The sequence below is a fragment of the Pelophylax lessonae genome, assembly GCF_965119305.1.
Source record: "Pelophylax lessonae genome assembly, chromosome: 7".
Lineage (NCBI taxonomy): Eukaryota > Metazoa > Chordata > Amphibia > Anura > Ranidae > Pelophylax > Pelophylax lessonae.
The window spans coordinates 68805583-68944063 of record NC_138774.1 but is presented as its reverse complement, the minus strand read 5'-3'; the positions used below and the strand labels follow the sequence as shown (position 1 = coordinate 68944063).

General features: G+C 44.6%; 1 protein-coding gene across 1 annotated transcript; it reads left to right on the top strand.

Annotated features, from left to right (window-relative positions):
- The first annotated feature begins 31200 nt into the window (after positions 1–31200).
- LOC309559465 (cytochrome P450 2G1-like) lies at positions 31201–118100 on the top strand. Its single transcript, XM_082262737.1, has 9 exons — positions 31201–31424; positions 44426–44588; positions 49950–50099; positions 59877–60037; positions 69782–69958; positions 70942–71083; positions 76252–76439; positions 97238–97379; positions 117596–118100. The coding sequence occupies exons 1-9, from the start codon at positions 31245–31247 to the stop codon at positions 117775–117777; spliced, it is 1485 nt and encodes a 494-aa protein (XP_082118863.1). The 5' UTR covers positions 31201–31244; the 3' UTR covers positions 117778–118100.
- Positions 118101–138481: the final 20381 nt, after the last annotated feature.

Here is a 138481-nt window from a genome sequence, read left to right as displayed (position 1 = left end):
AGTGAACAGAATCTTTGTGGGGGGCAGTGAACACAATCTTTGGGGGGTACAGTGAACACAATCTTTGTGAGGTGCAGTGAACACAATCTTTGTGGGGTGCAGTGAACACAATCATTGTGGGGTGCAGTGAACTCAATCTTTGTGGGGTACAGTGAACACAATCTCATACTTCTGAAGATTTGAGGGTGCTGCCTGTTCCATACTCCCCCTACTCCTCATCTAGCCTTTTAGGGGTACAAACAATAGTAATTGGGGCCTAGTGTGGTTGTGTACGTGTGATATACATACACTTTTTTTTGGATCATATTTTCTATTCCGCTATTTAATCAAAAACCTTTGGGGATCAGTTAAATTGGGGGATAGTCTGTGTTGGTACGTGTGAGAGAGATCCACCTTTCCAAGTTGTTGGGGTTCAGGAAATCTCATACTTCTGAAGGTTTGAGGGTGCTGCCTGTTCCATACTCCCCCTACTCCTAGCCTTTTAGGGGTACAAACAATAGTAATTGGGGCCTAGTGTGGTTGTGTACGTGTGATATACATACACTTTTTTGGATCATATTTTCTATTCCGCTATTTAATCAAAAACCTTTGGGGATCAGTTAAATTGGGGGATAGTCTGTGTTGGTACGTGTGAGAGAGATCCACCTTTCCAAGTTGTTGGGGTTCATCTCATACTTCTGAAGGTTTGAGGGTGCTGCCTGTTCCATACCCCCCCTACTCCTCATCTAGCCTTTTAGGGGTACAAACAATAGTAATTGGGGCCTAGTGTGGTTGTGTACGTGTGATATACATACACTTTTTTTGGATCATATTTTCTATTCCGCTATTTAATCAAAAACCTTTGGGGATCAGTTAAATTGGGGGATAGTCTGTGTTGGTACGTGTGAGAGAGATCCACCTTTCCAAGTTGTTGGGGTTCATCTCATACTTCTGAAGGTTTGAGGGTGCTGCCTGTTCCATACTCCCCTACTCCTCATCTAGCCTTTTAGGGGTACAAACAATAGTAATTGGGGCCCAGTGTGGTTGTGTACGTGTGATATACATACACTTTTTTTGGATCATATTTTCTATTCCGCTATTTAATCAAAAACCTTTGGGGATCAGTTAAATTGGGGGATAGTCTGTGTTGGTACGTGTGAGAGAGATCCACCTTTCCAAGTTGTTGGGGTTCATCTCATACTTCTGAAGGTTTGAGGGTGCTGCCTGTTCCATACTCCCCCTACTCCTCATCTAGCCTTTTAGGGGTACAAACAATAGTAATTGGGGCCCAGTGTGGTTGTGTACGTGTGATATACATACACTTTTTTTGGATCATATTTTCTATTCCGCTATTTAATCAAAAACCTTTGGGGATCAGTTAAATTGGGGGATAGTCTGTGTTGGTACGTGTGAGAGAGATCCACCTTTCCAAGTTGTTGGGGTTCATCTCATACTTCTGAAGGTTTGAGGGTGCTGCCTGTTCCATACCCCCCCTACTCCTCATCTAGCCTTTTAGGGGTACAAACAATAGTAATTGGGGCCTAGTGTGGTTGTGTACGTGTGATATACATACACTTTTTTTGGATCATATTTTTCTATTCCGCTATTTAATCAAAAACCTTTGGGGATCAGTTAAATTGGGGGATAGTCTGTGTTGGTACGTGTGAGAGAGATCCACCTTTCCAAGTTGTTGGGGTTCATCTCATACTTCTGAAGGTTTGAGGGTGCTGCTGTTCCATACCCCCCCTACTCCTCATCTAGCCTTTTAGGGGTACAAACAATAGTAATTGGGGCCTAGTGTGGTTGTGTACGTGTGATATACATACACTTTTTTTGGATCATATTTTCTATTCCGCTATTTAATCAAAAACCTTTGGGGATCAGTTAAATTGGGGGATAGTCTGTGTTGGTACGTGTGAGAGAGATCCACCTTTCCAAGTTTTTGGGGTTCATCTCATACTTCTGAGATTTGAGGGTGCTGCCTGTTCCATACCCCCCCTACTCCTCATCTAGCCTTTTAGGGGTACAAACAATAGTAATTGGGGCCTAGTGTGGTTGTGTACGTGTGATATACATACACTTTTTTTGGATCATATTTTCTATTCCGCTATTTAATCAAAAACCTTTGGGGATCAGTTAAATTGGGGGATAGTCTGTGTTGGTACGTGTGAGAGAGATCCACCTTTCCAAGTTGTTGGGGTTCATCTCATACTTCTGAAGGTTTGAGGGTGCTGCCTGTTCCATACCCCCCTACTCCTCATCTAGCCTTTTAGGGGTACAAACAATAGTAATTGGGGCCTAGTGTGGTTGTGTACGTGTGATATACATACACTTTTTTTGGATCATATTTTCTATTCCGCTATTTAATCAAAAACCTTTGGGGATCAGTTAAATTGGGGGATAGTCTGTGTTGGTACGTGTGAGAGAGATCCACCTTTCCAAGTTGTTGGGGTTCATCTCATACTTCTGAAGGTTTGAGGGTGCTGCCTGTTCCATACTCCCCCTACTCCTCATCTAGCCTTTTAGGGGTACAAACAATAGTAATTGGGGGCCTAGTGTGGTTGTGTACGTGTGATATACATACACTTTTTTTGGATCATATTTTCTATTCCGCTATTTAATCAAAAACCTTTGGGGATCAGTTAAATTGGGGGATAGTCTGTGTTGGTACGTGTGAGAGAGATCCACCTTTCCAAGTTGTTGGGGTTCATCTCATACTTCTGAAGGTTTGAGGGTGCTGCCTGTTCCATACTCCCCCTACTCCTCATCTAGCCTTTTAGGGGTACAAACAATAGTAATTGGGGCCCAGTGTGGTTGTGTACGTGTGATATACATACACTTTTTTTGGATCATATTTTCTATTCCGCTATTTAATCAAAAACCTTTGGGGATCAGTTAAATTGGGGGATAGTCTGTGTTGGTACGTGTGAGAGAGATCCACCTTTCCAAGTTGTTGGGGTTCATCTCATACTTCTGAAGGTTTGAGGGTGCTGCCTGTTCCATACTCCCCCTACTCCTCATCTAGCCTTTTAGGGGTACAAACAATAGTAATTGGGGCCCAGTGTGGTTGTGTACGTGTGATATACATACACTTTTTTTGGATCATATTTTCTATTTCGCTATTTAATCAAAAACCTTTGGGGATCAGTTAAATTGGGGGATAGTCTGTGTTGGTACGTGTGAGAGAGATCCACCTTTCCAAGTTGTTGGGGTTCATCTCATACTTCTGAAGGTTTGAGGGTGCTGCCTGTTCCATACCCCCCCTACTCCTCATCTAGCCTTTTAGGGGTACAAACAATAGTAATTGGGGCCTAGTGTGGTTGTGTACGTGTGATATACATACACTTTTTTTGGATCATATTTTCTATTCCGCTATTTAATCAAAAACCTTTGGGGATCAGTTAAATTGGGGGATAGTCTGTGTTGGTACGTGTGAGAGAGATCCACCTTTCCAAGTTGTTGGGGTTCATCTCATACTTCTGAAGGTTTGAGGGTGCTGCCTGTTCCATACCCCCCCTACTCCTCATCTAGCCTTTTAGGGGGTACAAACAATAGTAATTGGGGCCTAGTGTGGTTGTGTACGTGTGATATACATACACTTTTTTTGGATCATATTTTCTATTCCGCTATTTAATCAAAAACCTTTGGGGATCAGTTAAATTGGGGGATAGTCTGTGTTGGTACGTGTGAGAGAGATCCACCTTTCCAAGTTGTTGGGGTTCATCTCATACTTCTGAAGGTTTGAGGGTGCTGCCTGTTCCATACTCCCCCTACTCCTCATCTAGCCTTTTAGGGGTACAAACAATAGTAATTGGGGCCTAGTGTGGTTGTGTACGTGTGATATACATACACTTTTTTTGGATCATATTTTCTATTCCGCTATTTAATCAAAAACCTTTGGGGATCAGTTAAATTGGGGGATAGTCTGTGTTGGTACGTGTGAGAGAGATCCACCTTTCCAAGTTGTTGGGGTTCATCTCATACTTCTGAAGGTTTGAGGGTGCTGCCTGTTCCATACTCCCCCTACTCCTCATCTAGCCTTTTAGGGGTACAAACAATAGTAATTGGGGCCCAGTGTGGTTGTGTACGTGTGATATACATACACTTTTTTTGGATCATATTTTCTATTCCGCTATTTAATCAAAAACCTTTGGGGATCAGTTAAATTGGGGGATAGTCTGTGTTGGTACGTGTGAGAGAGATCCACCTTTCCAAGTTGTTGGGGTTCATCTCATACTTCTGAAGGTTTGAGGGTGCTGCCTGTTCCATACTCCCCCTACTCCTCATCTAGCCTTTTAGGGGTACAAACAATAGTAATTGGGGCCCAGTGTGGTTGTGTACGTGTGATATACATACACTTTTTTTGGATCATATTTTCTATTCCGCTATTTAATCAAAAACCTTTGGGGATCAGTTAAATTGGGGGATAGTCTGTGTTGGTACGTGTGAGAGAGATCCACCTTTCCAAGTTGTTGGGGTTCATCTCATACTTCTGAAGGTTTGAGGGTGCTGCCTGTTCCATACCCCCCCTACTCCTCATCTAGCCTTTTAGGGGTACAAACAATAGTAATTGGGGCCTAGTGTGGTTGTGTACGTGTGATATACATACACTTTTTTTGGATCATATTTTCTATTCCGCTATTTAATCAAAAACCTTTGGGGATCAGTTAAATTGGGGGATAGTCTGTGTTGGTACGTGTGAGAGAGATCCACCTTTCCAAGTTGTTGGGGTTCATCTCATACTTCTGAAGGTTTGAGGGTGCTGCCTGTTCCATACTCCCCCTACTCCTCATCTAGCCTTTTAGGGGTACAAACAATAGTAATTGGGGCCCAGTGTGGTTGTGTACGTGTGATATACATACACTTTTTTTGGATCATATTTTCTATTCCGCTATTTAATCAAAAACCTTTGGGGATCAGTTAAATTGGGGGATAGTCTGTGTTGGTACGTGTGAGAGAGATCCACCTTTCCAAGTTGTTGGGGTTCATCTCATACTTCTGAAGGTTTGAGGGTGCTGCCTGTTCCATACCCCCCCTACTCCTCATCTAGCCTTTTAGGGGTACAAACAATAGTAATTGGGGCCTAGTGTGGTTGTGTACGTGTGATATACATACACTTTTTTTGGATCATATTTTCTATTCCGCTATTTAATCAAAAACCTTTGGGGATCAGTTAAATTGGGGGATAGTCTGTGTTGGTACGTGTGAGAGAGATCCACCTTTCCAAGTTGTTGGGGTTCATCTCATACTTCTGAAGGTTTGAGGGTGCTGCCTGTTCCATACTCCCCCTACTCCTCATCTAGCCTTTTAGGGGTACAAACAATAGTAATTGGGGCCCAGTGTGGTTGTGTACGTGTGATATACATACACTTTTTTTGGATCATATTTTCTATTCCGCTATTTAATCAAAAACCTTTGGGGATCAGTTAAATTGGGGGATAGTCTGTGTTGGTACGTGTGAGAGAGATCCACCTTTCCAAGTTGTTGGGGTTCATCTCATACTTCTGAAGGTTTGAGGGTGCTGCCTGTTCCATACCCCCCCTACTCCTCATCTAGCCTTTTAGGGGTACAAACAATAGTAATTGGGGCCTAGTGTGGTTGTGTACGTGTGATATACATACACTTTTTTTGGATCATATTTTCTATTCCGCTATTTAATCAAAAACCTTTGGGGATCAGTTAAATTGGGGGATAGTCTGTGTTGGTACGTGTGAGAGAGATCCACCTTTCCAAGTTGTTGGGGTTCATCTCATACTTCTGAAGGTTTGAGGGTGCTGCCTGTTCCATACCCCCCCTACTCCTCATCTAGCCTTTTAGGGGTACAAACAATAGTAATTGGGGCCTAGTGTGGTTGTGTACGTGTGATATACATACACTTTTTTTGGATCATATTTTCTATTCCGCTATTTAATCAAAAACCTTTGGGGATCAGTTAAATTGGGGGATAGTCTGTGTTGGTACGTGTGAGAGAGATCCACCTTTCCAAGTTTTTGGGGTTCATCTCATACTTCTGAAGATTTGAGGGTGCTGCCTGTTCCATACCCCCCCTACTCCTCATCTAGCCTTTTAGGGGTACAAACAATAGTAATTGGGGCCTAGTGTGGTTGTGTACGTGTGATATACATACACTTTTTTTGGATCATATTTTCTATTCCGCTATTTAATCAAAAACCTTTGGGGATCAGTTAAATTGGGGGATAGTCTGTGTTGGTACGTGTGAGAGAGATCCACCTTTCCAAGTTGTTGGGGTTCATCTCATACTTCTGAAGGTTTGAGGGTGCTGCCTGTTCCATACCCCCCCTACTCCTCATCTAGCCTTTTAGGGGTACAAACAATAGTAATTGGGGCCTAGTGTGGTTGTGTACGTGTGATATACATACACTTTTTTTGGATCATATTTTCTATTCCGCTATTTAATCAAAAACCTTTGGGGATCAGTTAAATTGGGGGATAGTCTGTGTTGGTACGTGTGAGAGAGATCCACCTTTCCAAGTTGTTGGGGTTCATCTCATACTTCTGAAGGTTTGAGGGTGCTGCCTGTTCCATACTCCCCCTACTCCTCATCTAGCCTTTTAGGGGTACAAACAATAGTAATTGGGGCCTAGTGTGGTTGTGTACGTGTGATATACATACACTTTTTTTGGATCATATTTTCTATTCCGCTATTTAATCAAAAACCTTTGGGGATCAGTTAAATTGGGGGATAGTCTGTGTTGGTACGTGTGAGAGAGATCCACCTTTCCAAGTTGTTGGGGTTCATCTCATACTTCTGAAGGTTTGAGGGTGCTGCCTGTTCCATACTCCCCCTACTCCTCATCTAGCCTTTTAGGGGTACAAACAATAGTAATTGGGGCCCAGTGTGGTTGTGTACGTGTGATATACATACACTTTTTTTGGATCATATTTTCTATTCCGCTATTTAATCAAAAACCTTTGGGGATCAGTTAAATTGGGGGATAGTCTGTGTTGGTACGTGTGAGAGAGATCCACCTTTCCAAGTTGTTGGGGTTCATCTCATACTTCTGAAGGTTTGAGGGTGCTGCCTGTTCCATACTCCCCCTACTCCTCATCTAGCCTTTTAGGGGTACAAACAATAGTAATTGGGGCCTAGTGTGGTTGTGTACGTGTGATATACATACACTTTTTTTGGATCATATTTTCTATTCCGCTATTTAATCAAAAACCTTTGGGGATCAGTTAAATTGGGGGATAGTCTGTGTTGGTACGTGTGAGAGAGATCCACCTTTCCAAGTTGTTGGGGTTCATCTCATACTTCTGAAGGTTTGAGGGTGCTGCCTGTTCCATACTCCCCCTACTCCTCATCTAGCCTTTTAGGGGTACAAACAATAGTAATTGGGGCCCAGTGTGGTTGTGTACGTGTGATATACATACACTTTTTTTGGATCATATTTTCTATTCCGCTATTTAATCAAAAACCTTTGGGGATCAGTTAAATTGGGGGATATTCTGTGTTGGTACGTGTGAGAGAGATCCACCTTTCCAAGTTGTTGGGGTTCATCTCATACTTCTGAAGGTTTGAGGGTGCTGCCTGTTCCATACCCCCCCTACTCCTCATCTAGCCTTTTAGGGGTACAAACAATAGTAATTGGGGCCTAGTGTGGTTGTGTACGTGTGATATACATACACTTTTTTTGGATCATATTTTCTATTCCGCTATTTAATCAAAAACCTTTGGGGATCAGTTAAATTGGGGGATAGTCTGTGTTGGTACGTGTGAGAGAGATCCACCTTTCCAAGTTGTTGGGGTTCATCTCATACTTCTGAAGGTTTGAGGGTGCTGCCTGTTCCATACTCCCCCTACTCCTCATCTAGCCTTTTAGGGGTACAAACAATAGTAATTGGGGCCCAGTGTGGTTGTGTACGTGTGATATACATACACTTTTTTTGGATCATATTTTCTATTCCGCTATTTAATCAAAAACCTTTGGGGATCAGTTAAATTGGGGGATAGTCTGTGTTGGTACGTGTGAGAGAGATCCACCTTTCCAAGTTGTTGGGGTTCATCTCATACTTCTGAAGGTTTGAGGGTGCTGCCTGTTCCATACCCCCCCTACTCCTCATCTAGCCTTTTAGGGGTACAAACAATAGTAATTGGGGCCTAGTGTGGTTGTGTACGTGTGATATACATACACTTTTTTTGGATCATATTTTCTATTCCGCTATTTAATCAAAAACCTTTGGGGATCAGTTAAATTGGGGGATAGTCTGTGTTGGTACGTGTGAGAGAGATCCACCTTTCCAAGTTTTTGGGGTTCATCTCATACTTCTGAAGATTTGAGGGTGCTGCCTGTTCCATACTCCTCCTCCTACTGCTCAACCATCCTTTTAGGGGTACAAACAATAGTAGTTGGGGCCTAGTGTGGTGGTGTACGTGCGAGATACATACACTTTCTTTTTGATCATATTTTCTATTCCGCTATTCAATTAAAACCTTTGGGGATCAATTCAATTGCGAGATAGTCTGTGTCGGTACGTGTGAGATCCACCTTTCCAAGTTGTTGGGGTTCATCTCATACTTCTGAAGATTTGAGGGTGCTGCCTGTTCCATACTCCTGCTCCTACTGCTCAACCATCCTTTTAGGGGTACAAACAATAGTAATTGGGGCCTAGTGTGGTTGTGTACGTGCGAGATACATACACTTTTTTTGATCATATTTCCTATTCCGCTATTCAATAAAAACCTTTGAGGATCAATTGAATTGCGGGATAGTCTGTGTCGGTACGTGTGAGATCCACCTTTCCAAGTTTTTGGGGTTCATCTCATACTTCTGAAGATTTGAGGGTGCTGTCTGTTCCATACTCCTCCTACTCCTCATCCATCCTTTTAGGGGTAGAAACAATAGTAATTGGGGCCTAGTGTGGTTTTGTACGTGCGAGATACATACACTTTTTTGGATCATATTTCCTATTCCGCTATTCAATAAAAACCTTTCTAGGGCAAGATCTTAAATTACAGAAATATGAGGAGACCGTCAAATAAGGGCCGTGGCCTGGGTCGTGGTGCTGCTGGTAGAGCTCCTGTTGCAAGGAGAGGACGTGGTCGATCTGTGCCAGCTACACGCACAAGTGAAACACCTTCCTCAAGTGTGAGTAGGCGACAGAACCTGCATCAGTATTTGGTAGGGCATCAAACGCCCCTAGAAGTGATGAGGCCAGAACAAGTTGAGGCGATAGTAGATTGGTTTGCTGCTGACAGTGCCTCCAGTTCCTTCACATTGTCTCCCACCCAGTCTACTGCAGAAAGGTCAGAGTTGGCACCTGCAGCCAATGTCCAACCGTCTTTCACCTCACCCCCTTGCAAATCAGGCCAGCAGTCTGAGCCCCAAGCCATACAGCAGTCTCTTATTCTTTTTGAGGACTCTGTCAGCAGGGTTTCCCAGGGCCATCCACCTAGCCCTGCCCCAGAAGTGGAAGAGATTGAGTGCAGCGATGCCCAACCACTTATTTCTCAAGATGAGTACATGCAAGGATCATCGCAGCACGTCTCCGATGATGACGAAACGCAGGTGCCAACTGCTGCGGCGTTCAGCATTGTGGAGACCGACAAGGAGGGCAGGGGTGAAGACTGGGTGGAAGATGATGTGGAGGACGATGAGGTCCTCGACCCCACATGGAATGAACGTCATGCAGGTGACCTGAGTAGTTTGGAGGAAGAGGCGGTGGTCGCACAGAGCCACCAGCACAGCAGAAGAGGGAGCAGGGTGCAGAAGCGGAGCGGCCGTGCCCTAGACACTACGCCCGCTACTGCCCAACGCAGCAAGGGAACGAGCGCACCAAAGTCAGCTCAAAGGAGTTCTCTAGCGTGGAAGTTCTTTAGAAAATGTGCTGATGACAGGACACGAGTGGTTTGCACCCTGTGCAATCAGAGCTTGAAGCGAGGCATAAACCTTCTCAACCTGAGCACAACCTGCATGATCAGGCATCTAAGTGCAAAGCACGAGCTGCAGTGGAGTACACACCTTCAAAACCAAGAAACGTCTCTGGCTCATCCTGCTTCCTCTTCTGCTGCAGTCTCGGCCGCTCCAGCCACATCTGTAGTGATACCGGCACCTGCCACCCCGCAAACAGACGATCTGTCAGCAACACCACCACCTGGGTCACCAACAACCATCTCCACAATGTCCCGTGGAAGCGTTCAGCTTTCCATCTCCCAAACACTTGAGAGGAAGAGGAAGTACCCCCCTACCCACCCGCGATCCCTGGCCCTGAATGCCAGCATTTCAAAATTATTGGCCTTTGAAATGCTGTCATTCCGTCTGGTGGAGACGCACAGTTTTAAAAACCTTATGTCGGTGGCTGTCCCACAGTACGTCGTGCCCAGCCGCCACTACTTTTCCAGGCAAGCCATCCCTTCCCTGCACAACCAAGTGGGGGAAAATATCAGGTGTGCACTGCGCAACGCCATCTGTGCCAAGGTCCACCTAACTACGGATACGTGGACCAGTAAGCACGGTCAGGGGCGTTATATCTCCCTAACGGCACACTGGGTAAATGCAGTGGCGGATGGGCCTGAGGCGGATAGCAATTTGGCGCATGTCCTTCCACCACCGAGGATTGCAGGGCGCTTCAGTTTGCCTCCTGTTCCTAACTCCTCCTACTCCGCTTCCTCATCCTCTACCGCCTCCTCATCCGGACAGCGTAACACCTTCACCACCAACTTCAGCACGGCCAGGGGTAAACGACAGCAGGCAGTTTTACAACTTGCCTGTTTGGTGGACAAACCACACACCGCGCAGGAGTTGTGGAGGAGCATGGAACAGCAGACAAATGAGTGGTTGCTGCCAGCGAGCCTCAAGCCCGGCCTGGTGGTGTGCGATAACGGGCGAAATCTCATAGCAGCTCTGGGCCTAGCCGGTTTGACGCACATCCCTTGCCTGGCGCATGTGCTGAATTTGGTGGTGCAGAGGTTCCTTAAAAACTACCCCGATATGTCAGAGCTGCTGCAGAAAGTGCGGGCCGTTTGTGCGCACTTTCGGCGTTCTCACCCTGCTGCTGCTCGCCTGGCAGCGCTGCAGCGTAACTTCGGCCTTCCCGCTCACCGCCTCATATGTGACGTGCCCACAAGGTGGAACTCCACCTTGCACATGCTGGAAAGACTGTGCGAGCAGCAGCAGGCCATAGTGGAGTTTCAGCTGCAGCACGCACGCGTGAGTCGCTCTGCGGAACAGCACCACTTCACCACCAATAACTGGGCCTCCATGCGAGACCTGTGTGCCTTGTTGCGCTGTTTTGAGTACTCCACCAACATGGCCAGTGGCAATGACGCCGTTCTCAGCTTAACTATCCCACTTCTATGCCTCCTTGAAAAAACAATTCGGGCGATGATGGAAGAGGATGTGGCACAGGATGAGGAGGAGGAGGAGGATGAAGAGGTAACATTTCCAAGGCTTTCAGGGCAGTCATTCGCAAGGGGCTCCGAGGGTGGGTTCCTGCACACGCAAACGCCAGGGACGCAATTGTCCAGCAGGGGCACAGTTCTGGAGGATGAGGAGGAGCTGGAGGAGGAGATGGAAGCATGTTCACAGCAGGGTGGCACCCAGGCCAGCTCATGGCCATCACTGGTGCGTGGCTGGGGGGATACAGAGGACACGGACGATACACCTCCCACAGAGGACAGCCTTTCGTTGCCTCTGGGCAGCCTGGCACACATGAGCGATTACATGCTGCAGTGTCTCCACAACGACCGCCGAGTTGCCCACATTCTAACTTGTGCTGATTACTGGGTGGCCACGCTGCTGGATCCCCGTTACAAGGACAACGTACCGTCCTTAATTCACTCACTGGAGCGCGATCGCAAGATGCGCGAGTACAAGCGCACGCTGGTAGACGCCATGCTGCTGGCATTCCCATCTGACAGCGGGGCCACAGTGGAAGCACAAGGCAGAGGAGGAGGAGGAGGAGGTCGCCAACGCAACCAGGGCACCGCCAGCACCTCAGAAGGCAGGGTTAGCATGGCCGAAATGTGGAAAAGCTTTGTCAGCACGCCACAACAAACAGCAGCACCAGCAGCTCAGATGGAACGTCTTAGCAGGAGGCAGCATTTTACCAACATGGTGGAGCAGTATGTGTGCACACGCCTACATGTAGTGAATGACGGGTCTGCCCCCTTCAACTTCTGGGTCTCCAAATTGGGCACATGGCCTGAGCTTGCCCTTTACGCCTTGGAGGTGCTGGCGTGCCCTGCAGCCAGTGTATTATCTGAACGGGTATTTAGCACGGCTGGGGGCGTTATAACAGACAAGTGCAGCCGCCTGTCCAGAGACAATGTGGACAAGCTCACGTTCATTAAAATGAACCAGGCATGGATCCCACGGGACTTTTCCGTACCTTATGCAGAATAGCAATGGATACCGACCTTACCCACCCATTGTTCCATTTTTGCTCTTTCTCACTCTTTTGGGGTGTACCCTCATTTAAAATTTTTGAAAAGAAGCAGTGTTGGCTACCTCGTCCTCCTCCTCAGGGCCAGATTAATGTAGGGGCTATTGGAGCTGCAGCTCCAGGCCCCTACCTTTTATATAGGCCCCGGGTTGGCCATATTCACTGTTACCGCTCTTCTGTCACTTGTAAACACAGAAGTCTGGCTTCTATGCTCGCTTCCCCAGGCAGCACCCTCAGAACCTCCCCACACAGCGTGAAGGCCGGACAAGGAGGGACAGTTGGCGATGCATGGATGTGTTTATGGGCTTCAGAGACAGCATCCCATGTTGAATTAGGCATGCATGGCTGCACCCTTCCTCCTCTGGGTGCATGGCAAGGCACGGCCCTTAAGGCCCTTCAAAATCCTCAGCACCAAGCCCATGATGCTGTTAATCCGGCCCTGGTCCTCCTCCACCGCCGCTTCCACCTACACCGCCCATAGGTGTGCGCAGCCTATTGCATTAAGGTGTGCACCCCAAAGTTGAAATACACATGCATGTGTTTGCCAGCAGGGAGAGTAATGTATCGGGGCCATGTACCTGTAGGCAAGGAGAAATAGAGCAGAGCAGGTCCCAGGGAGATCTTTCCCATCTCCTCACTGGCAATGCTATGTGCCCTAGGTGATTAGGGTGTGCCCAGGCACACCCAGCACACCCTGTGCGCACGCCTATGTCACCGCCACATCCACCACCACCTCAACCTCCCTCCTACTCCATATGGGCCTCGTCCTTCAGAGATGAAGAAGAACATTGTTTTATTTTTCTGTTTTTTTTTGTTGTTTTAAGTTATTTCCCTATCCACATTTGTTTGCAGAGCACTTGCCATGCTCTTAATTACGTTTTGCTGCCATTTGCAGCACTCTAGCCCTTTCCTTTGGTGTTTTAGAGCCATTTTAGTGCCTTAAAGTTCGGGTCCCCATTGACTTCAATGGGGTTCGGTGTCCGGGAAAAGTTCGGTAAAAGTCCGGGACACGGACCCGGACTTTTTTTTAAAGTTCGGCCGAACCCGTCGAACACGGACATCTAGGTGTCCGCTCAACCCTAATTGTGTTCACTGCACCCCAAAAAGATTGTGTTCACTGCACCCCAAAAAGATTGTGTTCACTGCAGCCCACACACAGCAAAATGGATGTGGACCACTGACACCTGCCTATCTCCTATCCCACACCACACAGCAATATCGATTGTAGTTTGTAGAACACACTGTCTGACCCTAAAAATCAGCAGACTCTGTCCCTAAAAGGAATGATAAGATCGTAGATCGGGTGACTGCAAACCCCCCCCCCCACACAGCAATATCGATTGTAGTTTGTAGAACGCACTGTCTGACCCTAAAAATCAGCAGACTCTGTCCCTAAAAGGATAGATAAGATCATAGATCGGTCACTGCAAACCCCACCCCACACAGCAATATCGATTGTAGTTTGTAGAACACACTGACCCTAAAAATCAGCAGACTCTCTCCCTAAAAGGATTGCTAAGATCGTAGATCGGTCACTGCAAACCCCACCCCACACAGCAATATCGATTGTAGTTTGTAGAACACACTGACCCTAAAAATCAGCAGACTCTCTCCCTAAAATGCCTACAACTCGCCCTGCCTAACACACTCCGACCTGTCCCTCAATTCTATCCGGACACAAATGTTTTTTTTTCCTGTCTGTCCCTAATCAGCAGGCAGCACGTTGCTGTGTGCTCTCTCCCTGAACTAAACAGCAGAATGACGCCGCAGCGGCGCTGCCTCGAACTTATAAAGACTTGGTCACATGCTTCAGACGGCCAATCACAGCTACTGATACATTTGTAGGCATGGCTGGGATGGCTTAGGCACACCAGTTAAACGCTTGTTGATTGGCTGTTGAAAGCCCGCCATGAAAAGCGCGCCAAAGCATGCAAAACCCGGAAATTAAACGACAGAACACGGATTTTTACCCGAATATACAGTAAAGTTTTCGGGTCCATGTTCGGGTAACAAAAATCCAATTATTCTGTACGAACACGAATAATACAGTCCGTGTTCGCTCAACCCCAATGATTGGTGATCCATTTAGTGACAGCGGTGTCCAACCCCAATAGCCTCCCGTATATGTCTCTCTTTAGTATCTCAGGCAGGTAACATCATGTAGTGATAAATGGGGAATTCTTCATAGCATTTAACATCGAATTCACTTTATTAAATAAACATAGGCACTTACATTCAAGTAGAGAGCAGACAGCGTCTGACTCTCAGCGTGTTGTAATGTTGTCAAACCATCAAAATGGCCGTGGTGTCCCAGACTGCAAGGGCACCATGTGTCAATAGCTCCTCCCTATGTGTTTCATCATCGGTTGAATGGTTGGAAAGGATCTGGGTGTTCTGGTAGATCATAAGTTTAATAATAGCATGTAATGCCAAGTTGCAGTTTCCAAAGCAAGCAAAATCCTTTCTTTTATTAGGAGAGGCATGGACTGCGGAGAGAGAGAGATATAATTTTGCCCTGGTACAAATCATTAGTAACACCTCAACTGGAATATGCAGTTTAGTTGTGGGCACCAGTTCATATTGAGGAACTAGAGAAGGTGCAGAGAAGGGCAACTAAACTGATAAGCGGCATGGAGGAGCTCAGCTATGAGGAAAGATTAGAGGAACTGAATGTATTCCCTCTTGAGAAGAGGAGATTAAGGGGGGGGATATGATCAACATGTATAAATACATAAGTGGTCCATATAGTGAACTTGGTGTTGAGTTATTCACTTTAAGGTCATCACCAAGGACAAGGGGGCACTTTTTAAGTTAGGAGGAAAAGAGATTTCATCTCCAAATACGGAAAGACTTCTTCACAGTAAGAGTTGTGGAATAGACAGTGGCAACTCTAGGAAAAATGTATAGGGGGGCAAATAAGATACCACAGTCAAAACTAGGGGGACACTCCTAATTTTCACCACTATATCATACCACTGAAAAAGATTTGGTGCCGGTTTACACCGTAATATCCCTTCTATTGGTGCCAGTTTGCGCAGTAATAACCCCTAGTATTGATGCCAGTTTACGCAGTAATAGCCCCTAGTATTGGTCCATGTTATGCAGTAATAGCCTCTGGTATTAGTGCCAGTTTATGCAGTAATAGCCCCTGATATTGGGGCCAGTTTAAGCAGTAATAGCCCCTAGTATTGGTGCCAGTTTACGCAGAAATAACTCCTAGTATTGGTGCCAGTTTACGCAGTAATAGCCCCTAGTATTGATGCCAGTTAATGCAGTATTAGCTCCTAGTATTGGTGCCAGTTTACATAGTAATGGCCCCTAGTATTGGTGCCAGTTTATGCAGTAATAGCCCCTAGTATTGGTGCCAGTTTATGCAGTAATAAAGCCTAGTATTGGAGCCAGTTTATGCAGTAATAAAGCCTAGTATTGGTACCAGTTTAAGCAGTAATAAAGCCTAGCATTGCTGCCAGTTTACGCAGTAATAAAGCCTAGTATTGGTGCCAGTTTATGCAGTTATAGCCCCTAGTATTGGTGCCAGTTTACGCAGTAATAAAGCCTAGTATTGGAGCCAGTTTATGCAGTAATAAAGCCTAGTATTGGTACCAGTTTAAGCAGTAATACAGCCTAGCATTGCTGCCAGTTTACACAGTAATAAAGCCTAGTATTGGTGCCAGTTTATGCAGTAATAGCCCCTAGTACTGGTGCTAGTTTCCCCAGCAATAGCCCCTACTATTGGTTCCAGTTTATGCAGTAATAGCCCCTAGTATTGGTGCCAGTTTACGAAGTAATAAAGCCTAGTATTAGTGCCAGTTTACGCAGTAATAAAGCCTAGTATTGGAGCCAGTTTATGCAGAAATAAAGCCTAATATTGGTGCCAGTTTACACAGTAAAAAAGCCTAGTATTGGTGTCAGTTTACGCAGTAATAAAGCCTAGTATTGGTGACAGTTTACACAGTAATAAAGCCTAGTATTGATGCCATGCTCTCGTGGAGAGGGAGGGAAGAATAGTGAGACCTGACAACCACAGGGATGAAAGTGACAGTTGCGACAGTCTTATAACATTTTTATTAACTTCATGGGAGATCTTTTTGTTTTCCCCGTGGGTCTCCTGATGCTACAGCACAGTGCACCTCTCTATCTGGGACTCCTTCCCTCCACCACACACTGTGGCGAAACTAAGGGGGAAGGCTTCTACAGTGCACCTCTCCATCTGGGACTCATGCCCCTACAGCAGGGTTACCCAACCTTTTGAGGAGTGAGGGCAACTTTAGCAATTTGCTAACTGGTCGCGGCCCACAATGAGCGCAGCGGGCAGATGACAGGTCCGTGTCCACTCAGCATATGCAGAGCAGACACGGCCACAGCCCGCTCTACTCTATGGGCTCTCCAATCCGATCCCCTTCTGTTTTTTTAAGTGGATCGGATTGAAAATAGGCGGGTGTAATTGGACAGAAGTCTGTTTACATCTGCCGCTCTATAGAGGTGAAATGGAGGGTACACATGGGTCCACCTGAAAAACAGACCGGTGGACCCAATTGGAACGATCGTGTGAAAGAGGTTTAGGGCTGCTTTCACATGGATGCACTGCAGTTTACCTGCACTTCAACTGACCTCAATCTTCACTTCTTCCTCAGGATTCCTGCAGGTCTCTCTGGCTGCTGCTGTCCCCCAGGTGGGTATGGCTGGTGACTACTACCCTCTGTCCTCAGTGCAGGTACTGCTGGTGGTTACTGCTGGCTGGTACTGCTGGTGGGTACTGCTTGCTGGTACTGCTGGCTGGTACTGCTGGTGGGTACTGCTGGCTTGCACTGCTGGCTAGTACTGCTGGCGGGTACTGCTGGCTGTTATTACTGGTGGTTGGTACTGTTGGTGGGTACTGCTGGCTGGTACTGCTATTGGGTACTGCTGGTGGGTACTGCTGGCAGGTACTACTGGCTGGTACTGCTGGCTGGTACTGCGGGCGGGTACTGCTGGTTGGTGCTGCTATTGGGTACTGCTGGCTGGTACTGCTGGTGGGTACTGCTGGCTGGTACTTCTATTGGGTACTGCTGGCTGGTACTTCTGGTGATACTGCTGGCTGGTACTTCTGGCTGGTACTGCTGGTGGGTACTGCTGGCGAGTACTGCTGGTGAGTAATGCTGGGTGGTACTGCTGGTGGGTACCGCTGGCTGGTACTTCTGGTGGGTACTGCTGGGTGGCACTGCTATTGGGTACTGCTGGCTGGTACTGCTGGTGGGTACTGATGGTTGGTACTGTTTGTGGGTACTGCTGGCTGGTGCTGCTTTTGGGTACTGTTGGAAGGTACTGCTGGCTGGTACTACTGGTGGGTACTGCTGGCTGGTACTGCTGGTGGGTACTGCTGACTGGTACTGCTGTTGAGTAATGCTGGCTGGTACTGCTGGCTGGTACTGCTGGTGAGTAGTGCTGGCTGGTACTGCTGGGTCGTACTGCTGGTGAGTATTGCTGGTGGGTACTGTTACTGGGTACTGCTACTGGGTACTGCTGGCTGGTACTGCTATTGGGCACTGCTGGCTGGTACTGCTGGTGGGTACTGCTGGCTGGTACTGCTATTGGGTACTGCTGGTGGGTACTGCTGGCGGTACTGCTGGCTGTTACTGCTGGCTGGTACTGTTGGTGGGTACTGCTGGCTGGTATTGCTGGCCGGTATTGCTAACTGGTACTTCTATTGGGTACTGCTGGTTGGTACTGCTGGCTGGTACTGCTGGCGGGTACTGCTGACTGGTACTGCGATTGGGTACTGCTGGCTGGTTCTGCTGGTGGGTACTGCTGGCTGTTACCGCTATTGGGCACTGCTGTCTGGTACTGCTGAATCCTCTAAGACACCAAGGGAGTGCGGTGCTAGAGGAAGCATGTGGCTGCAGTAAAGAGCTTCCTGCATCACTCCTGTTAAAGGCGGAGTGCATTTGGTATCACTCCGCCAGTGACAGGAGCCAGAACTATACAGGAAGCATCAGCTTCGCTTCCTCTAGTGCGACCATTTCTTTACATTGATGCTCGGGAATGGCGGGTCGGGATCCCGCAATGTGTGCTTACCAACCCGCCATCCCAGAGCCGGAGGTGGCCGGGATTCTGTTTGGGGGGGCACATAGGGGCACTAGCCCCCCCTCCCCCCCCAGTGACGCCACTGGAGATATACTCTTCTGGCCAGCTCAGTAGACTGTTTTAAGAAAGGCCTGGATTCTTTCCTAGATACACATAATATAACTGCATACTAATATTTATAGGTAAAGTTGATCCAAGGAATATCCCATTGCCTCTTGGGGGATTGGGAAGGGATTTTTCTTTGCCTGCTGGAGCAAATTGGATTAGGCTTTATTGTTTTTTTTTCGCCTGTGTATATATATATATATATATATATATATATATATATATACATACTGTATATGCACACACACATATACACATATAAATGCAATCCTTTATACAGTACACACACACACAATCCTATACCCACAGTTGATCCAAAGAAAGGCAAAAAAAACCCAATAAAGCATGATCCAATTTGCTCCAGCAGGGAAAGAAAACTGCCTGTGGAAGAGTGCCTAGTGACATTCCAATCGTAAGTATAATTCTTCTTTTAATAACACACTTACTGCAGACAGGATTATATCTATTACTACCCTGGGATTACAAATATCACAGTGGACAGTGATACAAGCTCCAACTGCCGGCAAAGATTTAGCAAGGCCTTGCTAGGGAGGGGAACTCAGCATTTGTTTGTTTCATAGGAAGTTAACTGCAGTAATTAGAGTTGCTATTAATTTGAACCAGTAATAGCTGAAGTTGTAACATATGTCTCTTATTAGACCATAGCTATTCAATATCACACTGATCATGCTCAAAATGTAGACAATGTTATGGTCAATTACCATCAATATTATTATAAAGAGCATAGGTGAAAAAATATTTTATATAAAAAATATTCAATTTTCCATATTAAAAACTGTGAGAAAATGTGAAAAAATTCATAGACAATACAAGTTCATAGACCAATATAAAATTATAAATAAAGTGAGTTCATTAGGTAAAATAAAGTCTATTTTGCAAAAGTGTGCAATGTGTAAGTATTCTTCAAATGATGACTGTGGATTGTAGTGCAAAATTAATTTAGGCAGATGGTGGAAAAGTGCCAGAATCCTTTCACCAAAAACTCAGCAAACACCCCTAGGTGCAATGGCCACTCACCTCTAGCACACAGAAAGTGTGCAGCTAGTAAATGATCAGATGATCCACCTAGAGCTTCTTTACCATCCTTTAGATTCCTTTAAGGTACATCAGTACGCGTGGCTCCATGGCAATATAAAAGAGAATTTCTCATAGTGTAGTATATTTAACAAATTTTATTAGGCATAAAATGTCCTCCAAAGTAATGCACTCACATTTAGTAGGCTTTATGCAGGCAGATCGCAACAAATTTCTCTCTGTGTGCCGAACCCCAGCTCCACGGCTTCATGGTATTGAGATGATAGAACGATCAGCTGGGGGTGATGTCACTGGCTCCTCCTACGTGTTGCGTCACTGGTCATGTGACTTTGCCAGGGATGGAGCACAGTGACAAATGCCGTAACTAAATAGCCGGCTTGTTGTTGGGCCGCAGGGCAGTATTCCAACATGATAACGACCCCAAACACCTCCAAGACGACCACTGCCTTGCTAAAGAAGCTGAGGGGAAAGGTTATGGACTGGCCAAGCATGTCTCTAGACCAAAACTCTATTGAGCATTAGTGATGTCGCGAACCTAAAATTCGCGGTTCGCGAACGGCGAACGCGAACATCGGCAAATGTTCGCGAACCGGGCGAACCGCCATAGACTTCAATAGGCAGGCGAATTTTAAAACACACAGGGACTCTTTCTGGCCACAATAGTGATGGAAAAGTTGTTTCAAGGGGACTAACACCTGGACTGTGGCATGCCGGAGAGGGATCACGCAAAAAAAAGTTCTTAAAAATTAGAATTTTTTGATACAGAGCCAATTATTGGAAAAATTAAAAAAAAATAAAAATAAAAAATTTCTTTGGATTTAGCATCTGTGGGGTCTAAAAAGTGTACCTGTGAAGTTTCAGCTCTGTAGCATGTCCAGAACCCCTAAAAAACAGCATTTTTCTTATATTTTCAGGAATATGGCTTCTCTGCGGCTGGCTTTTTCTCTTGCAGGCATTTAGCGGGCATTTTTTTAGGCAGGCATGTCATTTTTTGTATTTAGTGTCTGGGGGGTCTAAAAAGTGTACCTGTCAAGTTTCAGCTCTGTAGCATGTCCAGAACCCCTAAAAAACAGCATTTTTCTTATATTTTCAGGAATACGGCTTCTCTGCGGCTGGCTTTTTCTCTTGCAGGCATTTATCGGGCATTTTTTTAGGCAGGCATGTCATTTTTTTGTATTTAGTGTCTGGGGGGTCTAAAAAGTGTACCTGTCAAGTTTCAGCTCTGTAGCATGTCCAGAACCCCTAAAAAACAGCATTTTTCTAATATTTTCAGGAATACGGCTTCTCTGCGGCTGGCTTTTTCTCTTGCAGGCATTTATCGGGCATTTTTTTAGGCAGGCATGTCATTTTTTGTATTTAGTGTCTGAGGGGTCACAAAAGTGTACCTGTCAAGTTTCAGCTCTGTAGCATGTCCAGAACCCCTAAAAAACAGCATTTTTCTTATATTTTCAGGAATACGGCTTCTCTGCGGCTGTCTTTTTCTCTTGCAGGCATTTATCGGGCATTTTTTTAGGCAGGCATGTCATTTTTTGTATTTAGTGTCTGGGGGGTCACAAAAGTGTACCTGTCAAGTTTCAGATCTGTAGCATGTCCAGAACCCCTAAAAAACAGCATTTTTCTTATATTTTCAGGAATACGGCTTCTCTGCGGCTGTCTTTTTCTCTTGCAGGCATTTATCGGGCATTTTTTTAGGCAGGCATGTCATTTTTTGTATTTAGTGTCTGGGGGGTCACAAAAGTGTACCTGTCAAGTTTCAGCTCTGTAGCATGTCCAGAACCCCTAAAAAACAGCATTTTTCTTATATTTTCAGGAATACGGCTTCTCTGCGGCTGTCTTTTTCTCTTGCAGGCATTTATCGGGCATTTTTTTAGGCAGGCATGTCATTTTTTGTATTTAGTGTCTGGGGGGTCACAAAAATGTACCTGTCAAGTTTCAGCTCTGTAGCATGTCCAGAACCCCTAAAAAACAGCATTTTTCTTATATTTTCAGGAATACGGCTTCTCTGCGGCTGGCTTTTTCTCTTGCAGGCATTTATCGGGCATTTTTTTAGGCAGGCATGTCATTTTTTGTATTTAGTGTCTGGGGGGGTCACAAAAGTGTACCTGTCAAGTTTCAGCTCTGTAGCATGTCCAGAACCCCTAAAAAACAGCATTTTTCTTATATTTTCAGGAATACGGCTTCTCTGCGGCTGTCTTTTTCTCTTGCAGGCATTTATCGGGCATTTTTTTAGGCAGGCATGTCATTTTTTGTATTTAGTGTCTGGGGGGTCACAAAAGTGTACCTGTCAAGTTTCAGATCTGTAGCATGTCCAGAACCCCTAAAAAACAGCATTTTTCTTATATTTTCAGGAATACGGCTTCTCTGCGGCTGTCTTTTTCTCTTGCAGGCATTTATCGGGCATTTTTTTAGGCAGGCATGTCATTTTTTGTATTTAGTGTCTGGGGGGTCACAAAAGTGTACCTGTCAAGTTTCAGCTCTGTAGCATGTCCAGAACCCCTAAAAAACAGCATTTTTCTTATATTTTCAGGAATACGGCTTCTCTGCGGCTGTCTTTTTCTCTTGCAGGCATTTATCGGGCATTTTTTTAGGCAGGCATGTCATTTTTTGTATTTAGTGTCTGGGGGGTCACAAAAGTGTACCTGTCAAGTTTCAGCTCTGTAGCATGTCCAGAACCCCTAAAAAAACAGCATTTTTCTTATATTTTCAGGAATACGGCTTCTCTGCGGCTGTCTTTTTCTCTTGCAGGCATTTATCGGGCATTTTTTTAGGCAGGCATGTCATTTTTTGTATTTAGTGTCTGGGGGGTCACAAAAGTGTACCTGTCAAGTTTCAGCTCTGTAGCATGTCCAGAACCCCTAAAAAACAGCATTTTTCTTATATTTTCAGGAATACGGCTTCTCTGCGGCTGTCTTTTTCTCTTGCAGGCATTTATCGGGCATTTTTTTAGGCAGGCATGTCATTTTTTGTATTTAGTGTCTGGGGGGTCACAAAAGTGTACCTGTCAAGTTTCAGCTCTGTAGCATGTCCAGAACCCCTAAAAAACAGCATTTTTCTTATATTTTCAGGAATACGGCTTCTCTGCGGCTGTCTTTTTCTCTTGCAGGCATTTATCGGGTATTTTTTTAGGCAGGCATGTCATTTTTTGTATTTAGTGTCTGGGGGGTCTAAAAAGTGTACCTGTCAAGTTTCAGCTCTGTAGTATGTCCACAACCCAAAAAAAACAGCATTTTTCTTATGATTTTTAGTAGAAAACTAATGCAGTGTCTTTCCAGCTGTCTTTTTTTCTTTCTGGCAAGCTGAAATATGATATGCCAAGGCAAACATGCCTATCAGTTGAGCTATGACACAGACAACACTGCACACATGGGGAAATATGTAAAACAAAAAACAGGAAAAGGAAATTAGGTGACGGTCACAAAACATGATATTGTGATTGGCCAAATAAAAAGTCACCTCGCGATGAGGTCGCGCCAAAGTCGCGCTAAGTCGCGCCAAAGTCGCACTGGAAGCGACGCTACTTTAGTGGTAGCGGCAGTGTAAACCAGCACTAAAACATCCAGTGTGTGAATACGATCAGGTATGATGTTTTATCGGTCAAGTAGTGTAAGGGTTACGCCCGTCGCCCGCTTCACAGTGACAGACCAAACTCTGACAGACCAAACTCCCCGTTTAACAGTCAGTCAGTCCATTTGCACAACCGCAAACTCCCAATTTGCACAAGGTTGGATACCAAGCTAGCCATGTCCCGTTCCTTGTCCTCACTGACATCATTGAAGGTCTCTTCCTCCACCCAGCCACATACAACACCAAGGGTCCCCGAAAGGTGAGAACAAGCCCCCTGGGACGCCTGCTGTGGCTGGTATTCCACCTCCTAAAAGCCACCTTCCTCCTCTGACTTCTCTTCTTCAGACTCCTCTCTCTGCGTTGCCACAGGTCCAGCAATTGACAACGACAAGGCTGCTTCTGGTGGTGATGAGGACCACAACTCTTCCTCTTCATGCTCATCTACAGCCTGATCCAGTACTCTTCGCAGGGCACGCTCCAGAAAAAACGCATATGGGATGAGGTCGATGATGTTGCCTTGGGTTCGACTGACCACCAGGGTTGTCATCTCCGCAAAAGGACGCATGAGCCTACAGCCATTGTTCATGAGCATTCAGTAACGCGGCCAAAAAATACCCAGCTCCGCAGAAAGAATGAAAGAAAATGAATGTTTTTTTTTATGAAAAATTATCCTGCGGATCGCTTTTGGTCTGTACACAATGAAGCAACGACCTTATCATCTGGGGTGTGCCAACACAATCCTAGAGGTGATCGCTTCATTGTGATACGCAAGCCCCTTCACCACGACAAGGTAACGATCACGAAGGGGAATTGACACATGTATGTGCCTTTTTTTTTGTTTTTTGTTTTTTTGCAGCCACAGTGTAGCACCAGAGGCCAGAAAAATTAGGCATGTACACATGCATGAAAAAGTAGGTATTGTTGCAGCCGCTGCTGCAGCAGCGGCCTGAAAAATTGAGGTTTTAAGGCAGAAAGTGCACTAAAACATTGCTGCTTGAACCGTAGTTGGTGGCGGAGACGTCACGTAAGTCATCCGGCATGCAGAGAATGATTATATACAGCAGCGTGTGGACCATTTTTAGGCCAAGGCATCTCAGTCATCACCAGGCCTTTTTTAGTCAAATGCATCCCCCACTGTCAGTCCCTTCGGGATCCATGCCTCATTCATCTTAATAAACGTGAGGTAATCAAGACTTTTTTGACCTAGGCGACTTCTCTTCTCAGTGACAATACCTCCTGCTGCGCTGAAGGTCCTTTCTGACAGCACACTTGAAGCGGGGCAGGCCAGAAGTTCAATGGCAAACTGGGATAGCTCAGGCCACAGGTCAAGCCTGCACACCCAGTAGTCAAGGGGTTCATCGCTCCTCAGAGTGTCGATATCTGCAGTTAAGGCAAGGTAGTCTGCTACCTGTCGGTCGAGTCGTTCTCTGAGGGTGGACCCCGAAGGGCTGTGGCGATGCATAGGACTAAAAAAGCTCCGCATGTCCTCCATCAACAAGACGTCTGTAAAGCGTCCTGTCCTTGCCGGCGTGGTTGTGGTGGTAGGAGGAGGATTACTTTCACCTCTTCCCCTGTTGGATTCCCGTTGTGCTGTGACATCACCCTTATACGCTGTGTAGAGCATAGTTTTTAACTTATTTTGTAGCTGCTGCATCCTTTGCGACTGCCGGTAATTGGGTAACATGTCACAGACTTTCTGCTTATACCGGGGGTCTAGTAGCGTGGCCACCCAGTACAGGTCGTTCTCCTTCAGCCTTTTTATACGAGGGTCTCTCAACAGGCATGACAGCATGAAAGACCCCATTTGCACAAGGTTGGATGCCGAGCTATTCATGTCCAATTCCTCGTCCTCACTGATGTCATTGAAGGTGTGTTCTTCCCCCCAGCCACGTACAACACCACGGGTACCAGATAGGTGACAACGAGCACCCTGGGATGCCTGCTGTGGTTGGTGTTCCTCCTCCTCAAAGCCACATTCCTCCTCTGACTCCTCTTCCTCACACTCCTCTTCCAGTGTTGCCGCAGGTCCAGCAATCGATGGTAAGGCTGTTTCTGGTGGTGGTGATGGTGACCACAACTCTTCCTCTTCCTCTTCACGCTCATCTACGGCCTGATCCAGCACTCTTCGCAGGGCACGCTCCAGGAAAAAAACATATGGGATGATGTCGCTGATGGTGCCTTCAGTGCGACTCACTAGGTTTGTCACCTCCTCAAAAGGACGCATGAGCCTACAGGCATTGCGCATGAGCGTCCAGTAGCGTGGCAAAAAAATACCCAGCTCCGCAGAGGCTGTCCTAGCACCCCGGTCATACAAATACTCGTTGACCGCTTTTTCTTGTTGGAGCAGGCGGTCGAACATTAGCAGTGTTGAATTCCAACGTGTCGGGCTGTCGCAAATCAAGCGCCTCACTGGCATGTTGTTTCGCCGCTGAATATCTGCAAAGTGCGCCATGGCCGTGTAGGAACGCCTGAAATGGCCAAACACCTTCCTGGCCTGCTTGAGGACGTCCTGTAAGCCTGGGTACTTCTGCACAAAACGTTGCACAATCAGATTCAACACATGTGCCATGCACGGCACATGTGTCAACTTGCCCAAATTCAATGCCGCCAACAAATTGCTCCCGTTGTCACACACCACTTTGCCGATCTCCAGTTGGTGCGGGGTCAGCCACTGATCCACCTGTGCATTCAGGGCGGACAGTAGTGCTGGTCCGGTGTGACTCTCTGCTTTCAGGCAAGTCAACCCCAAGACAGCGTGACACTGTCGTATCCGGCATGTGGAATAGCCCCTGGGGAGCTGGGGGGGTGCAGTTGGTGTGGAGCAAGACGCAACAGCAGAAGAGGACTCAGCCGAGGAGGTTAGCAAAGAGGATGGAGTAGGAGGAGTAGAGGAGGTGGCAGCAGGCCTGCCTGCAAGTCGTGGCGGTGTCACCAACTCCTCTGCAGCAGAGCCACGCATTCCATGCTTGGCAGCCGCCAGCAGGTTTACCCAATGCGCAGTGTACGTTATATACCTGCCCTGACCGTGCTTTGCAGACCAGCTATCAGTGGTCAGATGGACCCTTGCCCCAACACTGTGTGCCAGACGTGACATGATTTCCTTTTCCACAATAGAGTACAGGTTGGGGATTGCCTTTTGTGAAAAATAATTTCGGCCGGGTACCTTCCACTGCGGTGTCCCAATAGCAAAAAAATTTTTTGAAGGCCTCAGACTCCACCAGCTTGTATGGTAAAAGCTGGCGGGCTAAGAGTTCCAACAAGCCAGCTGTCAGACGCCGGGCAAGGGGGTGACTCTGCGAGATTGGCTTTTTGCGCTCAAACATTTCCTTCACAGACACCTGACTGTGGGCAGGTGACGAGCAGGAACTGCTGAAGGTGAGAGGCGGAGGGGCGGGTTGTTGATAGGGGGCATGGAGGACAGCAGTGGTTGACGTGGCTGAAGATGCTGGACCAGGAGGAGGATGGTGGCTTTCAGTTTGTGTGCTGCTTTTACTCATGTGTTGATCCCATAGGCGTTTGTGATGTGAGATCATGTGCCTTCGCAAAGCAGTTGTACCTAGGTGGGTGTTGGACTTCCCACGACTCAGTTTCTTTTGGCACAGGTTACAAATGGCATCGCTGATATCAGAGGCAGACACACAAAAAAAATGCCACACTGCTGAGCTTTGCAAGGACGGCATTCTGGTGGTGGCAACAGCTTGCGTTGATTGGCGTGCTGTCTGGCTGACCCCGGGTGCCGAATCTACATGCTGTCTGACTGCGCCACTAGCTCCTTGCGATGACCTCCTCCCCCTGCTTCCAACTCGTCTCCTCCTCCTCTCTGTCTCCCCATCTGAACTTTCCCCCTCTTCTTCTGCTCTTCGAGCAGGCACCCAGGTGACATCCACAGACACATCGTCATCATCAGCCGCTTCACTTGACAACTCAGCAAAGGCAGCAGCAGCAGGTACAACATCATCATCATCACAATGTACGTCCATGTGTATAATGCTGCCTGACTGAGACATATCCCCGTTATCTACATCCTATGGCACTAATAGTTGCGCATCACTTATTTCTTCAAACTGATGTGAAAATAACTCCTCTGACGGATCAAGTGAAGCGGCTGTGGTGCTAGTGTTGGTGGTGGTGCCGGCGGGCTGGCGAGTGGTAAATTGAGAGGTGCCCGAAGCTGAGCTGGAGGAGGATGGTGCATTAAGGTTCCGAGCGGAAGCTGTAGACGATTGGGTGTCCTGTGTAAGCCAGTCAACTATGGCCTCAGAATTTTTTGAGTTCAGGGGCTGTGGTGGCCTCTGAACACTGGGCATTATTCTAGAGCCTAAGGAAATCACAGCACCACGACCACGACGGCCCTTGCGGGGTGGCCTGCCTCTGCCTGTCATTTTTTTTTTAATGTGTTGTTACTGTTGTACTATGAGTGCAAGCTGCTGTGCCACCTTATATATCAGTGGTGGGTGGGCAGTGGCACAGTACACTCTCTGTGGACCTGACAGCAGTCACTGGCACCCAGGCAACTGCAATTTAAAAAATATATATATTTTTTTTTTACTTTGCAAGCTGCTGTGCCACCTTATATATCAGTGGTGGGTGGGCAGTGGCACAGTACACTCTCTGTGGACCTGACAGCAGTCACTGGCACCCAGACAACTGCAATTTAAAAAATATATATATATTTTTTTACTTTGCAAGCTGCTGTGCCACCTTATATATCAGTGGTGGGTGGGCAGTGGCACAGTACACTCTCTGTGGACCTGACAGCAGTCACTGGCACCCAGGCAACTGCAATTTAAAAAAATATATATATATTTTTTACTTTGCAAGCTGCTGTGCCACCTTATATATCAGTGGTGGGTGGGCAGTGGCACAGTACACTCTCTGTGGACCTGACAGCAGTCACTGGCACCCAGGCAACTGCAATTTAAAAAAATATATATATTTTTTTTACTTTGCAAGCTGCTGTGCCACCTTATATATCAGTGGTGGGTGGGCAGTGGCACAGTACACTCTCTGTGGACCTGACAGCAGTCACTGGCACCCAGGCAACTGCAATTTAAAAAAATATATATTTTTTTTTTACTTTGCAAGCTGCTGTGCCACCTTATATATCAGTGGTGGGTGGGCACACAGTGGCACTGCAGTGGGCACAGTACACTCTGTGGACCTGACAGTCACTGGCAGCCCAGGCAACTGCAATAATAAAAAATATTTTTTTTTTCAATTTATTGCAACAAGATGCTGTGCCAACGTATATATATCAGTGGTGGGCAGTGCACTGCAGTGGGTACAGTGCACTCTGTGGACCTGACACAGCACTCACTGCAATTATGACAGAGAAAAAAAAAATATTTTTTAAAATGCCAGGTACTGTGCCTGTGCCACCCGAAATGAGTGTGGTGTGCACACAGTACAGTCTGTGGTAGGTCTGTGGCCTCTCACACACAGCGGGCAGGCAACTGCAGTGTACAATAGATATATATATATATATATATATATATATATATATATATAAAGAAAAAAATCTATTACCTTACCAGCCCTTGAAAGGGCTTTTGGGGACACTATATATATATATATATGTATATATATATATAAATAAAAAAATCCTCAATTACCAGCCCTTAAAAGGGCTTTTGGGGACACTAGATAGATATAGATATATATATATATATGAAGAAACAACTCAATTACCAGCCCTTAAAAGGGCTTTTGGGGACGCTAGGTATATATATATATATATATATAAAAAAAAAAAAAAAACACAAATACCAGCCCTTAGAAGGGCTTTTTGGGGTGCTGATATTACAGCAGTAGTGGACCAAGAACACTGCAAGACCAGGAACACTGACTAACTGTCCCTAGCTTAACAGCAGCAGCAGCAGCAGCAGCTCTCCCTACTCTCACTACACACACTGCTTCAGAATGATCTAAGATGGATGCTGCCCTTGCTTATTTATAGGAGGTGGGAGGGTGTGGGAGGGAGGTACGCTGATTGGCTGGAAATGTGTCTGCTGACTGTAAAGTTCAGGGTCAAAGTTTGCCTCAATGATGTCTTATGGGGGGCGGACCGAACATCGCATATGTTCGCCGGCAGCGGCGAACGCGAACATGCTAAGTTCGCCGGGAACTGTTCGCCGGCGAACAGTTCTATACATCTCTATTGAGCATCTGTGGGGCATCCTTAAACGGAAGGTGGAGGAATGCAAGGTCTCTAACATCCACCAGCTCTGATGTCATCATGGAGGAGTGGAAGAAGCTCTAGTGAACTCCATGCCCAAGAGGGTTAAGGCAGTGCTGGAAAGTAATGGTGACCACAAAAAATATTGACACTTTGGGCCCGAATTGGACATTTTTACTTAGGGGTGTACTCACTTTTGTTGCCAGCGGTTTAGACATTAATGGCTGTGTGTTGAGTTGACAGCAAATTTACACTGTTATACAAGCTGTACTCTCACTACGTTATATTGTAGCAAAGTGTTATTTCTTCAGTGTTGTCACATGAAAAGATATAATAAAATATTTACAAAAATGTGGGCTGTACTTTTGTGGGATACTGTATATATATATATATATATATATATATATATATATTGTGTGGCTGGCATCAAGTGTTGAGCGTTTAAAGGACACCGCCACTCACTTTTTTTTTCTTTAAGGGCTTTCCTCGCCCATGTTTATCAAAGGAAAGTTCATCAAGCAAAAAAAAATAACAGGGTTTCTCTTACAGCGGTTTCATTATTTCAGTCCTAAGCAAAATAAATGATCATTCAGCCTCTCTTGCTTGAACTTGCAGCACTGCTGCTCTGGCCTTATACTATGGGCCCTCGTCTGTCTCCCACAGACTTCGCTCACCCAACAGGGTGCACACAGGTAGCAGCCTCATGCTGCACTGTCTCTCACGTGAAGCCCAGAACCATGGTCAGGTTACTACTAAAAGCGCAGCACACACCTGACCAATTATTATGCTGGCTGTTCTGAATATCTGGACCCAGGATTGGAGATTTCGTCCCACTCGGATCACTGAGAAATCTCAGGGCTCCAGGTCCCAAACTGGACTTTTTAAAAGATGGAGGAAACTGAAAAGCCTGTTTCCTCTTCATGTCACAAGCTCCCTGGAGCCCCTCAACTCTGATTGAGAACTCTGGGTCAAAACCTCTTTCTAGACCCTGGCAGGGCCACACTCTGCCATATATATATATATATATATACACTGCTCAAAAATATTAAAGGAACAACAGATGCACTAAATGGGCAACAATGAGACAACCTCCAAAACAGGAGTGGTTTTACAGGTGAAGGTCACTGACATTTTTTTTCCTACAATACTTAAAACTCTCCATTGGCGATGCTTTAAAAATGTTTACAGGTTACCTGTTTAAAGCTACAGAGGAGGTCTAGAGCTATAAGTATTGCTCTTGCTCTAACGTTTGCGGCAATACTGTAACTTACATGTGTGGTGCGAGCATTGATTACATATGAGTGCGTGACTTACGTATGCGCTCGCTTCTGTGTAAAAAATACCTCTGTAACTACATTTATCATAGCTGACTCCAAGTGCAAGAAATATGAGATCCTAAAAGTTGTTCCTATATCAATCTCTGTGATTTTTAGATGGCCCCACATCAGACTGTTCTACTATACCTCCTTTCTAAGTGATATTTATCCTATTTAGTCAATAAACTATTGCCAGGCTTTGGCTACAGAGAATGTCATGGCTCCAGGTAGACATTAGTTGAAGGTTGAGACAAAACAGTTGCTTAAAATGCCCCAGATTTAAAATAAATTCTATGTTTTTGTAATTTCTTCCATGCTGGTCAACTTCTGAATAATACCATATAAAATATATTACCTTCCCTACGTATTGCAAAAATATTTCACTTATATGGTCTTTAAAAACCTGCAGTAATGATTAGCATAGCTTTATAATCTGTTTTGCAATATGTCTGTAACTAGACCAAACTCCAACACCCTACCTGTCCTCATATCATAGTTGGAATGTTGTCAAATTTCAGCTCACAAATAAATACAGCGGTTCCTGGATTTGAGGGAGTACAGGTTGTACTGAGATAGTTGTCACGATGGCGGTGAATGTGGCAGCAACACTTCTTCTCGCCTCTGCGGTCACTCTCCTGATTTACCTCATTAAATGGTGGATGAATGTAAAGAAGAAAGACTTGCCACCAGGACCGACTCCACTGCCATTTCTGGGGAATATTCTGCAGATTAGTACCACTGAAATGCCACAATCCCTGGTGAAGGTAAGACTAATTACACAGGATATTCTAAAACAATACTCTTTTCTTGTATTCTGGTCAGAAATCTCTCATAATGTCAGGAAAAGGTACAACCTAGTTTGTAATTTATATCAAATTTTACATCAAATTATATCATGTTTATATCAAAATGATGGGCAAATAAGTAAGAATAAGCAAAAAGCACTCCAATAGTTTAAGAAGACCTGAGGAATATTAGCCGCTTGCTGACCGTATACTGTGTATATATATATATATATATACAGTGCCTTGCGAGAGTATTCGGCCCCCTTGAACTTTGCAAACTTTTGCCACATTTTAGGCTTCAAACATAAAGATATAAAACTGTAATTTTTTGTGAAGAATCAACAACAAGTGGAACACAATCATTAAGTGGAACGAAATTTATTGGATATTTCAAACTTTTTTAACAAATAAAAAACTGAAAAATTGGGCGTGCAAAATTATTCAGTCCCCTTAAGTTAATACTTTGTAGCGCCACCTTTTGCTGCGAGTACAGCTGTAAGTCGCTTGGGGTATGTCTCTATTAGTTTTGCACATCGAGAGACTGACATTTTTGCTCATTCCTCCTTGCAAAACAGCTCGAGCTCAGTGAGGTTGGATGGAGAGCGTTTGTGAACAGCAGTTTTCAGTTCTTTCCACAGATTCTCGATTGGATTCAGGTCTGGACTTTGACTTGGCCATTCTAACACCTGGATATGTTTATTTGTGAATTGTGTAAATAAATAGTGTTGCGCAAAATTAAAAATCACTATGTGTATATTGATCTAACAATATTAGTGGCAATCCCAAATTGTACCGTGTATGGTATAACTAAAATCCAATTGTTTGATGCAAGGATGATGTAGTGTACACCATACTCTATAAAATCCAAATCAATAATTGATATGTACTCAGTGCTAAATAACACATGTTTGGTGTGTCTCCCAGGTGGCTTGTGGCAAACTTTAAACAACACTTTTTATGGATATCTTTAAGAAATGGCTTTCTTCTTGCCACTCTTCCATAAAGGCCAGATTTGTACAGTATACGACTGATTGTTGTCCTATGGACAGAGTCTCCCACCTCAGCTGTAGATCTCTGCAGTTCATCCAGAGTGATCATGGGCCTCTTGGCTGAATTTCTGATCAGTCTTCTCCTTGTATGAGCTGAAAGTTTAGAGGGACGGCCAGGTCTTCGTAGATTTGCAGTGGTCTGATACTCCTTCCATTTCAATATTATCGCTTGCACAGTGCTCCTTGGGATGTTTAAAGCTTTAGAAATCTTTTTGTATCCAAATCGGGCTTTAAACTTCAACAGTATCTCGGACCTGCCTGGTGTGTTCCTTGTTCTTCATGATGCTCTCTGCGCTTTAAACGGACCTCTGAGACTATCACAGTGCAGGTGCATTTATACGGAGACTTGATTACACACAGGTGGATTCTATTTATCATCATTAGTCATTTAGGTCAACATTGGATCATTCAGAGATCCTCACTGAACTTCTGGAGAGAGTTTGCTGCACTGAAAGTAAAGGGGCTGAATATTTTGCACGCCCAATTTTTCAGTTTTTTATTTGTTAACAAAGTTTGAACTATCCAATAAATGTTGTTCCACTTCATGATTGTATCCCACTTGTTGTTGATTCTTCACAAAAAATTACAGTTTTATATCTTTATGCTTGAAGCCTGAAATGTGGCAAAAGGTTGCAACGTTCAAGGGGGCTGAATACTTTCGCAAGGCACTGTATACATATGTGTGTATGTATGTATGTATGTATGTATGTATATATATATATATATATATATATATATATATATATATCATTGGGGTTGATTTACTAAAGGCATATTCACTGTGCAGTACAAGTGCACTAGGAAGTGCTTGTGGAAGTGCAGTCACTGTAGAACTGAGGGGAAGATGTGAAAAGAAGGGAAGCTCTGTTGATTTTTATTATCTAATCATGTTCAAGCAAAAACTCTGTTTTTTATTTTCCTTGCATGTTGCCTACAGATCCACAGCGACTGCACTTCCAAGTGCACTTCTAAGTGTGCTTGTAGTGCACAGTGAATTTGCCTTTAGTAAATAAACCCCATTGTTAGGGATGTTGAACTTTTAGCGTAGGTCTTGGAAGGTATGCAAGGATCCGTTATTTGAGATTCTCCCAATTGTGGTGGCACCATCTGTTATCCAAGAAGAAAGTGGCATGTCAGTACATATAGTTTCTAGTGCTGAGAGAGGGAAGGACCCCATAATGTCTGTTGACAGTCCTTTTGTTTGTTGGCAGATCAAGCTCCAGACTTTAACTGCATTAACTGTGCTTAGGAAAGATGATGCTGGTCGATGTTGTAGCCAGATGGCATCTAGCAGAGATTTGCTGGGGGAGCTGAGAGAGGCTTCTTCTATCTGAGCCCACAGCAGGTGAGAGGTGGCTGACCACCAATGTTGGGCTTGGTTTAGGAGGGTGGCTTTGTATTAGTTTTTGAGGTTAGGGGATCCCATTCCTGCTTTTGAAGTTGCAGATCACATGACGGTGGGCTTAATTCTAGGGCGCTTGCTGTCCCATATGAAATTGTTGAAAGTACGCTGTAGCATATCAATTTGAAAAGATAGTAACAGGACTGGGAGAGTCTGGAACAAATATAACAGATAAGGAAAGATAAACATTTTGGTTAGTGCTATTTTGCCAGCCCACAAGGCATGGGTGGAGCAGGGAGAGGAGCAGAGGTCTTGCAACTTCCTAAGAAGAGCCTCATAATTTGTGCGGAGAGGATTATCTGAGGGGACAGTTGGTTGTACCCCTAAGTAGGTAAGCATCAAGGATGGGGCCCATGGAAACCAGGACGAGCAAGTGAAGGTGGATTTTGTGTTCTACTTTGTACAGAGAGAGTCGTCCAAACCATGTAATAAAGTCGTGAAGTGCTGGTAGGGACTGGAAAGGATTGGTCATGACATTACATCAGCATACAATCCTAATTTATGGGTAACGTCTCCGATTTATAAGCCTGAGATCAATGGTTGGTGTCTAATAGTTGTTGCAAGGGGTTCCATCACAAGGGCAAATATTAGTGAGGAGAAGGGGCATGCCTGTCTTGTACCATTCGTAATTGTGAATGGGACAAAGGACATACCGGAAGTCCAAACTTTAGTCAAGGGGTGGTAATATAGAAAGAGCACTGCTGTCTAGATATTGCCTATGAATCCAAATTTTTGGAGGACTGCTTTAAGGTAGACTCTGTCAAACACCTTCTCTGCATCCAAAGAAAGGAGCAGAGAAGGCTTTTTGCGGAATTCAGCCCATTGTATGAGGTCTATAAACCTGCTGGTGTCATCAGCATGAATGAGATGAAGCCAACCTGGTCAGTCTGTATTAGCGTGGGGATGTGCATTGAGATGCATACAGCGAGTATTTTTGCGTACATTTTAAGGTCTGCGTTTAGGAGCAGTATGGTTTTTTTGTTGGCTGGTTGGTCGTGGGGCTTACCAGGTTTGGGATAATGACATTGAGGGGCTCTAAGGACTCCTTTTGGATGTCACTTGTTCTCATAGTGTGACTGAATGATTTGCGTAAGTATGGCATTAGGACGTCTGCAAATGTCCTAAAGCAGGGGTAATGAATTAAAATTCATGAAGGTCCAGTAGGTAAAATTTTCTTCCAACCGAGGTCCGAATCATATGTTTGGCTCTCAAGAACCTCTGCACAATGCGCAAACATGGCGCGTCTTTACGAGTGTCACATCACATGATGCCACAGTACCATGTAGCTTGGTACGGCGCAATTAAAAAGAAAAAAAAGGTCAGGGACTTATTTTTCTGCGTTTCTGCTTACAAGGCAGCCCACTGAAATAAATGGGCCGCCTACACGCGTTACGCAACAATGTGAACCTAGTCCACAATCCTTCACACCACAATCCTTTTTATTACATCAGTGTTCTCAGTCCCCCTGTACATCATCCCCCCTTCACATTACAGTCCTCAGCCCTTCACATTTTTGTCAGTGGCCCCCCTTTATATCACCCCCTACTTTAAATTGAAATTCTAAGCCCCTTTCATATCACCCACCCTTCACATTCCTGTTCTCGCCCCCTTTAAAGTACCCCTCCTTCACATTGCAGTCCCCAGCCCCCCTTCACATTCCTGTCCTCATCCTCTTTATAGCACCCCCCTTCACATAACATTCCTCCCCCCTTTATAGCACCCCCTTCACATAATCATCCTCCCCCCCCTTTATAGCACCCCCCTTCGCATAACTGTCCTCACCCCCTTCATAGCACCCCCTTCACATAACTTTCCTCCCCCCCTTTATAGCACCCCCCTTCACATAACTGTCCTCACCCCCTTCATAGCACCCCCTTCACATAACTGTCCTCCCCCTTTATAGCACCCCCTTTACATAACTGTCCTCACCTCCTTCATAGCACCCCCTTCACATAACTGTCCCCCCCCCCCTTCATAGCACCCCCTTCATATAACTGTCCTCATCCCCTTCATAGCACCCCCTTCACATAACTGTCCCCCCCTTTATAGCACCCCCTTCACATAACTGCCCTCACCCCCTTCATAGCACCCCCTTCACATAACTGTCCTCCCCCTTTATAGCACCCCCTTTACATAACTGTCCTCACCTCCTTCATAGCACCCCCTTCACATAACTGTCCCCCCCCCTTCATAGCACCCCCTTCATATAACTGTCCTCATCCCCTTCATAGCACCCCCTTCACATAACTGTCCTCCCCCATTTTATTGTGCCCCTCCTTCACACTGCAGTCCCCAGCCCCCCATTAACATTCCTGTCCTCACCCCCTTTATAGCACCCTCAGACATTCCTGTGCTCATCTCCTTTTTTTTAAAACCCCCCTTCACACTGCAGTCTCCAGCCCCCCTTCACATTCTAATCCTCACCCCCTTTGTAGAACCCCATCCCCCTTCATTCCGTATCACTCCTTTACTTTTCTGCCTCTTTGATATCACCCCTCTTTCCCCCTTTACATTATTAGTGCCTCTTCCCTGTCCTACCTTAAACAGGGCAGCGTGGCTGACATCGGAGGCACAGCAGCTTACATCGGAAGTGCTCAAAGGGATTCACGGAGGGCGGGACCTGCCCCAGGTAACTGATTGGTTGCTACAATACAGGGCAGATCTAGCTACCAATCAGTTAACTGTACCAGCCCCCGTCCTCCGTGAATCACTGCGCTGCTCCTCCGATGTCAGCTCTGTAAAGACAGAGCTGCAGCGGCGGCGGCAGAGGGAAAAAACAGATCCTAAATGGCGTGACCGCTGCGGGGCCGGACGGAACACTGATTGGGTCCGGACTTGGCCCGCGGGCCGCCATTTAGTGATGCCTGTCCTAAAGTATTCATTGCAGTAGCCATCTGGCCCGGGGCTTTGTGTAGTGAAAGTGATCGGATTGCTTTAAGGATCTCCGCTTCAGATAATAGAGCATTAAGCTCCTCTATTTGGCCCGTTGTGAGGGCAGGTAGTTTTAACAAATCGAGGAATCGTGAAGGCATTTAAATTATACAGGTATTCGTAAAATTCTTTAAAGCAATTGGCGATGTCTGCGGGGTTACTGACCCTTAGTTCTTGGGCTGTATGCATGTAAGGAATTATGGATGCACCGAGTTTGTGTTTCACCTGCTTGGCTAAAAGGGTGCCAGGCCTTTTTCTGTAAGCATACCAATTTACACGCAGATGTTTGATGTGAAAGTCTAAAGCCCCGTACACACATACCGATCGTCGGCGAACGATCGGCCGTCTTTTGTCCCCGGGCTGTCGGTGTCTGTTGAAAAGTGCAAAGACAGCACAAGAATTTTGTCCGCCGACTACAGCCGACTGCAGAAGTGATGTCATGTAATGGTTAACTTTCCCTGTGTTTTTTCTTTTCTGAGCATGCCCAGTCTTGCAAATCTGCGGTCTGTCGGCCGAATTCTGTACTGACTGGCGAACAATCGGCCGCTCTGGTGTCGGCATACAAAAATTTTAATGCTTGCATGACAGATTCTTGTCGGCAGAATGTGCGCTGACGGCTGTCGGAGGCATCATACTAACAAGCCTACAATTGGCAGATCGGTCGTCGGCCGAAGCTTTTCGGCCGACGATCGGTATGTGTGTACGGGCCTTAAGGAAGGATGTAAGAAAGTGTGGAGTAAGCAGGTAGTGTCTGAGTAGTTAGGGGAGATTTTGTTTGATTTTTTTAAGAATTTGGATCTGCACAAGAAAACTGTTATATTTCTCAGCTCGTATATGTTTCTCACATATATTGTATAATGTATATATTGCCCAATAATGTGCAAACAAAAATACAGTTTTTTTTTTTTATTTTTCTTGCACGTGATTGGATATTTGCAAAGTGAAGCCTGACCTAATTTACTAAGCTCTGGAACAACTGCACTTGCAAATTGAAACTGCACTTTGCAAAGTGCACACTCAATTTCTCTTTAGTAAATCAACCCCTTTGTATTCTGTGAAGGGGTTCACAAATTAAAAAGCGCTCTATGGCTGGGCAAGAGGAAGAAATGGTTTGGCACAGTGGATACATACAAATCTGCAGCTGCTGGAGCTGAGACCTGAAGGTCCAGCATCGAAGCACCAAAATAATGATGCTAGTTGATCCCCTGGTGCTCAGTAAAAGTGTCAATTGTAAAGTAAAGAGGTAAGTCCAAGAGGTTTAAAGAAGAAAAATAACTCTCAGTGTGACCACTAGGGACACAGCGATTTAATCAACAGCCCCTGGATGGGTAAACCAAGGAAATTGAGGTGAGGAAAACCTGTCTAAGCAGTCAAATAGATGTTGGGTGGAAACAGTTGGTTGCCAGGTTTCAACAAGCCATGAAATTGAATTCAGTTAACCACTTAAGCCCCGGAGGATTTGGCTGCTAAAGGACCAGGGGTTTTTTTGCAATTTTTTACTGCGTGACTTTAACGGACAATTGCGCGGTCGTGCGACGCTGTACCTAAACAAATTTGACGTCCTTTTTTTCCCACAAACAGAGCTTTCTTTTGGTGGTATTTGATCACCTGTGCGATTTTTTGATCACGCGCTATAAACAAAAAAAGAGCGTAAATTTTGCAAAAATAACAATATTTTTCACATTTTTTTATATGAAATTCCCCAAAAAAAAAAGTAAAAATCAAAATTTTTTAACATTTTTCGGCCAATTTGTTTTATGCTACCTATGTTTGGTAAAAAAAAATCGCAAAAAGCGTATTTTGATTGGTTTGCGCAAAAGTTATCGCGTTTACTAACAAAGAGAAAGATTTTTGTCATTTTTGGTATTTTTTTTTTTAACGCGTAATGGCCGCGATCTGCGATTTTTTTTTCGGTACTGCGACATTGCGGCGGACAGATCGGACCCTTGACTGACATTTTTGACACTTTTGGGGGTACCAGTGACATTACTGCAGTAATCAGTGCTATATATATGCACTGTTACTGCAAAAATGACACTGGCAGGGAAGGGGTTAACTTTATTGGACAGGGAGGGGTTAAGTGTGTCCTAGGGGCGTGCTTTCTACTGTGTAGGGACATTGCTATTGGTGTAAAAGCAAAGATCAACCGTTCTACATAGTAGAACGGTCAGATCTTTACTTTTACACAGGGAGAACTGACAGGCAGCTTGTTTACACAAGCTGCTCTGTCTTTCTCCCTTCACAGGAGCGATCGCAGTGTGACTGGCGGACATCGAGTCCGCCGGTCACACGCACTGACTTGCCTGTGAATGAGCCGCGGCGGGCGCGCGCCTTGGCGGGCGCGCGCCCGCCCGCGATAGGCTCGCAAGTCAGTGACAGGCGAGTGACGTACCGATACGTCACTCTGCCTGGCCGGGGCTGACCGCCGCAGTATATAGTCGTGCGGCGGTCGGCAACCGGTTAATAGGCATCATAAACTAAGTGGCAAAAAAATATTAATGATACACATGAAAAACGAATAAAAGATGTAGAGTGGGTAGCTGATGTAGCACCCTCTTAGGTAGGCGCAAGGAAAAATAATAGTTTTCTCTGCCTGCTTCACATGGGAGCCTGATCTTTAGTCATGCCTGTTGCATGTATCCAGTGGGTGATTCATCTGGGCTGAGGGAGTGTCCCCACTGTATCCAATAGGGGAGCCTGTTAGACAGTGGAGGAAACCCAGCCAGTGACACACAGGCTTTTGTGGCTATCCCAGTGGGTTGGCACAACAGCGATGCATCTTGATATACGGCATAAAAGCCAGGGGCACAAGTGACAGGGTGTCTTTGGACGGGAAGCCAGGAGGAGGGTGATGGCTGTCTCTCCTCCTGTCTGCTTGGAAGGTGGTCACAGGCAGTCGCCCTAGTGAGTCAGAGTGTGGTGCTGAGCCAAGAGGTCCAGGAAGCTGACAAGTGGAGTTGGAAGCAGAGTGACCTTGGGAAAAAGTGTCCGTGAGTACCGGGGAGCTTGCCAGGGGTCTGCCTAGGAAGGGGACCACTCCAGTAGGGTGTCAGTGGACAGAAGGTCAGCGCACACAATAAGTGAGAAAGGAGGTGCCAAGTTAGACAATGAAGAGTAACCTAAACGAGAGTACATAATCTTTATCTTCACTTTAGTTTAAAGTGAAGCAGTGGCCTTGTCACATTCTGCAATCAGTTGTCCTCAGGAATTGTGCATAGTTCAAGTTGGAGTATCCCACTCATCCCTTCTCCCATCCAAGTTCCAATAAAAACACAAAAAAAAACAAAAATAATCCCCTGGACTGTTCAATGTCTGAGCCAAGTATTTAAAGAGATACGTTTCCATAGCTAAGGGTAACCCAGGGGAATCCAAGAAGTATAATTCTCAGCAGCTCCCTAGGGGGCAGTGCTATACTCATAACTATATAACGAATTTCTATGTATACAAAATGGACACTGTAGCTCATGGATCAGATTTATAGATTTACCTGGCAAATCCTTCTGGTAAGCAGAAAGGATCCAAAACTATACTCTCTCTCTACCACCTACCTAGGAGGGTTCTACATACAGAATGCAGGAGACGGGAGTATTATCCACAGAATGCATGGAACAAGAGTGTGTAATGCACAGAATGCAGGGAACAGGAATGTGTAATGCAGAGAATGCAGGGAACAGGAGTGTGTTAAGCAAAGTACGAGTCAGGAGTACAAAACAAAAAGAGTGCAGGATTCAGGGGGATGTAACGCACAGTGTAGGGGTAAGGAAAGTGTAAAATTACCCCCACAAGCAATTCTCTCACCCACCTTACCCTTTCAGCAAACAATTCCACTTCATCCTCTCCAAAAACAATTCAGCACTAATTTTCACATGCACCCCCCAGTACCAACCCTTTCCCCCCATCCCAGAACAAATTCTTCCATGCAAATCCCCCCTCCCAACATAAATCATCTTCCCCCTTTCTCAGCACAAGCCCTCATCCGCATTCCCCAAATCCCCAGTCTCAGCACAATTCCCCCGTTTTCCCTATTGTAGCACGTATCACTACGCCCCTCAGTTCCACCTCACAGCACAAATCCACCTTTCCCCCAGTTCCCCTCTCAGAAAAAAATCCTCTTCCACCCCCTAATACTCTGTCTCTCTGCACAACTTCCATTCCAGTACAAATCTTCTTTCCCCCTAATCCCCCTTCCAAGCACAACAAATCCCCCCCCTCACATTTCTTCTCCCAGCAAGGATTCTCTCCCCCCTCAAGAACAAATTCCCCCTCCCTCAATCCCTTTTCTAGCGCAGATCCTTTTCCTCCCAGCGTATGTCCTTTTCCCTCTTCTCAGCACAAATCTTCTTCCACCCCCACTCCCTCTGCATCTTATGCTAATTTCCAGCACTGCATTAAAAACGCACTGCAGTCCTGCAGCGGATGTCATTGTTAACTTAAAGACACCCCAAACGCCGGTAACAAAATCAGTGCATTTGCCTGCACCAGGTTAAATGGTACAGTAATACAATGCTATCTGGTTGCTGTGTGGTTTATTTAAAGTAATCTATGCAGTACTTTTGGTGCAATCTGGCATGATTTCAGCCCAGTCAAATGAATAGGCTGAAATTGCACTGCACCCAGGTCCTATGTGAATTGCACAGAATGAACAGTGCGTTTCTATGTGATTGATGGTGTGAACAAGCCCTGTGTTCTGGAGCCAAGTACAAGTTTCGGCACCTGGCTCCACTAACTTGCCTGACAGGGGGCACTAGTTTGGGCATCTGGGGCAATTGCACAAAATCTCTTGTGGGGTTCCTGGGGTTGTCACTTCTGTGGAAGCCAGTATCTCTTGGGTTTGGGGGAGGGTAAAGGATTTGTGCTAGAGGGTGCTTTGGGAGGGGAGAAGACTTTTGCTGGGGGGGGGGGTGGATTTCATATCCAACCCCCCTTCTAGCACAAGTCCACTCCAATCCAAAAGTACTTCCTATAACATATCCTCTCCCCTCCTCCAAATCACTCCAAGTGAACTTTGTAAAATTGCCCCCTTTCCCATGTCCCTTGCTCTGCAAATCTCATGTATTTGTTACAGACCTCAGATCAGCTGCTCACACAGAGCGGTGTGTCTCCTTCCCACCTCTTCCACCTGTCTATGTACCAGAAAACATCACAGCAGAAGGAGGAGGTAGCGCATTCATTGTGCTCAGCTATGTACTGTGTCAGAGGCAGTGCGCAGGGAAAAATGGCAGCTGTTATACAAAGCTTTGCTTGGGGTGTGCAGGACCCGACACCCCGCACAAGACGGGGATGGGTAGTAACTGGTGCCCGTGCTAGTGTGCCCCTGCTGGGCGAATCACTGGAATTTGTTTCGGCACTGGGCTACAATCTGGGACTCAGCCTTGATTCGCCTAGACTCTGGGACATACATCAAATCCTGGGACAGTTCCAGCAAATCAAAGACAGTTAGGAGGTATATGCTAGGGGCCAGTGTGGTGCACAATTTATTGCATTGCACTGCTCCCCCTTTTTTTTGTAAGGGTTTTATTTGAAGTATACAAAACATACACTTCATTGACTACAATGTCCAGCAGAGCACTGTGGTGCACTGCCTGATATTTCAGTGCGATTCGGGCCAGTGCACAATTTATCACAGCATGCTGTAGCATGCCTGCATTTTATCGCACCACGCTGCAGCACAGCACTAGGTTGCATTGCATTGTAAATGGGACACATAGGAAACAATTGTTTCTTGTGTGTCCCTGCGGTGACAAACGTTTTACCATGTGGTAAAATGTTGGTTACCGCACATGTGTGAGTTGGCCCTTGTATCTTCTGTTCTACTCCCACTCTCCTCCCTCTTCCAGCTGGGATTGTAAGAAATACTTTATTTCTAACTATCTCAGAAAAATCTGTAGTTTCTTTTTGCCTGTTTTTGTCTCCCTTTCCCTTCCTTTCTAACTGCCTCTGACTGCCATACAAATTTTGTTTTTATTGTTCTCAGCTGTCTCCTCCTGCACTTGATCTGCAGTTTTTTCAGCCTCTGCTCGAATGTTCCTTCCTTTCAGCTGCAGCCCACTCACATATTGGGTCCCTTTATTTAACCACTTTACCTCTGGCCACTGTGCCTCTACTGCAGCACAGTGGCTCGTTATCGTCCAGTGACGTAGACCTACTTTGCTGGACTCCTCCCCCTGTAGGCGGCGCTCGCGCGCCGTCGAAGGCGCGCTCCCGCTGTTTTCATTCACAGCGGGAGTCGGGCCAGGGGAGGAGCAGTGGCGATCGCCGCCGCTCTTCCCCGATCGTTGGGGAATCTAGTTTGGAGATCCGCCCGCCTGTGTAAACAGAGCGGGCGGATCTCCTAAGTGACAGGGAGTGACAGATCGGAGTGTTCAGCATAGCTTAACATCCGATCTGTCCCTGACTCACTCATTCACCTCCCCCCCCCACACGTTAGTAAGCACCAGGCATACATTAACCCCTCCCTCTCCAATAAAATTAACCCCTTCCCTGCCAGTGTCATTTTTACAGTAACAGTGCATATATATATAGCACTGATTACTGCAGTAATGTCACTGGTACCTAGAGTTGCCACCTCATCCCTTTAAAACAGAACACAAATTAATTACACAGGTTCGGAGGCTAATTTAATGCAGAGAAGGCTCCAAGTGAGTTTAATTACCACTTTAATCAGCCACAGAACCTGTGTAATCAATATGTGTTCTGTTTTAAAGGGATGAGGTGGCAACCCTACTGGTACCCCCAAAAGTGTCAAAAATGTCAGTCAAGGGTCTGATATGTCCGCCGCAATGTCGCAGTCCCGCAAAAAAAATTGCAGATCGCCGCCATTACTCGTTAAAAAAAAACACCAAAAATGACAGAAATCTTTCCCTTAGTTAGTAAATGCAATAACTTTTGCGCAAACCAATCAAAATATGCTTATTGTGATTGAATTGGCCAAAAATTTTTAAAAAATTTGATTTTTACATATTTTTTGGGAGGAATTTCATATAAAAAAATGTTAAAAATATTGTTATTTTTTTTAAATAAACGCTCTTTTTTTGTTTATAGCGCAAAAAGTAAAAATCGCACAGGTGATCAAATACCACCAAAAGAAAGCTCTATTTGTGGGAAAAAAAGGACGTAAATTTAGTTTGGGTACGGCGTCGCACGACCACGTAATTGTCAGTTTAAGTCACACAGCGCCGAATCGCAAAAAGTGGTATGGACGTAAGACAGCAAAATCCTCCGGTGTTAAAGTGGTTAATATTAGGACCTATTTTCAAGAATACTATATTGTTTATGGATTATATCAACTGGATTTACTGGGTTAAATACTTATTTGCTTTGTGTTCTGTTTGTTTGATCTTTTTTTGTGTTGTCTTGTTGCCTCAACAGGAACATATTTTGTTTTTTTTTTCTTAATTTTGTTTTTGTGTAGATCGGTCACAAGAGCATATTTGGGGTTTTTATCTTGGTTTTTATACTTCTCAGTCGGGCAATGGTATGTGCCTTTTTTGGCTCCAATCATACTGCATCAAAGTAAGCACATTAGGTCATATACTTACAGCTTCAGCTATTTCTGAACCTGGACAACTGTGTTTGAAATTAAAAATCTCTTTCAACAGCTACGTGAAAAGTATGGACCTGTGTATACAATGTATTTTGCCAACAATCGAGTGGTCATGCTAATTGGCTACGATGCTGTGAAAGAGGCCCTGGTTGATCGCAGTGATGTGTTCAGTGACAGAGGGGATTTGGGTCTAATAGAACTATTGTTTAAGGAGTTCGGTAAGATGCTAAAAACAAAATAATAATCCCGAATTTGTGTCATTTTTAACTTTTTATATATGCCTTGTTGATATACTTGCACCATAAATACAGTACATTCAATAAAATTGTAATACCAAGCTCATATTAAAGGCACACTCTAGCCAAACTTGAAAATTTAACATGGTAGCACACACAGGCAGTGTTCAAATCTTTGGTTTTTGTAGGACAACATGATTACAATGTTTTTATTGTGAAAGTTGGGGGTCACAAACACCAAAACATTGAAGCTGGTGGGCCCTAAAAATGTTAATGGGCCTATCAAATATCTTCCTGAAAATGACAGACAGTCCTCTTTCTGAAAGGGGGGGATTAGGCCCCTTAATAGTTTCTGTTGTATAAGCATCTGATTTGTTCAATATTTGGATGAATAAAGGCTATTTACGGATGAGTAGAGCGAAAAGCGTGTGTGATCAAGATGCAGATTCCAGTGACATAGATTTGTACTTTACCAATTAATTTGATCATTTTCAGTGAAATAATTTGCAGCGATAAGAATCGCCTTTTTATTGTGTCACACAAACAAGGTACTGGATCAGGCCTTAAAGACAGTGAGCACAGTCTATACCTAGAAGTGGAAGAGCAGCCAGCTCAGTCAGGAATGCATGGTGATCTAGTGACAGCAGCTCTAGCAGTGGAGTGGTGGAAAGATTCTATGGGGCCCTTGCTACAATGTCTTGGCTGCCATTATGCAGTGTTCAGACATGTCGCAAAGCTTGCCTATGGACCAGATTTGAAACCAGAAAAGGTCTAATCTGGCCATTTAGTTCACCCAACCTGTGAATTGCATCCATGCAGAGTTCAGAGCTAACCCTGCATGGCTACTGATGGACTTCATTCTTATTAGTGAGGACTGTAAAATATAGAAAATAGAAACTTGTGTCAATGAATTCAAACTTCCTCTTCTTCAGGAATTGGGCAGAGTCTCGTAATTAGATCAAGAGAGCACATGTCATGACAAACTGACTTGGGGTGAGCTACTGGAATCACATTTACTGGTGTCAGTTCTTTTAGTTGCATATTTACATAGCATGGATGAATTGCATTTTACAGAATACATAAAGCCATGCACATATGGTCTTCCCTCGAAAGGAATTCAGCCTACTGTCTCTATTACACTCAAACATAGAGGAAGCCAGTTAACCCAAATCGTTAAACTCTGGATCCTGGTCATGTGACATTTTCACAAAGAGGATCCCACCACAGGACATGTGTAACGGACCGTTTCAACAGACAAGGTGTTAAAATCCGTTTAGGCGATATGCCCCTTTTTGAGAGACAGGCACAGCTACTGCAGAACATCAAACTCCCGAACTGGATACAAAATAGCACTCCAACCTGGAACCTCACAAATAGCTGCTAGCAGACGAACAGGAAAAGCATACATCAGCTTACACTCCTAGCAATCAGTCTCCAACAGCATACAGTGAATCCCCCCAAGAACGAGACAAGGCTCCGTGTGAGGCTCAAGCAGTGGACTGTTTATTGAGGGCTACCTGCCCCTGTATTTATACAGGTCTCCCACCTGGTGGACACTCCCCTAGGGGACCAAATGGAAGACTGTAACACAAACAGACATGTATCACATTACAGACTCACAGAAGCAAAACATCCCCAAAATGCATCCTGGTTTCCTCCCTTCTGCCCTGGAGACAATTGGAGAAGTAATTCAATTATCTCCCAGGACAAAGGCAAAACTCCATTACACACATGGGGACCCAAATACAGTATTATGCTTTAAAATATATAAAGTTAATTTTTATACATTAAACATAGACATGTTACATATCCCCAGATAGCTCAGGTCTGAGTGCACATTATTAGGTGAATGGCACTCAGACCCCACGAATACAGTTTAATCGCCATGGAGCCAAAGTCTTTAATCACACGAATAGGCTCCATGGCATAGCTATCTGGGTTACCACAAATTCACATGAAACAAAATACCGAATGAACGGCTGTTCTGCTACATCCCACGAATAGGAACCAGGAGACGGACAGCTCAGCGGTGTTCGTGCAAATAAGTGTCCGTTTATAGTTTGTTCGGTAGATAAAATCTACCGAACACCCTGACAGAAAAGGCACGAATAAGCCTTTCTGTAGGTAAAATAAGTCTTTTAAAGTCTGGTCCATAGTCCAAAGGCAGCAGGCGGGCAACCAGGCTCCTCCAATGCAATGTGGCGAGATTGGTCTCGTCACATCTCTCCCCCTTTCCAAAAAGACTAACAGGGTACCTGACCTCCTGCCGGTCAGTGCCCTTGTTAGTCCAGCAGCCCACCCATAAAGCAGAAAAAACAGTACAGCCCACCCACAATAAATGGTTACTACACCTGGGTAGAGGAGAAGCTTGTCCATGTCCAGGTGCCTCACCACGGCTGTGTAGGGGACTGGTAGGCTGCCTTGGTGGGTTGCTGAGTGGGCAGAGACCAGCGGTACTCTGTCCTGGTGCCAGCACTACCACCGGAGTAGTCTGGTTGGAGCCTGGTGGCTGGAGACTGACTGTCTCCCCCTTGGATACACAGCTCTGTCGTGGGGGGGTAGGACCAACCATCCCTACCCCCTGTGTGGTAGGTGCAGAGACCACGGTCCCATCTGCACCGGTGGGGGGCTTACAGTCTCCCCCTGGTACATTAAGCTGCTGCTGGGGAGAGGGGGTAACAAGCTCTTCTCCCAATAGAACACTCTGCCCATTAATGATCCGCTGCTGGGGAGAGGTGGTAACAATCTCCTCTCCCATACATACTTCCAGTCTTTGCGGAGGGAGACCGACTGTCTCTCCTCCCAATACAGAGTTCTGCTGCTGGGGAAAGGAGACTGGGCTCTCTATTCCCTGCTGGATACTCTGCCGCTGGGGACTGGAGACTGGGCTCCCAATTCCCAACAAATAACACTGCTGCTGGAGAAAGGAGACCTGGCTCCCAATTCCCGGCACATCACACTGCCTTCCTGGCACATCACTCTGCTGCTGGGGGGCAGGAACAACTACCTCTGCCCCCGTAACTCAGCCAGCCGCTGGGGAGGGAGGACGCTGCTCTCCTCTCCCTGTGCTTCACACTGCCTTCCTGGCATATCACTTTGCTGCTGGGGGGCAGGAACAACTACCTCTGCCCCCTGTAACTCAGCCTGCCGCTGGGGAGGGAGGACGCTGCTCTCCTCTCCCTGCACTTTACACTGCCGCTGGGGAATGGAGACTGGGCTCCCAATTCCCTGCAGGACCGGTGGAGAAACCTCGGTCCCATCTCTACCGGCCACCTGGGGTTCTTCCCAGTAAAACTTTACCATCTCGTCCCCTCTGAATGGGTCTGGCTCTGGGTCTGTCCTGCTGCTCTCCTGCTGAGCCTTCTCATAGTATTGGAACAGCTGCTGGTAGCCCTGTTCTAGCTCCATCTCCCGGGTCACCAGGTGGACTAGATCTTGCTCAATTTCGTGAGTGTCGTCCCAGTCATACCTGCTCTCCCTCCACTCCAAGAGATAACTGAACCGGGCTTGTGTAGGGCTCCCAAATTCTAGCTCTGAAAAAGACTCCCATTACAAGCCAGGGCCATCAAACTCCTCTCGCTCTGGCTTGTCATGCTCGGCTGTCCAGGGCAGGTACTGTGCCCCATACCACCAGAGCGCCTGGTAGTATGGGGCACAGCCACATCTCCTGCCATACCCGGAGCTCCAATTCTTTTACCCATTCCTCCAGGGGCTGCTCTCCCAGGAAGGGCATCCGCAGGGCTAGTCACTTCTGCAGTCGCTGGTCTTCCTTGGGGAGTCTCTCGCCCCGCTGGTATTCCACCATATCCAGTGCCTGGTACCAGATGTCCATTGCGGACTGCATCTCGGTCATCCATGGCACCCTCCTCATGCTCCACTGCTGGTTCCATCCTGGTGCTGTCAGGGTCGCTGTACTCAGACATGCATTGCCCTCAAATTGTAAAATCCAGAGTAATGGTGTCTCCTGTAGCTGTCCTTCTGGCTGTAGGAACGATCCCGCCGCTTGCCACCAATTGTAACGGACCGTTTCAGCAGACAAGGGGTTAAAATCCGTTTAGGCGATATGCCCCTTTCTGAGAGACAGGCACAGCTACTGCAGAACATCAAACTCCCGAACTGGATGCAAAATAGCACTCCAACCTGGAACCTCACGAATAGCTGCTAGCAAACGAACAGGAAAAGCATACATCAGCTTACACTCCTAGCAATCAGTCTCCAACAGCATACAGTGAATCCCCCCAAGAACGAGACAAGGCTCCGTGTGAGGCTCAAGCAGTGGATTGTTTATTGAGGGCTACCTGCCCCTGTATTTATACAGGTCTCCCACCTGGTGGACACTCCCCTAGGGGACCAAATGGAAGACTGTAACACAAACAGACATGTATCACATTACAGACTCACAGAAGCAAAACATCCCCAAAATGCATCCTGGTTTCCTCCCTTCTGCCCTGGAGACAATTGGAGAAGTAATTCAATTATCTCCCAGGACAAAGGCAAAACTCCATTACACACATGGGGACCCAAATACAGTATTATGCTTTAAAATATATAAAGTTACTTTTTATACATTAAACATAGACATGTTACATATCCCCAGATAGCTCAGGTCTGAGTGCACATTAATAGGTGATAGGCACTCAGACCCCACGAATACAGTTTAATCGCCATGGAGCCAAAGTCTTTAATCACACAGATAGGCTCCATGGCATAGCTATCTGGGTTACCACAAACACATGAAACAAAATACCGAATGAACGGCTGTTCAGGCTACATCCCCACGAATAGGAACCAGGAGACGGACAGCTCAGCGGTGTTCGTGCAAATAAGTGTCCGTTTATAGTTTGTTCGGTAGATAAAATCTACCGAACACCCCGACAGAAAAGGCACAAATAAGCCTTTCTGTAGGGAAAATATGTTTTTTTAAAGTCTGGTCCATAGTCCAAAGGCAGCAGGTGGGCAACCAGGCTCCTCCAATGCAATGTGGCGAGATTGGTCTTGTCACAACATGAATCTGCTCGCTGTGTTTGTTGCCATTTAGAATTGAGAAAATGCCCCCTTACCAGGGAGCTTCTCAATTAAATTACAAGTGTTTTCAGACTGAGGGAGGAAACCCATACAAAACAGTGAGAACACTAAAAATCCATGCTGATAACATCTCTGGTGGGATTCATGCTAAAGACTTGTAAAAGCATGGCATCCAAGGCCAGTAGTGCAAGAAACCAGTAAATATTTTTCACACTATATACTGTAAAAAAAATAGAGGGAATCAAAAAGTTGCTGTTTAAATATTTTAATTTTTAAGAATCTTCAGGAACAATATGTGTAAAAGCTTTCAATTTTTAGGGGTCTTCACAACCAACGGAGAGAGATGGAAGATGATGCGTCGATTTTCCCTGACAACACTGAGAAATTTTGGGATGGGGAAGAGGAGTGTGGAGGAAAGGATCCAGGAGGAAGCTCGGTGTCTCAGGGACAGATTTATGAAGATCAAAGGTAGGTGAAGATAATGCTAAAATAGTACAATGGTAACCCCAACCCCACTTTTACATGGAATTACCTAACTTGTTGATCTAAACTATTTACTTACTAACACCATTTCCAAAGATCCCAACTGCTAGGCTGGTGTGACAGTATAATCTGATATGGCGATGACTCCCAGGATTTTATCAACTGGCATATTATGTGTTATTAAAAAAAATCTGAAGATTGATGGTGACTAGGGATGATCGAACGGTTCGGGTCGACCCGAACATTGACTGTTGGAAATTCGGACCGAATTTCCGAACTTTTTGCTGAAAAAGTTCGGAATTCGGCAACCAGAACCGACCAAAATGCAATGGGACAGGAACTGGGCTTTAAAAGCCCGTGATTGGACCAGAACCATCAGTAAAAGCCAATTGAGGGGGCAGGAGGATGCTAGGAATGTGATTGGAGTGACTAGGGGGTCCAGAGGCCAATCAGTAGTGAATACGCCCCTCAGTATATAAGATAGCCCCGCCAAATCTCTAGCATTGTAATACAGGGATGTGTAAGAGAGTGGAAGCAGTGCTGTTACTCCTGCTTCAAAAGTGTCATTTAGCAATTATTAGTGTGAGGAAAAGGGATATCTAGTGTAGTTAAGGTACTATTTACCACTATAGTTAGATTTAATAATCTAGTTTCTGTAGGGAAAGTGTTAAGTGTCAGGGTGACCGTAGTGTAGTGTAGGGTTAACTGTCTCTGACTGCTATGGCAGGGTGACCAAACTCTTCCATGTCAGGGTGACCGCCAACGAAAAAAGATCATTTCTATTAGAATTGCAGTAGAGTAGGATAGTGGCTTCCCTACTTTCACACCTGGCCATTTTTGTTGCAGGCGTTTATTGGGCTTTTTTGTGGACGTCTTTGGAGGCAGGCATGACATCTGAACTTCTGTGTAGGGGTATATATACACACACACATGTATGTATATATACACATACACACATATAGGTGTGAAAGTAGCAGAACCCTATGCCTGCGCTAATGAAATAATTTGCAGGCATAGGGCTTTGCTCCTATCACACCTATATGTGTGTATGTGTTGTAATGTTTGGGGGATTATGGCTCCACAGGACCGAGTGCAAAACCGTTCAACTTCAAACAAAAAGGTTTTTATTCAGCAGGTAACAAAAAGTTATGGCTTCCAGCAGCACACAAGCACAAAATACAAAATAAAGTCTGCTTATCTTCAGCACAAAAGTAAAAAGGAAAACACATACAGTTCGTAGTTGGGTCTTCGCCCCCCAGGTTTTACAGTCCTTGTTAAGTCCTGTTTTCTTGCAGCCTCCAGCAAAACTCCCAGCTCTCCAAACACAGGTGTATACACCAACTCCTCCTCTCCACCTCTATCACTACTTCCTGTCTTCTTTTAAGAGCTGCTTCCTGGAGGTTCTTAACCCTGTGTGTGCTGGAATCCTCAGTCAGAGGTGGAGACCCCTTCCCACCCGAATATCGCTTCAGGGTCTCCAAAATCCCGGGTCCCAAATATTTCTCAGATAAACCAGAGAGAACTGTAATCAGTCCTCTCCTGTTTCAGGCTATTCCCGGGGATTCCTCACCCGTACTGGGTGACCCTCTGAGTACTTCCACACTTCCCTTAAAGGGACCATAACCCAAAAATTGGTGCTATATAGCACCCGTCCAGGACCCAACCTTGGCGTCCTGTACACATCCCCCCCTCTGCCTCAACGCGGAGGTGTTGGAGGCACCATTTGACACCATGCAATGGACACGGGAGAGGGCATCAGCATTTTGATGTTGTCTCCCGGGTCTGTGCTCTACTACAAAATTGAACTCCTGGAGAGAAAGAAACCATCTTGTCACCCTGGCATTGGTGTGTTTGTTCTGCCTCATCCAGGTCAGCGGAGCATGGTCTGACACCAAGCGGAACTTTCTGCCCAGGAGAAAATACCTTAGAGAGTCCAAGGCCCACTTAATGGCCAGACACTCCCGCTCCACCACAGCGTAGTTTTTCTCCGCTGACGTCAGCTTCCTACTCAGGAAAACTACGGGGTGCTCTTCCTCATTGATCATTTGAGACAGGACTGCCCCCAACCCTTCACTTGAAGCATCTGTCTGCACTATGAAATCCCTAGCAAAGTCCGGAGCTACGAGTACCGGATGTTGGCACAACGCAGTCTTAAGCTTCCGAAAGGCTTCTTCGGCCTCGGAGTTCCATTTTATCATGACTGACTTTTTGCCTTTGGTCAAGTCAGTCAACGGTGCAGCCACGGTGGCAAAGTTGGGCACAAACCTCCGGTAGTAGCCAACTATGCCCAAAAATGCTCTGACTTGTTTTTTGGTTAAGGGACGGGGCCAGTCCTGTATGGCTTCTACCTTGCTCCTTTGAGGTTTCACCAGCCCTCTACCCACAATGTACCCTAGGTACTTGGCTTCCTCCATCCCGATTGCACACTTCTCTGGGTTGATGGTGAACCCTGCTCTTCTCAAGGAGTCTACCACTGCCTGAACCCGGGGAAGATGAGACTCCCAATCCGTACTGAAGATGACTATAGACGGAAGCATATCGTAGATGTGGGCGCAAAGTTTTATCCATGGCCCGTTGAAATGTGGCGGGGGCTGAGTTAAGACCAAATGGCATCCTCTTGTACCTGAAGTGGCCTTCTGGGGTAGAAAAGGCTGTTTTCTCCCTGGCCTCCTTGGTTAGGGGAATCTGCCAGTACCCTTTTGTGAGGTCCAGCGTGGTGATATACCTGGCTGGGCCCAATCGCTCTATCAGCTCGTCCACCCGGGGCATGGGATAAGCATCAAACTTGGAGACTTCATTAAGTTTCCTAAAGTCATTACAGAAGCGAAGTGTGCCGTTGGGTTTAGGTACCAACACGATTGGACTCGACCACTCGCTCTGTGACTCTTCAATGACCCCAAGTTCAAGCATCCTTTTCACCTCCTCTGATACCGCCACCCTGTGAGCTTCTGGAATACGATAAGGTTTTGACCGGATTTTTACCTTGGGCTCGGTTACAATGTCATGCTCGATGACGTTGGTGAGACCAGGCAACCCTGAAAACATGTCCCTATTTCTTTGCAGGAATTCTTTGGCTTGTTGGGATTGGGGCCTCGACAGGGTAGCAGCAACCTGCACCAGGTCAATCCCTGCAGGGTCCCCTGACTGGACACCTACCACGGCAGATACCTGTTCTCTGTCTCTCCACGGTTTTAACAAATTTATGTGGTAGATCTGGTATGGTTTTCTTTTCCCGGGCTGGTGCACCTTGTAGTTCACCTCCCCCACCTTTTCTACTACTTCATACGGACCCTGCCATTTGGCCAAGAACTTGCTCTCCATCGTGGGTATGAGAACAGCCACCCGGTCCCCTATTTGAAACTGTCTGACTTTAGCCGACCGGTTGTATACCCTTTTTTGGGCATCCTGAGCCTTCTGCAGGTGCTCCCTCACTAATGGCATCACCTTAGCCACCCTCTCCCGTATTTGGGAGATATATTCTACTATGGTCTTGTGCGGTGAGGATTCACTTTACCAGGTTTCCTTTACCAGATCAAGCAACCCCTGGGGCCTTTGTCCATACACTAGCTCAAATGGTGAGAAGCCCGTGGATGCTTGTGGAACCTCCCGGATGGCAAACAACAGGGCAGGGAGTAACATATCCCAATCCCTCCCGTCTTTCTGGACCACTCTTTTTAACATGGACTTTAGAGTTTTGTTAAACCTTTTAACTAGGCCATCAGTCTGCGGGTGATAGACGGACGTCCGCAACTGCTTAATCTGAAATAGCTTGCACAAGTCCGCCATCACCTTTGACATGAAAGGGGTGCCTTGGTCCATCAATATCTCTTTAGGGAACCCTGTTCGTGAAAACATTTGGAATAATTCCCGAGCAATGGCCTTAGAGGAAGTTTTCCTTAAAGGGACTGCTTCTGGATACCTAGTTGCATAATCTAGGATGACCAATATATATTGGTGCCCCCTTGATGACTTAACCAGGGAACCTACAAGATCCATGGCAATCCGCTCAAATGGCACCTCAATGATTGGTAAGGGTACCAGGGGATTTCTGTAGTGGGATAATGGAGCAGTTAACTGGCAAGTGGGACAAGACGCACAATATCTTTTAACCTCAGCCTTTACCCCAGGCCAGAAGAACCTGTCGGTTATCCTGGCTTCTGTTTTTTCTGCCCCCAGGTGTCCTCCCAGTGCGTCGTTGTGGGCTAGGTCGAGGAGCATCCGCCTATATGGCTGGGGAACCAGCAACTGCTCTACAGTTTCCCCTCGGCTTTCAGACACTCGGTAAACCAAGTCCCCCTTCAACGCAAAATGAGGAAACCTTTGGTCTGCACCTGGCAGTTGTGGCACCCCATCAATAACGGAAACCTGCTCTCGAGCATTGACCAAGGTAGGGTCCCGTAATTGGGCGGTGCCAAATGCACCCCGGGATACATCCAGGCCTGGGTGCACCGGCCTTGAGGATGTTTCCCCTTCAACCTCCTCAACCGGGAACTGCAACGGGGAGAGTTCCTCGTCATCCTCCCCCAACATAACCTGTAATGGGGAGACTTCCCCTTCCTCAGAGGCCAGCTCGGTGTTGCCCCCCGGAGCATTATCACCATTCTCTATGAAGTCCCGATCAGGGACAGGCATTTCCACACTAGAGAGGTGTATTGAGGGGATTTCAGGCCCAGACCCCTCTGACTCTGTCATTTCGAGGCCCCGTGTCCCCAGTCCTCTTAGCTGTCCAGGCAGCTCACATTGTACCTGATTCCACAGTTCAAAAAACAGGGGACAGTCCCGCCCCACAATGATGTCATGGATCAGGCTTCTTACCACCCCAACTTCTTGTGTCACTGAGGTATGGCCATAGGCAACAGTCACCGGCACAAGGGGGTACTCCCTGGTGTCCCCATGGATACACACTACCCGAAGAGTCTTGCTGACTGGGCCGAGTCTCCCAATCACTCTGGCATGTACCAGTGTCACCATGCTACCGGAATCCAGTAGTGCCTTGGCCGGAAGGTGGTTCACCCACACTTCACACTCAAACCATCCTGCAGCCAGATCCAGATGAGTGGCACATGCCCTTTGCACATAGAAGGAGCTTCTCCGACCAGTCCCGCAATCCATTAACTCCTCCTGAAGCGGGCAGTGGGCCCGGGTATGCCCCCAGGACCAACATCGCCAACACTGTATGTCCCCCATCCTTGGGACAGGAACCAACTTTCGTGGTTCTGCGGAAGGTGATGCAGGTTTGTAGTTTCCACCATCTGGCTGGGTTTCTCTCATAGGTGCTGTGGCTGGCCTGGTTGCCCTTGGTGTGGGTTCCCGACGCTTGGCAGGTCCGAGCAGGTCCTCCACCATGGTGTACCTTTCGACCAACTCTACCAGCTGGTCAGTGGTTGCAGGGTCTCCATGGCTTACCCAGCGCTGTAGGTCCTCTGGCAGAGACCGTAGATACCAGTCCATCACCACTCGTTCTACCATTTGGGGGCCTGTTAACTTTTCTGGTTGCAGCCATTTTTTGACCAGCTGTACCAGTTCATGCATTTGGGAACGGGGTGGTTGGCTGGGTTTGTACCTCCAGCGGTGCACCCGCTGAGCCCGGACAGCCGTGGTCACTCCCAGACGGGCCAGGATCTCCGCCTTCAGACGCTCATAGTCTCTGATGTGCTCTGATGGGAGGTCAAAGTAGGCCTTTTGCGGGTCACCAGTGAGGAAAGGGGAGATAATGCCAGCCCATTGGTCACGGGGCCACCCCTCTCTCTCTGCTATCCTCTCAAAGGTGGTGAGAAAAGCCTCCACATCATCGCTGGGTGTCAGCTTTTGCAAAAAATGGCTGGCTTTCACAGACACCTGGTTGCCAGCGGCGATGACCGGTTGCTCTTGTCCCTGAGCCAGACGTTGTACAGCCTCCTGCAAGGCCACCACTTGTGCTTGCGTGAACTCCTGCTGTGCAGTAAGCTGGGCGGCTAGCAACCGTGTGCTTTCCTGTTGTGCAGCTACAGCCTGTGCCAGGGCCTGCTGCTGCTGGGCCATTGCTTCCTCATGGCGACGGTTTGCCTCTGCTGAGGCTTGCTGCTGGGTCACGGTGGCTTGCGCCAAAGCTTTGATGACCTCCTCCATGCTTTTTCCTGCTGTTTGTAGTGTCTGAGCTGATTTCACCCAAGACATGCCATAAGTACACTGTCTCTTTAAATGTCAGTTTTTTAGGTTTTTAAACGGCTTTTGCGGCTGCAAAATGCACTCTGCCCGCATCCGAAACACCAGTTGTAATGTTTGGGGGATTATGGCTCCACAGGACCGAGTGCAAAACCGTTCAACTTCAAACAAAAAGGCTTTTATTCAGCAGGTAACAAAAAGTTATGGCTTCCAGCAGCACACAAGCACAAAATACAAAATAAAGTCTGCTTATCTTCAGCACAAAAGTAAAAAGGAAAACACATACAGTTCGTAGTTGGGTCTTCGCCCCCCAGGTTTTACAGTCCTTGTTAAGTCCTGTTTTCTTGCAGCCTCCAGCAAAACTCCCAGCTCTCCAAACACAGGTGCATACACCAACTCCTCCTCTCCACCTCTATCACTACTTCCTGTCTTCTTTTAAGAGCTGCTTCCTGGAGGTTCTTAACCCTGTGTATGCTGGAATCCTCAGTCAGAGGTGGAGACCCCTTCCCACCCGAATATCGCTTCAGGGTCTCCGAAATCCCGGGTCCCAAATATTTCTCAGATAAACCAGAAAGAACTGTAATCAGTCCTCTCCTGTTTCAGGCTATTCCCGGGGATTCCTCACCCGTACTGGGTGACCCTCTGAGTACTTCCACACTTCCCTTAAAGGGACCATAACCCAAAAATTGGTGCTATATAGCACCCGTCCAGGACCAAACCTTGGCGTCCTGTACAGTGTATATATACATACATGTGTGTGTGTGTGTGTGTGTGTGTATATACCCCTATACAGAAGTTCAGATGTTATGCCTGCCTCCAAAGACGCCCAAAAAATGCCCAAAAAACGCCTGCAACAACACACCAGCTAGCTCCTGGATCCCCACGACCTTCAGCGGAGTGGTCCCTTCTCTCTCTAGAGGGGGGCAGTTTTCAGTGCTCATGAACTGGAAATGCTTTCCTGAAACTGGACCCCTCTCCTCTCCACACCGGATCCTCTCTGCAGTTCAGCTCAGCCTTATGTCCCCTCACGCAAGCCGCCTGGGACACCCGATTCCTCTGACAGGAGGAGAGACAGCTGCACTCTCCCTCCTGGGAATCTGATTCCTGCCAAAGACGCTGCGTCATGTGCTCCCCTCAAACTTATACCCACTCCCAGAATGCTGTGCGGCAGAATCTGCCTTTCTGGGGTAGATACAGGCCTGAGTGTGACATTGGCTGGGTTTCCTCCACTGCCCAATGAGAACCCTCTCATGGAGCACAGTGGGAAAGACTCCCCTGTCTCAACAGCCACACCTGGGAAACATGACAGCCCAGCTGAAAATCATGGCCCTGCTGTTAGGCAGCCAAGGCCCACTATGCTTTACCGAGCACCTACCTTGTAGGGTGCTACACAAGGATCTAGGGCATGCCTGAATCGGTTGAGCTGGACCACAGTCTACAAAAACCCTATTTAACAATTTACTGGAGAAGCCACCAGATTCCTAAGTAGATTTGAAGGGGCTCACAGAGTTTTCCCACGCAAGGGGGAAACGGACCCCTCAAGAGATGATGTAGATAATGCTGTACAATGTTATGTAGTGTAATATATGTTATGTACAATGTAAGATGTCAATGTTAAATAAACTGCACTGTCAGTCAAGTGTTATGTAGGGCAGTGGATGGACACAGACACAAACCTTTTTAAGAGTGTCTGTGATCGCCTAAAAGTGTCACACGCAATAATGGATAGCGGACCCTCTCTGCTATCTGCATGTTGGAGAGTGTGTACCCAAATAAGAGTCTGAGACAGAGTCTAACTACATGCCACCAGATCTTCAGGAGGGCACTCTGGAAAGAGTAATGCATTTTAGTGGAGGGTGTACCAGATTACAGCCCTTGGGCACACTTGTGTAGATGGCAGCTGACCTGAGATTATATCCAGAGTAAGGTAAAGTCAACAGGCAGATACAGACACAGGGACAGGCCAAAACCAGCATAGTAAATACAAGACAAAGTCAGTAACCAGAGAAGCAGGAATGATGTTGATTAACAGACAGGGAGAGTATAGGCTGTGTAGCTGTTCAAGGCACTGATTGATGTGTTCAGTCTGGCCAATAGAGCTAAGAAGATTTGAACTTCCTGGACAGAGACTATGTTGGAGGGAAAACAATGAAGCCATAACACTTCTTTCAAGATTTTTTTTTCCAAAGTGGAGCAGCAAAGAAAAATTATCCACACCAACAAGGATGACTGTGCAGCCTTTGGAGGTCGGCTGGTCTGTGATAAAATCTGTGTAAAATAAGCCAAAATCTTTGTAAAAATTGGTCTAAAAACACTTGGGAACAGGTAGAATAAGAAGTGGACCAGCATGGAGTTTTTAGTGACCTTGTTTTGGGCACTTATACGGCAAGCAGCAATAAAGTCTCTGACAACATGGCCTGATGTGGGCCCCCAGTACTGATGTGAGATAAAGTCCAAAGTCTTGCATAGTCCTTGATTCCCAACAAGCTTGGATGTTTCCCCCATGCTAGACAAATGACATGATAAGTTATTCATAGTGACCATCATTTTTCACTCTTCACCCTCACTGATGAGATTGCAGGCTTCTACAATATCTAACTGAGAAAACGGTAGCACCATGGACACTATGAGTAATTTATACAGGGGCATAAAGAACCATTTTTCTTGCCCACAAAGAAGATTACAGCACTAGCAGATGAGAATAACACACTGTTTAGGGTATTCTCTGCGGTACTCAGATATGGACTGAATCTCTGGTCTAAACTTGAGCTATACATGGCCATGGGGGGCATGGTTTCAGGTGAGAACTCAATGGAGAAGTCATATAGATGATGAGGCAGAAGAGTCTCAATTAGTTGTTTACAAAAGACATCATCAACATTCCAATAAGGTATAGGAAGTCCAGAAAAAAAAGCAGTCTTAACTACGCAAATGGAACAGGCTGGTTTGACCTTCACAAGGCTATTACGATGATGATGGATCCCAAGACAGAATGTCACCAGAAAGGCAATTATGAACTGAAGAGTGTTGGTGGAGCCATGTTATACAAAGCAGTAGCCAACTGACTAACTCAAAAGGGAAAGAATTGTCTTATTTTCCAAATAGAGGATGCCTGCCTATAAGGAGTGTAGCCTGGTCATGAAATAGATGCCCTCCAAAATCAATATATTATTGATCACCAAATGAGAATGGGTTTCTTCAGAGGTACCAGTTAAGTTCCACTGGTATCTTTGAAAAAAGCTGTTTTCCTTTTGGTGGTCAATAGTGGATTGATTGCTTAGAGACAAGGCTTTGATCGATAAAATCTGCACCAGCTCTGGAATCTAGGTAGGCTCCAACCAAGAAGGTCTGCTCAAGGAAGAAGAGCTAATTGATATATAACTTTTTTAATGGGAGTGATCTATCTTCACCTATTTTTTTTTTTAAGCTATTAAATTGCAATGTGATCATACTATACTATTTTTAGTAAATCAAACCCACCTTGTTCATGTCAGCTTATACTGTATGTTATCATGTATTGTTTACTCAAGGTCCTAATGCATCTGAAATGGTTTGTTAAATTTTGGATACTGATGTCTGGGATGAAAATGCTGATTGGTTCTGTTTGTGCAATAACAGATAAACCAATAAACCCGATTCATCTGCTTAAACTGGCTGTCTCTAATGTCATCTGCTCCATTGTATTCGGTGAGAGATTCGACTATGAAGACAAGGAGTTCATGGCCCTTCTGACATATTTTCAAGAAATTGGGACCCTGATGAACTCCCGATCAGGACAGGTAAATCTATCTATCTATCTATCTATCTATCTATCTATCTATCTATCTATCTATCTATCTATCTATCTATCTATCTATCTATCTATCTATCTATCTATCTATCTATCTATCTATCTATCTATCTATCTATCTGTCTATCTGTCTATCTGTCTATCTGTCTATCTGTCTATCTGTCTATCTGTCTGTCTGTCTGTCTGTCTGTCTGTCTGTCTGTCTGTCTGTCTGTCTGTCTGTCTGTCCGTCCGTCTGTCTGTCTATCTGTGTGTATATGTATGAAGGCGGGCCTTTGGCCAGTCTGTATTTGTAGGAGGTCTGGCCTCTGGTTAGTCCACGTGGTGACATGGGGGAGGTGGCAGGGAGCAGGAAGCAACACTCCTATTGGTTTATCCCATCCTCAGAAGGATGAGGGGCTGGGGTTTTCAGTATGTAAGATGTCAATGTTATATAAACTGCACTGTCAGTCAAGTTTTATGTAGGTTTTCAGTATCAGAAGTATCCAGAATCAGAAGTATCCAGCTCTGCTCAGCTTTCATTAACCCTCGCCTCACTTGTCCAGTCACACCAGGCAGTCAGTGCCTGTCCTACTGTTCAGTCACATTTTTTTTCTCCTGTAAAAAAAAAAAAAAAACTCACATTCAAGTTCCTAGGTTCGACTGCTGCCCTTGCAGCATTCAGAAGGTTGGCAGATGACCCCCGTAATGGTGGTTCATCCTTGTTACTGCCCAACTGCTTTGTAATCTATGCCTGGTCCAAAAAATATGTATAAATTAAATAAGGAGGTATTTTTCTGTGAATTTTTGTTTTGTTTTATCTTTCATCATTGGGGCTCTCCGTTTGCGACAGCGTTGTAACCAAGTCATTGCAGTACGATACGCATATGGTTGCATTTCGCTGCAAAAAAAAGAAAATAATATATAAATATATTTTTCGCTATTGGAAATTGTATCGTCATGGTTTCATATCTATTGCCAGATGGTAGTCACTGCATTTCTATAATGTTGTTGTTTCAGGTGGATTCTAGGTTACGCTCAGGGTTAGCAAGTTTGTTTTGTGTCGTCAACTCATCATATTGTCTTGTATTTTCCCGTCATGTCAGGGGTTTTTTAGTAAGTTGTCACACATACCAGGACCTGTCACATCTGCAGGTCCTGGTTTTGTTTTTAATTGGTTGTAGCGCATACAATCTCCTCGCCTGTATATCATACATCGCATGTTCATTACGATACACTCCTATTTCTACCTACCACCATCTGTAGGTACGTTAGCCCTGAGTGTTTTGTTTCTAATTGCCTGGTCTGGCGCTACAGGATACTCTGGTTCACTTACTGCATACACATTAGGATATGGTCACCAGATACATTCTCACGCGCTCTGCTTGCCTTGGTCTAGGTGGCAGCTACCTTCTCAACAAACATAATTAGTCAGGAGGGGGTGTCATTGTTTCAGAATCAGTTTTGTCAGGAACTTCTCTATTTTTCTCCACAGACCTAACATGTCCCACATATCTGAAAGCGACAAATTTACCTTTATCCCTCCTAATCCGGTTAGGGGTTCGGAGCAGGGTAGCATCTCATCCCTGAGGAACTGAACTATACCCAAGCTGATAGCTGAGCTTTAGCACAGGAGCATTCCTTTCCTGGCCATGGTTAGGAAAGTAGAATTGTTCAAAATGTTGTTCCCTAGTCCATCCCAGTCATGCCCATCCACTAGTGCTGAAACACGTACCTGTGCTTACATCCCTCACTCAGATACATGCAGTCCTAAATATTCTTTCTTCATCATTGCTACAATCACAAAACAGGATAGAGGTAATTTAAACCCGCCCGGTTACAACCATAGTGGCATCTACACCCACAGCTCCTGCTCAGTCTAGTGCTTCTACAGGTAATATCTGCATTACCTGTGGCGGCTCCTTCGCCATTAGTTGTTTGCCTTCAGTATCCCCAGCCCATTTCATTCCTGGCAACATCAAAAGGACATTATGGAAGGGAAAGATGTAAGCCTGGTTTCCCTTCTCATGGCTTCCCAAGATGTTGCTGAAAATAAATTGTATGCTTGCAGGGAGGTCACAGTGATTCTTAAGACAAAGGATCCCAGGCTCAATCGCAAGCTGGATTTAGCAGAATTCGTTCTTTCGTTTGGCATCTATAGGAACATCATCTGCTCAGTCAGCCCCGGCAGGAGGGAGGAATTGGATTTGTATTTACACAAGGTAGTGGACTTGGCTCATAGATATGGTGGTTCCACATTTTATGACTAGCACCGGTCATTTTCAGCTAAAGTGGCCGGCCACCTTGGCTCAGTACCAGGTGGCTACATGTTAGGAGCAACATTGACATGGATCTGTTCTGCAGGCACTTCGCCGACCATAAATCTCCAGTCTGTACCACATCTCAATCATCAGCACACACCACTACTTGGTGTCCCAAATGTTGATGATTCTTTTCACTAGGCAGGCGGCTATGGATCCTCTGCAAGGGTTTCGGGTCAGGTGGACAGGCTGGACAGACCCATTCATTTACTGGGCAAGGCGCAGTTGTGCAATAATTATAATTATACGGGCTGCATGCAACTACTGTATAACCAGTGTATGCTGTATGCTCCTGCACATCTGCGCTAACTGCTTCAGAGTACACCCCAAATCCACCTGTCTTGTCAAGCCCGCTAGTTCTTCCTGTCTAAGCCGAGTCAGCATGTTCCTTCTGGGGGCTTGTTTACAACACCATCCATCCCCTGCTTTCAGACAGTTACGGCTGGAGGTTTTCACACAGGCCTTATCACATTACCATCAGAAACCTTTTATATAACCTGGTATCGGCAGGCAGTCATGCTCCTATTGTTGATCTGCCCATAAAGTAGATGGCCCTCTAACACCATTACGTTTCTAGGTATAACTCTCGATACCAATCTTATGCTTGCCCATGAAGAAACTTGTCTGAATACGTCAGGTCATTCACAAGTTTGTTAGGTCTCCGATCTGTTTTAAAAAGAGTTAGTCTCTTTTGGGGATGCTTAATTTCGCAATGAGGATTATTCCACAGGGGGGAAATTTTGTTTCTAGATTATTGGCTCTCATTCCCCTGCACTAGGATGCAGACTCGCTGATGAGTTTGCAAGCTGATGCACGAGCCGATTTGCTCATGTGGGACTAGATTCTATGCGACTGGAATGGTATTTCCATGTTCATTCCACAACCTACGGCTAGGTCCCCTAGAGTGTTTTCAGATGCTGCAGCCTCAGTGGGTTTTGCATAAAAAGCACATACATATTAGCGCTAAAGTCCATGCAACATAAATCATGACTAAATGCTAAAAGAAGAGGGGGGGAGGGGGAAATCAGTCTAAAATAAATTGGTATGGAATTTCCATATAGAACAGTCCAATTGGGTAAGAGGTACAATTGCACCAAGCAGCTCTTCCCAGGAGTGAGGAAAACTCTGGAACGAATACAGAAAGCACAGAAGAGCGCTCTAAGTGCAGATTGATTTATTGAAGTATATTGAAACAATTGTAGCCACTCACAAGAGCCAAGGAATGAAGAGGCTGATGTAACAATTTTAAGATCATGCTCCTCTAGGTGATGCCGTCCATCCACATGCAGGGACACATCCAAAGTGAACCATCCGTCACAGGAGGAAAGAAGCCGGCTGCCTCCTGTGGATTTCCAGGTACCTGATGAAAGAGCACGCATGTCCGTTCTTTACTTGGCCCATGCTCAGAAACGCGTAGTGCGCTCAGCTGCTTTCTGGTGACGCTGCAGACTTCATTCCATCTTCACTTCAGCACCACCTAGAGGAGCATTGTCTTAAAATTGTCACATCGGCCTCTTAATTCCTGGGCTCTTGTGAGTTGCTACATTTGTTTTAATATACTTCAATAAATTAATCTGCACTTAGAGCGCTCTTCTATGCTTTCTGCCTCAGTGGGTCTTGCGGCCATTTTTGGGCATTAATGGTTGGCTAGCCATTGGCCCCCAGAAGTGTTCAATATTCCCAGTTTTGCTCAGACTTCAGCTTTGTTTGAAATCTACCCAACACTTGCTGCAGCAGTCACATTGGGCCCTGGTTGGTCTGGCAACACAGTGATTTTCTTTACTAAAAAAAAAAAAAAATTGGCTACAGCCGAAATTATCAATAGGGGTAGATCCAGGTCCCTCATCATGTCCTTTATGCATAGGTTGACATGGTTAGGCCTAACTTACAAATTTAATTTCCTTGGTGAATTTATCAGCGGTAATGACAATATTGCAGCAGACGCCTTATCTCGTTTTAATTTTTCTTACAGCATCCAGAAGTAGATCCAGTGGGCATGATGTTACCACCTTATTTCCCACTGATCATGGATTAGTCACACTCTGGGCTTAGGCGGTTGACCTGGTCCATATTTTGTTATCCTGTAACACAATGAAAGCTTACACTAAGGGTTGTAAGACTTTCGTTAAGTTCATGTCCCTATACCCTTGCAGTTTCCCTGGGGATGTCAAATATGTGATGGCTTTTGCTGCCTATTGCCATAGTGTCTCTCAATACTATCAAGTTATCTCTCAGGTATTCAGCATTTGAGGTCCCTGCAGGATCCTGGTAGTCCTTCCATTTTTGCGGCCCACCCCCTCAAAGCAATTTTGAGGGGTATTCAGAAAACTCAGGGCCAGTCACATTTATCACATTTACCAGTTACCGGCCAAATCTTCAGAGGCATGTCAGACATGTTGTCCTTTTCCCATTTTGGTGTAATTCCCATTCTAGTACTCAAGCAGCCATTTATTTAAGTTTCTTTGGTCTCCTCAGACCTGGGGAGGTGTCCCAGTTGTTATGTACCTGGGCTACTCAAAGGCAGTCTTACTTGGTTCCCCGACCATTTTTCTCTACAACTTCCCAACTATAAAAACAGGCAGAGGGGCTGGGGATTTATAGTCAATTATTACAGAACTAAAAGTAGCTGGTGCCCAATAGTTGTGTTTGACCTACTCGTCAAAGAATTTGAGGCTGCTCCCCTTAACAGTCCGTTATTCCATTTCCCAACATGTCCCCTCACTTCCAAGCAGTTAATTTCTCACATTGGGATTTTGTTCACGCATTTAGGTTTAAACCCAAAACAATTTTCAGGACATTCCTTTAGGATCAATGCAGCGTCCGCAGCCTCCAAACAGGGGGTTCCTTCACACATTATCAATATATGGGGCGCTGGAATTCCTCCTGTTACAGTCGATACATACCAGAACCCCACGCTGAAGTCATTAGGGTATTTGCTACTTTAATTGATTAAATTATTCATATTATCCTGTTATTAAATTATTTTTCTCTTATACCTGCTCTGGGGTTTTTGCCCTCTTTTAGGTATACTGACTAGCACGACTTTGGCACACCTCAGGTTGTGGTAGTTACGGATATCGCATTTCTAGTTGAAGGCTCAGACTACAAGTATAAAGGCGGGCCTTTGTATTTGTAGGAGGAGTCTGATGGGTATATATTCCTCCTCCTCTGACAGGCACATGACGGTTTGTTTATTATCTCTGGTTCTCTCCGAACCGGATCCCCCCCCCTTTTTTCTATTTTCAGACACCTGTATACTTAGAGTATGCACTCTTTTAGGAATACTGACCAACACGACTTTGGCACACCTCAGGTTGTGGTAGTTATGGATATCACATTTCTAGTTGAAGACCCAGTCTACAAATATATGTATGTGTGTGTGTGCATGTGTATGTATATATATATATATATATATATTTATATATATACGCCTGCCTTTACACGCACATGAACTTTAATGACATCCTAGTCTTAGTCCATAGGGTTCAATATTGAGTTGGCCCACCCTTTGCAGCTATAACAGCTTAAGCTTTTCTAGGAAGGCTGTCCACAAGGTATAGGAGTGTGTCTATAGGAATGTTTGACCATTCTTCCAGAAGCGCATTAGTGAGGTCAGGCGCTGATGTTGGATAAGAAGGCCTGGCTTGCAGTCTCCGCTTTAATTCATCCCAAAGATGTTTTATCAGGTTGAGGCAGGCCAGTCAAGTTCCCCCACCCCAAACTCGCTCATTCATGACTTTAAGGACTTTGCTTTGTGCATTGGTCCAATTCATTTGGTGGAGGGGGGATTATGGTGTGGGGTTGTTTTCTAGGGGTTGGGCTTGGCGCCTTAGTTCCAGTGAAGGAAACTCTTAAAGGGTAACTCCACTTTAGTGGGAGAAAAAATAGCAAACAAAGAAAAAATAATATAGCGTATAAAATTTTTGCCACAAGTCATATTGTAATAAAATATTATTAAAAATGACAATGTCAATCTGTAGCTCTGTAATTCTCTGTGAAATGCAATGCAAAATGGCAACCTGGGGGTATTCTGTACACAGAATTTATACAGAATGTCCCCTAAAACATAATTTCCTACTTGTGTGATTGGTTTACTGATTTTCCCAGAAGTCTGCACTAAGATACAAGTCAGATTTCAGGCACCCCTTTTGGTGAGATACTTTCAATAGGAAATCAGATCTAAAGGGATGCAGGCCCAGCAGCTTTCCTCATTAGAGCCCTGCATGATCACAGCTGATTGATAATTATGAAACCACTCCCATTAGACTCACTTTCCCACATGGACACAGACAAACACACAGGGACTTCTTCAGAATAACAAAAGGTAGGAATCTGCAACAAAGTTTGTTAAAATCCTTGTACTGTACAGAGATCACCCAGAGGGGTTGTTTTCTCAACAAAAGTGGAGTTACACTTGAAGGTGTCAGCATACCAAGACATTATGGACAATTTCATGGTCCCAACTTTGTGGGAACAGTTTGGGGATGGCCCCTTCTTGTTCCAACATGACTGCGCACCAGTGCACAAAGCCAGGTTCATAAGGACATGGATGAGAGAGTTTGGGGTAGAGGAACTTGACTGGCCTGCACAGAGTACTGACCTCAACCCGATAGAACACCTTTAGGATGAATTAGGGCGGAGACTGCGAGCCAGGCCTTCTCATCCAACATTAGTGACTGAGCTCACAAATGCACTTCCCATAGACACACTCCTAAACCTTGTGGACAGCCTTCCCAGAAGAGTTGAAGCTGTTATAGCTACAAAGGGTGGGCCAACTCAACATTGTACCCTACGGACTAAGACTGGGATGCCATTAAAGTGCATGTGCGTGTAAAGGCAGGTGTCCCAATACTTTTGGCAATAAAGTATATCTTAGTTGGGAAAGAGATTGTCTCTTATGTGAACTGAGACCTGAAAGTAACTATTTAACAGTTCAGCCTATCCACAAATTAGACCAGTCAAAATTAAATTCAGAAATCCTGTGTCATGTTTTTAATTCACAGATGTTTTGACAAAATTCAGCCTGTTGGCTCTCTTGGCAGCTCTACTGCTCCAATTAGTACCTCTTGACCCTCCTGACCATTAGTACCCTTTGGTCCTCATGGCCATCAAACAAGTCTCAGTGTTCATGCACAGACAGTGTACCTCAGCTCTGTGTCTTTCCCTGCAACTTCCCAGATGCTCTGTCCCTCATGGACTCTCTCACGCTCAGTCCTTGGTCTGTACTGACCTGGACAGAATTGACAGCAAGCACCTCTCACAGCTCCCTTCATAAACTGACTCCCTAAGGGGGGTGGGGCTCTGAGCTCTAACTCTGGCTCCCATATGAAGCCAGCACACTCCTGCGCTATTAGTGTGTTTGCTTTTTACAAAATCTGGTGTAAACCACTACATTAAACAGTGGCACGGGCTTGCCCTGCCACAGTAGGTACACTTGCACACAGTTTTTGAAGGAACCCAGCAGGTGGGTTGTTCAAAACATCTTGGCGAACTAACCGCAGATCTTCTGTGGATGTAGGCGGGCCTTAAATTCTTCTGTCACTCCATGTTATGCCAGGCAGACTCGATAGGGTTGATATCAGGGCTCTGTGGGGGCCAAACCATTACTTTCAGGACTCCTTGTTCTTTATTACGCTGAAGATAGTTTTTAATAGATATGTGCAGTTTGTTTCGTTCCAAATTGAAATTCGGAGAAAAATTTTGTTAAGCCAAGATGTTTTGATTGAATTCTAATGTATCCAAATTACAATAGTAACATATTTAAACAGATGCATAAACACTAAACAAAATTCGGCCAAAATGTGAATCAAATTCTAATTGAATTTGAATCAAATTAAAAAATTAAATATGAAATTGAAAACAAATTTGAAAACAAGAATACAATTTAAAAAATAGAATAGAATATAAAGGAATAGAATGGAAAAGAAAAGAGTAAAACAGAAAAGAATATAATAAAAAACAATAGAATATAAATGAATAGAGTAAAACAGAAGATAATAGAATAGAAAAGAAAATAATAGAATAGAATAAAATAAAATAGAACAGAAAAAAAAAGAAATAGAAAAGAATAGGATAAAATAGAATATAAACGTCTCCTGAAATTCAAATTTAAAAAAGAATGAATTTGACTTAGAATAGAATAGATTTGAGTAGAATAGAAAATAATAGAATATACATGAATAGAATAGAGAATAAAAGAATAGAAATGGAATAGAATACTTTCCAAAACAATAAAAATTGTGGGCTGCACTATGGTGGCGCGAATAGAGATCAACAAATTTCCAATATGGTCGTGCAACTCTTGATATAGCCCACTATGCATAGTGTGAAGGGGAGGGGGGGGGGAGTGTAAGTAACTTATTGAAGCACTGGAGGCACTTTATGAGCATGAGCACAAGAAGGACTTATTTTCACTATATGATGCAGAGTTGTATTGTTTATTATGCATAGCATTTGAAATTATATTTTGGATATCACACACTGATGGGACTTTTATTATAATTCTCAAGAAACTTTTTATACTGATGAGGAAGGATATACTATATGTGTATGTGATGGTAAATGGGCTATGACCTCATTGGAAATTTTTATTTTTTCAGTAAAAGTTTCACAGTGCCTCCGTTGATCACTATTTACATCACTATAGCGTAGCTCACAGCTTTTATAGTTTTGGAAAGTTAGTATACCAGGCAAGTCATTTATCTTGTCTTGGAGGGGTTTTGCTGCTGTGGAAATTATAATTTTTGATTTAAGTTTCCTGGGCATGGGAAGTAAAAGGTTAAATAACACAAAAAACTAGAATAGAATAGAAAAAACAATAGAATAGAATAGAATAGAATATACCCGTCTTCCAAAATTGTAATTTCATCTACAATAAATTTGAATTCAAATAGAATAGATTCTAATAAAATAGAAGTCAATAGAACAGAATATAATAAAATAGAATATAACCATCTTCAGAAATTCAAATTTCAAAAAGAATAAATTAGAATTTTTATATTTAATAGAAAATATATAAAAAAAGAATATAATAAATTAGAAAGAATATTATGTATTTTATTTTTTACCTTTATTCTGTCTAAATATTTCTGGGCCATATCACTTTTGAGCCATTGTGGATCATTTGGGGATGTCAATACCATCCCCATCACTAATCACTATGATGCCCTGGGGTAAGTAGTACCTTGCTCTGTTTAAAAATAGGACTTTTAAAGACTAATATGTCTTTGTATACAAAGGAAATTGGATTCCAGCCCAGCAGCAAGTGGAGAATGTTTTCAAAGGATAATTGTAGGTTAGTAAAGGATAGGGAAACTGAGAATATTAGACCCCTTTTGTGATAAAGTTCAGTATTTTATTATGAAATGTATCATAAAAAATTGTATGTAATGTATTAGTAATTATTTAATGCCTAAATTGAAAATGTATTTCAGCTTTTTACTTTGATCCCAACCTTAATGAGCCGCATCCCTGGCCCCCACCAGAAAATTTTCTACTATTTTGAAAAGATTGGAGAGTTTCTACAGGATAGGGTGGAACCTCATAAGGAGACATTGGATGTGAACTGCCCTCGTGACTTCATAGATTGCTTTCTCATTAAAATGGAAGAAGTGAGTTTGTTTTCATTTCTTGGTCTAGAGTCTGACCTCTTTTCTAATGCAATTGGTGTTTTAAAGAATTATTCAGCTTTACTGCATGGTTTGTAAGAAGTACAAAAGTGCCAAATTATATAAACTGTAACGTATAATTACAGTGGCTCTGTTGTACATTTTGAGGTGGATGTAAACCCCATTCATGAAATCTGACCTAAGCACATATATCTGTAGTGTTTACCTATCTCTCTCCAAAGGCCGATGTCCTGTGACTTTCTGCTCCTCCGTTCCTCTGTTATCAGCATGATAACTTCTGACAAGCTCTCCAACACACGACATAAAAGCAGCTAGAAATTTGTGTCAGGAAAGGGACTTAGAGACAGTTGAGCAGAGAACTTGTTTATTCACAGCACAGCTCTGCAAGTTTCTTCATTCCTCCGCCTATGTGGAGGGGGTGTTGAGCCTTTCCTCCAATCAGCTCAGACACAGTGTATGCCCAGACTCCCCTCCCACTGCTGAAACAGGAAGAAAAACTTTTAACACAATGTGCACTTTCTAAAGGATATAGAAAGCTGAAGACAGCAGAAATACATGTAAAACCGATGTAGGGAGATTTGTCTCATCTCTGTGTATATTCCAAGGCTTTTCACTTCACTGGGTATATGTGAGGGCTTACATCCAATTTAAGGACATTTGAAGCTGTAAATTATACTCCTGATTAATAATATGTGAACATAATAGATTAGGCCAGTGCCTCTGCCAGATGGCAGCTGTCCAAACTCTTGTGAAGAGATGAAAGGGGAAGGAGGGGGAGAAGCTTCTTTCAGCTCTGATGCTCCACCAATATGCAGACAAACATCAAATAGTATGTTTCAGAGTGGGAGAATCATTAATTATTAGTGGGGACTGGCTAGTTAAAAGAGATATTTACAAAATATATGTGAATTGCAGTAGCCATATGTTGTGTTGGCTGCTAACTTTTTTATGAAAATATTTTTCAGGAAAAGAACAACCCAAAAACAGAATTCCATAATGATAACTTACGAGGAACAGTAAATGACCTGTTCTTTGCTGGGACTGAGACAACAAGTATGACCCTGAGATATGGCTTCCTGATTCTACTCAAATACCCTGAGATACAAGGTAACACCATCTGTTCCTACTACAATCATAAGGATGACTGCCCCTCTGTCATCATTTTAAAGGTACATACCCATCCCATCCGACCTGCCTGATGAACAGGGGCCTGCGCTGATGGGCTTTTCTTTGCTTCAAATGTTTTTTTCATTTCTATGGGTGTGCAAAACTCACTGAAAGCAGGTCGGAAGGAGGTCAAGTGTACCTAACTAACATTAAAAAGGAACATTCTCCCAAGACTTGTATAGCTATTACAGATTTTACTGGTTTAAATTCCCAAGACCTTCCTCTGTTCAGTCAAAGCAGAATTTATCAATTTTCTTTGGTTGTAATGGTCCAGGAAGATCTCTTACAGATCTCTGACTAAAATATGGGGGGAGTGTGGCTTATGCTCAGATGTAGCAGAACATGTCTTTGAGAGCTCTCACTGCTTACCTCCTATACATCGGGTATCCAAGGGCGTTGGGACTCCTGTCCTGTACACACTATAAGGCTGAAGAACTAGCAGCAAGCAGATACAGTGAGACACCTGCTTGCTCTGACTATAATCCTGCCATGATGAGGTTGGGGAAGGAGGATGAACAACTCAGATTGGCAGGTGGGATCTAAGATGGGGCCTGCAGCCAGCCCATGCCGCAGCGCCTGTGCAGAGACTGCTCATGGGACATGGACATAGCAAGTGAGCTAGAGAGTTCTGTCCACACACCTTTTAGATAGTTAAGCACATCCCCAGTCACCATTGGCTTACATGGGGACACTGACACTCAGCTTGCTGTCTCGAATTCCCCTCCTGCATTGGAGCAGTGGGAGAAGCCACATGAGAGAGTTACACAGCATGCTGCCCCAACTCACACAGTGCTGGTGCTTGTTCCACCCTCTGGTACTGAGCCCACTCTCAGTGAGGTGTTTTAGGCTGTGCAGGCTTGTAATGCCTCACTTCTCTCCCTCACATCTTGGATGCTTTGCATTAAAGGGGACATAGCCCTTGTCCGCCATGACATGCAAAACTCCTGGACAGAACAATTGCTTTGGAAGGGAGGCTCAGCTCCACACCATTAAAGTGACATGAAGAATACCCAAACACAATCTATCATCCATGATCGCAGACTGGAAGACTTGGAAAATAGACAACGGAAAAATAATATCCATATCCCGGGTCTACCTGAGCCTGTCGAAGGCAAACGCTCAGTGGATTTAATAGAACAATGGCTGTTAGATACCCTTGGCAAAGAGGGGTTTACTTCTATGTTTGCAGTGAAACAAGTGCAAAGGATTCCAACTAAACCACCAAGACCAGGCACTCCACCCAGGCCTTTCATCCTTAAAATGCTTAACATTAGAGACAGAGATCTTATTCTGACCAAAGCTTGCTGAAAAGGGAATATAGAATATGATGGTGCCAAAATATTATTTTTCCCTGGACTTTTCTGCTGAGGTTCAAAGGCAAAGAGCAAAATTTGTGGATGTCAAGGTTGGCTTACAAGACCTGCAGGTCTCGTACAACATATTGTACCTGGCAAATTATTGGTCGGAGCGCAAAAAACAACATCCCTGGCATCACTCCACTTAAGAGCCTTTCAATATTTATTTTCTTTTGTTACTTCCTGATTCCCATCTATTATCCTACTAAGGGGACTTGAGGAATGCATGTTCAGCCGACAGGTGAATGGCAGTTGCTCAGCTCTTTGTTTTCATATGGTGTTACCTACAACTTGGCCACTGGCAGGCCCTCAGGTGTGTGTCCTACAGTGACAGAAGTTTGTTATTTTAATGTTTTTTGTTTTGCCTCTTTCTACCTCCAGCAGAGTTCTTCTGATAATAGATGCCTAGTTGCCTCACAACACTTCTACTGTAACTGGCACAATTAAAAATGTTGGTTGCACCAAAGCTACCCCAAAGCATTGCACACTCATCGCCATCATGCAGACTTACTGACTCTGGGAAACTCCATCCCTCAACCCCCTGGGTCAGCAGGGGTCAGACTTTGATGTAATGACACCATGGTCTCTGAGTCTATAGGCTGCTTTTGCAGCAATTCACTCTGCTTTATCACAATGTTTGATTGCTTATTATGTCTAATTCACATATGATATTCTCTTGGAATTTACAGGGTCTAAGCAACTCAGTCGAGAAGCAGGCTGTACTTACCGCATTATTACATAATAAACTGGCTATAGCTTGAATATAGGAGACTCATATGGGGGGGAATGTCAATGTTCTTTTTCATTAAGCTAAATTTAGCTCACAATGCAACACAACATATTCCACCTGTGCTAGGGGAGTGAGTGTACTGATCTCCTCAACCACCACATTCTTCTGTAGCCAATGCTTGCTGGATTCTGAGGGCAGGCATATTTTTATGTACTTTGAAACCCAAGCATTCTAAATTGGCAAATGTATATATACCTCCACCATACTCTGACAATGTTTTTAAACAGCTGGTCAGGCTTATGTCTCAGCATTTGGCACTCCCGGTTCTGGGGTTGGGAGACTTTAATAATGTACTAAACCCCACTTTGGATAGATTACAACTGGCCAGCAGCCCGGGGATGCTGACTGAGACAAGATTTGCAAAACGACTGAAGAAGCTTGGTCTGATCGGCATCTGGAGATTAAACCATCCCAATCTCAAGGAATTCTCTTTTCTATCAAGGATTGACCTTGCACTGGCAACAAGCTCTTTCCTTCCATAGGTATCTTCTTAGGGTCTCTGGGCCTTTTTGACCATTTACCCCTTCTGGTGTCCCTTGATGGCTGTGATCTGGGGAGGGTATCTCCATGGAAGGTGAATCCCTACTGGTTAACCTTAACCTTAAATCTTTTGAACAAATATGTACCAAAGTTACATTGCTATTGGCAAGAAGTAATAGCCACTATAAACACTGTGTTTCAGGTAACTTTGGCAACAGACCCAAATATTTGCCCATTAATGTGTGTAAGGATGATCGAACTTTTGAAAAGTTCGGTTCGACCAGAACACCCGAATTTTCCAAAAGTTCGGCCCGGATTTCAGAACCCCATTGAAATCAATGGGACCCGAACTTCGGTAATCAAAAAACACCATTTGAAGCCCTAAAACCCAATAAATGCCCCTAAAAAGTGCCTAGGGTTCTGGGTCATGCCCCATTAACTATTAATCACACAAAAAAAGTTCTTAAAAATTGTTTGATAAAAAAATTTTTGATAAAAAAAGCCAATTATTGAAAAAATTAAAAAAAAAAGAGAGATTTTTTGATTTTTACTTTGGATTTAGTATCTGGGGTTCTACTGAAAAAAAAAAGATAATTTTTCAGTAGAACAGGGATGTGGGTCGGGACCCTCCTTTAACTTTAACACCTATATGATCTTTTTTTCTGGTGTACCTGTGAAGTTTCAGCTCTGTAGCATGTCCAGAACCAGAAAAAAAGATCATATAGGTGTTAAAGTTAAAGGAGGGTCCCGAGCCATTCTTATGACTTGTGCATGGATGTGTGGGAGAAGCTCATAACTAGATGAGGTTGAAGTATATAATGTTTTATTACTGATAAAAGTTACAAAAGGCATCTATGTTCTTTGGTTTTGTTCTTTTTGTGTATTTTCTGGCAGTATGTTTGTCTGTAACTTCAGTTGAGACTTTATTACCAAATCTCATGATGCTGCCCTTAATGTAAAAGATGATTGTTTCACTATATACACAAATTACATGACATGAATATGGTTCTCGATGAAAACTATAAACAGTGTTGTTTGATTGGTTTGTATGTGTTAACAACGTGAAACATTTAATAAAAGTATCTGATTACAAAAAAATAAAAAAATTGAGGGGGGCACGGGGTTTCCAGACCCTTTCAAATATCACCGCAGTCCACATGAATGAAGTCCTTGATTGGATTAAAAATGCTGCTTTCAAACAGTGGGTTGGTCCGGAGCAACATATGGTCTTACTTCTGTTACTTTGCCTTTACAATACTCAATGCTTCCCTTGCATTCCAAATCCACCTCGTGATAAGCAATACACCTACAGAGCTTTAAAAACTGGGTTGTGTCCCTACTGCTTCCTCTGGTCCATGAGGTATGTCACTGGTTATTGGTTCTATGGGCTTTCCTCCTGGTGCCTCCAATCCAATCTCCAATCCTGCTCTGGTACTTTGGAGTCATGCTCCCTTTTTGAGACCTACTATGTGGACGTCTCTTCCTTTTGACATGGCTTGTGTACCTCCTATTACCTCCTCTCTTGCCCACATGCAGAGTATGAATCTGATCTCAGTCTCACCTTAACAAATGAACAAAGGGATCATATCCTATTTTTTAGACATAAGTGGGCCACTTCAAAGAGATTCCAGGAGCCTGGGCTTCTATACACCTCAGTAGTGCCACAGGTTCATTGCCTCCATGCCACACAGCATTGATGCAGTAATTCATGCAAAAGGAGCCCCGACCAAGTATTGAGTGCATACTATATTGTACGTGGACATACTTTTCAGTAAGCCAACATTTCTGTTTAGAAAATTCCTTTTTTATTGGTCTTATGTAATATTCTAAATTTCTGAGATACTGAATTTTGAGTTTTCACTAGCTGTAAGCCATATTCATCAAAATTAAAAGAAAGAAATGCTTGAAATATATCACTCTGTTTGTAACGCATCTATATAAAATATATGTGTTTCACTTTTTGAATTGAATTACTGAAATAAATTAACTTTTTGATGATATTCAAATTTTATGCGATGTACCTGTATATTCTGCAGAAGATTACATAGAAGTCAGAAAATTAGGGAATTTCCTAGTTTTAGCATTGTTTCTCTGTTTACTGAGCCGCCTGAACATTTTTACTTTTTACCTGGAACTGCTTAAAAATATTTATCCTTTATATTTCAACAAATGCATGGCAACAATTTATTTTTCTAAGAAAATTCTACCTATAGAGTTGTCTAAAAACAATGCCTATGCTTGTGTGACAGGGAGAGTGACTCCTATTGAGCCTGCTTTAAAATGCAGCAGAATAGCTTAACTTGGGAAATACACTATAAGTTTGAAATATGAAAATCTTTTGTGTGACATCACCTTCGGGGGCTCATTCAAGTTAGTAGGCTTTGCTGCATGTGACAAAAACGCACACAAACAGATTCCAATGTATGAATATCACTGATCTCATATAAATGCAGATGTGACATGTTACATCTTTTACTCTTCAGAGAGGATCCATAAAGAGATTGACAATGTAATAGGCAGTGATCGCTGTCCATCAGTGGAGGACAAGAGTAAGATGCCATATACAGATGCCGTCCTTCATGAGATCCAGAGATTTGCCGATATTGCACCAGCAGGAGTACCCCATGCAGCCAGCAAAGACACCACCTTTAGAGGATATCACATTCCGAAGGTGCTCTTCTCAGAGTATAGAGATGGTTTGGGATGTCTCTGTGTTTTGTCTGTCTATCTAGTACGTGATTCCATCAGACCCGCTGTAAGTCTGATAGTGAATGTGAAGTATCTCCCTTAGAACAATAGGTTGAGAGGTACAATATCTTCCTACCTTCACATAAGTCATTCCGCGACCCACTGTGGCACTTAGCCAGTACTAACAATAGTGTATACAAAACTGTTATCCTTTTCTTTGTTGCATACTAAAGTGAAGGAAAATATGTATTTATAATAGTCAGTGCCTCTGCACACCAGAGGCACTTGTTATCGCCTCCTTGCTATTAAGAAACTAGCCAGTTTTTGCAGGTAAGTTTGTTGTAGTATTATTACTTATGAAGCTAGCATCTTATAGGAGAAGGGAATGCACTTCATCCTTTTTTAGATAAATAATGTCACAGGCAGGGATTTTGGCACCTTCACCCTATGCGAGGCTAGAACTTTTGTCTCCCAGGTTTTGTTTGGTACTGGTTAGGAATAGAGGGAATGCTTTCAATGGGAACACTTGTTTTCATTTAACCAGCTAAGAGAGGATTTCTCTTAATTTGGAAAGATCTTGACTGACTTGTCTCAAGGCAGAATTTTAGGGGAAATCCGCAAATGGAATCCAGACAAACATTTGACAGGTATATAAACCATTCCTTGCGCCAAAAAAGGTTTTGGCTTTAGATAAACTTTAAATTTAGGATCCTTGCTGGATGCTACCAGGTAACCAAAACCAATTAAAACTGGGAATACCAAACATGCACAATTTAGCTCACAGGAGCATCTGAAAAGAACGACACTTTTTTTTTTAGGTTTAAAGTTCACCTTTTCCAGAATAAAGTCTAGGCAGTAAAGGGGCCCCAGTAGGTAATAAAAAACTGTGCAGCTTTGTAAAATGTTTATTCATTTTATTGTTGTGATAGGAGTCACTTTGCTTGGGGGGCCCGTGGAATCCAGCTTACCTTAGAGAGGTTGGGAAATCTCTGTCTCAGCTACGCAGGTCCCTCTTATGTGTAAGTCACCCTGTGTCTATTAGGGGGGCAGGGGGACTGGGAAAATGATGGACAACTACTTAAGCCATTGCCATGAAGTCTGAGACTCCTAAATAATCAAAGCATTGCTTAGATGTGGATTCCTTGTACTTCAATGTAGGAGTCGGACAGTCTGCTACTAGGGTCTCATGCTATTGTCTGTTTAATAAAGTGTTCTGTGTTTATACTTAGGGTAATGTTTACTGTATTTTGTTTTAGCCTTGTTGCCAGCCAGTCAGGTCATCCAGACTGGTTTAAGTGTTGAGTTAATTAGCATGTTAATTATAACACTGTGTAGGTGTGGATTCCCATTCAACTATTGTTTCTCTCCAGATGGCTAGTTATTTAGGCTCAGGTTAATTTAAGTTAGTTTCTGTGTGCAGTTTGTATTGGTAGGGTAATCTGATCAGGAGGGGGATTTCCTTCTGTGTGTGGTATATATTCTGTGTGAGTTTGTAAAATAACAGTTTGAGATCTTATACAAGCTCGGCTAGTCTTGTATACAGCGGTGATAATATCTGATATCTATGTTCAAGACTGAAGGAATTGGTATATAGACGGAAGCACACAAGCACACTGTGGGCCAGTTCAGTCACATTGGTGGCAAGCGGTATGATTCTTCCTGTAGTCGGGGACATCCAAACCTTCATCCAAGGTCCAGAGAGCAGAAGAGGAGAGGTACAGATACCAGCCATCATGGAAGAGGAATTCGGAAGGAGGTTGCGAGAAATGAGGATACAGCACAGGGGACTAGTGTCAGAGCAGGTCCTGCTAGGATTGTATTATTCTGTCCGCTGGGAACTCCGGATGGAAACGCTATCCCGTGAGCAGTGCCACCAGGGAAAAATTCTCCTCTTAATCCAGGAAAGGTACTGCTCGCAGTATGGATTGTGGATGCTGTTTTTGGGAGAAAAACCACACAAGGAGCAGACAGTTGAGTTAACCCGGCTGGTTTGGGCAGAGATGTGGTTGGAAGAGAGCTATAGAGCCCTCCAGTGGCATGTATCCCAAGCATGACCTTGGATAGCGAATGACAGCCCGGATGACGGAAGGCTTTGGCTATGGCAGCCTGGGACTGTTGTACAGGAAGCTGTTAGGGGACCCTAACTTTGGAAGCAATCTGGAGTGGCAGTTGGAGGAAATTGTGGATTACAGAGAAGAGATACTGAACATCTCGGAAGTGCTCTGCCATTCAGGAATGAGAGCTGGAGATAGCCTACAGACGGCTGCTAGGCTCTGCTCAGCACCAGGGCTGGGCTCCCTTTGCCTGGGACTATCCAGAAGTACCAGTTGACAGTCCAGAAATCTTGCCTGAAGAGTCGACAATGTGGTCAAGGTGGCTTTGCTCACCTGAACCCACAGCTATGGAAGCGGAGCTCTTATGGCGGATGCAGCAAGTGTTGACTGACCTTGACGAACCTGTTTCTGCACAGGGCGAGCTTGGATGGAGGAATGCATCTTTCCAGCAACTGGATAAAGGTACAGGAGATGGAACAGCTGGCTCATTTTCCCATCTGCAGTTCAAGGGCTCAGGAGAAGAGGAAGCCGTCCTCATTCTCCAGCCATGGATCACAGAAAGCATGGATTTAATTGACTTTTCATCGGAGGATGTTATGGATGATAAGTCACCCGCCAAAGTGTTGGCACTGGGCCCAAGGGCCACCAGCCCGTCCCCTGGACCTTCAGAAATCCCATAGACAGGGGATATACTAGACCTTTCTGCTGAGGAAGAACAACCTGGTGAGCCTCCAGCAGAGGGCTAGCATCAGGGCCAAACATCACAAAGCTCTGTCCAACACCAACAGCAGCTTCAACCTCCTTGAGAGAAGATGAAGACAGCCTTTCTCCTACACCACTAACAGGGACATGGGATTTCCTGACAGAAGCATCTGCAGGGTTACAAGAAACTTCCCCAGCTGAAGCGCTGACAACTGGACAGAGGGTCCAAGACCTCTGCTCCACACCTGCGGCAGTTCTGGAGGCCCAGGATGAGAAGGTGGTGGTCACTCCCCAGCAGCAGATCAGGATCTAGGGTGAGAATGGAGAGGAGATTGTTGTCTTCCCTCCCCAACAGTCAGCCGGAGAGGAGGAAACTGTCTTCCTTCCCCAGCCAGGATCTGTGTACTTGTCAGACAGTACCAAAAAAGGTTGTCCCAACAGCCAGAAAAAGGTAAAGAAGATGGAGCAGCCGACTCCCCTTCTCAGCAGCAGACAGTGCTCCAGAATGATGACACCAACCCAGCAAAAGAGCTGGCAACAGAGCAGAGTGCTGCTGGTCTCTACCCTCAACTAACAAAAGATGGATTTCTTGTGGTAGTGGATGGGACTGTGGTCTTCACCTCTATATTCCAGGGATGCTAGGAAGTCAGCCCAGATCCCCAACAGCAAGGTAGAGTGAGCCCAGCCACCCAGTCTTCTCTCCAGCAGCTGAAAGGACTCAAGGAAGAAAAGGGCCAGTCCACGCTTCTCCCCAGTGATGGGTATGTTCTACAAGAGAGGCAGAGGTTGGCTGCGTGAGTAATGCTCTGTTTGGGACAATTTGTTTGGGGTACTGTGTGGGTACAGCCATTGGGGGACTGGAACTACAGACTAACTTCGAAGTCAATCCATCTGGGGTCTCCTCCTGTGTTTAGTCTCCTTCCAAAAGTGGAGATATGTGGTTGGGGGGCCTATGAAACCCAGCTTACCTTAGAGAGGTTGGGAAATCCCTGTCTCAGCTCCCCAGGTCACTCTTATGTGTAAGTCACCCTGTGTTTATTAGGGACACAGGGTGACTGGGAAAATGATTTAATCCCACTTTACACTGTGAGACCTATAGCCTGTTGTAGACTGTTGCCATAAAGTCTGTGACTCCTAAATAATCAAAGCATTTCTTAGACGTGGATTCCATGTACTTCAATGTAGGAGAGGGACAGTCTGCTACTGGGGGCCTCCTGCCATTGTCTGTTTAATAAGGTGTTCTGTGTTTATGCTTACGATTAGTGTTGAGCGAACATGGACTGTATTATTCGTGTTCGTAACCGAATAATTGGATTTTTGTTACCCGAACACGGACCCGAAAACTTTACTGTATGTTCGGGTTTAAAATCCGTGTTCGGTCATTTTATTTACTGTTTTGTATGTAATGGCACGCTTTTAATGGTGGGCTTTCAACAGCCAATCAACAAGCGTTTAACTGGTGTGCCTTAAGCCATCCCAGCCATGCCTACTAATGTATTAGTAGCTGTGATTGGCCATCTGAAGCATGTGACCATGTCTTTATAAGTTCGAGAGCCCCCAGCGTGCCGCATCATTCTGCTGTAGTTTAGGGACAGAGCACACATCATACGTGCTGGCTGCTGATTAGAGACAGACAGTGATTCTGTGAAAAATTGTGTCCGAAAAGAATGCAGGGACAGGTCGGAGTGCAGGCAGGGAAAGTTATTAGAGCATTTTAGGGCCAGGCTGGAGATTAGGCAGGGTCAGTCTTCTACATCGATTTTGCTGTGTGGGGGGTGGTGCAGTGAACGATCTTATGGAGCATATTAGGGACAGGCTGGAGATTAGGCAGGGACAGTATACATCGATTTTGCTGTGTGGGGGGTGGTGCAGTGAACAATCTTTTTGCCCTCACTTGAGCCCACTGAGAAGGAAGAGGAGGAGGAGGGAGAAAAAAAAATCTATTTTTATCAGTCAGTTGTGTGCAGCGTTCATCTTAGATCTATTTTAATACAAGTTAAAAGGGATTTTTTTTTCCCCCTTCATAGCCTTTTTGCTCCAGTGCTGACTGTGACATAAGACACTGCTGTGTTCACATGTGCTATTGAGTGATTTTCAATTTTATACACTTTTTTCTATTCAACTATTCAATATACACCCTTTTGGGTTAAAAGAAATTAAATTGTGGCATAGTCTGTACTAATCTATTTAAAAATTACAAACTTAAAGGGGAATTTTCTTTTTTTTTTTCCCTTCATAGCCTGCTGCAGAGCTGACTGTGACATAAGACACTGCTGTGTTCACATGTGCTATTGAAAAATCACCAATTTTATATCATATTTTCTATTCCGCTATTCAATCTACACCCTTTGGGGTAAAAAGAATTAAATTGTGGAATAGTCTGTTTCGGTACGTGTGAGATACACCTTCCAAATTTTTGGGGCGCATCTTCCACCGCCGAGGATTGCAGGGTGCTTCAGTTTGCCTCCTGCCAGTTCCGAACTCCTCCTACTCCTCATCCTGCCTTTAGGGTACAAAAAATAGTAATCGGGGGCCTAGTCTGGGTCTGTACGTGTGAGATAGATACAGCTTTTGATATCATATTTTCTATTCCGCTAATCAATCTACACCCTTGGGGTAAAAATAATTAAATTGCGGCATAGTCTGTTTCGGTACGTGTGAGATACACCTTCCAAATTTTTGGGGTGCATCTTCCACCGCCGAGGATTGCAGGGTGCTTCAGTTTGCCTCCTGCCTGTTCCGAACTCCTCCTACTCCTCATCCTGCCTTTAGGGTACAAAAAATAGTAATCAGGGCCTAGTCTGGGTCTGTACGTGTGAGATAGATACACCTTTTGATATCATATTTTCTATTCCGTTATTCAATCTACACCCTTGGGGTAAAAAGAATTAAATTGCGGCATAGTCTGTTTCGGTACGTGTGATATACACCTTCCAAATTTTTGGGGCGTATCTTCCACTGCTGAGGATTGCAGGGTGCTTCAGTTTGCCTCTTGCCTGTTCCGAACTCCTCCTACTCCTCATCCTGCCTTTAGGGTACAAAAAATAGTAATCGGGGCCTAGTCTGGGTCTGTATGTGTGAGATAGATACACCTTTTGATATCATATGTTCTATTCCGCTATTCAATCTACACCCTTTGGGGTAAAAATAATTAAATTGCGGCATAGTCTGTTTCGGTACGTGTGAGATACACCTTTCCAATTTTTGGGGCGCATCTTCCACCGCCGAGGATTGCAGGGTGCTTCAGTTTCCCTCCTGTTCCGAACTCCTCCTACTCCTCATCCTGCCTTTAGGGTACAAAAAATAGTAATCGGGGCCTAGTCTAGGTCTGTACGTGTGAGATAGATACACCTTGTGATATCATATTTTCTATTCCGCTATTCTATCTACACCCTTGGGGTAAAAAGAATTAAATTGCGGCATAGTCGGTATCGGTACGTGTGAGATACACCTTTCCAATTTTTGGGGCGCATCTTCCACCGCCGAGAATTGCAGGGTGCTTCAGTTTGCCTCCTGCCTGTTCCGAACTCCTCCTACTCCTCATCCTGCCTTTAGGGTACAAAAAATAGTAATCGGGGCCTAGTCTGGGTCTGTACGTGTGAGATAGATACACCTTTTGATATCATATTTTCTATTCCGTTATTCAATCTACACCCTTGGGGTAAAAAGAATTAAATTGCGGCATAGTCTGTTTCGGTACGTGTGATATACACCTTCCAAATTTTTGGGGCGTATCTTCCACTGCTGAGGATTGCAGGGTGCTTCAGTTTGCCTCTTGCCTGTTCCGAACTCCTCCTACTCCTCATCCTGCCTTTAGGGTACAAAAAATAGTAATCGGGGCCTAGTCTGGGTCTGTATGTGTGAGATAGATACACCTTTTGATATCATATGTTCTATTCCGCTATTCAATCTACACCCTTTGGGGTAAAAATAATTAAATTGCGGCATAGTCTGTTTCGGTACGTGTGAGATACACCTTTCCAATTTTTGGGGCGCATCTTCCACCGCCGAGGATTGCAGGGTGCTTCAGTTTCCCTCCTGTTCCGAACTCCTCCTACTCCTCATCCTGCCTTTAGGGTACAAAAAATAGTAATCGGGGCCTAGTCTAGGTCTGTACGTGTGAGATAGATACACCTTGTGATATCATATTTTCTATTCCGCTATTCTATCTACACCCTTGGGGTAAAAAGAATTAAATTGCGGCATAGTCGGTATCGGTACGTGTGAGATACACCTTTCCAATTTTTGGGGCGCATCTTCCACCGCCGAGAATTGCAGGGTGCTTCAGTTTGCCTCCTGCCTGTTCCGAACTCCTCCTACTCCTCATCCTGCCTTTAGGGTACAAAAAATAGTAATCGGGGCCTAGTCTGGGTCTGTACGTGTGAGATAGATACACCTTTTGATATCATATTTTCTATTCCGCTATTCAATCTACACCCTTGGGGTAAAAAGAATTAAATTGCGGCATAGTCTGTATCGGTACGTGTGAGATACACCTTCTAAAATTTTGGGGCGCATCTTCCACCGCCGAGGATTGCAGGGTGCTTCAGTTTGCCTCCTGTTCCGAACTCCTCCTACTCCTCATCCTGCCTTTAGGGTACAAAAAATTGTAATTGGGGCCTAGTCTGTGTTTGTACATGTGAGATACACCGTTTTATAAAATTTTTTCTATTCCGCTATTCAATATACACCCTTTTGGAGTGTAAAAAATTAAATTACGGCATAGTCTGTATCGGTACATGTGAGATACACCTTTTTAAATTTGTTTGGCGCATCTCCTTCCACCGCCAAGGATTGCAGGGTGCTTCAGTTTGCTTCCTGTTCCGAACTCCTCCTACTCCTCTTCCTCATCCTCCCTTTAGGGTACAAAAAATTGTAATCGGGGCCTAGTCTGTGTTTGTACGTGTGAGATACACCATTTTATATCCTTTTTTCTATTCCGCTATTCAATATACACCCTTTTGGGGTGAAAAGAATTAAATTTGCGGCATACTTTGCATATTTGACTGTGAGATACACCCGTTGTATTTGTATACTGTTTTTCTATTCCACTATTTAATAAACACCCTTTTGGGGAAAAAAAAATTAAATTGCGGCCTAGTTTGCATACTTGACTGTGAGATACACCCGTGCGATACTGTTGTTGTTTTGTTCCGCTATTCAATAAACACCTTTCTAGGGCAAGATCATAAATTACAGAAATATGAGGAGACCGTCAAATAGGGGCCGTGGCCTGGGTCGTGGTGCTGCTGGTAGAGCTCCTGTTGCAAGGAGAGGACGTGGTTGATCTGTGCCAGCTACACGCACAAGTGAAACACCTTCCTCAAGTGTGAGTAGGCGACAGAACCTGCAGCAGTATTTGGTAGGGCATCATGCGCCTCTAGAAGTGATGAGGCCAGAACAAGTAGAGGCGATAGTAGATTGGGTTGCTGCTGACTGTGCCTCCAGTTCCTTCACATTGTCTCCCACCCAGTCTACTGCAGAAAGGCCAGAGTTGGCACCTGCAGCCGATGTCCAACCGTCTTTCACCTCACCCCCTTGCAAATCAGGCAAGCAGTCTGAGCCCCAAGTCATGCAGCAGTCTCTTCTTCTTTTTGATGACTCTGTAAGCAGGGTTTCCCAGGGACATCGATCTAGCCCTGCGCCAGAAGTGGAAGAGATTGAGTGCAGCGATGCCCAACCACTTATTTCTCAAGATGAGTACATGGAAGGACCATCGCAGCACATCTCCGATGATGATAAAACGCAGGTGCCAACTGCTGCGGCACTCAGAATTGTGGAGACCGACAAGGAGGGCAGCGGTGAAGACTGGGTGGAAGATGATGTGGAGGACGATGAGGTCCTCGACCCCACATGGAATGAAGTTCATGCAGGTGACCTGAGTAGTTTGGAGGAAGAGGCGGTGGTCGCACAGAGCCACCAGCACAGCAGAAGAGGGAGCAGGGTGCAGAAGCGGAGCGGCCGTGCCCTAGACACTACGCCTGCTACTGCCCAACGCAGCAAGGGACCAAGCGCACCAAAGCCAGCTCAAAGGAGTTCTCTAGCGTGGAAGTTCTTCAGAAAATGTGCTGATGACAGGACACGAGTGGTTTGCACCCTGTGCAATCAGAGCCTGAAGCGAGGCATAAACCATCTCAACCTGAGCACAACCTGCATGATCAGGCATCTAAGTGCAAAGCACGAGCTGTAGTGGAGTAGACACCTTCAAAACCAAGAAAGGTCTCTGGCTCCTCCTGCTTCCTCTTCTGCTGCAGTCTCGGCCTCTTCATCCACCTCTGTAGTGATACTTGCACCTGCCAAAACAAACGATCTGTCAGCAACACCACCACCTGGGTCACCAACCATCTCCACAATGTCCCGTGGAAGCGTTTAGATTTCCATCTCCCAAACACTTCAGAGGAAGAGGAAGTACCCCCCTACCCACCCGCGATCCCTGGCCCTGAATGCCAGCATTTCAAAATTCTTGGCCTTTAAAATGCTGTCATTCCGTCTGGTGGAGGCGATCAGTTTTAAAAGCCTTATGTTGGTGGCTGTCCCACAGTACGTCGTGCCCAGCCGCCACTACTTTTCCAGGCAAGCCATCCCTTCCCTGCACAACCAAGTGGGGGAAAAAAATCAGGTGTGCACTGCACAACGCCATCTGTGCCAAGGTCCACCTAACTACCGATATGTGGACCACGGTCAGGGGCGTTATATCTCCCTAACGGCACACTGGGTAAATGCAGTGGCGGATGGGCCTGAGGCGGATAGCAATTTGGCGCATGTCCTTTCACCACCGAGGATTGCAGGGCGCTTCAGTTTGCCTCCTGTTCCTAACTCCTCCTACTCAGCTTCCTCATCCTCTACCGCCTCCTCATCCGGTCAGCGTAACACCTTCACCACCATCTTCAGAACAGCCAGGGGTAAACGACAGCAGGCAGTTTTAAAATTTGCCTGTTTGGGGGAAAAAACACACAACGCGCAGGAGTTGTGGAGGAGCATGGAACAGCAGACAAATGAGTGGTTGCTGCCAGCGAGCCTCAAGCCCGGCCTGGTGGTGTGCGATAACTGGCGAAATCTCATAGCAGCTCTGGACCTAGCCGATTTGACGCACATCCCTTGCCTGGCGCATGTGCTGAATTTGGTGGTGCAGAGGTTCCTTAAAAATTACCCCGATATGTCAGAGCTGCTGCAGAAAGTGTGGGCCGTCTGTGCGCACTTTCGGCGTTCTCACCCTGCTGCTGCTCGCCTGTCAGCGCTGCAGCGTAACTTCGGCCTTCCCGCTCACCGCTTCATATGTGACGTGCACACAAGGTGGAACTCCACCTTGCAAATGCTGGAAAGACTGTGCGAGCAGCAGCAGGCCATAGTGGAGTTTCAGCTGCAGCACGCACGCGTGAGTCGCTCTGCGGAACAGTACCACTTCACCACCAATAACTGGGCCTCCATGCGAGACCTGTGTGCCTTGTTGCGCTGTTTTGAGTACTCCACCAACATGGCCAGTGCCGATGACGCCGTTGTCAGCTTAACTATCCCACTTCTATGCCTCCTTAAAAAAACAATAATCGGGCGATGATGGAAGAGGATGTGGCACAGGATGAGGAGGAGGAGGAGGATGAAGAGGTAACATTTCCAAGGCTTTCAGGGCAGTCATTCGCAAGTGGCTCCGAGGGTGGGTTCCTGCACCCACAAACGCCAGGGACACAATTGTCCAGCAGGGGCACAGTTCTGGAGGATGAGGAGGATGATGAGGAGGAGATGGAGGAGGAGATTGAACCATGTTCACAGCAGGGTGGCACCCAGGCCAGCTCATGGCCATCACTGGTGCGTGGCTGGTGGGATACAGAGGACACAGACGATACGCCTGGCACACATGAGCGATTACATGCTGCAGTGTCTCCACAACGACCGCCGAGTTGCCCACATTCTAACTTGTGCTGATTACTGGGTGGCCACGCTGCTGGATCCCCGTTACAAGGACAACGTACCGTCCTTAATTCACTCACTGGAGCGTGATCGCAAGATGCGCGAGTACAAGCGCACGCTGGTGGACGCGATGCTGCTGGCATTCCCACCTGACAGCGGGGCCACAGTGGAAGCACAAGGCCAAGGCAGAGGAGGAGGAGGAAGAGGTCACCAACGCAACCAGGGCACCGCCAGCACCTCAGAATGCAGGGTTAGCATGGCCGAAATGTGGAAAAGCTTTGTCAGCACGCCACAACAAACAGCAGCACCAGCAGCTCATATGGAACGTCTTAGCAGGAGGCAGCATTTCACCAACATGGTGGAGCAGTATGTGTGCACACGCCTAAATGTAGTGAATGACGGGTCTGCCCCCTCCAACTTCTGGTTCTCCAAATTGGGCACATGGCCTGAGCTTGCCCTTTACGCCTTGGAGGTGCTGGCGTGCCCTGCAGCCAGTGTGTTATCTGAACGTGTCTTTAGCACGGCTGGGGGCGTTATCACAGACAAGCGCAGCCGCCTGTCCAGAGACAATGTGGACAAGCTCACGTTCATTAAAATGAACCAGGCATGGATCCCACAGGACTTTTCCGTACCTTGTGCAGAATAGAGATGGATATCGACCTTACCCAGCCATTGTTCTATTTTTGATTTTTCTCACTCTTTTGGGGTGTACCCTCATTTAAAATGACTGAAAAAAAGCAGTGTCTACCTCGTCCTCCTCCACCGCCTCAACCTACACCGCCACATCCACCACCACCTCAACCTCCCTCCTACTCCATATGGGCCTCGTCCTTCACAGATGAAGAAAATTGTTTTATTTTTCTGTTTTTTTTTGTTGTTTTAAGTTATTTCCCTATCCACATTTGTTTGCAGAGCACTTGCCATGCTCTTAACTACGTTTTGCTGCCATTTGTAGCACTCTAGCCCTTTCCATTGGTGTTTTAGAGCCATTTTAGTGCCTGAAAGTTCGGGTCCCCATTGACTTCAATGGGGTTCCGTGTCCGGGTAAAGTTCGGAAAAAGTCCGGGAAACGGACCCGGACTTTTTTTTCAAGTTCGGCCGAACACGGACATCCAGGTGTCCGCTCAACTCTACTTACGATAATGTGTAATGTATTTTGTTTTAGCCTTGTTGCCGGCCAGTCTGGTCATCTAGACTGGTTTAAGTGCTGAGTTAATTAGCATGTTAATTATAACATTGTCTAGGTGTGGATTCCGATTCACCTATAGAGATGTCCCGAACTATTCACCGGCGAACAGTTCCCGGTGAACATCGCTTGTTCGCGCTCGCCGTAGCGGGCGAACATATGCGATGTTCGGTCCGCCCCCTATACATCATCATTGAGCAAACTGTGACCCTGTACCTCACAGTCAGCAGACACATTCCAGCCAATCAGCATACCCTCCCTCCCAGACCCTCCCACCTCCTATAAAAAAGCAAGGACAGCATCCATCTTAGATTCATTCTGAAGTTGCAGTGTTAGTTAGGGCAGGGAGAGTGCTGCTGCTGCTGAATTTATAGGGATTGGGAAATCGTTAGCTAGGCCAGTGTTCTGTGTCCACTCCAGTCCTCAAAGACCCATCTGTTGTAAGGACAGCGTCCTGACAGCACCCCAAAAAAGCCCTTTTTAGGGCTGGTACATCAGTCTGCTTTTATTTTTTACATACTGTATAAATATATATATATATATATATATATATATATATATATATTGTGAGGGATTAGCTCGGTGGTAGGCGTATGGGTGACCCCTTTGGGGGTGCGTTTTCACAGAGATAGCCGATTAGAGGTTGAAAAACAAGACTGATTTATTCATGCAATTTACTTAACACAATTGCAAGCATCAAAACAGCCAAAATAAAATAAAAGACAAAATAAATCCTTGCCTCTGTGGGCGGCTACCTTCTCACAGCTGGAACCTACCTAAGAAGTCTTTCCAACCTACTGTTGGGCCGACACTGCTGATCCTACAGCAGACACTCAAATGTCCATTTGTTTGCTTTTCACACAGCACAAACATTGTCCATTGAACATGTCCCTTTGTTTCTTTCACATCAACACATGTTCATTTATAACAGGATCCTTTACTCTTCAGATTCTTCACATTGAACACAGTTCATTTAACAGGTCCCTTTACTCTTCACACTCTTCACATGGAACACTTTGTCTTCTCACCTTTGAGACGTCTTCACTCGTGGTTACCCTCCTTAGCTTCACATCGCTGTAGGGGGTCTTCTCCCATGCTCACCAGCTTGTCGGGAGGCACACATCCGACTGTCCCCCTCTCCCAGCCCACACGGCGACAGGCGGCAGCAGTCCTTCTCCCATGCCCACACGGCGTCGGGAGGTACACGTATGTCTGTCCTCCTCTCCCAGCCTACACGGCGACAGGAGGCAGCACTCAATAGATTTTCTCTGGACAAATTATAGAGGCCTTGATCTCCTCATTCTGAACAGCTGAATGGTTTTCAACTTCCTGCTGGCTCTTTTTGCAGCCAACACCCTATAGTATCAGTGAACTTTTCAAAGCAGGTGGGAATGTGTCTCCTCTCAGTGACTACATTCCCAGATTTACCTGACTTCCTGTCACATACCCCCCCTCTTGTTTCAACCCTAGGGTTGGGACACATATTTCCAGGCACGCATGTGTCAGGCACTGCTGACTCACTGATAAGCCTCCTATTATCCTCAAGCTTCCGGATGAAACTGTTTCTGTCATCTTCACTGACAGATTTCTCATAAATGCCACACAGTTTGTCTCTCATCTCATATACACATTCTTCAACTGCATTTTTGGCATAATTTTGCTCCTTCTCGTTTCTGTCATCTTCATGGACAGCTTTCTCATAAATGTCAGACAGCTTGTCCCTCATAACCGTCTGTCCAATCCACCATGGAGGACCGTGATCCATAGGCAACTCAATTGGGCTAGTCTTAAGGTCTTCAACATTCTTAAGACGCCTCTCTCTGCAATCCATAAATGTTTTCCACAAAACTTTGAGAACCTTTGCTTCACTAAGCTTTGTTCCAAGTAGGGACTCTTGACATCCCTCTGTGACTTGAGTTGCCTCTCCATACAGCTGTACACAATCATTGACTTTTTGTTGTAAAAGGGAATGATCTTCCTTCTTGAGCTTTGCTTGCTCTAAGATGCTGTGCAGAGGATTTTCCAATTGAGACAACAGGCTGTCACACATTTCTTCAAAGTGACCCCTGTTCCTTTTCCCAGAGATATCAATATCATTCAAACATTTCATATTCATAGGCAGATCTGAAGCATTTGCACTCATCAACTTCTTAAACTTTTCGCCCTCCTGAGCGAGTCGCAGTAAAGGCCTACTATTTGATTTGATATTCAGTTTATATTTCTTGCCAAACTCTTCACAGAAGTAGCCAACCAGAACATCATCAACTTTCCTTCCACCAACATAGGGGTTAAAGGCAACAACACAGTTGAACCCAGCGATCTGGGTGGTATCCATTATAGACCTCCTCTCTGCATCAGTGAAGAAGCATGGAACTGCAACACATTCTTTTACAGGTTTCTTCAATGCACTTTCTGCTGAACTATTTGACCGCTCAAGGTCACCTAGTTCCTTTTCTCTATCTGAATTCCACATGGAATGTATCTCAAGATCACGATCAAACTTCTGCCACCCGTCTTTCACCAGTTCCATTTTGGAAACACTCCCTGAAAGGCACTTATTCATTTGCTTCACGTTTTCACCAACAGCCTTAGTTTTCTCCACTAGGTGGCGTTTGCTTTTTTCTCCCAGATTTATATCACTTGCTTTAGTTTTCTCCGCTTTAGTTTTCTCCACTAGGTTTTCAGCCTGAACTGAGAAATCATCACATTTCTTACACAACTCTTTTGTTTGCTGAAGCTCTAATGATACATTTTCCAATGCTTGAAGTTTTTGAAGGAACGGTTTATTCCAAAGGGGTGATTCAAGCCACGTGTCATCACATTTCTGAGGCTCACTCAGGACAGACCCCAAAACACTGATCCTTTTAAAAACTGCATCAGGCACACTATCCCCTCTTTGGGACAGATCCTCTGTTGCCTGGAATTCCTCTTCCAGTTCCTGCAACGGAATATTCATCTCTTCTACTTGCTGTTCTAAGGCTCGCTTAGACTTTTCTAGCTCCTGAACGCTTTTCACAACATCATCCTTGGAGCTGACCAATTCTTCCATTTCTGTACGCAGCTGTTTGTTAACACTTTCTAGTTCAGCCTTACACTCTAGAGCTTCCTCCAAAGAGCGAGCCAAGAACAGGGCTTTGCTCTCGTTATCACGCACCTCCGTTTCTGCACGTGCGCGTTCTTCTGCATATTTTGCAGACACAGTCTTCTCTTCACCAAGCATCTGATCAAACTTCTTTTTCACATCTTCAACACACTGTAATGAACCAACGCTTTCTTCCATGCGTTTTTTCATATCCGCTATCTGAGCTTGCAATGTTGCGACTTGCTCTGATAGGTTTTTCTTTGCTTCCGCCTCCTCTTTTAATTGTTCCAGGAAGCCATTTTTCTCATCTTCCATTTGTTTGAGCTTTGTGCTAAAACTCAGCCTTTGACACCTCTCTTCCTGTAAGAGTTCCTGCGTGTCTTGCAGCTGCGATTCCAAGATAGAAAAATCTTCCGCAATTTCTCTAGATTTTCTGTCTGCTTGAGAAAGCTGATTTGTAACATTGTCCAACTCAACCTGCAGTCGGTTTGCCTTCTCTGACAGCTTAGCACACAATCGGTCACCTTCTGACACCTTGACTTGCGATTCCAGAAGCTGTGCCTCTACTTTTTCCCTCTTATGTTCACAATCTCCTTTTCCCTGCATAAGAGCCTTCACCTCATTGGCTAGTTTCTGGGAATGAGACTGTAATTCTGCCACACAGGCTTCTTTCTCCTTTAACTGCTGCTGGAAACGTTGGGCTTCACCTTTCCAACTTTCACAGTCTGCACGTAATTCATCTACCACATTGCTCAAAGTGGTGAGCTCATACACAGTACTCAGTAATTTAGCCTCTCTTTCACTTTTCTCGTTGTCGCTGAGAGACAATGTCGCTTTCAGAGCAACATTCTGTTCCTGCGACTCCTGCAGGTCTATTTTTGTAACTTCCAAACACTGAAGACTTTTTTCCAGCTGATTACGCAACTCCAACATTTCACACATACTTTGCTTCTGCAAAGTCTGAATTTCAATTTCCTTTTCCATGAGGATGGTATCTTTCTCCTTTATAGTGTCTTGACATTTTTGCAACTCGACCAAAAGAAGAGCAGTGGATTCTTCCCACTGTAACACATGAGACTTGAGTAGTTCATTCATTTCCTGCAAGTTTCTATGCTCCATTTTAAGCAATTCCAAGGCTTGTTCCTTTTCTTCCATTTTCCGTTGCAAGGCATCCAACTCAGCCCTGCACACATACTCTGTTTCCTCCAAACCGATGGCCTCCATTGGCTGCTGGCGTCTCTGTTTCCAGCCTGCCATGCTCTCTTGATGAGCCTTTTGTTGAGCTGCAAAGCTCCGTTGTTTCAGCATCTCCCCCATTTTGGGTTTACTTTTCATCTGAGCACACTGCGTCTCCATAGCAGTTTCATCAGTGTTGCTAGGGACAACAACCTTCCTCTTCAGTAGACTCTCTTTAGGCATGGATGGGGCTGGTTCAGACGGCAACATCCCCTCCATCCATAGAATCCGGTCTCTCATTTCATCTATCTTTGCATTTTTCAGGCGTTTGGATCGCCCCATCTTCAATAACTCCACAAATTTTTCACAGTCCAGCAAAAAATTTTCAGACCACTGTCTCTTTAACACATGTAGTTTTTCTCTCTCTTGCAAGATCTCTTTTCCTGCACACACAGTTTGTGCAGTCACTTGCACCAGACACAACAAAGTTCATCAAATAATTTTGAGACCGCTGTCTCTTTAAAACACTTTTTTTTTTCTGTCAGGATCTTCTCTCCTGCACACATAGATTGTGCAATCTCATGCACCAGATAAAGTTCATCAAACATTTGCACTTCCTTGCAGGGATCTCTGCTTATGCCCACTGCATACCTCCACCATATGTGAGGGATTAGCTCGGTGGTAGGCGTATGGGTGACCCCTTTGGGGGTGCGTTTTCACAGAGATAGCCGATTAGAGGTTGAAAAACAAGACTGATTTATTCATGCAATTTACTTAACACAATTGCAAGCATCAAAACAGCCAAAATAAAATAAAAGACAAAATAAATCCTTGCCTCTGTGGGCGGCTACCTTCTCACAGCTGGAACCTACCTAAGAAGTCTTTCCAACCTACTGTTGGGCCGACACTGCTGATCCTACAGCAGACACTCAAATGTCCATTTGTTTGCTTTTCACACAGCACAAACATTGTCCATTGAACATGTCCCTTTGTTTCTTTCACATCAACACATGTTCATTTATAACAGGATCCTTTACTCTTCAGATTCTTCACATTGAACACAGTTCATTTAACAGGTCCCTTTACTCTTCACACTCTTCACATGGAACACTTTGTCTTCTCACCTTTGAGACGTCTTCACTCGTGGTTACCCTCCTTAGCTTCACATCGCTGTAGGGGGTCTTCTCCCATGCTCACCAGCTTGTCGGGAGGCACACATCCGACTGTCCCCCTCTCCCAGCCCACACGGCGACAGGCGGCAGCAGTCCTTCTCCCATGCCCACACGGCGTCGGGAGGTACACGTATGTCTGTCCTCCTCTCCCAGCCTACACGGCGACAGGAGGCAGCACTCAATAGATTTTCTCTGGACAAATTATAGAGGCCTTGATCTCCTCATTCTGAACAGCTGAATGGTTTTCAACTTCCTGCTGGCTCTTTTTGCAGCCAACACCCTATAGTATCAGTGAACTTTTCAAAGCAGGTGGGAATGTGTCTCCTCTCAGTGACTACATTCCCAGATTTACCTGACTTCCTGTCACAATATATATATATATATATATATATATATATTGCAGTTGCCTACCGGTGTGTGAGAGGCCACAGGCCCATACACTGTACTGTGTGCACACCACTCATATCGGGTGGCACAGTACTTTGCAGATAAAAAATTAAATTATTTTTCCCTCTGTAATATAATTACAGTTGCCTGCCAGTGAGTGTCAGGCCCACAGACTGTACTGTGCCCACTGCCCACCACTCATATAGGGTGGCACAACACCTTGCAGATAAAAAACATCATTTTATTTTTCCTCTGTAATATAATTGCAGTTGCCTGCCAGTGAGTGTCAGGCCCACAGACTGTACTGTGCCCACTGCCCACCACTCATATAGGGTGACACAGCACCTTGCAGATAAAAAAATCATTACATTTTTTCTCTGTAATATAATTGCAGTTGCCTGCCAGTGAGTGTCAGGCCCACAGACTGTACTGTGTCCACTGCCCACCACTCATATAGGGTGGCACAGCACCTTGCAGATAAAAAATTAATTTAATTTTTCCTCTGTAATATAATTGCAGTTGCCTGCCAGTGAGTGTCAGGCCCACAGACTGTACTGTGCCCACTGCCCACCACTCATATAGGGTGGCACAGTACATTGCACGGCGCACGCGCCGTGCCCCAAATTAGAAGTAAGAGGACCGACCAACCATCTTTTTCCATCTCCCGGTTCCTAAAATCTATTCAATACACATCCCCTGATAGGGGACGTAACAGGGATAAAACTGATAAGAATAGTACTACTTAACACACCACTCATATAGGATGGTACAGTACATTGCACGGCACACGCGCAGTGCCCCAAATTGGAAGTAAGAGGACCGACCAACCATCTTTTTCCATCTCCCGGTTCCTAAATCTATTCCATACACCGGCCACTGATAGGGGACAAAACAGAGATGAAACTGGTAAGAACAGATTTTTTTAATTTAAAAAAAAGAGGACAGCCTCTGCGGAGCTGGGTATTTTTTGGCCGCGTTACTGAACGCTCATGCACAATGGCTGTAGGCTCATGCGTCCTTTTGCGGAGGTGACAAACCTGGTCAGTCAAACCCAAGGCAACATCATCGACCTCATCCCATATGCGTTTTTTCTGGAGCGTGCCCTGCGAAGAGTGCTGGATCAGGCCGTAGATGAGCATGAAGAGGAAGAGTTGTGGTCACCATCACCACCAGAAGCAGCCTTGTCGTCGTCGATTGCTGGACCTGTGGCAACGCAGAGAGAGGAGTCTGAAGAAGAGGAGTCAGAGGAGGAAGGTGGCTTTGAGGAGGTGGAAGACCAACCACAGCAGGCGTCCCAGGGGGCTTGTTGTCACCTTTCGGGGACCCTTGGTGTTGTACGTGGCTGGTTGGAGGAAGAGACCTTCAATGACGTCAGTGAGGACAAGGAACGGGACATGGCTAGCTTGGTGTCCAACCTTGTACAAATGGGGAGTTTGCGGTTGTGCAAATGGACTGTTTGCGGTTGTTTGTGGTGCGTTAAACAGGGAGTTTGGTCTGTCAGAGTTTGGTCTGTCACTGTGAAGCGGGCGTAACCCTTACACTACCTGATCGATACAACATCATACCTGATCGTATACACACACTGGATGTTTTAAAGCACGTTATTCCAAACAATTTAGGAATGTTAGGTGATTTATGCCACAGTCCAGGTGTTAGTCCCCTTGAAACAACTTTTCCATCACTATTGTGGCCAGAAAGAGTCCCTGTGGGTTTTAAAATTTGCCTGCCTATTGAAGTCTATGGCAGTTCGCCCTGTTCGCCCGTTCGCGAACATTTGCGGAAGTTCGCGGTCGCGAACGGAAAATTTTATGTTCGCGACATCTCTATTCACCTATTGTTTCTCTCCAGATGGCTAGTTAATTAGCTGCAGTTTGTATTGTTTGGGTAATCTGATCAGGAGGGGATGTCCTCCTGTGTGTGGTATATATTCTATGATGTGAGTTTGTTCAATAAGCAGTTCCAGATTTTATACAAGCTATTCTCGACTAGTCTTGTATACAGCGGTGATGATATCTATGTTCAAGACTAGAGGAAGCGGTATATAGAGGGAAGCACACAAGTACGCTATGGGTCGGTTCTGTCACGATTGTCATACATGTAGCCGAAAACTCCCAGTGAGCAATCTCCATGTCCTGCCTTGCTGCTAGCACACAAAAACCCTTGGTTGGGGATTGCTAACTGGGTGATTTTGAACAAGCTTCCAGGGAAGCCTAATGGGCCTACAGGTATGACAATTAACCTAATGAAGGTTCTACAAAGTTGCACAGTTTTTCTACTGGGGCCCTTTGACTTTATATGCTGCTTTCTGGAAAAGGTGAACTTAGCCTTTAAAGCTGATCTCCAGGTTTCCTGTGACTTTAAATAGTTTGTTTGGACCAAGTTGGTCTAAACAAAGTATTCCTTCACTAAGTACTGCACTGGCTCTAAGCACTGTATGTACTGTACATAGCTTCAGCTACATACAGTACACAGTGATAGGTACCGGTGGTGAGACAGAGACTTCCTGTCTCTCACACCCAGAACAACAGCCATTCAAAGGAAGCTTTGTATTCTGTATTCTTGCAGTGGGTTCTCCCACACTTTATAGATACTCATTAAGTCTAGGGTTGCAGAAGAGGCTGTATATTTTACCTACCCACTTCCTGCTTTAGCAAGTCCCCTCATTCCTTGCAACCAATTCATCACAGCCTCCTTTCTAAGCTGCTACCACCCACAGTTGCATGCTTGCACCCCGCTATGTACAATGCAGATTTAATAACCTTGCATTGTATGTAATAACAGAGGTTCCATCCACCAACCAGAGCTTTAGGGGAGAGGAAGACAGCACTAGAACTGGCCACCACATAAATAACATTGCCTATTCTGCAACCCCCCCAGACTTTACAAGCAAATAACCCTTGCAGTGTGGAGGGGCCCCCCTGCAATTTATTTTTCCTGTTGAACCCAGAGTTGAACTTTAAGGTAACTTATTTTCTTCTGTTAACTAAAAAATGTCATATCCTAAACTATAGTCTACATTCCTTCCAGGTCTTCTAACACTCCCTTCATTTTAAGGCTTCCTTAATGTTTGCCTATATCTGTTTCCAGTTAACTAATTAACTTTTTAAAACATTTTAGGGAACTTTGGTCTTTCCAGTCTTAACTTCTGTCTTGAAGGATCCCAAACAATTCAAAAACCCTGAAAAATTTGACCCTGGACATTTCCTTAATGAGAATGGAACTTTTAAGAAGAGTGATGCCTTCATGCCATTTTCTGCAGGTATTATGTTTTAGTTACTTACAGGTATAGCTAATAATTTTTAAATATGCAATCAATTTTTAATTTAAGAACATTAGCTTATTACACAAAGCTTACACACAAGGATTAGGGATGAGCTTGTATTCATCCCCAAACTCCATAATTAGCTGTTATGGGCCAATGAGCTGTGGCCGGGAGATTCCCTACCCTCCAGCTACATGTATACAAAAGAGCGGAGATGCTTGTGACATCATTGACCTAATATTGCCATATGACCATTTTAATTCAATGATGTTACAATCATCCCTGTCCATTTTTGTATATCAGCTGTGCGGTGAGTAAAGATGGGCTTCGAGTTGAACATAAGTTCAACTCGAACATTGGACGTTCGTGTGTTCGCTGAACACACGAACAAATGGGGCACTCGGCGGGAAGTTCGACCACCGATGAGCGCCCCATAATGCACTGCGCTGGTGCAGTGAATAAATTACTGATTGTCTAATGATTGGCCAAAGCATGCACATGACCTGTATGCTTTGGCCAATCACAGCACAATGTCTGTGATTGGCCAAAGGCAGGGTGCCACAAAGGCAGGGGTCCACACCCCACACTATATAAAGCTGCTGCTTACACAGCAGCAGTGTAGAGTGTGTTAGGCGGGGTAGGAGTGAGATTAGGCAGATAGTTAGTTGATTGTGTGTTGTATCTAGTAATATATCAGCCAGTGTAGTATATATATATATATTTTTTCAGCTATTGCAGGATATATCAGATAGTTGAGTATATACTGTATATTTATTAGTTATTGCAGGATATACAGGTATATCAAGCAGTGTAGTGTAGTGTAGGGCTGATTCTTATGTTACACAGTGTAGTGCAGTCAGTTTAGTGCTGTGATTGTAGTAAGGCCACTGAAGTATATTGTATGAAAATTAGTCTAGGCAGGAAGGGGTGAAAGTGCCCTGTATTTAAGTGGTTAAGGGGAACCCAATGACAGAATTAAAAAAGAAAAAGAAAAAAAGGCGTGGGGTCCCCCCCAGAATCCATACCAGGCCCTTTGGGTCTGGTACAGATTTTAAGGGGAACTCCATGTCAAAATTGAAAAAAAAAAAACAGTGGGGGTTCACCCACCAAAATCCATACCAGACTCTTATCCGAGCAAGCACCCCCTTCCTGAACCATACCAGGCCACTTGCCCTCAACATAGGGAAGGTGCTTTTGGGTGCCCCCCAAAGCACCTTGTCCCCATCTTAATGGGGACAAGGGCATGTCCCTGGACAACCCTGGGCTGTGGTTGTCGGGGTCTGCGGGTGGGGGGCTTATCGGAATTTGGAAGCCCCCTTTTAACAAGGGGGCCCCCAGATCCCGGCCCCCTCTATGTGAATGTGTATCGCGTACATTGTACCCCTACCCATTCACCAAAAAAGTGTACAAAAAAAATAAAGGCAAAAGCCATTTTTGACAAGTCCTTTATTCAAAAATAAAAATAAAAAAATAGTGTCCCCCCGATGTAAATCCATCATCAATCACGTTGCCCCCCACCGCACCCAAAAAATAGGGAAAAAAAAGACACTCCTGCCTCTTCACACGCCTCCCACGTAATGAGCTGCTGACAGCACTTTTATAGGAAAGGAGTGGGAGCACCATCCAGTGGCACCGCCCCTTTTGACGTGACTTCAGTAATTTATTCACTGTACCAGCACAGTGCATTATGGGGAGTTTGTGACGTCAGAATACTAGATTACTATAAAAGAGCTGTCACGGTTTAAACAGCTCATTACGTGGGAGGCATGTGAAGAGGCAGGAGCGTCTTTTTTTTTTTTCTATTTTCCGGGTGCGGCGGCGGGCCATTTTCTGTCATAGGGTTCCCTTTAACCACCTAAATACAGGACACTTTAACCCCTTCCTGCCTAAGTGGTTAAGGGGAACACTATGACAGAATAAAAAAAAAAAGACGACATGGGGTTCCCCCCAAAATCCAAAATCTTTGGGTCTGGTACAGATTTTAAGGGTAATTCCATTCCAAAATTGAAAAAAAAAATTGTGTGGGGTCCCCCCCAAAATCCATACCAGACCCTTATCCGAGCAAGCAGCCTTGCAGGCCAGGATAAGGAGGAGTGAATTCCCCCCCTCCTGAACCATACTAGCTCAACATAGGAAGGGGGCTGCTTGTTCCCATGTTGATGGGGACAAGGGCCTTTTCCTGGACATCCCTGGGCTGTGGTTGTTGGGGCCTGCAGGTGGGGGGCTTATCGGAATCTGGAAGCCCCTTTTAACAAGGGGGCCCCCAGATCCTGTCCCCCCAATGTGAATGAAAAAAAAAGTGTACAAAAAAAAAATAAAGACAAAAGCCAGTTTTTTATTAAAAAATAAAAAAAATGGTGTCCCCGATATAAATCCATCGTCAATCACATCGCTCGCCGCCGCACCCGAAAAAAAAAAGACGCTCCCGCCTCTTCACACGCCTCCCACGTAGTGAGCTGTTTGAGCTGTGACAACTCTTTTATAGGAATCTGACGTCACAAGCGCCCCATAATGCACTGCGCTGGTGCAGTAAGTAAATTACTAACGTAACGTCAAAAGGGGCGGTGTCACTGGATGGTGTCCCCGCCCCTTTCCAAAAAAAAGAGCTGTCATAGTTCCGGCATCTCATTACGCGGGCGGCGTGTGAAGAGGCGGGAGTGTCTTTTTTTTTTCTATTTTTCGAGTGCGGCGGTGGGCGATGTGATTGACGATGGATTTACATCGGGGGGACAATTTTTTTTATTTTTTAATAAAGGACTTGTCAAAAACTGGCTTTTGTCTTTATTTTTTGTACACTTTTATGGTGAATGGGCAGGGGTACAACGTATCCAATATCCATTCACATAGGGAGGGCAGGATCTGGGGGCCCCCTTGTTTCCAGATTCTGATAAGCCCCCCACCAGCAGACCCCCCACAACCATAGCCCAGGGTTGTCGGGAAGAGCACCCCAAAGCACCCTCCCCATGTTGAGGGCAAGCGGCCTGGTGTGGTTCAGGAGGGGGGTATTCGCCGCCCCCCCCCTTATCCTGGCCAGCCAGGCTGCTTGCTCAGATAAGGGTCTGGTATGGATTTCGGGGGGGACCCCATGCCGTTTTTTTTTTCTTTCAATATCGGTGTTATTTTCATGTTTTTTTATCTGTATTGCCGGAAGCCGACAATACATTACAGCAGCGAGCAAGTTTAAATAAATTTTTTTCCTTTAGAAATGTCAGTATTGCTGCAGCAGGCTACATACATCGTACAAATGCACCACTTTACAGGCACATTAAGGGGGCTTCCCAGGCACAATATTTAAAGGATTTTTTCATTTTTATTGTTTCACTTTAAGCATCATTAAAATCACTGCTCCTGTAAAAACAACCTTTTTTAAAAAAAAAAAAAAATTGCATTGGTACATGTCCCCCAGGGCAGTACCCAGGTTTCCCATATACTTTTTTGTGCAATAACTTGAATTTAAGCCTTTAAAATTAGCACTTTTGATTTTTCATGTTCGAGTCCCATAGACTTCAATGGAGTTTGCATGTTCTAACAAACTTTTCCCCCGTTCGCGGTGTTCTGCTGCGAACTGAACCAGGGGGGTGTTCGGCTCATCACCAGCAGTGAGGAAACTTCCACCCATAGCTCATTGGCCCATAAATATCTGCTAACTTCTAGGTATGACTGAACCCAAGCTCATCACTAATCCGGATAAGGTTTTTATTTTCAAAAAGTGACTGTTATTTTTTGGAGTCCAGTGAAAATGAAATTTCAACCAAAGTGGAACTAAACTAGGAATGAGCTAAACCGCCCTGGGTTTGGTTTAAGCAGGGTTCTGTGAATTTGACAAATTAAAGATGTTTATCTTTGCTAATAGGCAAAGGGTATCAAAAATAGCATGTGGTAGGTGGGGGGGGGGGGGGGGCGTTAGTCTGGGGCAGATTTTAAGAGGGGAAGGGCGTCATTAACAAAAAAAGTGAGATTCCTCTAAAAATCCATATCGGGTCCTTAATCCATGCATTCTGACTGGCCAGGAATAGGTATTGCTTCGCGTCAAAAAACGCAGTAAAAAATTGCGTGACTTTGAAGTCATGGTACAGGCATGGCACAGGTGATGGTATAGGCATGGCATAGGTGATGGTACAGGCATGGCACAGGTGATGGTATAGGCATGGCACAGATATGGTATAGGCATGTCACAGGTCATGGTACAGGAGATGGTATATGCCCCCTTTCAATGCAGTGACCAGCGTACATGCCCCCTTTCAATGCAGAGACCAGTGTACATGCCCCCTTCAATGCAGAGTTCAGCGTGTGTGCCCCCTTCAATGCAATGAACATTGTGCTGTGCCCCCTTCAATGCAATGAACACTGTGCTATGCCCCCTTCAATGCAATGAACACTGTGCTATGCCCCCTTCAATGCAATAAACACTGTGCTGTGCCCCCACAATGCAGAGTTCAGCGTGCATGACCCCTTCAATGCAACTGTGCTGTGCCCTCTTCAATGCAATGAACAATGAGCTGTGCCCCCTTCAATGCAATAAACACTGTGCTGTGCCCCCTTCAATGCAATAAACACTGTTCTGTGCCCCCTTCAATGCAATGAACACTGTGCTATGCCCCCTTCAATGCAATGAACACTGTGCTGTGCCCCAACAATGCAGAGTTCAGCGTGCATGCCCCCTTCAATGCAATAAACACTGTGCTGTGCCCCCTTCAATGCAATAAACACTGTGCTGTACCCCCTTCAATGCAATAAACACTGTGCTGTGCCCCCTTCAATGCAATAAACACTGTGCTGTGCCCCCTTCAATGTAATAAACACTGTGCTGTGCCCCCTTCAATGCAATAAACACTGTGCTGTGCCCCCTTCAATGCAATGGACACTGTGCTGTGCCCCCACAATGCAATGAACAATGTGCTGTGCCCCTTTCAATGCAATAAACACTGTGCTGTGCCCCCTTCAATGCAATAAACACTGTCCCCCTTCAATGCAATGAACTCTGTACTGTGCCCCAACAATGCAGAGTTCAGCGTGCATGCCCCCTTCAATGCAACTGTGCTGTGCCCCCTTCAATGCAATGAACACTGTGCTGTGCCCCCACAATGCAGAGTTCAGCGTGCATGCCCCCTTCAATGCAACTGTGCTGTGCCCCCTTCAATGCAATAAACACTGTGCAGAGTTCAGCGTGCGTGCCCCCTTCAATGCAACTGTTCCGTGCCCCCATCAATGCAGAGTTCAGCGTGCGAGCCCCTTTCAATGCAGAGCGCCACAGCATTGTCCCCAATCACTGCAGAGCGCCACAGCATTGTCCCCAATCACTGCAGAGCGCCACAGCATTGTCCCCCAATGATTGCAGAGCGCCACAGCATTGTCCCCCAATGATTGCAGAGCGCCACAGCATTGTCCCCCAATGATTGCAGAGCGCCACAGCATTGTCCCCAATGTTTGCAGAGCGCCACAGCATTGTCCCCCAATGATTGCAGAGCGCCACAGCATTGTCCCCAATGATTGCAGAGCGCCACAGCATTGTCCCCCAATGATTGCAGAGCGCCACAGCATTGTCCCCCAATGATTGCAGAGCCCCACAGCTTTGTCCCCCAATGATTGCAGAGTGCCAGCATTGTCCCCCAATGATTGAAGAGCGCCAGCATTGTCCCCCAATGTTTGCAGAGTGCCAGCATTGTCCCCCAATGATTGCAGAGCGCCACAGCATTGTCCCCCAATGATTGCAGAGCGCCACAGCATTGTCCCCCAATGATTGCAGAGCGCCACAGCATTGTCCCCCAATGATTGCAGAGCGCCACAGCATTGTACCCCAATGATTGCAGAGTGCCACAGCATTGTCCCCCAATGATTGCAGAGTGCCAGATTTGTCCCCCAATGATTGCAGAGTGCCAGCATTGTCCCCCAATGATTGCAGAGTGCCAGCATTGTCCCCCAATGATTGCAGAGTGCCAGCATTGTCCCCCAATGATTGCAGAGCGCCACAGCATTGTCCCCCAATGATTGCAGAGTGCCAGATTTGTCCCCCAATGATTGCAGAGTGCCAGCATTGTCCCCCAATGATTGCAGAGTGCCAGCATTGTCCCCCAATGATTGCAGAGTGCCAGCATTGTCCCCCAATGATTGCAGAGCGCCACAGCATTGTACCCCAATGATTGCAGAGTGTCAGCATTGTACCCCAATGATTGCAGAGTGCCACAGCATTGTCCCCCAATCGATGCAGAGTGCCAGCGTGCGTGCTCCGTTCAAACTTACCTGGCGGCGGGGCGGCTCAGCTTCTTCCTCTTCTGCGGCGGGTCCTTCTCCCTCGTCTCGGCGGCGGGAACCGGCGGGCGGCCTGCTCCGTTCAAACTTACCTGGCGGCGGCGCGGCTCAGCTTCTTCCTCCTCTTCTGCGGCGGGTCCTCCTCCCTCGTCTCGGCGGCGGGAACCGGCGGGCGGCCTCTCCTTTTCTCTGAGCAGCGGTGACGGTGAGTGACTGACGCACGCACCGGCACCGCCCCCATTGCGACGTCAGCGATATCCTGGATGATGATTGGTCCAGGCTGTAGACTGGACCAATCACAGCCAGGATATCAGAAAGTGGGGGTGTCCAACCGCAAAGACTTGCGCCCAGGATACCCCCCTACCCCCCAGAAGGCAGCCAATCGGCGCCTCTTCTGGGACATAACCCCACCCCCCCCCCCCCTAGCCACCAGTTCCTTGGGTTCAGGCCGGCGAACCCAATTTTTTTTTTTTATACAACTTTATTTGTTCGTTTTGTTTTTTTTTTTTTTTTCTTTTTTTTAGGGGTAGGGGGGCGGCGCCCTGGCGCCCCCTATGCACGGGCCGCCACTGGAGGGGGGCATGAAGCCCCCCGCTCCTGAACCCTACCTGCCTCCCCCCAGCAATGTACCTTGTCCCTATGTTGATGATGAGGACAAGGACTACTTTCCCACAACCCTGGCAGGTGGGAGTGGGCGGTCTGTGGGCAGGAGGCTTATTGGAATCTGGAAGCTCTCTTTAATAATTCAGGGGCCCCCGGATATCTCTCCGACTATGTGAATGAGTATAGGTTACATAGTACTCATGCTCAAAAAAATATGTTTCCTGAAAATAAAAAAACCCAAATGTTTGACAAGTCCTTTATATAAAAAAGAAGCTATCAAGTTTGGCCATGCTGAACACCCAAAATGCTCTGACAGCAGAAGTTTAAACGTAAGTAACATTGAACTCATCCCTAACCTAAGCTTTTCTATTCTCTTAGGCCAAGGAAGCAGCAATTGTAGCCTTCATTTGATCTTTAGTTGCAAGGGTGCTTCACATTTGATCAGTTATGACATCAACCATTTGATGGCTTGACAGTTCAATTGAGAGTACAATTAACAGTATCAATCACAGAATGTCTTGAATATTAGTATGCCTTGAATGTTACTGTTTTGGGAAACCAATTAATCGATGTTTGAATAAAAAAATTATTTACTCACTGTCACCGGTCAGTGTCTCTGATCACTGCCACACCAGCCATATGATGACATTGTATCGCACCAGTATGTTAAAAAAAAAATGTGAAAAAAAAGAAAATATTGATTTTATTTATTTTCTTCATTTTCAAGAAACTTGTGACAAAAAGTTACAACTTCATAAAACTTGCCATGCCTCTTACTAAACACCTTGGATGGTCTACTTTTCAAAAAATTGGTAATTTGGGGGCATTTGTACTGCCCTGCCATTTTTGGGCCTCAGGAAATGAGCTTTTCAAATATATATATATATATATATATATATATATATATATATATATATATATACCATGGTTTGTAGACAGACTAAATAGTACAAATTGATTTGTTTTTTTTTTGTTGTTTTTTTACCATAGAAAACGTAGTAGACTTCATTTTGGCCTAACTTTATGAGGAAAGATTATTTGTTTCAAAATGTAATAACAGAAAATAAGAAAATTTGTTTTTTTCCCAACATTTTCGGTATTTTTTTGTTTATATAGCAAAAAATAAAAAAATCCAGTGGGTAATTAATACCGCCAAAAGAAATCTCTATTTGTATGAAAAAACAATTGTAAAAATTTAATTTGGGTACAGTGTTGCATGACTGAGCAATTGCCAGGTAAAATAGCACAGTGCTGATTAGCAAAAAATACCCTGGTCATAAAGGGGATAAAACATTCCAGGGGCCAAGTGGTTAAATACATAGCACATATACAAAATGACTTACATACAGTAGATAAACCTTATATCAAGCTTGACCATTTTACCATGTTACAAGATATACAACAGTACATGTATGGTATGCATATCGTAAAGTTCAAGATAGCAATAAACTGGTACAACTACAAATAGTAACAGGGGTCGGGGTAATCTCTCCACTCCAAGGCTCTGTGCATTTTTGTTAAGATCCTAGAAGCTAAATAGTGTTCAATTTATCTCTTTTTTATTCAGGAATTCACATGGTTATACATAACATTTTCAACATATACATCTTTTTCATAATATATATCATAATATATAACATCTCTATCTGCTGTTTTCCTAAAACATTTTTCTTTCCTCCCCCCCCCCTTCCCTTCCCTCCCCTCCCTCCCACCCAACACAACAGAGAAAAAAAAAAAAAAAACAAAAGAACTTATTGTAATAAACAGAGATGGAGGGATACTCTCTTTTGCTATCTCACTTTCCTTCTCATTTTATTTTGTGAAGTATAGTTTCCCTTCTTCAGAGCATATCCAGTGGTTCCACAGTTCCCAAATTTTTCTATGTTTCTCCTGTCTATTTTGTGCCGCTGCCATCAATTCTTCCAATCTCCTGTTATCTTCTATCCTTCGTATCCACTCGGACACTAAGGGAGGTTGTGTTTTTTTCCAGGCCCCTGGAATGCATGCCTTTGCTGCATTTATCAAATGAGGAATTATGGATCTTTCATATTTTTTTGCTGGAATATCCGATAGGTTTAATAGAAGAAAAGACGGATTCTCCTCTAATTCGTGTTCTACAAATTTCTGAACTATATCCTTCACCCCTGTCCAGTAAGTTTTTATTTTAGAGCAGGACCAGAAGATATGGTACAAGGTTCCCACTTCCGTCCCGCATCTCCAACATAGATTAGATTCATTTGGGAACCATCTATGTAATTTCTCGGGCGTGACATACCATCTTGTTACCAACTTATAGTTCGTCTCTTGTGTTCTGGTACATCTAGATGACCCTAGTGCAAACCTTAATATCCTCTGGATCTGCTCCCCTGTAAACCTACAGTTCAAGTCCTCCTCCCACCTCCTTACCCATGGCAAATCCGGTTGTTCCTCCGGGTTTGTCAATAGGCCATATGCAATTGACAGAGTACGTGAGAGATTTCCTGGCTTTACACAAGCTTGCTCGAATCTCGTTAGTGGTCTATCAAAATCCTCTGGTCCCGGTATAGAGACTAGAAAATGATGTAGTTGGACAGCTTGCCAAAATGGCACCTTATATAGTCCCTCCCCTTCAGTCAATCTGGTCATCGAAGGCCATTTTTTTTGTGTTAAGAAAGACGATGCCTGTTCCTGCTCCCTTTCCCTTAACATTACAAATTGTCTTTGATCTAGTCCCGGAGGGAATCGGGGATTACCTAATATTGGAAGCAAGGGGGATCTATCTGTCGTTAGTTTATTAAATACATTTGGTCTCGTGCAGATCCGTAAAGTATTTCCAATTATTAAGTGATGTTTTAGTCTTTTCGGGAGGTCCTGGTAGCACCATATCGCTCTTTTCAGGTTTACTTCTGTTTGTGCTTGTTCCAGGATCACCCAAAGTTTAGTCTCTGAGTGATGCCACCAGTCCAAGATCCTACTTATTTGAGCTGCCTGGTAATATGCTCGTACGTCCGGCAGGGCTAGACCCCCCTTTTTTTTAGGCAAAGTTAAAATTTCCCGTGCTATTCTTGGTTTTTTGTTTGACCAGATATATTTCACAAGCAATGAGTGTATTACCTTGAAAAATCTACCTGGTATCTTCACCGGTAGTGCTCGGAAAAGATATACAAATTTTGGCAATATTATCATCTTCAATAAATTACATTTACCAAACCACGACTGCATCCCCCCGTGCCATTTTTCTAATAATCTCTTAGTCGTTGCTATCATAGGCAGGAAATTGAGGTCATACACCTGTTCTAATTTTGCCGGTATGTATGTTCCCAAGTATCTCACGGCCGTCTCATTCCACTTAAAACCAAAGCTATTTTTCAATAATTGCACCTGAGTCGTGGGCATCTCTACCCCCATTGCCTCTGATTTCCCAAAGTTGATTTTTAGATTTGATAAGGCCCCATATACTTTAAGTTCTTGTATCAGGTTCGGCAATGAGATACTTGGATTAGTTAGCGAAAATAACATGTCGTCCGCGTAAGCAGCTATTTTGTATTGTTTCCCCTTTACGCTTACTCCTTCTATGTCTAAGTTCCCTCTGACTTTACAGAGGAAAGGCTCTAGTGTAAGGGCGAACAAGAGGGGTGATAACGGGCACCCTTGCCTTGTGCCATTTTTTATCGGAAATGTTTTTGATAATAACCCATTAGCTTTCACCCTAGCAGTTGGATTTGTGTAGACTCTAGTTATTCTATCTATCATTAAGTTACCCAACCCGATATATTTGAGCACGGCAAACAGGAAAGGCCAGCCCACCCGGTCAAAGGCCTTCTCTGCGTCCGCGCTCAACACTACACACGGGGTCTTCTCTTCCTTTACTATTTGTATCAAGTTGAGTATTCTTGTTGTATTATCTTTCGCTTCTCTTGATGTCATAAAGCCTACTTGATCTAGATGTATTAATTTTGGTAATATTCTTGCCATCCTGTCTGCCAGTATCTTTGTGAATATCTTCAAGTCTACGTTTAATAGGGATATTGGCCTATAGCTGCTACAAGCCGCTGGGTCCTTACCCTCTTTTAAAATTAATGAGATATGTGCCGTCAGTGTGTCTCTGGTTAACGTCCCATCTGACTCTGTTGCATTGAATAACTTTACCAGGTATGGGCCTAGAATGTGGAACAGTGACTGATAGTATTGTGCCGTTAGGCCGTCTGGCCCTGGCGCTTTTCCTGGTTTCATTAGATTCGTTGCCTGCTGTATCTCCTCTATGGTTATTTCTGCTTCTAGTGAGTCTCTTTCTTCCTCTGATAGCTTAGGTAATTGTGACTCGTTTAAATATTTTTCAATTTCCCTTTGTTTAGGTGGCTCTCCTTTTAAATTATACAGTGTGGCATAGAATTTCTCAAATACTTCCGTTATTTGTGTTGGTAATGTCTTTTTATTCCCCTCAGCTGTTACTATATGCGGTATGTATGACCTCAATCTCTGTTCCTTGACAGTCCTAGCCAACAATTTTCCACATTTATTTCCTGCCTCATAATTTAGTTTGCGGCATCTTTGTATATCTGCTTTGGCCTTATATTGTAACAGGTCCGTGATCTGTTTCCTAATCGCTGTTAACTCTGACAATATTCTATCTGACGCTGACTGCTTATGTTTTGTCTCTAGTTCTCTAAGTTTTTCTAACAACTGTGCCATTTGTTCATTTCTCTCTTTTTTGATACGCGCCCCGTTCTTGATAAAAATCCCTCTTATTACTGCCTTATGTGCTTCCCATAGGGTGCCCATCCGGCAGTCCTCTTGATCATTAATCTCGAAAAAGTTTTTTAGTTCTTGAGCCACCTCTTTTAACACTTCTTCCCTTTGCAGCAAGCTCTCGTTCAGCCTCCAGCATTGCTTATTCCTTAAAGGATTTAATGTGAGGCCATACACCATTGTTATAGGTGCATGGTCTGACCATGTGATATTATCAATATCCGTTTTTTTCACTGCCTGTAGCTGAGCGTGGGGTATTGCAAAGTAATCAATTCTAGAATAATTCTTATGCGGCGTCGAAAAGAACGTATATTCTTTCTCGGAGGGGTGTTGAAGGCGCCATACGTCTATCAACTGAGATTTATGCAGTATTTTCAATATGCGTCTATTCCTTCCAGGGGATACTGCCATAGTCCCGGCTGAGGTGTCTACTGCGGGTATCAGGGGAGCATTAAAATCTCCTCCCAGGATTAGTTGACCCTCTGTGAAGCTCTCCAAATTAGCCAGGGTTTTTGATATAAACCTATCCTGTCCATTGTTAGGCGCATATAGTGTTGCTAATGTTACCCTTAATTCTCCTATTAATCCTTTCACAAATAGGAACCTTCCCTCTGGATCTTGTTTACTGTCTTGTAGGGTCCACGGGACGCTTTTTGCTATCAATATAGATACCCCTCTCGATTTTGCCTCCATATTCGTGGAGTGATATGTGTATGGAAAAAAACTATTTTTAAGATATGGTATTTTATCTGTCCTGAAGTGCGTCTCTTGTATAAATGCCACGCTAATTCTTCGGTTTTTTAGGTCATTTAATAATATACGTCTCTTTTCTGGAATGTTTAGCCCCCTAACATTATGCGACATGATTTTTAAATCCTCCATCTCTGTTTAGTTTACATACAACAAAACAATCCCAAAAAAAAAAAAAAAAAAAAAAATTAAACAAAACCCCTCCCTAATTGGCGAAGAGAAGATTCCGGTTCCCCGCGGTTCCGGCTCTTCTCTTCTCCAATTTGGATAGTAAACCTATCCTTATCTCACACTGCACTATTAAGTGCACTTCTGTGTGGATTTTTTAAATAGGGGACTACCCCGGCATGACTCTCCGCCGATCCCCCACACCTCCCTTCTATACTTCTTCAATTAATTCTAATCTCCCACTACCCCCCGGGTCCTTTCTAGTAGGTAATGCATCGGCAAGAGAAAAATAGTTACATTCCTTCATAACTCTCTCCTTCCCCCTTATATGAGTGCTATTTAGTCTTACACTTTCTTGTACTATTGCCTTGTTCCCCCTTAAATAGTGGCAAAAAGTAAAAAATAAGTAGAGGTCCAAAAAAAGAAAAAAAAAAAAAAAAAAAAAAATATATATACTTTTGTGCTTCGTGCTAAAAATTTAGAGGGGGAAGAAATCCCAAACACACCTTCCTCCCAAAAAATGTGGGAAAAAAAAAAAAAAAAAAAGGTATTTACTTTTGTGCTTCGTGCTCCAAGTTTAGAGGGGGAAGAAATCCCAAACACACCTTCCTCCCAAAAAATGTGGGAAAAAAAAAAAAAAAAAAAAAAAATAAAAAAAAAAATGATTTACTTTTGTGCTTCGTGCTCAAAATTTAGAGGGGGAAGAAATCCCAAACACACCTTCCTCCCAAAAAGTGTGGGAAAAAAAAAAAAAAAAAAAGTATTTACTTTTGTGCTTCGTGCTCAAAATTTAGAGGGGGAAAAAATCCCAACCACACCTTCTCGTGTGCAAAATTTAGCAAGTGAAAAAACCCAATCCTCCCATTTCATATATAAAATCCAAAGGAGGAAAAATCCCAGCCATGCCTTCCTCCCTTAAAGTGTAATATGCTAAGAGGAAAGGAAAAAAAAAAAAAAAATAAAAAAAAAAGGGGAAAAGGAGAATCTCCATTCCCTACTAGTGTATCAGTAAGACATAATCAGCATTACGAAAGTTCCATTCCTATCATAGATCTTCTATGTTGTTCTTCTTTCTCCTATCTCTTCCACCCGATCGTCTCTCTCTTTCTCCTGTAATCGGGGATACCCAATGGGTCCCTCTCTGGGTATATGGCACAGCCAGTTCTCCACCTGTATAGGTTCTGCCTCTATAAAGCGAAAAAATGCCATTCTATCTTGGTACGATTGGAGCTTGAAGTATCTTCCGTCTCTGCGAAACGTCACGGAAAAGGGGAACCCCCATCTATAAGTACATCCCGCCCTCTTGGCCAATTCTAACAAAGGTCTCAGGATCGCCCTTCTCCGTAACGTTCTCCCAGAAATGTCTGCAAAAATCTTTACTGGTTTTCCTTCCATTATTATCTCCTGGGTCTCCCATGCTGATCTCAGAATCGTTTCTTTATGTGTGTAATGGTGTATTCTGCAGATCACATCTCTAGGCCTCCTTTCTTCTTTGCTTCGGGGGCCAAGGGATCTGTGGACTCTCTCAATTTCTAGGTTTCCTGGGTATTTATCTTTTAAAACTTGTTTAAATATTTCTTTTGTCACCTCCACTAATCTTTCATTGCCGAAAGTTTCAGCTATTCCGCGTAACCGCAGGTTACTGCGGCGACTTCTGTTCTCTATGTCCTCTAGCTGTAGTTGTAATACCGCCTGCGTGTCTTCCTGGTTATCTCTTTTTGCTTCTATAGCTGCCAATCTTTCTTTTATTGCGCTAATTGAAGCCTCCTCTTCTCCTAACCGGGTTGCAATCTCCTGTATGTCTTTTTTAACTTCTTGTATTTCTTGCTGATGTTTCTCCTCTATTCTATTGATCATCTGTTCTATGTCTGCTCTTGTCGGGAGTGCCTGTAGCATAGCTTTAAGCTCTGAATTTTGTGTGGCAGCTTGCGTGAGTATACAGGTTATTGGTGTTTCATCTTGGCTATTCCTTAAGTCATTAGCCACTCTTACTGTAGGGGGTGAAGTGTCCGCTAATTTTGATGTATGGCTAGCTTCTGAGCTTGCTGCTGCCATTTCTACACTTTTTGCGGATTTCTGGCTATTAGAGAAGAAACGGTCAATCTCTCCTTCTGTTTTGTTTGACTGACCTTTTCCTGTACTCCTTCTTCCCTTTCTTCTCTTAGTGAGTGTCATCCTTTTTCTTTATCCTACATAGCTTCCTGTCCTTTTCTCCCTCTTCATTAGTGTATTTTTTCTCCTGTTATTGTTGGTTTAGCAGATTATTCCACTCTTTCCAGCAAGTATACATCACACAGTTCTATTGCACCAATACATACTTATTGCCACTTAATATGTCTTACAGTACTCACGGCTCCAGTTTAGCTTTTTCTTCCTTCACCTCTCCACAGAGTGTGTCTCTTGTACTACGAAAGTTTTTAGTTATAGTGTAATATCCTTCCCTTTTCTCTGCCGTTGCTATGATCCGTCCTCTCGGGGGGAAGGGGGGTAAGGCCAGGCTTCTATGCTTGTCTTGTTATATGTGACCGTCCATTGCCTCTCCTCTCACCTCGGGTGGTCATCCTCAGTTAGCTCTACAATGGGCAGTACATCTCAGTCTTTCCCCCATCAGCTCCGTAACTCTCTGGATGGCTCCGGGTGGCTCACTCCTCCATCCGGGTACTCCACCAGTCCAAGTCCAAGTTCCTCCCCGACCGTGCGGGGCGCCGTCTGTGGGGTAAGACTCTGCAGCACCTGCAGCCTCAGCCGCTACGATGTCCCGTCTGGCGTTCAGCCCTCTCTCCCAGAGCGAGTGGTCTGCTGGTATGCAAGGCTACAGCCCCCGCACCTGCCTGCTGACCCAGCCGGACCCGACCCGCCAAAACCGCTGCTCGCGGCCAGCGGGAGGCTCTCTCCTGTCTGCCCGGCTCCTTGGCGTCCCCGCCTCGCTATCTTTCGGATCCCTGGCGGGCGTGGGTGTTCAGCGTGTGGAGGTGTGGAGCTCAGCGGAGGTCAGTCTCAGCGTGTCATCGCATGACCGCTTCCGGGCACGCCCCCTCTCTGCTAAATAGTGTTATCTTATGTGTCCATGCACACTACTTTAGGCTAGTAGCATTTTTTGAGCTTCAGCGTCTAGGAGCAAAAAAAAATAAATAAAAAAAAATAGTTTTGTAGAGTTTTTGGAGCGTTTTCCAGCAGACAAAAATGCTGAACACTTCTTAACGTTGTTAACCGCTGCTGAGCACTGGCTTCCAGTGTTTGTTTTTTTTAGCCAGCGGGAAGCCGGCTGCCATGTCTTTAACAATGTATGGCTCATCAGCTTTCACTGGCAAAATCACTCAGCAGTGACTTCTGCCACCTTGCTACTCACATGTTCACATGAGCAGCCTTTTAACAATTTTACTGTGGTATCAAAATGGTAATTATTCTGTACATGTCACGCTTCGTTTCCATAGCATCAAGCCCAGCAACACAAAAGGTAGAAACAGATCAACACAAAATGCATGGCCAACTCTACCACCTCCTTTAATGTAGGTCATCCAAACATGGATTCTCCTCCAGAGTCTTTATTGGCCTACCTTGCAGGGTACTCTTTCTCAGGCTACAGACTTACATAATGTATGATGGGGTAGCCTATTCCCATTATTCTTTTTACTAAGGCCCCTCTGTAATGTTCCGGTACCTTTGGTACCCTAAATTACTCTTTTCACGGGTGTATGCGCCCCACCATTCTCTTTTGGAAAGGTGCGCATACACCTTTAGGACTGAGGCTGTCATCACTCAGCGCCGGACTAGATGGCTATTTAAATCGCCGGTTCTCACTCACATTTGTTCGTTCAAACACCCTTACCTGGATGCTAACTTGGCTTGAAGCTTTCGTGCTTGCAAGCATACCTCGCTGACGGAACCTCGCTGCGCTGATCCCTGCATCCCGCTTCCGGATCATCCGCTCCTCCTGAACCAACCTTCGGCTGTATTGCTATTAGTGCTAAGTACCCCGCAGGGGAACCCTCTATAAACTTATACTAAGCTTACACTATCTAGCTCTGCATAGTAAAGACTATTTATCACATCTGCATATCTAGATTGCTAGCTCTTAAGACTACTGCTACTTATTCCTGCACTGGGTTGATCACTCTTGTATGTCCACCTGCTACTCTGTCATCTGCTACCATACATGATTGCTAAACCTACCTGCATCCATCTGCTACTGTCTTACCTTCAAGTGTCTGTCACCTACCACCTCCACTCAACCTGTCTCTTAAATCTTCATCACTGTGTTACTACATACATAAAGTCACTCTGGGAACCAGCTTGTTGAGTGTGTGTATTTACTAGCTGAATTAAGACCTTCCACACATGATGAGTCATTGAGGTTGGGAATGGTATCTCAGCATCTCTCTTACATGACTACTGAAGTGGAATATTTCTGCAGCTGAAAATCCACACCATACATGAAACGCAGGAGCGTTACACCCTCCTACATTAGCTTATATAGGGGTACAGCACTCTAGCCACTAGCATCATCTAAAAGGATGGACCTCGCTAAAAAGGGTACTAACCAACGTTTACACGGGGGCACTACAACATTTTTTCCCATAGCTTTCATGCGCTTAAAGAATAAGTGCACTTTAAAACAAAGCGTACTTATTTTTTTTGCCTCTTTGTCCTGAGCTAATTGATCCCACCTTCCACAGATATATATGTAGCACCTCCTGACCCATAAAGGCATGGTGGCACCTCTAGAGGGAGGGGTGGGCCAGCATTTCACCTCAGCTGAGTTCATGGCTAAAGGGGGAGACTGAGACAGAAAGATAGATGCCAATAACTTTTTAGAAGAGGTGAGGGTTCGGGATCCTTGATACCCTAGTGGAATATTTACAGACTTCTCCCATGTCTAGCTTCACAGTGTCAAAACCTTTTAAGCTGACCCAGAAACACGGTAAATAGTATCCTAGCTGGTCCACAAGCTTTGCTCACTCCTGCTGGTTCCAGTGCCCTCTACTTTGTTTCTTAGGCTTCAGTGTGCCACTAAGTTTCTGCTAAGTTAGGCGCAAGTAAGTCACTAAGTTCCTGCGAAAACAAGGGTCCTCCCCTTGGTCTCCTTCTCAACTCAACTTCCCTTATCAACAGGCAGGACAGCTCCAGGACCACTTTGTGCCTTTTTCCTTTCTGGAGTACATGGCAGGTCCCACTTAGGCTATTGGACCTAATAGATAGGTCAGTCCATCAGTACCTCCCCACACCTCAGCCTGTGGGGAAGAGAGAGACCACAAGGCATATTTATATCCTCCCCCAGTATACACTAGTGGCCTGAACCTACTGGATTGGCTGAAGAAAATATAAATATTCATAACTCATCCTTATTAGGAAATCTAATTATTTCCAGTGGCACCATTGACACTTATTGGCAGCAGTGAGAAATCACAACCTAACTGAGCTTAGGGAAAGACCAGGTGAAGAACCATACAAATCAGCCTTGGCTGACTACCACCCAGCCAAAAACTAAATTTAGCCAACAGCCCCTGTTAATGACAGGGTGACTACACTTACTGGGATCTGATAGGCACAGGCTTCAAGGTTTATTTACTTCCTATATCAAAAGTCATTTTTTTCATTGACACACAGGCACATTGTCTGTCATATAAGGGCTATTACAAATGTTACACAAATACCTGCAAATATTGCAAATTAAGTCTTCGGTGATGGAGGAAAATTACCCCATTAAAGATTATATGAATTGTGGCACATCCAATGCTGTTTACACCATTTGTACTGTATGTTCTTTATAATATGTGAGTTGTACCGCTTGCCCCCCAAGATGTGGAATAGGGGAACATTACACTGCAACTACTAAATAAAATGTGAGACAATTGACAATGGTATCCTGTCATTTTAGAGATATTGGCGAGATAAATAAAATGGGGTTGAACCCCTTCCCCCAAAAGGACATGCCTGTACGTCCTCTAGTTAATGGTGTTATGCCGGGGTGATGCCTGCAGCTACAAGAGCAAGAGCAATAATTCTAGCACTAGACCTCTTTTGTAACTGGTAACCTTTAAAAATGTTTAAACTGTCTCTTAGGGGGATTTTAAAGTATCGTAGTTTGTTGCCATTCCATGAGCGCGTGCAATTTTTAATGTGTGACATGTTAGGTATCTATTTACTTGGCGTAACATCATCTTTTACATTGTACCAACAAATGGGTATTGCATTGTTTTTGTGTGCACTACAATTTATTAAAGTGTATTTTTTCCCAATAATTTGCATTTAAAATACTGCTGCGCAAATAACATGTGACATAAAAAATTGCAACACTCACCATTGTATTGTCTAGAGCCTCTGCTTAAAGAAAATATATAATGTTTTGGGGTTCTAAATGTGTCAGTGGTTAAGTTTGATAGTTTAGAGAAAGCTGCAAAACCTAAGGGAAGGCGGGGGTTAAAATGCGTGAGCATAGGGGGGAAATGTAACTTTTAATTTGGTACCGAATAAAGCATCTCTCCATGTTTCAAGTGTAGGTGCTATTCTGCTTGATTCAGCTTAGGCACATTACAGCACCATAGACTTCCATAAGGCTTGTCTACCTTCGTCTACTGGCTGGAAGTTTATAAGAAGGTTTATACATTTTAACTATATAATTTCACTTTCAGCACTCATTGAGACTTAAACCCCGTACACACGATCAGATTATCAAATGATCTGTCGTCCGTTTTTTGTGGCATGCTAGTCTGATGTGGAAAGGGAAGAGGTTATTTTCATACGAATTTTCCCGTATGACAGAATTCTACTTCAGAAGTGATGTCATGTGTTGGATTGTTTTGTATGTGTTCTTTTGTCTCTGAGCATGCCTAGTCTTGCTCTTAAGATTTTTTTCCGTCGAAAACTGTACTAATGAGACGAAAATCGGACATTGTGTTGACGGACAATAAAAATTTTTAGCCTGCACATCAGGATTTTTTCGGCCGAAAAGTAGGAGTCGGAGTCGGCTGTCGAAAGCATCATACTAACAATCCGAGAATCGGCAGATCGGTCCTCGGACAAATTTTCCCTACAGATTTTCTTATCGTGTGTACAGGCCTTTAGGCTCCATGCACACTGGCTTAAAAATCGCTGCTACTACAGGAGTTTTGTGTTCTGCCTATAGAAGCAGCTCAATGTTATCCTATTTGTCAATGCACATTAGGATGATTACAGGCATATTTTAAGCTTAGTGTTTAGAGCCAGGAAAAAAAAAAAACCCTTCTGGTTTGCGTTTCTGATTAGAGCTTTCTGGCAGAAAAAAAGAAAAACTCTCTTAAACTCTTCTAAACTACTGTATATACAAAAATGCTCTATATGAGCATTTTTTTTCTGCCAGGGGAATTGGAGTTTTTTTAAGCCCAGTGTGCATGGAGTCTTAGGGGTTAATTTACTAAAACTGAAGAGTGCAAAATCTGGTGAAGCAGTGTATGGTAGCCAATCAGCTTCTAACTTAAGCTTGTTCAATTGGCAAAAAAAAACCCTGGAAGCAGATGGGTTTCTTTGCAGAGGTGCACCAGATTTTGCACCCCTCTGTTTTATTAAATCAACCCCCTAATGTCAGGTCAGTAAAGCAATGGAAGGGTCAATGGGGGCATAGTTGTTGGGCTGTGCATAGGGTATCAGCTGCCTTTAATCCATCCCTGACCTAAGACTATACCAAATTGCATGCTTTTAGTTGTAGTTATTGATGTATTTTCTTTCCTCTTTCATAGGAAAACGTGTATGTATGGGGGAGGGTCTGGCTCGCATGGAACTCTTCCTCTTTTTTACAATCATTCTCCAAAGGCTTACTCTGAAACCCACCATGGACAGAAAGTACATCGAAATTACACCAGAGCCCAACAGCAATGCTTCTAGACCTCGTGAATATGAGATGTTGGCTGTGCCTCGCTGAGGGACCATTTTTATTGAATATGGTATTCATGTTTCAAGATCATTTATCACTTTACAATTTTAAAAGATAATGTAATATGGACTTTCAGGGTTACCTCTATAAAGTTCTATAAACAATAAGTGCCTGAGTGACAGCACCTGGTCGGATCCTGAATTTATTTCAAAGCAGGGACAATATTTGGCTAGAATCTGTCTGTTTACCCCATGATTATGTGGGATAGCTCTCAGGAAACATTATTGCAGAAACTTTTACGCTCAGGAATGGTTTGTTATATGTAAAACACTTCAGACTATGTAATAAAGTACATTTTAAAATGAAAGAAATGTATATATATATATAATTCCGCGCTATGGATGTATGGTGAGTATGAAGGTCTAGCTGCTGCCCCCACTACAACTAACCACTAGAGTTAAGCGGACACCTGGATGTCCGTGTTCGGCGGGTTCGGCCGAACTTGAAAAAAAAGTCCGGGTCCGGGTCCGTGTCCCGGACTTTTCTGAACTTTACCCGGACACCGAACCCCATTGAAGTCAATGGGGACCCGAACTTTCAGGCACTAAAATGGCTCTAAAAAACCAATGGAAAGGGCTAGAGTGCTGCAAATGGCAGCAAAATGTAGTTATGAGCATGGCAAGTGCTCTGCAAACAAATGTGGATAGGGAAATAACTTAAAACAACAAAAAAAAACAGAAAAATAAAACAATTTTCTTCATCTGTGAAGGACGAGGCCCATATGGAGTAGGAGGGAGGTTGAGGTGGCGGTGGATGTGGCGGTGTAGGTGGAAGCGGCGGTGGAGGGGGACGAGGTAGCCAACACTGCTTTTTTTTAGTCATTTTAAATTAGGGTACACCCCAAAATAGTGAGAAAGATCAAAAATATAACAATGGCTGGGTAAGGTCGGTATCCATCTCTATTCTGCACAAGGTACGGAAAAGTCCTGTGGGATCCATGCCTGGTTCATTTTAATGAACGTGAGCTTGTCCACATTGTCTCTGGACAGACGGCTGCGCTTGTCTGTGATAACGTCCCCAGCCGTGCTAAATACACGTTCAGATAATACACTGGTTGCAGGGCACGCCAGCACCTCCAAGGCGTAAAGGGCAAGCTCAGGCCATGTGTCCAATTTGGAGACCCAGAAGTTTAAGGGGGCAGACCCGTCATTCACTACATGTAGGCGTGTGCACACATGCTGCTCCACCATGTTGGTGAAATGCTGCCTCCTGCTAAGACGTTCCATATGAGCTGCTGGTGCTGCTGTTTGTTGTGGCGTGCTGACAAAGCTTTTCCACATTTTGGCCATGCTAACCCTGCCTTCTGAGGTGCTGGCGGTGCCCTGGTTGCGTTGGCGACCTCTTCCTCCTCCTCCTCTGCCCTGGCCTTGTGCTTCCACTGTGGCCCTGCTGTCAGGTGGGAATGCCAGCAGCATCGCGTCTACCAGCGTGCGCTAGTACTCCCACATCTTGCAATCACGCTCCAGTGAGTGAATTAAGGACGGTACGTTGTCCTTGTAACGGGGATCCAGCAGCGTGGCCACCCAGTAATCAGCACAAGTTAGAATGTGGGCAACTCGGCGGTCATTGTGGAGACACTGCAGCATGTAATCGCTCATGTGTGCCAGGCTGCCCAGAGGCAACGAAAGGCTGTCCTCTGTGGGAGGTGTATCGTCTGTGTCCTCTGTATCCCCCCAGCCACGCACCAGTGATGGCCATGAGCTGGCCTGGGTGCCACCCTGCTGTGAACATGGTTCCATCTCCTCCTCCATCTCATCCTCCTCATCCTCCAGAACTGTGCCCCTGTTGGACAATTGTGTACCTGGCGTTTGTGGGTGCAGGAACCCACCCTCGGAGCCCCTTGTGAATGACTGCCCTGAAAGCCTTGGAAATGATCCCTCTTCCTCCTCCTCCTCCTCCTCCTCCTGTGCCACATCCTCTTCCATCATCGCCCGAATCGTTTTTTGAAGGAGGCATAGAAGTGGGATAGTTAAGCTGACAATGGCGTCATCGGCACTGGCCATGTTGGTGGAGTACTCAAAACAGCGCAACAAGGCACACAGGTCTCACATGGAGGCCCAGTTATTGGTGGTGAAGTGGTGCTGTTCCGCAGAGCGACTCACGCGTGCGTGCTGCAGCTGAAACTCCACTATGGCCTGCTGCTGCTCGCACAGTCTTTCCAGCATGTGCAAGGTGGAGTTCCACCTTGTGGGCACGTCACATATGAGGCGGTGAGCGGGAAGGCCGAAGTTACGCTGCAGCACTGACAGGCGAGCAGCAGCAGGGTGAGAACGCCAAAAGTGCGCACAGACGGCCCGCACTTTCTGCAGCAGCTCTGACATATCGGGGTAATTTTTAAGGAACCTCTGCACCACCAAATTCAGCACATGCGCCGGGCAAGGGATGTGCGTCAAACCGGCTAGGCCCAGAGCTGCTATGAGATTTCACCCGTTATCGCACACCACCAGGCCGGGCTTGAGGCTCGCTGGCAGCAACCACTCATCGGTCTGCTGTTCCATGCTCCTCCACAACTCCTGCGCGGTGTGTGGTTTTCCCCCCAAACAGGCAAGTTTTAAAACTGCCTGCTGTCGTTTACCCCTGGCTGTGCTGAAGTTGGTGGTAAAGGTGTTACGCTGACCGGATGAGGATGCGGTAGAGGATGAGGAAGCGGAGTAGGAGGAGTTACGAACAGGAGGCAAACTGAAGCGCCCTGCAATCCTCGGTGGAGGAAGGACATGCGCCAAATTGCTATCCACCTCAGGCCCATCCGCCACTGCATTTACCCAGTGTGCCGTTAGGGAGATATAACGCCCCTGACCGTGCTTACTGGTCCACGTATCGGTAGTTAGGTGGACCTTGCCACAGATGGCGTTGCGCAGTGCACACCTGATTTTTTCCCCCACTTGGTTGTGCAGGGAAGGGATAGCTTGCCTGGAAAAGTAGTGGCGGCTGGGCGCGACGTACTTTTGGACAGCCACTGACATAAGGCTTTTAAAACTGTGCGTCTCCACCAGACGGAATGACAGCATTTCAAAGGCCAAGAATTTTGAAATGCTGGCATTCAGGGCCAGGGATCGCGGGTGGGTAGGGGGGTACTTCCTCTTCCTCTCAAGTGTTTGGGAGATGGAAAGCTGAACGCTTCCACGGGACATTGTGGAGATGGTTGGTGACCCAGGTGGTGGTGTTGCTGACAGATCGTCTGTTTGCGGGGTGGCAGGTGCCGGTATCACTACAGAGGTGGATGAAGAGGCCGAGACTGCAGCAGAAGAGGAAGCAGGAGGAGCCAGAGACCTTTCTTGGTTTTGAAGGTGTCTACTCCACTGCAGCTCGTGCTTTGCACTTAGATGCCTAATCATGCAGGTTGTGCTCAGGTTGAGAAGGTTTATGCCTCGCTTCAGGCTCTGATTGCACAGGGTGCAAACCACTCATGTCCTGTCATCAGCACATTGTCTGAAGAACTTCCACGCTAGAGAACTCCTTTGAGCTGGCTTTGGTGCGCTCGGTCCCTTGCTGCGTTGGGCAGTAGCAGGCGTAGTGTTTAGGGCACGGCCGCTCCGCTTCTGCACCCTGCTCCCTCTTCTGCTGTGCTGGTAGCTCTGTGCGACCACCGCCTCTTCCTCCAAACTACTCAGGTCACCTGCATGACCTTCATTCCATGTGGGGTGAGGACCTCATCGTCCTCCACATCATCTTCCCCCCAGTCTTCACCCCTGCCCTCCTTGTCGGTCTCCACAATTCTGAGTGCCGCAGCAGTTGGCACCTGCATTTCGTCATCATCGGAGACATGCTGCGATGGTCCTTCCATGTACTCATCTTTAGAAATAAGTGGTTGGGCATCGCTGCACTCAATCTCTTCCACTTCTGGCGCAGGGCTAGGTGGATGGCCCTGGGAAACCCTGCTGACAAAGTCATCAAAAAGAAGAAGAGACTGCTGCATGACTTGGGGCTTAGACTGCTTGCCTGATTTGCAAGGGGGTGAGGTGAAAGACGGTTGGACATCAGCTGCAGGTGCCAACTCTGACCTTTCTGCAGTAGACTGGGTGGGAGACAATGTGAAGGAACTGGAGGCACTGTCAGCAACCCAATCTACTATCGCCTGTACTTGTTCTTGCCTCAACACTTGTAGAGGCGCATGGTGCGCCACCAAATACTGCTGCAGGTTCTGTCGCCTGCTCACACTTGAGGAAGGTGTTTCACTTGTGCGTGTAGCTGGCACAGATCGACCACGTCATCTCCTTGCATCAGGAACTCTACCAGCAGCACCACGACCCAGGCCACGGCCCCTATTTGATATTCTCCTCATATTTCTGAAATTTATGATCTTGCCCTAGAAAGGTGTTTATTGAACAGCGGAACAAAACAACAACAGTATCACACGGGTGTATCTCACAGTCAAATATGCGAACTATGCCGCAATTGAATTTTTTTACCCCAAAAGGTTGTTTATTAAATAGCGGAATAGAAAAACAGTATACAAATAAAACGGGTGTATCTCACAGTCAAATATGCAAAGTATGCCGCAATTTAATTTTTTTCACCCCAAAAGGGTGTATATTGAATAGCGGAATAGAAAAAAGTATATAAAACGGTGTATCTCACACGTACAAACCCAGACTAGGCCCCGATTACAATTTTTTGTACCCTAAAGGGAGGATGAGGATGAGGAAGAGGAGTAGGAGGAGTTCGGAACAGGAGGCAAACTGAAGCGCCCTGCAATCCTCGGCGGTGGAAGGAGATGCGCCAAACAAATTTAAAAGGTGTATCTCACACGTACCGATACAGACTATGCCGTAATTAATTTTTTTTTTACCCCAAAAGGGTGTATATTGAATAGCGGAATAGAAAAAAGTATATAAAACGGTGTATCTCACACGTAGAAACACAGACTAGGCCCCGATTACAATTTTTTGTACCCTAAAGGGAGGATGAGGAAGAGGAGTAGGAGGAGTTCGGAACAGGAGGCAAACTGAAGCACCCTGCAATCCTCAGCGGTCAAAGGAGATGTGCCAAACAAATTTAAAAGGTGTATCTCACACGTACCGATACAGACTATGCCGTAATTTAATTTTTTTTTACCCCAAAAGGGTGTATATTGAATAGCAGACTAGAAGAAAGTATATAAAACGGTGTATCTCACACGTACAAACACATACTAGGCCCCGATTACAATTTTTTGTACCCTAAAGGGAGGATGAGGATGAGGAAGAGGAATGGGAGGAGTTCGGAACAGGAGGCAAACTGAAGCGCCCTGCAATCCTCGGCGGTGGAAGGAGATGCGCCAAACAAATTTAAAAGGTGCATCTCACATGTACCGATACAGACTATGCCGTAATTTTATTTTTTTCACCCCAAAAGGGTGTATATTGAATAGCGGAATAGAAAAAAGTATATAAAATGGTGTATCTCACACGTACAAACACAGACTAGGCCCCGATTACAATTTTTTGTACCCTAAAGGGAGGATGAGGATGAGGAAGAGGAGTAGGAGGAGTTCGGAACAGGAGGCAAACTAAAGCACCCTGCAATCCTCGGCTGTGGAAGGAGATGCGCCAAACAAATTTAAAAGGTGTATCTCACACGTACCAATCAGACTATGCCGTAATTTAATTTTTTTCACACCAAAAGGGTGTATATTGAATAGCGGAATAGAAAATATCATATAAAAAGGTGTATCTCACGTGTACAAACCCAGACTAGGCCCCGATTACAATTTTGTGTACCCTAAAGGCAGGATGAGGAGTAGGAGGAGTTCAGAACAAAAGGCAAACTGAAGCACCCTGCAATCCTCGGCGGTGGAAGATGCGCCCCAAAAATTTGGAACGTGTATCTCACACGTACCGATACAGACTATGCCGCAATTTCATTTTTTTTTTACCCCAAAAGGGTGTAGATTGAATAGCGGAATAGAAAATATAATATAAAAAGGTGTATCTCACACGTACAAACCCAGACTAGGCCCCGATTACAATTTTTTGTACCCTAAAGGCAGGATGAGGAGTAGGAGGAGTTCGGAACAGGAGGCAAACTGAAGCACCCTGCAATCCTCGGCGGTGGAAGATGCCCCCCAAAAATTTGGAAGGTGTATCTCACACGTACCGATACAGACTATGCCGCAATTTAATTTTTTTTACCCCAAAAGGGTGTAGATTGAATAGCGGAATAGAAAATATGATATAAAAAGGTGTATCTCACACGTACAAACCCAGACTAGGCCCCGATTACAATTTTTTGTACCCTAAAGGCAGGATGAGGAGTAGGAGGAGTTCGGAAAAGGAGGCAAACTGAAGCACCCTGCAATCCTCGGCGGTGGAAGATGCGCCCAAAAAATTTGAAAGGTGTATCTCACACGTTCCGATACAGACTATGCCGCAATTACATTTTTTTTACCCCAAAAGGGTGTAGATTGAATAGCGGAATAGAAAAAAGTATATAAATTTGGTGATTTTTCAATAGCACATGTGAACACAGCAGTGTCTTATGTTTTATGTCACGGTCAGCTCAGCAGCAGGCTATGAAGGGGAAAAAAAAATTCCCCTTTAACTTTGTAATTTTTAAATAGCAGATTAGAACAGCAATCTGTAGTAAAATATAGCTGAACACTGCACACAACAGACTGATAAAAATAGATTTTTTTCTCCCTCCTCCTCCTCCTCAGTGGGCTCAAGTGAGGGCAAAAAGATTGTTCACTGCACCACCCCCCACACAGCAAAATCGATGTAGATCGCTAACGGACGATTGTTCTGTCCTGTGTCTCCTATCTGTCCCTGCCTAATCTCTCCAGCCTGTCCCTAAAATGCTCAAATATCTTTCCCTGCCTACACTCCGACCTGTCCCTGCATTCTTTTCGGGCACAATTTTTCCCTGTCTGTCCCTAATCAGCAGCAGCCACGTATGATGTGTGCTCTCTCCCTACACTACAGCAGAATGACGCACCGCGCTGTGTCTCTCGAGCTTACAAAGACATGGGTCACATGCTTCAGATGGCCAATCACAGCTACTAATACCTTAGTAGGCATGGCTGTGATGGCTTCTATGGCACACCAGTTAAACGCTTGTTGATTGGCTGTTGAAAGCCCGCCATTAAAAGCACGCCATTACATACAAAACAGGAAATAAAATTACCGAACACGGATTTTAAACCCGAACATACAGTAAAGTTTTCGGTTCCGTGTCCGGGTAGCAAACATCCAATTATCCAGTACGGACCTGAATAATACAGTCCGTTTTCTCTCAACACTACTAACCACCGAAGGTGGCATCTAAAAAAGGAGTATGCTGAATGAAACTAACTAGTGTAAATCCAATATTGCTACTGTCCACACTGTGAAGGTGCAAGTGCAATAATAATAACCTGAGTGCAAATGGATAACAAATTATGTGAAAAGAATAATATGAAAAAATTATAAAATATACAACAAACCCCTTAGTGAGGGATATCCTCTTTCATAAAATATATATAATTCCTAAAAATACAGTTCATAAAGTTGTAATAGATGTCCTATTAAAGTCCACTATTCCGAAGTATTGCCATCAATTGCGATGCTTCAATAGAAAACCGCTTCAGTAAAACCAACTATTCCAAGAAACACCCTGTTGTGCGATGGCTTTAATAGGACATATTTTACAAATCCTGCGCTAAAATTATAAATGTGAAATGAAAAATGTGAAATAGAAAGCAGCAAATACACTTGATCTATAGAAATCCAAAAACAATAATCCCAATAAAATGTGTAGCGCTAACATCAAACCAGTGTTGAATGCAAAGGTGGTACTCAGAAAATACAAATTATATAAAATAAATTAGTGACATATCCATATCAAAAACTGTGCATTTTTGTGAAAAAAAGTCCATTGAAAAATTTAAAAATAAAATAAATCAATAGAACAACAAGTCCCAGGATGGATGGTAATAGATGGAAGACTGTGATCCCAAGGAGGTGGTGAAGCAGGAATACACCCATGAGGAGTATGAGTAATGGCTGCTTACCAGAAACTTAGGCCCCCAAATTAATGGATAGGCCACAAGCGCTTAGATGTAGGACTGCAGTATTATAATTCCTTCAGTTATCATGGGAGGAGATGTGTATCAGAAATAGACTCTCATAATCAACTCCAGGGATAGTAAGAACCGAATGTGCAAGGAAGGAATGAAAAGCACATAGCGTAATCCAGTAAATGGTAAACAAAAATTTAATAGGAAATGCACAAAGGTTACAATTTATCCAAAAAACAAGCAGAAACAGTAAAATCGCAGCGTCCCGCGTGTAGATACAAAAGCCGGCGTCTCAGGGGTGTGGTAGCTTCACGTCAGGTACCGCCTGACATGAGGATATCCCTCGCTAAGGGGTTTGCTGTATATTTTATAATTTCTTTCATATTAATTCTTTTTACATAATTTGTTATTCACTTGCACTCAGGTTATTTGACACTATAGTCACTTTTTATTATTGCACTTGCACCTTCACAGTGTGGACAGTACCAATATTGGATTTACACTAGTCATATGTATGAACACACTGTATAGGTACTGTAAAATAAGCACTGATTTTCACATGCACTATTTGAACATCAATTGAATCAACTTTCATCAATATCTACCTTTTTATATAGTTTATCTAATTTAATTTTATAATTTGCACAGGGTCTCATTTTCAGAAAGGGGACCATACACTATTTACATAAGGTGATATTTGCACATATTTAATATATTTAAGCAGCGCCAAGACCCACTTTCATTCAGCACACTCCTAAATTTTAAAATGGACCCATTTTTTTGTTTGAAAAGTCAGGGATGCAGTGGAACTGATGTAGGATTTCCTAACTAGGACTTAAACACATGCAGTGGGGGAACTACCCTTTTGCAAAGGTTTCCCGGGAGCTCCTCCACTGAGGGGACCCACCTCCCCAAGAACCCAGAGTGTGGCTCCCCAGTGGCTGCAGGGCTCTGAGCTGTGAGCCTCTCTCACACAGCCCAGAGCCAGTGCTGACAGTTCACCCCTCCCCCACCCGCGCACAGACAGGAGAGGAGAGAGAGAGCTGATGAGTTTCTCCCCCTCCCGCCCTCTCCTCCTGTTTTTGCCCCACCCACACTCCCCAGCAGTGTTGTGCCTCAGAGAAGGGGAAGTGTGGGGGGGATGTTTGAAGTCCAGATGCCAGATGAGGAAAGGTGCAGCCTGTCGATCAATCCATCCATCTGTGAGTGAAGTGTCCCCACTCCCTCCCTTCTGTTTCCTGCCTCCCAGTGAGTACACTAATGTAAGAGGGACTCTGTTGTAAGGGGGGCTCTGTGGACTCTGATGTAAGGGGGGATCTGTGGACTCTGATGTAAAGGGCTCCTTGTGCACTCTGATGTAAAGGCGGCTCTGCAGATTCTGATGTAAGGGGGCTCTGCAGATTCTGATGTAAGGGGGCTTTGCAGACTTTGATGTAAGGGGGCTCTGCAGACTTTGATGTAAGGGTCACTCTGCAGAATTTGATGTAAGGGGGCTCTGCAGACTCCGTATAGAGTAATTAATCAGTGTAGCTGATAACAAACAGGGTAGAGGTGCATACCATTTGTGAGTTCCTAAAATAAGATAAGCCTCAGGGGTTGGGACTATATCAGCACTATCCAAAGATTATCAAATATTGATTAAAAAGTATCATTTATTGATACAAAAGGATTAAAAAACATCTCTGAAAGTACAAATTCACAGCAATAGACAAATAGGTGTAATAACTAGAGATCAATCGATTATCGGCAACACCGATATATTGTGGGCCGATATGCACTTTCCCCGATATATCGGAATCGGCCTTTTGATTTGCCGATATTGCCTATATTTTTGTGACGTCATCGCGTATGTTGCACCATGCGCCTCCACGCACTGGACAGCTCTTAGGTCGCCTCCCTCTGCCTCCTTACAGTGTCTTTTACCCACCACTGCCACACTGGAGCCTGCATGTGGCACAGGTGGTCAGTCGGGAGAGTCGGGACAAGAAGAATGCTTCTACATCTAATAAGTGCAGTGACCAACATTCTGACACACGTTCTGTATTCTGTTCTATGATAAATGATAACAGTGACCAAAAAACACTCTGACACACGTTCTGTATCTCTCTGTTCTGTTCTGTAACACAGCCGCCGCAGCCATTTTGTGTAAGCCTAAATTAGTGTCTGACTCTTTCTTGTTTCAATGGAAATGGATGGAGATAGAAAAATTAAAAGTGAGGTCTGGGAGTATTTCTCTTCTCCATTGCCAGGAAAATCAGTAGCACTGTGCAACACATGCAAACACAATGTGAGCATGGGATCAATAACTGCAAAACCCAAAAATACATCTATTCTTTGGACCCATCTAAGAGTTCATCATCTTGAATTCTATAATGAAGCACAGAAAAAACAAAATGAATCACAAGGTGAATCATCCCTATCCCGGGCAACAATAACAGATATGTTTCAGAAAAAAAAACAAGTGGCTAAAATCTGATGGAAGACCACAACTGCTGGGCAGAGTAATCACTGAGATGATGGTCACTTATAACCAGCCATTTACAATAGTGTCTGACTCTGGATTTAAGCGGTTGATGTCCATAGTTGAGCCAAGGTACACACTAAAGAGTGACGAGTTTTATCGAACTGAAATGCTGCAAAAGATTCACCAAAAGGTTGTTGACAAAGTTAGGACTATGCTGCAACCAGAGAATGCTGGCAACTCACTCTCATTCACGACGGATTGCTGGTCAGGACAAACAGAATCACTAATGAGTCTTACATGCCACTACATTGACAGCGGATGGACAAGAAGGCATTTGGTGTTGAATACAAAAGTGATGCAAGGATCCCACACAGGGGAGTACATTAAAGAAATGTTTCTAGGCATGCTAGAAGAATGGGGAATCAGCAAAGACCAAGTGATGCTTGTGCTGTGAGACAGTGGAGTGAACATGGTTAAAAGTATGAGACTTGCTGAAGTGTCAGACCTCAGTTGCATGGCACACACCCTCCAACTGGTGGTAAATGATGGTCTGTCACACCAGAAAGCTTTGCTGGACATTATTACCATGCTGAAGAAGTGTGCAGGCCATTTCCACCATTCTGTTCTTGCCAAGAAGGAACTGGGGTGCATTCAGGAAGAACTTGGCCTACCAAAAAACAACCTGATACAGGCTGTTTCAACACGATGGAACTCAATGCTACACATGTTACAGAGGATGCTGGAGCAGAAGCGAGCTCTCACTATATATTCTGGTGAATATGGACTTGGAGGACATTCTTGCCCTACTGCAGATCAGTGGGACATAGTAGGAAACATTATAGCGATGCTCGTACCCATTGAGGAAGTGACACTGGAAGTGAGTCATTACGACTCATCTGTTTCCTCTGGGATCCCATGTGTGAGAGTCCTGAAGATGCTTCTTCAACAGAATGAAGGACCCAACACATGTGGCATCAAAGCATGTAGACAGGCCATGAGGGACAGCCTCACCAAAAGGTTTGAGAAGCATGAGGAGAATAAAACAGTTGTGCTTTGCTTACATGTCTTTTGGATCCTCGTTACAAGAACCATCCTTTCTCTTCTGATGATGTATTGGCCAAGGCAAGGCTGACAGAAGATATTCAACAGAAGGTGCAGGAGGTTCCTCCTGAGGATAAGAAAAGTCAAGGACAAGAAGATAAGGTTTCTGATGTGGAAGAGCAGGATGCAGGAGAAAAATGTCCCAAAAGACAACGGACAGAAGAGAAAATTAATTGTGGTCAAATAGATGCAATGTTCAGCGTTTTATTGGGGCCTCATGCAGAGGATTCATCAGAATCTGCAACAATGAGCCTGGATGATGAACTTCATCTCTATTAGGGATGATCGAACGGTTCAGGTCGACCATCGGTTCGGCCCGAACATTGGGTGTTCGAGGTTCGGCCGAATTTAGAACTTTTTGCCCAAAAAGTTCGGAATTCGGCAACCAGAACCGACCAAAATGCAATGGGACAGGAAATGGGCTTTAAAAGCCCGTGATTGGACCAGAACCATTAGCAAAAGCCAATTTAGGGGGCAGGAGAATGCTAGGAATGTGATTGGAGTGACTAGGGAGTCCCTAGACCAATCATTAGTGAATACGCCCCCCAGTATATAAGATAGCCCCCGCCATATTCCTAGCATTGTTATACAGGACATGGAAGAGAATGGAAGCAGTTCTGTTAAATTTACTTAAAAGTGTCATTTAGCATTTATTAGTGTGAGGAAAGGGATATCTAGTGTAGATAGAGTGCTCCTTTACACTTTAGTTAGATGCAAAAATTCAGTTTCTGTAGGGAAAGTGTGAAGTGTCAGGGTGACCGAAATGTAGTGTAGGGTGAACTGACAGTGACTGCTATGGCAGGGTGACCAAACCCTTCCATAGCAGGGTGACCGCTATAGAGAAAAGCTAGTTTCTCTTGTGTCACCTTCGCTGCAGGGATATGGCTTCGCCGCCGCCAGCATTTTTGGCTGCAGGCGTTGCTAGTGCTTTTTTGAGCACATGTTTGGAGTCAGAAATGACATCTGAACATGTGTATAGGGGGTATATATACACAGCAATGTCTATATATATATACACCTGCACATATACAGGTGTGAAAGGATTGGAAAAAACTACTTGCGCTAATGAAATAATTAACACCAATATATTTCTGCTCCTATCACACCTATATATGTCTAGGTGTGTATATACATATAAGTATGTGTGTATATACACCACTATACACAAGTTCAGATATTTTGCCTGCCTCCAAAGAACCCCAAAAAATGCCCCAAAAAAACGCTAGCGTCAAAAAAAAAACACCCAGGTGTGTTGTTGCAGGCATTTTTTGGGGGGTTTTTGGAGGCAGGCAAAACATCTGAACTTGTGTATAGTGTACCTGTGAAGTTTCAGCTCTGTAGCATGTCCAGAACCAGAAAAAATGATAATTTTTCAGTAGAGCGGGGATGGTGGGACCCCCCTTTTACACCTATATGATCTTTTTTTTATGGTTCTGGACATGCTACAGAGCTGAAACTTCACAGGTACACCTTTTAGACCCCCCAGACACAAAATCACACAAAAAAAGTTCTTCAAAATTGTCATTTTTGATAGATTTTTGATAGAGAGCCAATTATTGAAAAAAAAAAAAAAAAAAAAAAAAATTCTTTGGATTTAGTGTCTGGGGATTCTAAAAAGTGTACCTGTGAAGTTTCAGCTCTGTAGCATGTCCAGAACCATAAAAAAAAGATTGTTTGTATTAGAACACTTTCAGCACAGGAGGTTGGCTTCTCGCTTTTCACACCTCTCCGGTTTAATAGCAGGCGTTTTTTGGGGCATTTTTTGGGGTTCTTTTGAGGCAGGAAAAACATCTGAACTTGTGTATAGTGGTACTATACACACACAAGTTCAGATGTTTTGCCTGCCTCCAAAAACCCCAAAAAAATGCCTGCAACAACACACCTGGGCGGTTTTTTTTTGGTGCTTGCGTTTTTTTGGGCATTTTTTTGGGTTCTTTGGAGGCAGGCAAAACATATGAACTTGTGTATACCACTATACACAAGTTCAAATGTTTTGCCTGCCTCCAAAGAACCCAAAAAAATGCCCAAAAAAACGCTAGCGTCAAAAAAAAAAAACGCCCAGGTGTGTTGTTGCAGGCATTTTTTGGGGGTTTTTGGAGGCAGGCAAAACATCTGAACTTGTGTACACACACATACTTATACGTATTTTACACTTAGACATATATAGGTGTTATAGGAGCATAACCATATTAGTGTAAATGATTTCATTAGCGCAAGCATATATTTCTGCTACTATCACACCTATATATGTCTAGGTGTGTATATACATATAAGTATGTGTGTATATATACCACTATACACAAGTTCAGATGTTTTGCCTGCCTCCAAAGAACCCAAAAAAATGCCCAAAAAAACGCTAGCGTCAAAAAAAAAAAAAACGCCCAGGTGTGTTGTTGCAGGCATTTTTTTGGGGTTTTTGGAGGCAGGCTAAACATCTGAACTTGTGTATACGGGTATATATACACACATACTGCGCTGCCGTCAGTGCAAAAGTGATAGAAGAAAATAGACATAGACAGTGGATTGGAGTCAGTGCCAGTGGACTACTGCTGCAGTAGAACACCACTCACTGCTGTAATAATTTTAAATCACTACTGCAGTAGTGCAGTAGTGATTTAAAATTATTCCAGTGGGTGAGTGCCCTACTGCAGCGGTAGTACACACAGTCCAATCCACTGTGTAGCTGTTGCCTTGCTTTTCTTCTAGCAGTATTGCACTGACTGCAGTAGTTGCAGTGAGTGCCATACTGCAGTGAGTCCTCCACTGACTCCAGTCCAATCCACTGTGACGTGTCGCTTTTGCCTTGCTTTTCTACTAGCAGTATTGCACTGACTGCAGTATTTGCATTGAGTGCCATACTGCAGTGAGTCCTCCACTGACTCCAGTCCAATCCACTGTGACATGTGTAGTTGTTGCCTACTTGCCTTGCTTTTCTTCTAGCAGTGTTGCACTGACTGCACTGCAGTAGTAGCAGTGAGTGCCATACTGCACACAGAGGTAGTCCTCCACTGACACAGAGTCCAGTCCAGTCAAATCCACTGTGACATGTGTAGCTGTTGCCTTGCTCTTTTTATAGCAGTTGTACAGTGTGTATGTGTATTTTATTGTGTAGCTGATGTTGTTGCCTAGTTTTTTCCTAGCAGTTTTGAGCTGACTGCACTGCAGTAGTGAATTAAAATTTTTATATTGCAGTGAGTGGGTCCACTACTGCAGCACTTTATTATACATTAATGCAAAATCAGATGATGTGAAATGCTAATGTCCAACTCCCTGCAATTGAAGTTTTCCTATCAATTTTATGCAGTTAAGGTGTGAAGAACGAGCACTTAATGTTAACAATGTTAATAAATAAAGATTAACATGTTTGTTAAGAGATTTGTGTCGAAATTTGTTTTTTTTTAGAAACTTTTACATGTGTGAAAATATCGGCCAATACCGGCTGATACCGATATGCGATCGGCGAAATATCGATATTGGGCGATCACTAATAATAACAATTACATAACAGTATAACTTATTCAAACATGATACTGTACATGACATCTAACGCCTTTCAAAGACTCTTCTTCAGAGGTCTCTAAAATTGCTATCTGAAATATAAGTACATGCATACTGTAAGTACAAGTAACATCCTATATATCCATCAATATACAAATAACAGTAGCGCAAAAATAAGACAATCAATGATCATCCCTAGTAAAGCATGAATGGAAGTGTAAACCCCAGGATAATGAATAACTAAAATCCAATAAAGTCCCACAGTCCTTCAGCTAGAAGTAAAGCAAACAAGCAAACAACGATGTGCGTTCCAGTTCCGGAGTCCTGATATATGTGATACAGGAAGGGGTCACCTCACAATCCACCACCAAAGTGCCAGAGGTACTACTGAAATGGCAACTCACCGGAAAAAAAGTGCTATTCACTCTCATGAACAAGCTCAAATCGCATTGGGGTAATGTGATCCAGCATAGCATCCACTCCCTTTATCCAGCACTCAGAAGCCGGGATTCCAGTACATGTAGGAGATAAAAAACAGCCTCCACTAGTGCAATACTGTATAGACTATTTATTGATAAAACAATATAAGACAATTGCATTCACTTGAAATAATTGGGAAATGCGCACATCGAAGAAAATCAGTGAGGAGAGCAGCCGTTGCACTCGAGTCTCGACTCCACGCCAAGCCAGGGAACGCTGGATGCCTCCGTCACCGTAAGTATAGTTGCAGGGAACGCCGTCTGGCCATTAGTGATGTCGCGAACATAAAATTCGCCGTTCGCGAACGGCGAACGCGAACATCAGCGAATGTTCGCGAACCGGCGAACATTGCGAACCGCCATAGACTTTAATAGGCAGGCGAATTTTAAAACCCACAGGGACTCTTTCTGGCCACAATAGTAATGGAAAAGTTGTTTCAAGGGGACAAACACCTGGACTGTGGCATGCCGGAGGGGGATCCATGGCAAAACTCCCATGGAAAATTACGTAGTTGACGCAGAGTCGGGTTTTATTCCATAAAGGGCATAAATCACCTAACATTCCTAAATTGTTTGGAATAACGTGCTTTAAAACATCTAGTGTGTGTATACGATCAGGTATGATGTTGTATCGATCAGGTAGTGTAAGGGTTACGCCCGCTTCACAGTGACAGACCAAACTCCCCGTTTAACGCACTGCAAACAACCGCAAACAGACCAGAACCGACCAAAATGGGACAGGAACTGGGCTTTAAGGGTTAGGGTTAGGTTTAGTGTTAGGGGCTAGGGTTAGGGTTACGGTGAGATACTTAGGGTTAGAGTTAGTAACCCTACCCCTTCGCCTCTAACCCTAACCGTCTAACCCTAAGCACTAAAAATAACCCTAACCCTAGCCCTAACCCTAACCCTAACCCTAGCCCTAACCCTAATTCTAATTTTTTTTCTGGTTCTGGACATGCTACAGAGCTGAAACTTCACAGGTACACTTTTTAGACCCCCAGACACTGAATCACACAAAAAAAGTTCTTAAAAATTGTAATTTTTTGTTAGAGAGCCAATTATTGGAAAAATTAAAAAAAAAAAAATGTCTTTGGATTTAGCATCTGGGGGGTCTAAAAAGTGTACCTGTGAAGTTTCAGCTCTGTAGCATGTCCAGAACAAGAAAAAAATATGAATTAGGGTTAGGGCTAGGGTTAGGCTTAGGGCTAGGGTTAGGGTTAGGGTTAGGGTTAGGGTTAGGGCTAGGGTTAGGGTTAGGGTTATTTTTATGGCTAGGCTTAGAGGGTTAGGGTTAAGGTTAGAGGGTTAGGGTTATGGTTAGAGGGTTAGGTTTAGTGTTAGGGGCTAGGGTTAGGGTTACGGTGAGATACTTAGGGTTAGAGTTAGTAGCCCTACCCCTCTAACTCTAACCCTCTAACCCTAAGCACTAAAAATAACCCTAACCTTAGCCCTGACCCTAACCCTAGCCCTAGCCCTAACCCTAATTCTATTTTTTTCTGGTTCTGGACATGCTACAGAGCTGAAACATCACAGGAACACTTTTTAGACCACCCCCCCCCCCCCAGACACTAAATCACACAAAAAAGTTATTAAAAATTGTCCTTTTTGAGAGAGAGCCAATGATTGGAAAAATTAAAAAAAATAAAAATAAAAAATGTCTTTGGATTTAGCATCTGGGGGGTCTAAAAAGTGTACCTGTGAAGTTTCAGCTCTGTAGCATGTCCGGAACCAGAAAAAATTATGAATTAGGGTTAGGGCTAGGGTTAGGCTTAGGGCTAGGGTTAGGGCTAGGGCTAGGGTTAGGGTTAGGGCTAGGGCTAGGGTTAGGGTTATTTTTATGGCTAGGCTTAGAGGGTTAGGGTTAAGGTTAGAGGGTTAGGGTTATGGTTAGAGGGTTAGGTTTAGTGTTAGGGGCTAGGGTTAGGGTTACGGTGAGATACTTAGGGTTAGAGTTAGTAGCCCTACCCCTACCCCTCTAACTCTAACCCTAAGCACTAAAAATAACCCTAACCTTAGCCCTGACCCTAACCCTAGCCCTAACCCTAGCCCTAACCCTAATTCTATTTTTTTTCTGGTTCTGGACATGCTACAGAGCTGAAACTTCACAGGTACACGTTTTAGACCCTCCAGACAATAAATCCAAAGATTTTTTTTTTTTTAAGTTTTTTTTTTTTTTTTAAGTTTTCCAATAATTGGCTCTCTATCAAAAATGACAATTTTTAAGAACTTTTTTGTGTGATTTAGTGTCTATGGGGTCTAAAAAGTGTACATGTGAAGTTTCAGCTCTGTAGCATGTCCAGAACCAGAAAAAAAGATCATTTTTCAGTAGAGCAGGGATGGTGGGAACCCCTTTTACACCTATATGATCTTTTTTTCTGGTTCTGGACATGCTACAGAGCTGAAACTTCACAGGTACGCTTTTTAGACCCCCCAGACAATAAATACAAAGAATTTTTTTTTTATTTTTTTTTTTTATTTTTCCAATAATTGGCTCTCTATCAAAAATGACAATTTTTAACAACTTTTTTGTGTGATTTAGTGTCTAGGGGGTCTAAAAAGTGTACCTGTGAAGTTTCAGCTCTGTAGCATGTCCAGAACCAGAAAAAAAGATAATTTTTCAGTAGAGCAGGGATGGTGGGAACCCCTTTTACACTTATATGATCTTTTTTTCTGGTTCTGGACATGCTACAGAGCTGAAACTTCACAGGTACGCTTTTTAGACCCCCCAGACAATAAATACAAAGACATTTTTTTTTAAGTTTTTTTTTTTAATGTTTCCAATAATTGGCTCTCTATCAAAAATGACAATTTTTAAGAACTTTTTTGTGTGATTTAGTGTCTAGGGGGTCTAAAAAGTGTACCTGTGAAGTTTCAGCTCTGTAGCATGTCCAGAACCAGAAAAAAAGATAATTTTTCAGTAGAGCAGGGATGGTGGGAACCCCTTTTACACTTATATGATCTTTTTTTCTGGTTCTGGACATGCTACAGAGCTGAAACTTCACAGGTACGCTTTTTAGACCCCCCAGACAATAAATACAAAGACATTTTCTTTTAAGTTTTTTTTTTTAATTTTTCCAATAATTGGCTCTCTTTTAAAAAATGACAATTTTTAAGAACTTTTTTGTGTGATTTAGTGTCTAGGGGGTCTAAAAAGTGTACCTGTGAAGTTTCAGCTCTGTAGCATGTCCAGAACCAGAAAAAAAGATAATTTTTCAGTAGAGCAGGGATGGTGGGAACCCCTTTTACACCTATATGATCTTTTTTTCTGGTTCTGGACATGCTACAGAGCTGAAACTTCACAGGTACGCTTTTTAGACCCCCCAGACAATAAATACAAAGAATTTTTTTTTTTTTTTTTTCCAATAATTGGCTCTCTATCAAAAATGACAATTTTTAACAACTTTTTTGTGTGATTTAGTGTCTAGGGGGTCTAAAAAGTGTACCTGTGAAGTTTCAGCTCTGTAGCATGTCCAGAACCAGAAAAAAAGATAATTTTTCAGTAGAGCAGGGATGGTGGGAACCCCTTTTACACTTATATGATCTTTTTTTCTGGTTCTGGACATGCTACAGAGCTGAAACTTCACATGTACGCTTTTTAGACCCCCCAGACAATAAATACAAAGACATTTTCTTTTAAGTTTTTTTTTTTAATTTTTCCAATAATTGGCTCTCTATCAAAAATGACAATTTTTAAGAACTTTTTTGTGTGATTTAGTGTCTAGGGGGTCTAAAAAGTGTACCTGTGAAGTTTCAGCTCTGTAGCATGTCCAGAACCAGAAAAAAAGATAATTTTTCAGTAGAGCAGGGATGGTGGGAACCCCTTTTACACCTATATGATCTTTTTTTCTGGTTCTGGACATGCTACAGAGCTGAAACTTCACAGGTACGCTTTTTAGACCCCCCAGACAATAAATACAAAGACATTTTTTTAAGTTTTTTTTTTTTAATTTTTCCAATAATTGGCTCTCTATCAAAAATGACAATTTTTAAGAACTTTTTTGTGTGATTTAGTGTCTAGGGGGTCTAAAAGTGTACCTGTGAAGTTTCAGCTCTGTAGCATGTCCAGAACCAGAAAAAAAGATAATTTTTCAGTAGAGCAGGGATGGTGGGAACCCCTTTTACACCTATATGATCTTTTTTTCTGGTTCTGGACATGCTACAGAGCTGAAACTTCACAGGTACGCTTTTTAGACCCCCCAGACAATAAATACAAAGACATTTTTTTTTAAGTTTTTTTTTTTAATGTTTCCAATAATTGGCTCTCTATCAAAAATGACAATTTTTAAGAACTTTTTTGTGTGATTTAGTGTCTAGGGGGTCTAAAAAGTGTACCTGTGAAGTTTCAGCTCTGTAGCATGTCCAGAACCAGAAAAAAAGATAATTTTTCAGTAGAGCAGGGATGGTGGGAACCCCTTTTACACTTATATGATCTTTTTTTCTGGTTCTGGACATGCTACAGAGCTGAAACTTCACAGGTACGCTTTTTAGACCCCCCAGACAATAAATACAAAGACATTTTCTTTTAAGTTTTTTTTTTTAATTTTTCCAATAATTGGCTCTCTTTTAAAAAATGACAATTTTTAAGAACTTTTTTGTGTGATTTAGTGTCTAGGGGGTCTAAAAAGTGTACCTGTGAAGTTTCAGCTCTGTAGCATGTCCAGAACCAGAAAAAAAGATAATTTTTCAGTAGAGCAGGGATGGTGGGAACCCCTTTTACACCTATATGATCTTTTTTTCTGGTTCTGGACATGCTACAGAGCTGAAACTTCACAGGTACGCTTTTTAGACCCCCCAGACAATAAATACAAAGAATTTTTTTTTTTTTTTTTTCCAATAATTGGCTCTCTATCAAAAATGACAATTTTTAACAACTTTTTTGTGTGATTTAGTGTCTAGGGGGTCTAAAAAGTGTACCTGTGAAGTTTCAGCTCTGTAGCATGTCCAGAACCAGAAAAAAAGATAATTTTTCAGTAGAGCAGGGATGGTGGGAACCCCTTTTACACTTATATGATCTTTTTTTCTGGTTCTGGACATGCTACAGAGCTGAAACTTCACAGGTACGCTTTTTAGACCCCCCAGACAATAAATACAAAGACATTTTTTTTTAAGTTTTTTTTTTTAATTTTTCCAATAATTGGCTCTCTATCAAAAATGACAATTTTTAAGAACTTTTTTGTG

Bases quoted from the DNA above. Each gene is read 5' to 3' on its own strand.
- LOC309559465 (XM_082262737.1), top strand. From the start codon at position 31,245: ATGGCGGTGAATGTGGCAGCAACACTTCTTCTCGCCTCTGCGGTCACT. The intron at 31,425-44,425 runs GTAAGACTAATT...CTCTTTCAACAG, and splicing joins TGCCACAATCCCTGGTGAAG to CTACGTGAAAAGTATGGACC. The intron at 44,589-49,949 runs GTAAGATGCTAA...TTCAATTTTTAG, and splicing joins ACTATTGTTTAAGGAGTTCG to GGGTCTTCACAACCAACGGA.